The sequence below is a fragment of the Anguilla rostrata genome, chromosome 8 (genome assembly GCF_018555375.3).
Source record: "Anguilla rostrata isolate EN2019 chromosome 8, ASM1855537v3, whole genome shotgun sequence".
NCBI lineage: Eukaryota > Metazoa > Chordata > Actinopteri > Anguilliformes > Anguillidae > Anguilla > Anguilla rostrata.
This window is the reverse complement of record NC_057940.1, coordinates 40,595,868-40,718,483: the sequence shown is the minus strand read 5'-3', so window position 1 is coordinate 40,718,483 and position 122,616 is coordinate 40,595,868. Positions and strand designations below refer to the sequence as shown.

At 42.4% G+C, this 122,616-nt stretch overlaps 4 protein-coding genes across 18 annotated transcripts; 2 read left to right on the top strand and 2 right to left on the bottom strand.

Moving 5' to 3' along the window:
• Window positions 1-2,903: 2,903 nt before the first annotated feature.
• On the bottom strand, window positions 2,904-20,317 carry sgce (sarcoglycan, epsilon). 6 transcript variants are annotated; one of them, XM_064348263.1, is made up of 13 exons: window positions 20,102-20,299; window positions 19,382-19,486; window positions 13,627-13,749; window positions 12,626-12,783; window positions 11,730-11,802; window positions 10,892-11,090; window positions 7,981-8,143; window positions 6,758-6,972; window positions 5,676-5,702; window positions 4,949-5,137; window positions 3,995-4,038; window positions 3,627-3,664; window positions 2,904-3,230 (listed from the first exon to the last, which is right to left on the bottom strand). In XM_064348263.1, exons 1-13 carry the CDS (start codon window positions 20,136-20,138, stop codon window positions 3,180-3,182), a joined length of 1,422 nt encoding a protein of 473 aa, XP_064204333.1. In that variant the 5' UTR covers window positions 20,139-20,299; the 3' UTR covers window positions 2,904-3,179. The 6 variants fall into 6 exon arrangements, with proteins under 6 accessions (XP_064204333.1, XP_064204334.1, XP_064204336.1 ...); XM_064348264.1 differs by lacking the exon at window positions 5,676-5,702 and having other exon boundaries at window positions 20,102-20,306; XM_064348266.1 differs by lacking the exon at window positions 19,382-19,486.
• A 3,522-nt stretch (window positions 20,318-23,839) lies between these two features.
• Window positions 23,840-77,804, top strand: ppp1r9a (protein phosphatase 1, regulatory subunit 9A). 9 transcript variants are annotated; one of them, XM_064348252.1, is made up of 23 exons: window positions 23,840-24,076; window positions 25,069-25,231; window positions 25,487-26,928; window positions 39,920-40,052; window positions 40,499-40,619; window positions 42,753-42,857; window positions 49,734-49,869; window positions 52,407-52,505; window positions 55,041-55,196; window positions 56,506-56,559; window positions 60,518-60,747; window positions 61,781-61,877; window positions 62,991-63,147; window positions 65,162-65,319; window positions 67,027-67,204; window positions 67,559-67,622; window positions 68,061-68,114; window positions 68,627-68,656; window positions 70,355-70,403; window positions 72,409-72,528; window positions 73,011-73,034; window positions 73,539-73,721; window positions 74,208-77,804. In XM_064348252.1, exons 3-23 carry the CDS (start codon window positions 25,588-25,590, stop codon window positions 74,415-74,417), a joined length of 3,699 nt encoding a protein of 1,232 aa, XP_064204322.1. In that variant the 5' UTR covers window positions 23,840-24,076; window positions 25,069-25,231; window positions 25,487-25,587; the 3' UTR covers window positions 74,418-77,804. The 9 variants fall into 9 exon arrangements, with proteins under 9 accessions (XP_064204322.1, XP_064204323.1, XP_064204321.1 ...); XM_064348253.1 differs by lacking the exon at window positions 25,069-25,231 and having other exon boundaries at window positions 68,633-68,656; XM_064348251.1 differs by lacking the exon at window positions 25,069-25,231.
• Window positions 77,805-82,904: 5,100 nt separating this feature from the next.
• Window positions 82,905-88,072, top strand: asb4 (ankyrin repeat and SOCS box containing 4). 2 transcript variants are annotated; one of them, XM_064348250.1, is made up of 6 exons: window positions 82,905-83,331; window positions 83,741-84,040; window positions 84,292-84,782; window positions 85,848-85,961; window positions 86,272-86,461; window positions 86,701-88,072. In XM_064348250.1, the coding sequence occupies exons 1-5, from the start codon at window positions 83,151-83,153 to the stop codon at window positions 86,458-86,460; spliced, it is 1,275 nt and encodes a 424-aa protein (XP_064204320.1). In that variant the 5' UTR covers window positions 82,905-83,150; the 3' UTR covers window position 86,461; window positions 86,701-88,072. The 2 variants fall into 2 exon arrangements, 1 of the variants encoding a protein (XP_064204320.1); XR_010332012.1 differs by having other exon boundaries at window positions 82,906-83,331; window positions 86,272-86,819; window positions 87,679-88,072.
• Window positions 88,073-90,117: 2,045 nt separating this feature from the next.
• Window positions 90,118-108,047, bottom strand: pdk4 (pyruvate dehydrogenase kinase, isozyme 4). The gene is made up of 11 exons (XM_064348249.1): window positions 107,635-108,047; window positions 106,610-106,751; window positions 101,414-101,485; window positions 99,053-99,237; window positions 98,606-98,695; window positions 96,830-96,907; window positions 95,607-95,683; window positions 95,145-95,243; window positions 94,539-94,649; window positions 94,083-94,196; window positions 90,118-93,208 (listed from the first exon to the last, which is right to left on the bottom strand). Exons 1-11 carry the CDS (start codon window positions 107,750-107,752, stop codon window positions 93,065-93,067), a joined length of 1,230 nt encoding a protein of 409 aa, XP_064204319.1. The 5' UTR covers window positions 107,753-108,047; the 3' UTR covers window positions 90,118-93,064.
• Between the last annotated feature and the right edge of the window lie 14,569 nt (window positions 108,048-122,616).

The following is a 122,616-nucleotide window of genomic DNA, read 5'->3' as shown; positions in this document are numbered from 1 at the left end:
GACCTGCTGGCCTCTCTAGCCTCAGCTAAGGTCAGTGCGTATGACTCCACCGTAAGGTACTGGCCACACAAGTCCCATTATGTGTGGCATAAAGCAAATACAGCATTTCACAGTAAGAATATACTCACAGTCAAACATAGCAGTGTGATGGTGTGGGGATGCTTTGCTGCCTTGGGACTTGGGCGACTTGCCATTATTGAAGGAACCAAGAATTCTCTGTACAAGAAAATTCTTGAGTAGAAATATCCGGTCATCTGTTCCTGGGCTGAAGCTGATGAATAATTGGGTGATGCAGCAAGACAATGATCCATATCACAAAAAACAAGTCCACATCTGAATGGCTGGAAGGAAATAAAATTTTGGAGTGGCCTAGCCAAAGTCCTGACAAATAGGCTGTTGCAGGAACTGAAACTAGCAGTTCATGCTGAAAAACCTACCAATTTTCTGAATTGAAGTGGTTCTGCAAAAAAGAGTCGGCCAAAGTTCGTGCACATCGATGTGAAATACTGATATCAAACTGTAGGAAGTATTTGGTTGCAGTTATTGCTGCTAGAAGTGCAAGCAGTTATTAAGTTTAAGGGCGCAATTACTTTTTCACATTAGTGAAATGGGTGTTTGGAAACATTTTTCATTAAAGAAATGAAATAATTTAAAAACATGTTTTGTGTTTACTCAGGTTCCCTATGTCTAATATATTTTTTCTAACGATCTGAAACCATTCAGTGTGACAAATAAGCAATAATGGAAATAGAGAAAATCAGGAAGGGGTTAAATACTTTGTCATGATGCTGTATTTGTTCCTGTATTTGTTTCCTTTGTGGTCAGAGGATATATATTTATACTGATGAAGATCCTGTTAGGGAAATCACAAAGTATGGAAGCTAGCCAAACCCTTTACTGCAGCAAGCAAATAGACGTCTTCATTATGTGTGAATTTCATTATTTATTTCTTCTTTCTAACTATATCAGTTATATCACGGCCTCCAGCTAGAGGTAGTCTTTATATAAGGGAGGTGCAAAGCCTGTTATAGGGTGGAGGGTTGGAGACACCCCAATAGGATGCTTTCACATAATAGTATGAAGGCATTGTTTTGTATTGAAATGATCTCCACATACACTGTAAAGAACTTCCCTCAAGACTCCACAGCTGTACGCTCCTTTCTTCAGTCACTCAAATAGCCTGAGCCCACCCACCACTTAGACCTCCATGTACATGACATGTGCCAAATGCCATTGCGCCTAGGGCCGCTTTCTTCATGAAATGGGACCCAAACTCCACATCATATCTAAAGCAAAGCAATGAAGATCTACCTCAGCCATGCCTACTGGTATAATTAACTATTATGGCTGTGAGGAAGTGCTTTCATATTCATGGGAGTAAATGGTGGCCATGAACTAGAACTACATTTCCAAAAGTATATGGACACCTGAACATCACACTCGTGCATATGTACTTGTTGATCATCTCATTCCAAAGCCATGGTCATTAATATGGAGTTGGACCCCCCTCTGCTGCTGTAACAACCTTCAATCTTCTGAGAATGGTTTCTAGTAGATCTTGGATCATGGCTGTGGGGATTTGCTTCCATTCAGCAACAAGAGCATTAGTGAGGTTGGGCACTGATGTTAGGCGTAAGACCTGGCTCACAGTCGGCATTCCAATTCATCCCAAAGGTGTTTGATGGGGTTGAGGTCAGGGCTCTGTGCAGGCCAGTCTGTTTCTTCCCCACCAAATTCCGCAAACCATTTCTTTATGGACCTTGCTTTGTGCAGGAGCATTGTCATGCTGAAACAGAAAAGAGCCTCCCCAAAACTGTTGCCTCAAAGTTGGAAGTGCACAGTTCTCTAGAATGTCATTGTATGCTGTAACATTAAGATTTCCCTTGACTGGGACTAAGGGGCCTTACCCAAACCCAAACTGCCCCAGGCCATTATTCCTCCTCCACCAAATCTTAGTTGCCACTATTCAGCCAACTGTATACTATGCATTCTGCCAAACCCAGATTCGTCTGTCAGACTGCCTGATAGTGAATCGTGATTCATCACTCCGGAGAACGTGTTTCCACTGCCCTGGAGTCCAATGGTCGTGTGCTTTACACCACTCCAGCCGATGCTTGGCACTGCACATGGCGATCTAAGGATTCTGTGTATGGCTGCTCGGCTATGGAGTTTAATGAAGCTCTTGATGAACAGGTCTTTTGCTGACGTTGTTTCCAGAGGTAGTTTGTAACAGTAGTGAGTGTTGCAACTGAGGAAATGATGTTTACACGCTATATGATTCAACGTATTTTACGCACTACACACTTCCCACTTGTGTGGCCTACCACTTTGCGGCTGAGCTGTTGTTGCTCCAATGCATTTCCACTTCACAATGACAGCATTTACAGGGGGCAGCTCTAGCAAGGCAGAGATTTAACAGACTGATGTGAGACGTGGCATCCTACGACAGTGCCACGTTGAAAGTCACTGAGCTCTTCAGTACGGCCCATCCTATGCCAAAGTTTGTCAATGGAGATTGCATAACTGTATGCTTGATTTTATGCACCTGTTAGCAATGGGTGTGGCTGAAATAGCTGAAACCACTATGTAAATAAATGGGAAGTGTACTTCCCTTTGACAAAAATAACCTTGTATTCACAGATCCACTGATAGTTTATGGTTAGGCAAAACAGAATTTCTGGACAATGGACATTTAGGTGATATGAAATAACAATCAATGAACTTAGGTGACAGTTACCAAATGCGTTTCTACATGAGAGACTGACTACCAAGATGGCTGTTCTAAGGACAGAAGCAGCATGACAGGTTTGTGAAAATGCAGCCCAGTAGTAAAAATATTGTTTATTTAGTTGAGATTTCCATGGTCAAAGTGTTAGAAGTTCAAGGAAATGCACTAAAAGACATTTAATAATAAACAGCAATTTTATTCATCCACATCGTATTCCGTTAACAAATATGGTTTATGTTTTACACAAAATATTAAAAATATCAGTCCATGTGTCAATACTTTGTTGATGCAAACTGTAGTGTTGATGGATCTCTCCGCATTTCCACAGCAATGCAGCACCATAGGCAAGCTGCACAAGGACATTACAGCATTTTATGCATTTACTGTCGAAGCATGCACCTTCGCACAGACACAACGTTTATACAAAAAGGTTAAACTGTGTGGTTTTCTATTACAAATCCAGTGCTTCAGCCACCTTCCGCTCTTCAGGAATACCATTTACCTAAAATGGACAGAAGAGGAGAAACGGACACACAGCTGACATGTGGCATGAGCAGTTCCAACTGTGGAATTTCACAGTGTTGCGCTGGAAAAACGGCTTTCTTTTAATAAAGTAAAAATGTTCTTAACACTTATAGGAGGTATATGTTCAGTACATATATTAAATTCCAAATGCACCTTTTTTATTTAGTAAGACATTTGAGGTAGAGAAACTTTTCCATTTTATTTCATAAATTTTGATGAGTGGATGTTTTACATGGGCTATTGAACGAAATTATCAATCATGATAATCACAAATACGCATAAAATATTTACTACAAAATTCAGTTGCCCAATGTCAACCAGAGTGGAATGAACAGCTGACAAACATGAATTGTAAAAAGCATGTTATACTTGCCTCCAGCCTTCGAAATGTTGACATACAATAATTATCTCCTTTGTTAGCAGTAAACAAATGAACAAGGTGGTGAGTTAGGAAATGCTCACAGGGACTGACTGAATATATTTCAGTTCATGGACACATACACTAGGGGGCGCCTTACTTCAGGAAGACCATTGAACCTGACCAGAATATGAGGGTGAGTTTCAGTATGAGTAATGCAAATAAATCACAAAGCTAAACATACACTCATTGGTGTTATAGGCTGCAGAAAATATGTGAGGTTCAGGACAATCTGTGACATCAATGGCACTTCGTCTTAAGTGAGAAAATTCCTTTGTGTTAAAATATTTCAAAATATGTGTGAAATAAATGATTGTACTGACCAGGAGGCTGCTGCTGTGGAATCTGCATCTGGTTTTGCAAATTTCTGTGGAAAAAAATTCAGTATTGCATCTTATTTTTCAAGAGAGGACTGCCAAGTCATTCAAAATTCCCTGACACCATAAGGGAGACAAGTCCTGAGAGTTTCCAGGAAAAAAACCCTACATTTTCATTCACACATCTCCCGATTTTCAGAATGTTCCCATTTTTAGTTACACCTCTTTCCCTACTCTGAAAGTTTCCCCTTTTTTCATAGTTACCCCCGGTCACCATTCTGCTACAGACAGTTTTTGGTCACCAGAACATAAAATGGGGCGTGAACTCCAAATTTGCCTTCCGCACACAGAACTTTCATTTTCCGGAACTGGAGTGTTTTGCACGTGAGCTTTTCCAGGCACATCACAATACGCAACCAGACAGCACTGTGAAATGATGAACATTTACTTCACACCTGTCATCCCTTTCAAAAACGCTTTACAATGAAAATGGTGAACGGGGTACCCACCAATGTGTAGCACCCTCCTAGATGAAGCACGGCAGCCATTTTGAGCCAGAACATTACATCACATTACATTAAAGGTATTTAGCAGACACTCTTATCCAGAGCGATTTAGCATTTACACTGCATCCATTTATAGAGCTGGAAAAACGCTGAAGCACTGCAGGTTAAGTACCTTGCTCAAGGTAGTGTCCTAGCTGCGACGAACCTGTGAGCTTTAGGTTACATGACCAGCTCCTTACCCATTATACTACACTGCCGCCCCAGAACTTTCAGCACACATTACACATAAGCTGGAGGTGGATGGGGAAAAGGTTCTTTCATTGGTTTATTTTATCCAGTGTAACTGGGGGATGATCAGACGGACAGGCGGAGAGGCAGATTGGGAATGAGGTCGGGGGGGTGGGGGATGGCGTACGACTCAGCGCTCCGACCGCCACGGGATGGCACGACTCACGTTTGCGTCTGCATCAGGGGCATGCTGGTGGTCTCGTAGCTGTCCGGGTGAATGGGGGGCACCACCTCCCCGCTCACGGGGTGGAAGACGGGCAGCGTGGACAGAGGCCAGGAGATCTCCCGGTTCTTGGACATGCTCCTGAGCTCCTTGGTGGACTTCTGAATGGAACTGTGGTGGACGAGCTGGATGCTGGAGGAAGAGAAGACCACACCAACCCAATTCTGAGCGCCCTCTCAAAAACCTCTCTTCTGTTTACTAATTCCTTTTTTTTGTTTACACAGTTCCAGCCTTTTACCAAACAGATGAACACACTAAAGAGCTTGTTTTTCTTTTTTTTTTTTCCCTCTCCTTTATATAAGACCAACAACGACCTGGTCCACTGTGGTGTTCAGACCCGTCCCCTCTCTCCTTCGCGGCTAACGCACCTGGCCCGGTTTTGCCCTCGCTGGCTACTCTCGACGCACAGACACTGGGCTACCTTTCAACTCCCTATTCTGAGCAGCCTCTCACACAATGGAGTGAAAAACAACAGAAATGAGTGGATGTATGGCCCGGACGTATGGAGAGATGACACCATGAGGGAGAATCGGAGACTTAAAACAGGGAAAAGCAAAATGAAAAACAAAAGGATAAACTGGGAGAGAAAGTTAACCTATCGAAAGGAAAAATAAAAAAAACAAACCAATAAACCAAAAACAAAAAAGGGCACAGGAAAGAAGACACTTACTCTGGTGTTTGCATGTTTCTTTTTTCCCTAGAAACAAAACAAAATTAATGAATTAAATACTAATATTAATAGTTAAGACAACCACACACAAGCTAATGGAGAGCATGTCAGGCTGATGGTCGATGGGGGGCGGGGCTGACAGGACATAGGGCCTTTTCCCAGTCTCAGTCGGTCAGACGGAGGAGGGGCCAACAACCGCTCACAAACGAGGAAGACCATGATGACGGTGACCATGGTGATGAAGATGGTGACGGTGACTGGAACATTGGAGAAGCTGAGAAAATTAGAAATAAAAATCTTGCGCGAAACTAATTCATGTGTGAAAAAATGGAAAACAGAGAACAAAAATGTGTGGTGATGAGACGCTGCTTTTCTTTCTTTTTCTTTTTTGAAAGTTATTTTTCTACTTTCATCCAAGCTAAAGGCTAGACTTATTCAGCAGTTTGTACTATGAGGCCACTTGTGTAAAACTGCAAGGGGACTGGGGATTCCAAATCCCAAATGTTTTAAACTCCCAGATGCCTATCTTCATAATACATTGGTAAATCTCACGCTTCGTAATCCTGTTAATTGATCAAGGTCATTCTGCACAGACATATTCAGCCCAAGCTTGTTTTCTCTGTATGGCCATAATGATGGGATGTTTGTGTATTGTAATGCATTGTGCGCGCTCATTTGTGGGTGAGTTCACGTCCTATTGTGATATCTGCGAGTGTGTGTATGTGTGTGTGTGAGAGCACGTGTGGTGAGTCAGCATCTGTGTGTACATGTGCACGTGTGTTGTCAGTTTCAACTTTTGAGTGTGTAGTGCGTGCGTGTGTGCGCATGTGTATGCACGTGTCTGTGTGTGTGTGTGCAGTAGTATGTGTATGTGTAAGTGTGCTTGTGTGTGTGTAGTTGTGTGTGTGTGTGTGTGTTGTGCATGCGTGTGTGTGTGTGTGTGTGTGTGTAGTAGTATGTGTATGTGTGAGAGTGCTTGTGTGTGTGTAATGTGTGTGTGTGTGTGTAGTGCATGTGTGTGTGTGTGTGTGTGTAGTGCATGCGTGTGTTCTGTGCCTTTAGGACGGTAGCTGCACACTTACACCCCTTCACGCCGACAGCACATGGAATAACCAAGGATGATGAAAAGGACCAGGGCTACGGCGGAGGGCACAGCCAGCGTGATCAGGAAGTCAGCAAAATAGTCCCTACTTTTCAGCGACTCCGAGGGGGGGTTGTACTCGCCAATGTCCGGCAGCACCCCCGGGCCCATTGGACTCCTCTCTGGGACCACAGGGGCCACTCGCTTTATGTCCACCTGAGCACAGCGAGGGAGAGGCACACTGCTAGTGCATCACACACTTCATATCCACCAGCATCCATATTTGCTGTAACAGCCTGTTATTACAGCATATATTATTTTTAATGACCTTAATGATGACGTTTACAATATTCTGTTAAACATATTACTGAGTTAAAAAACATATTTTAAGAATAATTACATTATACTGAAGGTATATCTTTTGAAACGTTGTACTGCATTTCGGTGTAAACTGTCACAGATACTTTTCCATTTAAATGTGAATTAAATGCTTTTATGCGTTCCCTTCCCTACTCCATAATCAGTTTACTCTCCCCTCATTCTGGCCTCAGCAGCCATTTTGAATGAAAGTTGGCCACTGATCCAAGACTAGTGCACAAAGGGAATATCTACACCCTCCATCCATGAGTATCTACACCCTCTGTCCATGAGTATCTACACCCTCTGTCCATGAGTATCTGCACCCTCCCTCCTTGAGTATCTATACCTTCTCTCACTGAGTATCTACACCCTCCCTCACTGAGCATCTATACCCTCCCTCCCTGAGTATCTACACCCTCCATCCATGAGTATCTACACCCTCCCTCCTTGAGTACCTACACCTTCTCTCACTGAGTATCTACACCCTCCCTCACTGAGCATCTATACCCTCCCTCCCTGAGTATCTACACCTTCTCTCTTTCAGAGCATCTACACGCTCCCTCCCTCAGCATCTACACCCTCCCTCCCTGAGTATCTACACCCTCCCCTCATTGAGTACCTACACCCTCCCTCACTGAGCATCTACACCCTCTCTCACTGAGTATCTTCACCCTCCCTCCCTGAGTATCTATGCCCTCCCTCCCTGAGTATCTATACCCTCACTCCCTGAGTATCTATACCCTCACTCCCTGAGTATCTACACCCTCACTCCCTGAGTATCTATACCCTCCCTCCCTGAGTATCTACACCCTGAGGTATGAAATTCTGAAGAAAAAGCATTTTAGTCACAGAGAAAAGCCTCACCAGGGAGATCTTGCACCAGTCGATGTGGAACTGTGCCCGGAACTTCTTGTCGCAGGTGATGACTGGCTCCATCTCCTGACTGCAACGCAGCTGATTTTGAGGCGACTCCACCTCCCGGAGGCAGGAGGAGAAAGGCACATCTGCGCCCACCATCACATACACCCTGCAGAGACAGAGTATATCACTTTATTCCTCTATTAAAACACCCTGCAGAGACAGAGAATATCACTTTATTCCTCTATTCCAAACACCCTGCAGAAGGAAAATATCACTTTATTCCTCTATTAAAACACCCTGCAGAGACAGAGAATATCACTTTATTCCTCTATTAAAACACCCTATAGAGAGAGAATATCACTTTATTCCTCTATTAAAACACCCTATAGAGAGAGAATATCACTTTATTCCTCTATTAAAACACCCTGAAGAGACAGAATATCACTGTATTCCTCTATTAAAACACCCTGCAGAGAGAGAATATCACTTTATTCTGTTATACAATTCACATCATGAAGCAGACTGAAAGCAACCCACTGGTCATACCAATATTCATGATATAACATAGGTTCGAGTTCCATGCTGCGTCATTGAAAACACTCCGCAGGAACAGTGAATATAAGTCTATTCTATTCCACTATTCTAAATGCCCTGCAGGCTGGAGACTATTTTTAAAAATTCTATTGTACTATTCTGAATGCCCTGCAAGGACAACGAGTAACATTCTATCCCGTTGCACTGTTCTGAGAACTCATGCCAGGAGAGAGAACGCCATTCTGTTCTATTGCAATATTACAAACTTACTGCTGGGGTCAGGGAAGCTGTGAAGAACACAATAGACAGCTTGTATGCACTATTCCACCAGATCGGGACTGGTATACAACACTTTTCCAAGATGGGTACAACAGCACAAGTGATCTATGCCCATGCCTTCACTTGTACAATGTGCAATTGTGCCACGATGGCCATAAATGTTGCTCTAGATAAGACCAGCCACCAAATGAAAACATATTTCTACGTACATGCATTCAGCTACATTAGTCCAGGGCAGGGGCAAGACGAAAGGGGCTGCTGGGTAGCTCACTCGGTAAAAGCGCTACTTGCAGCGCATAACTGAACACCGCGGTAGGGCTGTGGCCAGCTGCCTGGCAGGGGCGGTGCACAATTGGCTTTTTGTCGCCCAAAGGATATGGGAGGGCTTCAGGCAGCGGGGATAGCAGTGTTCATTGCTTGAGCGACCCCTGCTGGCCGGGCACCAGTGGTTTGCTCTTTGCTCATACGTATGATTGGGTCTCCTTCGCCCCTGCACTGCACATGCACGGCTTGTGGTGCGGTGTGATAAGAAGCAGCCGGCTGGCATGTCACGTTTCCTAGGAGAACCACCAAGTTTTCACTCTCCCGAGCCGGCAGCAGGAGGCGTATTTGAGCATGTTTGTAAAACTTGGACCTTCCAAATTAGGATTGGAGATCCCAAATGTTTTGTTAAAAAGGAAAGGAAAAAAACACATCTGGCAACCAAACAAACACCACCGCAGGAACATTTGTGCCCAACCCTACACTTTAGAAACACTTGCACAATTTCAGTGGCCTATGGCTGCCCAAGTCACGCCAGGCTGCAAAATCATCCTAAAGCTGCTTATCTCAGTGATGGCGAGGGATTTGGAAACTCTGCAACAGCTGGGGGCAAACAATACGACCGTGGCGATGTCAGTGGGGGGCCGGCCGCCCGACGAGCGAGCCGCACGAACCAGTGGCAGAGAGAGCCGACTGGGGCGGGAATGAGCGCGCCGCTCCGAAAAGACCCGCCTTCGCGTCGCGCCGCGCCTGTCAGCGATAAAAAAAACCACGGGAGTCAATATTTCATGAAGTGTTTACTTAGCGCACAATGGGACGTCCCCGCAGTGATAGCGCTCGTTCTCCCTGGCTCGCCGCTGCCGTACGCCGTCGTTTTACAAGGTTGCGTCGGGCTGGTTCTGAGAGGAAATAACACGCACGAGAGGTCCGGCCGGCCGAACGCGGCGTTCGTTTAAACCGCTCTGCAGGGGCCGCCGGCCTGGCGCGGACTTTACGCTTCACTTAAGACTGCCTTCAGTTTAATCCCAGGCTACACACTGGGCACGCTGATGTGCAGTGTCTGGGAACACTCCGAGTTCATGTTTAGGTGAAGTGAAGATGCCGGGGTAATTCACTTTAGTACTGTCTCGGCTTACTGCAATGCAGCTGTGCACTACAGTACAGCAGCAGAATGCTGCACAGGCACAAGAGCAGAGCAGTTAGTCTACAGTCTTAGTCTTAAGCGCAGTACTGCACACTCCGTGTTCTGCTGTAATCTGTCTCTATTAAATAGGGGAAAAAAACATTATTTGGTGCCCCGTGGGGCAGGTGGATGGCTGACCCTGTTCAGCCCCTGTGTGTTCGAGCGTGTGAATGGGCTCCACGCTGGACCATGCCAGCGCCTAACGCCGCTGACAGTCCGCAGCGCAGAGGCGCATAATTGGCTGTGGCGTCCCCGAGGGAAGGAGGGATTACCGTCGGCGGAAAGCCCGGGTCTCACACACCTGCGACCCCCCCATACCCCCCTCGCCTCGGCTAATCGGACACCCAGGGTCTGCCCGCACAAGCTATAAACAAACTGTCCTCCTCTGATTCAATGTGTGTTTGAGCTATACGGGTGGGCTGTGGAGTGAACAGAAGCAGCGGAAAGTATTACTGAGTATTACTTGTGTCTGTTTCTCCTGAACTGACAGAGATATACCATATATGTGGTTAAGCGATAATAAGCTATGGCTGGTGGCCTCAGGGAGCTGGACTACCAGGTCTGCTCTGATTTGAGTAATACAGTACCCATTCTCCAGTGGGCCCTTGGGTCTCACTAACCAGCCGTCATGTCTGAGGGCAGCACAGTGTCACTCACCCCTCTTTCAGGTCATTGATTGGCAGGGGGACGCGACCACCCCGGTCCAGCGCCGACGTGATGTTGATGGCGTTGAGCCGCTCCGGCTGCCACACGTTCTTCACCGCGCCCAGGAAGTCACCCAACACCTCGCTGGCCAGCATCTCCTCCACGTTCATGTTTTTAATGAAGAACTCCGCCTGGTACTGCAAGGGGAAGTCTGCAACGGGGGGAGGGGTGGGAGTTACAGTCCAGCAGTTTGTAATGACGAGCCCTGGGAATGCCTAGCCGTCGGCTAGAAGCGTGCACAGACTTCCTAAAACTGATCTGGAATCAGTGACAGCACCCAAGCTCCTCAACTGCCAAAGCTGCCTTAGTTCTGATGTGCGACATCAGAAGTGACCTCACTGTGACACCAGGGGGCGCTTTGGCAGTTTGGAGAGATTCCCGCCCCCCCCAAACTGAACAGCTACTCAAGCCAGAAATTCAGGTACTGCTCAGAAATTCAAGGTGTGATACTGAGGGAGGGTCATAGGGCTAGATCTTTTCTCTTTAACGTTACCTACCCAGGCACTGACCCTTCATTCAATTATTTTTTATGCTTCACATTATATGCAGGCAGAAGAGCAGTCTTATTCTGGTTAGCAAAAAAGCAATTCAGCCTGTATCACGCAACATAAAAAATAATTGATCGTGTTTCCGCCAAATATTAAGCAGCAAAACACTTCAAATTGTTCTATATCCAGTGCATGCTCGTTACTTCTAAGCTCCTGTGAGTAACATGCAGCTCACAGCATGAGGAATTCAGAAGGTTGTTTTTTTTAAAGCTTTCTCACAGCGGGCTTTCCTGGCACCGTACCTTCAGTAGACATGATGTTAATGATCAAGTTGTGCCGGGCCGTTTCGAACGTACGTCTGTTATAGGCGGTAATCTGCAACACACAAGGGTGAAAGTTTAAGCCCCGATCAGCACAGCTTATACGGGAGGCTCGTCTGTAACTGGGGCAAGTCTAGCATGTCCCTCGTGTGAGCTGAGCACCAGCAGCGAGAGACAGCTGGACACAGAGCAAGGCACAGGAATCTATGGTGTTTAGTGTTACCAAAACTCACAGATTACATCATCAGGGGAACATTAATGCTCAATGGCTGTGCGACCATTCCAAATTCCAAATGTGCCAAATTCCAAGACAGATATTTCCTTTTAACTACTTAAAAAAAGAAACACAATCTTTTACAAAAATTCAAATATTTTTGATTAATTAAAAAAAATTAATTAGAAAATCTACTGAAGCAGGCAAAGCTTTTAAAGACCTGAAATGATACATCATAAAACATAAGCACTATGATCAAAAAGGTTGTAAGGAGGAATGAGCTCATTTTCACTTCTAATTATTTATCGCTGAAGCACAAAGAACTATCAGTGATACAAGGAAATTTTCAAGCTTTTCAAATGCCTCATTAAAAATCTTGTAGCACAGTTTAACCGTCAGACATTTCTGAAGAAAAATCCCACCTGAGCACTCTAACCAGTGAACAGCGCTAAAATGTGACTAAATTCAGTCTGAATTTTCACAGTACACAGGACATAAACAGCTCCAGTATAATGAATTATGTAAAAAGCATAAACCAACAGAAAATAGAACTCCTGCAAGCGCCTTGAGCAAAAGCACTTTGAAGGTCTTTCGGGACCTGTAGTAATTAATGGCTGCGATGTGAACACAGTTTGGGGTGGGGTCAGGGGGCGCTGTCCCCTACCTCGACGACCGTCGGCCTGCCTACGTGTTCCCAGGGCGGGGACCCGTAAAGCACGCCGTCGCTGTGCGGAGTCCTCTGGATGTAGCGGAGCCACCCAGGCCGGTCCGGGTAGCCCATCAAATTGGTGTTGAACGTGATGGGATCGTTGCTGGCGTCACCTGCATTGGCCATTACGGCGACATGAAGAAATATCAGAGCGCTCCGTTTATCTAATCTTTAAATCATAAAATAGGTCACTGCCCGAGCCTCTACAAGCGCTGCATTTCACAGCAGGTAGCATGAATCATTTCGCGAATTATCTCCCCGTCTCAGTAAAATGTCCACCTGACAACACAGTGAGATTTATACAAGTTGTAACTTGTGTGCAGGGGACTGTCATTGACCTCACAATTTATTTGCTTAGCAGACATCTTCATCCAGGCTGAATTACACAGCTTGCATTTTAAAAGTTAGCAATTTAAAAAGATAGAGACGCTTACTGGAGTAATCTAAGTTAGGCACCTTGTAACCACAAGTGTCACAACCCAGAATTTAAACCTGCAATCTTCTGGTGACAATGGTCTACTGCCCCAAACCACAACTTCACACTGCCACAAGGCTCAACACATCTCAAGTCAATGAGCAGTTGTGCAGAGTCAATTATTCTTGAATTATACACTGGAGATTCAGCAAATCTAGGTGCATTTAACTTTGCCACTGGCCAACACCTTCTGTTTCAGTAAGTGTTGGTCTGGAAAAATCTCACCTGAGCTGGCTGGCAAAATTTATACTGAGTTTGTCAGGGATCACACACGTTAAAACTGCCGATTGTCAAAATGGCTGAGCTGAATAGAGCTGAGTTGAGCCTGGAGTCTTCTTCACTTGGACTATGTGCAGAGGCACATGGCAAATGACTGTAAATCTGGCCATTATTAAGCTGACTTTACACTTTAAGAGTTCCCCACAGTGCTTAGTAAAAATAGTAAAAGCACCTTGAAAGAATCTAGATTTACAACACATACCTGGCTTTGGGTAGGGAGGAAACTCTCCTTTGAAATACTCCCTTTCAAGCACGTGGACGAAAAGTACTCCCGCAGATGGGTAGACGTTGCGGTCCGCGTGGGATCTGGACAGGATAGTGACCACTGTGGTAGTGAAACGAACAGAGAGAGAATCAAAACCTGCTTGGTGAACACATCCTAACTGTGAGCATACAGTACACACAGTTGCTTCAAGCAGATTTTGGGGCCCCCTAGTGTTTGATTATTTTCTGTTTTTTTTATTAATTTGGTACCCAATATGGAGCCCAATGTGGAATAGCCAACTGTCTGCAACCACAGAGCGGTTCTACTCTGAAACGCATGGTATCGCCAGTCTGCAGCTGAGCTCTCATAGAGTGGAGTCAGAGGAAGACCTTTCATATGCGGCTTTAACATGCAGTCCACAGGCGATGAAATGTAAACCCCTACCCGAATGAACCCTCCTATACCCTGGGCAACGCAATCTTGTGCGTCTGGCACGGTCCAGATTTGATCCGAGACCGCGGAGCTCATCCTCGCACCACAGCGTGGTGCTTTAGCAGAACGAGCCACCCAGCAGCCCTGTGCTTGATTTTCACAATGTATGGGAGCGTACAAAAAAAAACATTGTCTTACCAACAAATCTGCTTTAGCCCAGTGTGTGGGTTTGCTCACAGAGGGGTCATTATGTCAGAAATACGCGGCATTCCGCGTCGCGCGGATGACAGCCGCGAAACGCCACAGGACTGGGAGCCCCGGCCCAGCGGCCGCATTCCAGAGGCTGAAGTTCCTCCCCTGCTCACGTGCTAGCCCCATTATGACTGCGCTCTCTGTTTTTACTCCGCTTGCACCGCGCTTACAGAACCTTTATTCGGGAAAGCTTTCCATTGTCAACGCTAGCACTTAGATGGATGACATGACACAGGGCAAGGACCGCTACATGCCATTAGTCTCTCTGAAAGAGAACTGAAACTCATAATTGAAACTCACTTGACTCCATTAAGTTTTCTGTTTCCCCAAGTCGTTCAGATTTTAATTGATGTAAGCCTGAGTAATAAGCCATCGCCGCGGCTCCAGCGCTGATGCCTCGAGACCTTTTCAAAATGCATCACATTTAGCCGAGCCCTACAAAGCTTCACAAACTGTTACTTGTTACTGCCTTCTTAAGGTTACATCAGAAGCAATACCAAATGATACACACAAATGCACAGCATTCAACATTTCTGAGAGGTTAGTGCACAGATGCATTAAAACAAGGGCACACACAATGCTTCCTACAAAGAGGCAGTTTCAAATACTCATTTGAAGAGTAGGTCTCTCCGGGATTGTAAACAGCGTAATGAAGGCTCAAAGGCACGCAGGGTCGAGTTCCTGCCCGAGTCCTGGGCCAGATGGGCCTGTTTTCTTCTTTAATGAAATCATTTCGGTTAGGATCAGTGAGCTGCAGCTAATCCAGGGAGCACGACTACTGTACAGCGTGGGACCTGCACTCAAAGCTTACCTAAAATGGCCAAGAACAGGCATCTTCTGGCATGCATCTATGGGAAACGTAGTTTTGGACTTTGTTACCAGGGGAATACCGTATTTTGTCCTTAGGTTATGATCAAAACAGATGTAAATTTAAGCTACATTAAACGGCTTTTCACATTCTGGCCTGGAGTCTTGCCGGTAACGTTAAACACGCTGACGTAAGCACACTGCGTTTATAAGCCTTGTTTGTGAGGACAAAATTACATTTTCACACGAGAGTTATCTAAGCTGAATAAGTCCTCTTTTATCCTTGTCTATCAGATGTTTGATTCATTGTGAACGGTGCACTATGAAATCATTGTAAATGCAAACAATAACTCCTTTCTGTAGCAAACCTGATACATCTGATGATACTCAGAGCTTGGTAATGGTACCTCTGTGTAGGATTTCTTTGTTCTCAATTCACTTCACCCAATTTAGAATCAGCAGTTGTGCTTCTTAAAATGCCACAGCGCCACCCACACAAACACAATAAGCGCCACGGCTATGTGCGTGAGCACTTCTCTGATGCTCTAGCCTAGGACCCAGTGGCAAGTTACAGGCCACGCTATACTACAGGAGAGCTAGCGTCGAACGGACTGTTGAGAAGTAGCCTATGAGTATCTAATGTATCATTGGGTGGAGCTAATGCAGCTACAACACAAGGAATCCTGACTGACATATACCCACCGTAGTCCTGGGTGGAGAAAAAAAATCTCACATAATAGCGGGACATCTAATAACAGTCCAGGCTGGAGCTAGTGATGTTTAGGCTACTGTACCCGGCCCTATAGTGACGAATACAGTTGGGAACCATTTAACCACTTACTGCAAAGGGCAACAAAAATTGTTTTCTAAACATCATTGTGCAACACAAACTGAAATGTTTACTTCTCAGTGGGAAAAAAATCTATTAAAATCTCATATCAAAACCAAGCATAGCCTGGGTTTCCTATAGAACTAGAACTACTACATGAATATGTGCCATATCCTAAGCTCATTTTCTTAAATCTCAAAAACAATTTACTAACCCCCACCCTTTTTCTAGCCCCATTTGGAATACCTAATCATAACTGTGGGCCTATCCCATCTCTGCAAAGTCCTCCGTCCTCGGCTAATTTGAAAGTACACGCACAGCTGTGTGCATCCTCTAAAATGAGTGCAGCCAGCCGCCACATCCCTCATTCACATAATGAAACTGAGGTGCGCAGCTAACGCGCAGGACATCTGTGCTACTGATGCTGCTGGCAGAGGAGGACTGAAGGCACTCCACCGTAAGCTAGACCACTGATCTTGAGCTGATCGTGAACTGATCTTGAGCTGATCTTGAGCAATGAGGTAGGGAACCCTGAGAGCTTGAATGCTTCCACCACGGGCGCTTCACTGCCCCAGGAAAAACCACCTCAGCTGGGTACATCAATCAGGAGCCCTTCTGTATCTGCAGAGCAGAGCAGGTGGTGCCAGTCATTTCTTGGAGGGCTGTGTACATGCTGAAATTTAGTCCAGCATATTTCCCAAGCTGAAATAGTCCTATCAATTAGGCAGCCCATATGTCTACACCATAAAATAAATATCATCAAATATTTCCAAAGCAGAAGGTACAAGTACCCTATAACCTTAGACTGCGATGTAGCATTCACATTTCAGGAGAGACTGATTAAACCACACGGTATTTCATTAAAAATTTAAACTGGGGAAAGACTGTAGTGCAGTCTGTACTCAGCCAACTCTAAAACGCAATGTCTGGCCAGGGTTCAATACTAGAGCCGCAGGACCAGTAGATGTGTAACAATCTGATAACATAAAAAATCCAACGCCATATTTCACCAAAGGTAAGACATCCCTTTCGACATACGCTGCTTTCTTCCCAAGTGCAGCACTGAAAATTCTACTGAAACAGGCGTTGTTATGGTAACACACACCTGCAGTGGTTTTGACATTGGAAGAAGGGTGCTTATGTTGAAAAGAACATCATACCTACAGTGAAACAGGGTGGTGGACCTTTAATAATATCAGGTTGCATCATATCATCTAGTCATGTGGCTCTCATGAAGGTCAATGGAATTGTGAACTCAGGGACAAGTGCACAAGACATTCTGGCCAAATATCTGGCACCCCCCTGCTCAAACAGATCTTTTAGCAAGACAATGATCCAAAGTGAAACTGAAAATCAAACAAGAAATGGTTAACTGACCACAAAACGACAGTTTTGCAATGGCCATCTCACTCTCCAGACTTGAGAATTTGTTATTTGAAATGCAGTCAACAGTCTAGAAGTGCAGATTAAATGATCTGACGGATCTAGAAAGATTCTGCATGCAGAAATGGTTCCCTATATATATTTGCCAGTATCATAAACCACTACTGAAGACAGCTGAGTGATGTTATCCTGAAAGTTCTGAAAACAGGGGTGTGAATAAATGCAACATATCTTTTTGAAAGAAAAAAAAATGTCTTTGAACAACGATATTAGTATAAACAAATATTATTTAAAATTTTATGAGCATACAATACAGCTCATTAGCTATGTAGCCTAGTTTATTTTACTCATATTACACACATTTGTTTTTTTATATTTATGAAGGATGTGAATCATTTTTAAGGGCATTAGATCAAAAGTGAGCAAAGTGCTGGGATAACCAAGTATCCCTGACAAAACTCACCACACACTGCATGATCTTTGCTCTGCTTGTAGTCACAGGCAAAGTTTTTGAATATCAGAGAGAAATCATTCATTTTTGCTTTATCAGTGATTTTAGAATCCTGTTGCTAAATTTGAGAGGGTATCTGACTTTAGTTTTCTGAAACTTGTGTAATGTAAGGGAGGTATCACACACCAGTTCAATAGCTAAGCAGGAAAATACCTTCTCAGAACTGCTTGTGCCTAGCTGTCAGCACACAAAGATGTCTCCAAGTGATTAAAAACTTTTAATATATTATCCATTAAAGGTTAATGCTAAACTCCACAAGGGGCTAATCAAGTAGACTGGTCACATGTCTTCCTCTGCCATGTTTACTGCACCTAACAGCAGTCAAGCAGTACAAATGGATAGGAGGTATTGTACTCATTTACAGATTGTGGTTACAAATACGATATTTTTGCTAATACGATAACGCTATGAATCTTGTTGTTTAAAGGAAGTCGTCAAATGGCCGCAGGCCCGTTTAAGTCAGCTTGTGTGCTCTCCGACAGAACACTCGTGAATTGCAGTCAGTGGCCTTTGGCCTCACTGTTAAAAAATGCTCTCTCCTTGAAGTGAACTTTCCAGTCAGTGCACAGGCAGTAGTGACCATGGCAGGGCAACAGGCAGCTCAGACCAGGTGGCTCAAGAAACACCTCCTGGTCTCCATCTACAACACCACACCAGACTGCGGTAAATAACTCTGATAAACTCTTAACTCATTCATGGCATGGAATGGCAGGTAAAATGTCAGCCTTTCTTAAGGTCTTTGGGATCAGTGATCACGACATTGTGTTGCTTGGTTTAACATAGGTTATATAACCAGCATTAAAGAGAGGACATTTTCAATTCCGTGTCAGCTACGTCTGATCTGCACTTCAAATGCCATGAATGAGTCATATCTTGATGAGTCAATGGTGTTTTTAGCTGAAAAACAATCAAGCTAAATTACATAAATCAAATCTGATGATATTTGAAACTGTGTCTGGTGCAGACAAACAACTTAAAGGGTGGAAATTTAAGGCATCACTTTTCACATTTCAAAATTACATAGTATAAAGTAAATTATGCAGGACACCCCTCTCTGTCCTATATGAAGAGTAAACACACACACACACACATATAGCTATATATATATATATATATATATATATATATATATATATATATAGTTAAGAAGGATGTCTTTTGAGGTCAGCCATTTGAAGAGTTGTGTATGTTTTATAAATTCAGGCCAAACACACCTAAAACACACCAGGACACCACACAGGCCACACAGGCTATATATCATTGCAATTCCAGCTGAGTTGCAATTACCCGTGTGTGTATGTGCGCGCTTATGTGTGTGTGAGAGAGAAAGAGAGAGAGAGGGAACTTGAATTCCCTGGTTCTAAAACACAAAACGTAGCTTCATTATTCTGGAAGCAAATCAGTAAATCAAGGGACAAGGATTAATTGGGTGCGACAGTGCGTTTTGCTTGCAGCTTGAGTTACATACAAGAAGGAGCTGGGCACTGGCGGCTTCACTTTGTTAAAGACGGGTTAGGTGGCCACCAGTGAACACTCACCATTCCTCACAGCAGATGATCTCTGATTATGGTCGAAATAACGCTGGATTTGGCCTCTCCAAAACATATCGTCATGTTTAGCAACACCAGAACGCAGTAAATAAGCTTTCGTTTCAACATGAAAACAAAAAATTATTCAAGTGTTAGCTACTGCATTCCACCACTGTGATCTGCATTATTATTCCCAGCGTAATATTACCACCGGTACTGAATTGTGCCTCTATAACCAGCAAAGGAACCTTCCATTTTAAGAAACATCAGCATCTTTTGTCATGCAGCATTGACTAATCTTACTGTTTCTGTCATAAAATGTTACTCCAAAATATCAAAACTGTAGGCCGTGATTCTAATGACTGTTATCAGGGCGCGGTGATTACCGTTACCAGAATGTAGCTAATTACAGGAGACAAAATGTTTATGACAAGGAGACTAACGTTAGCTAAAATAAACATTCCAAGAGCTGTAGCTAGCTACAGCTAACGATAGAGGTGTAATCTAAATCTAAATGTTCACGAGTACATTTAACAGTGCACGTTAACGGGATACGCGTATTTTTTCTGCAATGTGATTTAGCTAGCTACCATTACTGTCTCGTAATAACGAGCGTTCTGGCAGCGACCAACCTAGAGAGCTGAAAGCTAGCATTTAATAGCTAGCTGCCAGCTAATAGAAGCAAAACATCACAGATCGTGTGAATTTCCGTTCGAAATCAATACATACCAGCCGTAAGCCATACAAGAAGGCCTAAAGAGTCCATGGCGCATTTATGTAATCAGGTGAATTTTTACATTTAAGGCAATATCTAATTAATCGCAGGCGATCACTGCAGTTTGACAGCTTCATGCATCCCCTTGTTAAATTCCTCCCACCCTCTTTCCCAGCGCATTGTGGGAGCTGAATGCGCTCTGGTTGGTTGGAACATCTGGCACAGATGTTGGAAAATAAGATGCCATCATTGCCATGCTATGGGAACTGAAGATGTCTAGTCCAGTGCATGGTGCGCGCACATGGGACACCTCCTATATATCGGCTTAATTCGTAATCTAAAATCATTTAGTTCCACCTATTAATTAAACCGAATGCTTCGACCACACAGACAAACATTGCAAAGACTTTTCCTATTTAGTCAAATATAGGCTATTTTTGTCTTAGATCTGTCATTTGTCCGAACAGTTTTGCGTCATAAGTGAAAAAAATGTTTAACATACCACCTACAATAGGACTTTTTTCTCTGAGTTACAGAATTAGCTTTATAGCCATTCAGCCCTGCCAACACACTAATTGAACAATCATCATAATCACCCTTTCAAAACCCCATGAATCAGCGCATTATTTTATTAATAGGACTCAAGCTGAATGTTCTTTCTAAAGCTATCGTCAAATCAGTCTATTTTTATGGAAATATCCCGTGACTGTCCTGGGATTCTCTTGGAGTGTGCGGAACTCTTGCTTTTAATAGTGTCGTTTTTCTGTTTCCAGATCTCCAGGTTTGCCGCAGTCCGTTTTAAACGTTTTTTATTTTTATTTTTATCTCCTGCAAGCAGGCATGGTAGCCTACAAACAGAAACATTTTGCTTAGATCTCCTGTCAATAGTGTGAATAGTCCCCCTGAGATGGTAAATATTTGAAGGACAATATCTGTGTTAAAGCAGCCTGAATCTTTCCTTATGATGAATAGAATACAATATATAATTGAATCAACCACAGAGTTATAGAAGAGCAATGCATTTGGAATTACACATTTTTTAGCTCTGAGACTGGCTACATCAGCGATTATGTTTCAATTTTATAAACACATTTGTGTAAGTTTACCTATCCAGTGGGCGTCAACTGGCTGTACTAAAGTGTCTAAGATATGCTGAATAAATATTTGACATTAGTTTCTTATTAAATTTTGGTCTCATACAATAATATACATAAAATATAAATAAAACCACAATGATTGCTAAAGCAAAAACAACAAAAACAAGAGGCAAACAAAATAAACTTATTTAAGTCTGCATTTTTAATCCAGTGTACACAGGAAAAAATGAAGGACTAATTGCCACAAGCTGTGAAGAATTAAAAGTATGAGACAGCACTGCAACACTGGTATAGGTTCATTCTTGATACAATATGAAGAAATTCATATTCGCTGTTCAGCTCAGCTGAACAGTTATTATTAATTAATCTTTGTTTTGATCCAAAATGTGTATTTATTTTATTTTATTTTATTTTATTTTATTTTTTATTTATTTATTTATTTATTTATTTATTTATTTATTTATTTATTTATTTTATTTTTGCTGCTTCTAGTGATTGTATGCAGTGAAATCTGAGTGTTTTCAAAGATCCCTTCCCCCAGCTCATATACCACAGGACCATAAAGAGGTCAGTGTGATAAAGACCATTAAAATCCTTTTAACCTCCTATGGTGCAGTGGAATGGACAGATGGCTAGGTCCACTTTGCTCATTGACAATGCAGCCCAACTAGATGACCATGACTCAAAAATCTGCGTAGTGTTTCCCTTTGTCAGTGAAAGTTCATTTTCTGATGGAAGGAAAGTCGTATTCTAGCACTGTGAAGTTCATCTTGTTCCTTGATGTCACAAGCATTTGACTATACAGGTATCCTGAATTCACGAGATTGCATGTCTTGGTGTGTTGCAAAGTGAACAGCTACACCGCTAAAAGTCCAGTGTTATTTAAACTTTAACAGTGTTAATTCATCTCAAACAGTTTGGCCCCAAATGTTATCTGCTGAAGTTGAATAAGCACTGTTACAGTTGAATTATCACTAGACATTTTACTGTGTGCCTACTCTTTATTTATTATTTTTTATTCTTGTTCTTGTCGAATTTAGATGAAATATTCCTGTAGGAGTAAATTTGCCACACTGTCTTCATTTTCTGCTCTGGAGAGAAGCAGGTCTTTTTTGTAAGATTATTTTTAGGTTGCTTAGCAACATCATCAGACTGTAGGTTGTAGTGAAGTGGGGAAGCAGTCACATATCATACAATATATGGGGATTCCGCATTCACAGAATCTTTGCAGAAAAAAAAAAACAATGCAAATATTCTGTGCGGATGTCATACTCATTGTGAAATATGCACAAGATGGAATGTTCCCATTTTAGTCACTGTATGGGAAGTGAAATGTAAACAGAATTTTTAACCTCTCAATCTGCTTGAGTTATACGCTAGCCGCATATTATCTCAATAGCCTACATTATTCTAACTACTTCACCAGCTCCTACCCCAAAGCTGAACTAATTTTGGGTCTCACAAATGTGCCCCCAGTATAATCCTTCTCCAGTGTAATCCTATATGTTTTAATCTTTTTAGCAGTGTATTTTTTTAACAATATTTTTTCAATGCTGCTGCCATTGTAGAAGCTTACCCCACTGGCTGAGAAGGAGCAAACCCATTACACTTGTTTGACAAAGCTTTCTTTCAGACCCGACTATGTCACATGCCTCCTTCAGCGTTCCATGTTTTAACTAAGGTTTCCAACATTCCACTTTTTTTATGGAGCATTTTCATAGAACAGTCCCATTTTATTGGTCTCACATTATCTTCAAAGAGATCCACATGGAACACATTTAGCTATGTATTTAATTATGTTACATGGTGTATACCAGACCCATATTAGCCTTGATCTAGGATTGAACTTCACGTTGGTTAAGTATCTTGTTGTAATGTATAATTTTTATTTTCAGCCCAGGTCGAAGCACAGTGTTTGAGTAAATAACCATTATCTGATGAAAACGAATACTTTCAGCTAACCGTTAAATGCATTTTAAACTGTTCTAAACATTTTACATCATACTGGAAACGTAGCCTATTTTATGTAAAAGCAAACTATTTGTCCTGTGTCCTGGATTAGAGCACATGAGTAGGCAACAACACAACCTTGAAGTCCCTGCATTTCTAGTCATGGTGTAGCCTAATACTGTAACTATTTTTTAAAGCATACACTGTAGATGCAGGTATAGCATGTTATTAAATTAAATTCTAAATCGCAGACGTAGGTTATTTGCAAGATGTGCTCTGCCACTACGCTGCATTGAAAAAATTAAAACAGCGTTGGTTAATTTTACATTGGTAAACAGTGAAATTAATATAGAATATTTGCAAACAGCTCACGTTATGCTCAGTACATATATATTTTAATTTTGCAACATATTTAGTCCAGATAAATTATTGTGCTGTTATTATTCTAGACTGCAGTTCGTTAGAACATCTCCGTGCAGATTTATGGAACAAACCATTGGTAAGCAGAAGGTATAACACCTGTCACGCGTCTGTAAATATTTGGGGCGATGATTATTTTTAAAAGCAAACAATATGAATTTTTCAAACTAAATAATAGTCGTAGATAATATTTACCGGAATCTATTACCATGTTTATTCCACTGAAAAATACAGAATGTTACATTTTACTGACACCCCTATTGTGCGGGTGGCCGTGTCAACAATTGCCTGCAATGGCGTTGTCTAGCGGTGCTCAGACTAGGGCTTGTATGTCAAATTGTTTCAATTGGAGGGATAGTAGACTATGACTTGTAGAGGAAATGGACGCGGCTAAATGAAAGTGTGTACTAGGAGTGTATTTACTATGTACACATTATTCTACATTTGAACTCTACCACAAAATATGCCCTTTTGGGATATTAAACATTTATCATAGCATCTCCTTTGAACGAGGCAAAGCACGTAAGTGACGCTTTTGTTTTGATCATTGTAGCAACAGCTATAGACAGTAGGCTATAGTTAACTTCTTCTTTTTTGAATACTTACTTAATAGGTTGGCAGTTGCATGTACACGGCTAAATATATGATCTGAATTAATAGGAAATGCAGAGTGTCTGTTTTACAGCATACGTAACTACAATTTGTTTGAAATGTCGCTGGCTGTCATTTAATATGCTCTACGAGTCGATTTGCGTCTATTCGCTGTTTGTTCACTGTACCATACTCTGACTCATTGCATGTTATGCGTCGCTATTTTTACTGTCTGCAATTTTAAAGTTGACCCTGTATTGAATGCAACGATCAGAGTTAGATTTGATGTTTTATAAAACTTGATTGTTACCACTGTGGCAATTCGTAAACATATTATTTATAATCCTTATTTTTCCATTTCAACGTTGAAAACAGAGGGCAGCCTACGCTTGCAGAATGTTGCAATTTGACGTTTCTGTGACTTGCATCTGGTGAACGATGCTACGCAACAACAGCTGGGGACATGCATCTCCGACCTTTTTAATTTTGCTGATGATATGCAGACCGTATCTGCAAATACTTAAAACATCCCCGAGATAAATTCGGAGGCTGAGATGTAAACGTTTCGCCGGCGTCCGTTATAGTGCATTTTCAGTATAGCCAATGGTTCAGAACCTATGTTTGCAGCATATCGGAAACGCTGTTCAGTGCTTGTTTTTGGCATCACATACTGTACAGGTATTTAACCACGATCTTTTAAAATCTCGAAGGTCTGACAATGGTCACAAAGGTCCATATGTTCGCCTTGTTATAACCGAAGTAACGCAGCATGTTATAAAAATTCCCAGTAAAATCTTTGTGCGCTATGAGAATTTATGGTTGTCTGTTTAAAGTATATCGTGTTTGTTGATCTTGTCGTCCGTCATTATTTAGGAAAGAGGTATATCCCGAAATACGTGTTTGTCATTTGTGCTTATAAGCAGATCGGAGGCTTTGGCTTCATACATAGATGATTATGCAGAATTCAATGGGGAGGCGCAGGAGAATCAGACCAAGCGGTGCCTCAAATGAAATGGGAAAATCAATCAGTGTGGACTCCAGACTGCAGAATGTGGATCAAGTTCATTTTATTTTTTGGAAGACTGAGTATGTCATAATCGGAATGTCTTGACACTTTCACAGTCCAATTTATCCACGAGCTTTGCGTAAAAGATAGTTTTTCGTTAAATTTCAGAGTCTTATTCCTCGTAAATGCATTCAGTGATGATACGGTGTGGTATTTTACATTTAAGTATTAATTTCTGAAATAAGCATGACTTTCTTTTCTTTTCAATGGATGAGGCAAGTGTGATGTAATACATATTGTCGTATTTCTAACATATATTTCTTGAATTATTGTAGATATTATGTTCCCCCTGAGCAAAATGTGAGAGGCTGGATGATGGGAAGATGTGATATGTAAACCCAGCGATGCTGACATCTCCTCCGCCTTTAAAACAAACATGTTGAAGACGGAGGCTTCGGGGGAGCGTTCCAACCTCCGGAGTGCCTCGCCTCATCGGAACGCCTACAGGGCCGAGTTCCAGGCCTTGAAGAAGGCCTTCGACCAGCCCAGGCAGGATGGGGACCCGAAGCAGAAAGACCCGGAGCGCGCCAAGCAGCCACGGGGCAGGCAGTACGGCACCCACGTCAGCCGGATTAAAAACATGTTCATGCAGATGGGGACTGACGGCCCAGTGCCCTCATCGAAAACTAATGTGGGAGAGGAGGCCTCGCCCCAGAAGCTGAGGAAGCCTACCAACTTTGTCAACCGGGCGGACGGCTCGGTCATCAAGCTCCAGCCCACGGTCAGCGAGCGAGCGAGCGGCACCCACTCAAAGTTCTCAGAGACCAGGAAGCTTTTCGAACAGAGGGGGGCCTCGCAGTCCCCGGTCTACGCCTCCAGCCGGGACAAGAGAGGCTCGCACGAGCACCTGGACGAGTGGAGGGGGCCGCGCTCCAACAGGGGCAGCAACGACTCCCTGGACAGCCTGTGCTCCAGGACGGAGGCCGCGTCGCCCACGGTGAGCCAGCTCAGCGCCGTGTTCGAGAACGCCGACCAGCACCAGGCCGGCGCTTTCCGCAGGAGCGCCAGCGGGCGGGCCCTGTGCTCCCCGGACGGGTTCCACCGCCCCGGCGACCTGAGCGAGGACGACGGCAGCTCCCTCCAGTCGCCGTCGCGCGCCGGTCGCAGGCACCGCGGCGGGCGGCCCACGCTCCCCGTGTCCTCGTCCTCGGAGGACCTCCTCAGCCCCAGCCCGCTGTCGGAGGCGGTGGACGCCGGGCCGGGGTTCCCGGAGGCGCCCCCGCAGAAAGGGGAGGAGCCCGGGGACGGGAGGAGCGAGGAAAGGGACGCCGCCGTTTCGGACAAGTACGAGGAAGCCCACCGGCTGAGGCACGCGGGGACGGTCACGTCCACGGAAGCTGTGGGTGTCAGCACGGACTCGCCAGTGCGCACGGCCTCCGTTTGCACCGAGACCACACCTGACGCAGCAGCCGGCGAGACAAACGAAGCCACAGGAGGCCGCCAGGCGGAGAATTCGACTCAGGTCACCGGCGGCGAACCTAAAGAACCCAGTGAGGAATACAGTGGCAACGAGAGGGTCATATTCAACGCCGACGGTGACGCTTGTTACCAAGGCTGGGGCGAAAGTTGCACAGATCTCGAAGACGAAGCGTATGGCGATGACGCCGCTTATTTCGACCCAGGCTCAGACATAAAGGAGATCGCTGGCTTACCTGAGGAGGAGGAAGAAGACGTCCCTAAGGGCAGAAAAATAAGATTTAGTACAGCTCCAATGACAGTAAGTCTTCTTGCTTTTATTATTCTTAAAAATGAAGTTGTTTCCAAAGAGAAACTATCTGAGGATACCTGCACACTATTTCTCCAGTTCAGGTATTATTTCGCCTTCAAAGGATCTATATTTAGTCATTTTCTTGTTACATAAGAAGCATACTATTTAATGCAGACACTTGGAACTAATCAAATTGGTTCTTTAAAATGTGTCTTTAAATGGAACTTAGAAATAGTATGTGCATGGAGCAGTCTTACTGCACATTAACTTACTCTGGTAGAGATAGGTTCTCCTCTACAGCTGATCCAGGGTCAGTTGTGTGGGCCTGAAAATACCCAGAAGCACACCCACTTCAAGAGTTTCCTCTCATTTAACTCACCCCCTGTTATAATGTTGTATTTGTGAAATTATCTGACTTTTAGTGGCATTGTGTCATCTCTTTCCCCTGACATTTGTACATTTCAAGCTACAGTTTTAAGTGTTAATTTGATCCTTGAACAGAACAAGAATCTTTGAATATCCCTATGTCATAAGCTACAGTAAATAACTCAAACGGCTTGCTCATGGCCTTGCATTTTAAGTAGTGAAGCTGGCTGTGCCCTGACTTGCTGTTTGAAGCCAGTTATTGCCTACTGGGGAGAGTGCACAGGAACGGTGACCTGTGAGTGAGTCAGCTGGCAGTGCTCCCAGTTGATTTTCGCACTTCCACAGTCCTGGCACATTGAACGCTTTCCATTTTTAATCCTGCTAACTCCCATTTCACAAGGATCCCATCTCCAGGTGTGAAATAGCGGTGATATGGATGTGGAGATATTCGTTTACTGATTTCTGGCTGTGGAGGAATTGATAATTACCACCTGCCAGGAGATTAGGTTCCTTCTTTCTTCTTTTGAAATTATTTGAATGACCTTGCACTTCGTATCATTTTTTAGGGGCTGTAAAAAATCTCTATCCATCTGAATCCAGAGGGGTCCATAACTAACATATTTGTGTGCTAAGTGCTATTTACTTACGTGTTAAATTAACTGCACATTGCCATCACAAAATTTAATATGTTTTGATAATTAGCTCTTATGCATAAAAATGGAATATTCACCATAATATATAAAATGTTCATCTATCACCAATTGTTCAATCATAAGACATCAGGGGGTATTCCAGTGCTAATGGGGAACCTGTTTCCATTCTGTTAAGCCCCTTACCATGAGGAAGCAGTGTACTGTGTAGACTGAGGCTGTGTAAATTGGCCCATACCACCAGTAATATGCTGCCATTTTCAGCATTGGTTAGTGGTGTGAGGTCAGCAGGTAATGGCAGGATATACAAGTATATGTATATAGATTGTGCAGTGGCACACTGGGACCTTTATTTTTGTGCCATGTCTAAGTAGTATTAACTGTACTGAAACCCCCTGTAAAATATAAGTTGTTTACTACTGCACTATATGTTTTTGGTCGTAGCTAACAGGCTTTTGTTTTGTGGATCAAAAGCAATACAAGCCACAAGTCCGCAGGTTTGAAATTGATCTTATCAACACTGAGCAATGGACTGGAGCCCGTCGCCCTACTTTTTTCACAAAAAGTGGTGTTAAATCGCTAATCCCTGACAAAACTGAAATCGTTTGAAAGTCACCGCATGGTGAGTGTAGCTTGAAGAAAAAGGTCAGCAACTCCCCGTACATTTTTAGCATATTTTATATTCTTAGAATACCTTAATCAGATCATATTCCCATGCTATGCAAAATTAATTTGAGGTTTAGCTCACTAATTATCAACTTATTATACAGGTCTCAGTGATCCAAGGCTGTAATGTAGCTGGTGTGATGTATAGCAATTGAACAATACAAAAATCTCTGGGACCAGCAATGCTTTCCATTTTGCACATGTTTGATGATGCATGAACGTTTTTTGGATCGGTAATACTAGTCAGGATGTATGCCTTCAGGGAAGACCAACATCAATGCTGATTGGGCAATTAGAGAGAAGGTAAATTACCCATTTATTCTGTGTAAATTTCTTATTTTCATCTTATTCTGTGAGCACAATTATAGAATAGCATCAGGTATTTTTCTTCCAGGCAAGGTGTGGTGGAATATATAACTGAGGCAGGAATTTTCCAAATGTGGGATGAACAAAAAGAGCTCTAATCTCTGACTATTCTTAGGAATTCTGAAAGAAACATATTACATATCATTAACGTATTACAGAAGATATCCTTGTACTGGGATAACCCCGAAGAAGACCCTTACGGTTTGACTAGGGAAAAGACAAAGCCAAAGCACTTGAAATGAAATGATCTGGTTAATGTTACTTAATAATTACTTTGGTGATATTTCTTGGTGTCTCTCAAAGCCAATGAATCATTTCAAAATCTAAGCTGTTAAAACTTTAATTAATATAGAAATCTTTTGCAGACTGTCATCCAAGCAGGCTCTCATACAGTACTTGTAGTGATAAAGCACTAAATGTTTTTTTTTTTTCATTTTGAAAAAGTTAGAATTCCTCACAAATGTTAAACTTGCATGTCACTACCGATGGAAATCCTCTCCATCTGAAGGCTTGAGAAACATGCCTTCCTTTTGGTGCTCGCAGCATTCAATAAACTCCAATTCATTAAATAAAGTAAATATAAAACACTAACACAAAATAACATAAAAGATACCAAACATTGTTTTAATAATGTAATTTCCCCACTTGTAATGTAATTTCCATGATAAGGTTCTATTATGCAAAAATGAGACTATTGATTAAAAAAGGAAACGCATGCTCTTACTAATATTGCAGGGATATTTTCAGTCTGTTGGCGTGCTTTAAATGCAGTGTGGTCAAATTATCAGATCGCCTTTTTACTGATTTCACAAGCTTCCAGACCCAAACCCTGTGGGTTGAACTCTGAACTCTGAGGGCGATGTTTGTGACGGACAGCCCGGGATCGAACCTGTGGATCTGATTGTACAGGCCGGCGTGGCATGGTATGGTGCGGTGCGGTGCGGTGTGGGGCTCTGGCTCTGGGTTCTGACTCCCCTCCTGCTGGGGAGGCCGTTCTGTGGCCGAGCGGAGAGACGGAGGGCCGGTCCCTCAGTGCCGAGCTGCGCACGCTCCTTCAGAAGGGCCCTGTCCTGTCACGCTCCCTGTCACATGATAAACACATTGCGCAGAATGGTGTGTCAAACACACTGGTGGATTCTCTTAGCAAGAGTGACTTACAGGGCCAACATGGTAGGATATGTAAAGTCATAATAATAATAATAATAATAATAATAATAATAATAATAATAATAATAATAATAATTCACATCGTGTTTTTCATGCAATGTCCTGAGTTCAAATTTAAAAAAAAAACAGGCATCAGAACAACAGACAATATATACAACACAGTATACAATACGTTGTACAGTGCCTACAAGATAAAGCATAAGCATGCAAAGTTACCATGTTTTTAAAATCGCTTTAAAAAATTGGGAGTAATTTCAAAGAATTCACCACCAGCCTTGCTGAAGGAACAATAAGGAAGCCCTGAACAGATGATCCAAACTGCTTCTCTGGCTTGTGGGGTACTACTGTTAATGTTTGACTGTTGAAGAGCTAAGCTATGTCATGCTTTACCAATCAATACAATCATAAAATCCATTTTACTACTGTAAAGTGCTCGTCATAATTTATGCATTGCAAGGGCAGGGTTACAGAAGAATAAATTATACATTAAGTAGGATCATAAAGCATCATGCTAAACAGTATACAACAGGATGCAAGCATGTAAGTGCCAGGTTTTTGAATAATAAGAATAGTCAGAGCTATAGTTTCAGTTGCATGAACATTCACTGTTCTTAAAGAGCCTAATTACGGAATCTCTATGTCCTACAAATAGTACAACATAGGCCTACATTTTGCCCTTTGATATTTCTGTCCTTTGAGCTAGAAAATGAATCGCAGGCCTTTGCTTTTCTCCCACTTTGATATGCTCAGTCATATAAATCTCATGGCTGCGATGTGCTTTGTCAGTTTGGTGTTCTGCCAGCCACTGGCTTCTTCTTTCCTCTGCTGCCCACCAGTTCTGCCACCCATTGGAGGAGTGTGCTTCATGCACAGCACAGTCTGAGTGGTCAGGTGAGCTGCTCTTGGACAATGATCTAACAACAACCCTGCTAGCCAAAGACGCTCCCTGGGCAACGCTGTGACCAATTAGGCTTGTGGGCCATTGGTCACAGTTGGCGCTGGCACAGTCGGTAACTCAAAACTGAACCCTAGGGTGCATCCACTCTGGAAACTAATTCTTTGGCTGGCCGCTGCATTTGGCACTTTCATGTTGGGAGCAGTTATTAATGTAGTTATTTTCGTATTTTAGAAAGTCTGCATTAAGGCTGTAGAGATTTTCAAATCCCACTCCAACTTTATTCAAAATAAAGTTTATAGGTCATTCTCTTGGCCTTGAGTCGTTGTTGTGTTGTATTCTGCAGTCAAGCATTCATTTCTGTGGCTCCAAGAAGCTTGTACTGAGGTTACCTAATGTGCACCTAATGAAATTTGAGGGTTTTGTGGAGCTCTTATCCTTATGTGTTTAGAACATGTCCTTGGCTCTTTAAAGCTGTCACTAAATGCTTGAGCGAGACATTATTCAAGTCAGTCTTCTGGGATATTATGAAAGATTTGTGTCTATGTATGAACGCACAATGGCTCACTAACTGCTTATGTTGCTGTCAAATTCAAAGTTGTAGAAAACTGTACGAGATCAGATTTCAATGGTGAAGCAGCCTCGATCACGCTGCACAGATGTTCCACCAATCGTGGTGAACGGACACGCTGTCGTGTAACGTCTGTCATGTGAGGTCATTTTCCATCACCGAGAGGGAACTGAAAGCAGGTCCCGAGGGTTTCATTTTAGGCCCAGACCGCAACGCCATTATCAATACCGTTAGCCGCGTCCTTCCCCGTGCATTATTAATAACCGGGGTGGTTTTGTTTTGATCATTTCGCCGACATCTGACCTTCTTGGCTGAATTTTTAACGATTCAGGAAACACAAAACTGCCGTGGCGGTCTGAACCCGGTCGATTCCGACGGTCCGTATCAGGCGTTCCACCCTCCTGATATGATATCAGCCCGCTGAAGCATCCCGCATTGTTCTGAGAGCGTGCCCGGCTGCAGGCGGGAGCATTCAGAAAGTGCCACAGTGGCCTGCATTGTGGCGAAGCGCGTTCCCCTTCCCCAGCTGAGAATTTGGCTCGCCAGTTAGACCAGCCGCACAGTCAGATGTACGGCAGCCTGCGGGGTATTGACTGGAGCGCTGGGTTATGTGCCCAGGTTCGCGGGACATAGCTGGCATATGTACAATACAGATAATCACTCAGATAATCAGCAGGTAGTTCACCTAAATAGCTTCAGTACAAACCCACCTTTATGAATTGGTTATGAAATATACAAGGCTCTGTAGTGAAATGGTAAACATTGAAAGCTGTTGTTGTCCTGGATATGGGCATCTAATAATAATAATAATAATAATAAAAATGTATTTTCTGTTAGTAATGCATGAAAACCAGTGTTATTGTTAGCAATATCATTATTGTATTATGAATAATGTACCATGAAGCTTCATGTTGCTACTGAATAATTTGATTTGGCTTGGGGGATGGAAACTTTACATTGTGCGTAGTTGGAGTCATGTGTGAAAAGACATTGCCCACGTGAGTTCGGTGAAAAGAGTGTGTGGAATGAAAGAATCCGTTGTTGTTTTCGTCCGTTTATTCTTTGCCTCTGCTCTGAAAGAGCTCCCTCTTGCCGCACACGTGGGCCATTTGTTGGCTGGAGTCATGGCACCCAATTATAATCTACCATAACAGGATTTGAAAATGCATTCTTTGGCAGATAAGCCACCTACAGAGTCAGCAATTTGTTGCGTGAAAAAAAAAATCCGAAGCAAATTTCTCAATTCTGTTTTTTTTTTCTGTCCCGGATGTCAAAAGGTCGGCAGACACAGATGGAAAAGCTGGCTTTTTTTGGTGCAGTTGCAAGTTCTACACATTTCACATTCACCAAAATATCCTCTCTCACTAGAGTCTGACTTGTCAAACTAGAATGCTAAAAAATGTATTTCTGTCCTTACTGATGCCTGAAGAATATGAACATCAGATATGCGCTCCGCTCCAATGTGAGAGCCAACACAGAAAAATGACATACTGTAAATTGAAACACAAAACTTTAAGATGCATGTGTCATCATAGTTTGAAGCTAACTCTTTATTTTTAACACATTCAGTCAAAGTCAAAGTGTTTTTATTTGTCAAGTGCACAGTATAACACAGGTCATTCTGAGCAAAGAAATTCTTGTGACATGGCAGGCAGCAACTACGTAGAAGCAGAGCAACAATATAAAATACTAACAATTATGAAAATATCTCACATAATAAAATACACATATATTAAACATAGTGTAAATTTAACAAAATAGTATTTCGTCCTGTCAGATGGGGGATATGGACAATGGGAATAGGAGTATTAAATTATTAAAATAACCATTATAGTAGAGTGCTGATGAATATGTGCATAAGATTGTACATTGAACGTACATAGCATACACAGGAGGACATGTGATCAATGTGATCCCAGGGATTTATGTTGCTGGTTGAGAAGCCTGATGGCCTGAGGGAAAAAACTGTTTGTGAGTCCACACACAGTCAAGAGAATGTAGCTCGGTTGAGGGAAACGTACGCTGCGGTTTTCAACGTGCTGAAAAGATGCACTGGCACACTGCAAAAGCCCCAAACTCTTAAAGGGCCACGCCGCCAGGGCCCGCTTGTCCCTCTGCTCTGAAACAGCGTGGCACCTACTTTCTGGCAGGGCAAGGCACAAAGTGGCGTTTGATACCCACGGAAGAGGTGGCTGGGTGTAATAGCAGATGGCGTGCTGTGGCGTCCTCAGGCAGGGGAGCCCCCTCAGGCCCACCACCCCGCCTTTTTCAAAATCAGTTGAATATGGCATGCTTTAAAAAGCAGGGCTGCAGGGAAATACCACAAATGCTGAAGAAGAGACTTCTCTTTACCGCGGGGGTTACTGAGGAAGAGTTGAAAAAGACCATTTTGTGGAAGTGGGAGTGAGAGTGCGAGCTTGGGCGTGAGCCTGGCAGATGAACTCTCACTCTTCTGCGGTCCTCGAAACTGGGTGGTCCTCTTGAGCCAGTGCACAGCCAGCAGCCCCGGCTCGTGGAGAACATTCTCAAACAGAATCCCCGCAGCGGTGTGAAACTTAAAGAAGCGGCGGCTCTGAGCTTCTCAACAGAATCCCGGGACAAGACAGCCGGGCTTGTGGAGAACATTCTCAAACAGAATCCCGGGACAGGGCTGCCGGGGGAAATGTGCGGCGTGGAGGAGAACCGCGTGCGGTAAAGCGTGTTTGTCGAGCGCGGTGCTCACGAGGCGGCGTTGGCCTGAAGAAACCCCGTCTCCTTCCTCTCATTGTTAATGACTCAGGAATCCTGCGATGCGGCGAGCGGCGAAAGCGTTCAGAGAAAGATTAATGCGTAGATCAATCACCCCCTTTTTTTTTACTCGTCTCTCAATTTGGAACGCCGATATGCCCTCCCGGCTGCTGAGAGCCTCTGCCATAAACTTGGGGAGAGCAGACAAGCATGCATGTCCTCGGAAGCACATTCACCCTCGCTCTGCTTTTTTAAATGTGACAGCAGCCATTATGACAGAGGGCTGCAGTTTCCGCGCGGTTGGCGCGGGCGGACAGCGGGCACCGGATCAACCAGAGGAGGCGCTCTTCCTTCATGAAGTGGGGTTAAACACCTGCAGAGTGACATCCCTTCCTTGCTCTGTGGTGCTGTGCGTCTTCTGACGCAACACCAGTCACAGTCAGTACTGACACACACAAGTTCTGGATCAGAAGGAGGACTAGTGCTTTCCCTTGACAAGAAGCCCTACAGCAGCCCCTTCATGGAGTGAGACTGGCTTAAGTGCACAAATACAGTACATACATTGGCTTCGGAAAATATTCAGACCCCTTCACTTTTTTTCCAAAATTTGTTCTGTTCTGGATTTCATTTTGGCATCAGTTTACACACAGTACCCCATAATGACAAAGTGAAAGCACGTTTTTAGAAATGTTTGCAAATGTATTAAAATTCATATACAGAAATACGTCTGAGGCCGCTGTACTGTATAATATACAGTGCATATCGAATTGAAGGAACGATTTGAAAAGCTGGTTGATGATACATTTACATCACATTTACATTACATGGTTGATGATAGAAAGACGGGCACGTGGCTCTGTGTTTTTTGGATGTCAGCCGTCAGCAGCATCAGTCCCCTGCTTTAGACAGAGAGGGGGATTGCAGCGGCAGAACTGGGCTGATGGGGCAAGATAAGGTAGAAGCGCGGAGCAGTGGGAGCCATCATGCGTCTGTAGTTGTGCTGGCTCAGAATCTTGGGGTTTGGCAAACAGCACGAATGCCTCCCTGATCGGCACTCCCCCGTATCGCAGCGGTGTGTGTTACTGAATCTCCCAGCTGTCTTTCTCCAATCAAAACCTCATCTCCTCGTATAGCGGCGGTGTGTGTTACTAAATTTCCAAGCTGATTTACGACAGTCAAAACCTCATCGCTCACCACCTCATCTCATGAGCTTATAAACATATTTACTGCTGTCAACAAAATGTCTGCCTGGCGGATGGCTATGCCATTCAATACCTTATATACAGTAGTAACCACCCATGTCCATGATATTTTGAAATGGTACACCCTAATGATTAGAATAAGACAGACTCAAAAGACTGATGACTGTAACATTGCCAAAGTACACATGGTCCAGAAACTGGGAACCAGGTTCAAAAAAACAAAACAGAAACTGAACATGGTGTGGTTCTATGACAGATGGCAAATAAGGGTATTGCTGTCATTCTGATAATGAAATCATACCGTTTTTGCAAGGAAATTGCATTAGACTATCATGATACAAAAAAAGATAAATGATATGTTGCTATGTTTCATTTACAGCTTGGTTTGATACATTCCCTTACTTACAGTCCAAACCAGTCACCAGAGCAGGTACCTGTCCACTAGGATTCCTTAATTTCTCTTATCCTCCAGAGCCAGCTTCTGGCCACTGGTCTGTGTCACTGTTTATCCAGTATCTAGAATGACTTCAAAGACCATCAAGACAAGATGCACTAATTGTAACAAGGGAAACACAGAATAGCTTATCATAGAGCAACACAGAATGGCTCAGAGAACATCAGCAACTGACTATTGTGTTGAAAAACAGTGATTAAGTACAGTATGCGACTGTTGTCATGTTCTCAATGCATTTTTATCTCGACAATGATAATAAAGGTAACATTACATAAGCATGTACACATATTGTAGTTCTTAACAAGCATCCATTTAGGGGAATACTTTTGGTACTATAAGAAGGGTGAAATTCTGATGTGATTTTGGGATGTTCAGCTACTGAGAGGGCCTGTTAAGATGAGAAAGGTAACTGAGCGGAGAGATTCTATCAGGTCTACAGATGGATTGCAGGTATAGTTGACTGCCTTTGACAGCCTGGTAGAGGGCTGAATCATCCAGGTCTTAGATGTTGTACAGTCTGGGATCAATAGCCAATAACAAAAGGCTGAGGGGGAGTAGCAAGCCATGGACATGTTTTAACTAAACACCAGTCAGTCACAGAAGATCTGTGGTTATCCAAGTGGAAGTAGCTGGACCAGGGCCTGGACCAGCAGCTGTGTTGAGTAGGTGGTGAGGGCCAGGAGCTTTCTATTTGTGTATCTGAAGACTAGCAACAGAAGCTGGTCACTGACGAGATGCTGAGGGTGAAAAAGAGCTTGCTATCAAAGTGGGTATGAGAGATTCTGCAAACTCACCAGATGGTCAGCTTTGTATTCTTTATATATTTAAAGGTCTGTTTCTGTGCTCTTGGAATGGAAACATTCTAGTTGTAATATAGCACCAGGAACTGTCCAAAACGGTCCCATTCTCTGTGGGAATGAGACGGCTCTTGGCAGACTAGAAGATGCAGGAGATTCTCTGGTCCCTGTGTCTTGGCTGGTGAAGATGTCCATCTGAAGTGTCATCAGTGACTGCACGTGGCAGCCCTTCACATTGGAGTGGACCACATATCTCTGGCTCTGATATGAATTGAAGTGGCTGTTTATATTTGAAGAGATGAATGAAGTCCCACTCATAAATCAAGAGCGCTGATGTTATACTAATTTCTAGCAACCTGTGTGTCTTCGGAAAGATATCACTGTGAGACAGAGATCCTACTTGTGATTCTTGGTCTATAGCAGGCTTCTTCCACAGACTAACCAGATGGGCAGCTTTGTATGATGAACATTGAAAGTAAAGTTGCTTCAAATTTTAATATGGCACCAGAAAGCATAACACATTCTTGAGTAAGGATGAAGGAAGGATGTAGAGCATGCATGGGCTAACCATCTGCTTTCTGTAGAGATTGTGTGGCAATACAAAGCGTCTTGGCAGAGTGGGAGGGGTACAGTGTACAGTAGAACTACTCAGGGTTACAGAAAGATGCAGGTTTTGGCTTGTAGGTAAAATATGGTTGCTTCAGACAGCCTGACATTCAGGTATTGGTTTGTCATCCAGGTATAGATCTCCATTACACTTACGTTAATTGGAGGCATGGCTGAATTTTCATTTACACAAATATTTGACATTTAGATCATTAATTCATTGCTTGGATTCCTTAATATGCTTGCTAAATTAAAAAATCCAGTTTCTTTGTTTATTGCAGGAGAGTTGATGAACTTTACATAAAATTCTAAATAGAATGTTCTTTGGCAGAAATCAAGTCAGTTTCAGTGACATAGGAGTAGAGGGGGAAAAATCCACAAGCAGAAGTCTAAGCGGCATGGCGTGAAAGGAAACCAGCCTGACCATGGTCTCACAGAGCAGTCCAGTTGTGGTACAGATCGGTTAGGAAGACAGCGCAGAAGCAGCACGTTAAGTACACTGACAGAGGACATTGATCCCCCATGTGAAACAGGAGGTCTTCAAGGCCTAGTTTGAGGTGGTGGTGGAGGTGCACTGTGCTGTATGAGCCTGTACATGTGGGTGTGTCAATCGCTTGCAGACGTTTGTCTGGGCTTGAGCGGCAGCCAACAGCAGCAGCATCGGGGAGGCTGCAGTGCCGCGGTGACTAAATCTAAGAGAGGCGGTTGCACTTCCTCCACCGCGAAACTCCTCCGCCCAGAAGGTTTGTCTCTGTCTCTTTCTTGCGGAGGCCCCTCCTGGCGCACAGGAAGTCATGTGACACCCCCCCAAACCCCCCCATCCCCGGACTCTGCAGTGGAGGCCCTTGTGGGGCTGTCAAAACTGAGGTGCAAACAGAGCGCTTTCTCCATTCTTTATAGCGGGGGAAGGCACACCTATTGGCAGAGTTTCAAACCCCACATGACACCAAACACCCTCAAGGTCAAACACTGTCAGGTCTTTTTCCCATGGTGCGCAGGAACGGCCGCCATGGGCTATGCATGGCAAATTGTGGTCACTCACTCACTCACTCACTCATGGACAACCTGAGAGGGACGTTTGCTGGGACGCATGCGCAGGTGCATCTCCCAAAATCATCACTTCGAACGGCACAAGATTTTTAAGCACAGCTTTATTGCCTAACGTTACTTTAGCTAACCCTAACATGTTATTGTTTCGCCTACTTCAGTTAACCTAGTTAGCGCGTACCACCGATACAGATGTATGGACACACGGAGGACAACAAATAACGTTACAGAGATGAGGAAATGCCATAGCTATCTAGCTATATAGTTAGCCAAGTTTTACTCATGACACTTTGTACAGGTGTGCTGTGGGTCTGGACAGTTTTGTGCTTGTTCCTCAGAAAGCCAGAACACAGATTGATTCAAAGCCTGTTTCATACCAGTAGTGCTAATTCACAGCCCAGTGGTGCAATCGTTTGCGTGGTAAATAAGCGCATTGTTTATGACACTAAATGATTGATGATGTGAATTTTACTGAGATAAAGCTTTTGTGGGGAGCTCTCCTACATTGCCATGGTTCAGCAGTAAGGCATGATCTAGCTGCTGACTTCAGTTTCTCTGTGTTTGTGGCCTTGGTTGTATTTTACTGTAAAACTATGCTCATATGAATTCCTTTCCTTTCCATGGATTCAATTGACATTAAATGGTGAGCAATAGGAATACCATATTATAGTGCATAATGCTCTTGTTAGCGAGAAGATGATTACAGTTGCGTGTCTACAGTAACATGGAAGATGGAGGAGATTCTCTGGTCTGGTCATTAGTCATTAGTGACCCAACGGCGCATGGCAGCCCCTACCAGCGGAGAGGACAGAAAATCGGTTCTGCTGATATTAATTTAAGTGGCTGTTTACATTTCAGGAGATGAATGAAGTTGTGGCCTTCCTGCTCACAAATCAAGAGCCACAGCATTAGCCGTTAATCTCATTTCTAATTACCTCTGGGTGTTTGGGGCAAAATTGCTGCAGGACAAAGACACGTACATATGATTCGTGGTGGTCTACGGTGGAGATATTCAGCTCTTTCCTCATGGGGGCTACATCTTTTTAAAAGTAATGCATCCAGGCCTAACATTTTCCACCTGCTGTTTAGACTTAAGGGTGCACACCCTTAAGGAAGGCAAGAGCCGAACGAGGAGTTTAAAAAAATTATTGATCGCTATGCAACCTCTTTGTCTTTACCATCTGATATTAATATGTACTGTACATACATGTCTGTAAATGAAGTAGATGGTTTTTAAATTGTGCTAACTGTTAGTTAATATTCTGTCATTAGTGGGAGGTATGCAGACAGTGTGCAGATGCAGGCAAGATGCTTTTTTTTCTAAAGGGACGAGAGTATGTCTGTCTGTGGCGGGCCAAATGTACCTCTTGTGAGGCCAGTTGAATAGCCCTGGTCTGTAATTGATGGTCTCCCATTAAAAGCACAACTATGTCAAGTAATGATAATGCGGCCTTGTTCATTGGAGCTGTTCATTTTGTGTGTCCAGGTTTTTAACACGTACTCGAATGAGGATTACGATCGGAGAAACGAGGAGGTGGATCCCGTGGCTTCATCCGCAGAGTACGAGCTGGAAAAGAGAGTGGAAAAGCTGGAACTTTTCCCTGTCGAGCTTGAAAAAGGTAAACTCGTCTACTTTCACCTGTTCCACCCACACAGCATCCTAGCGTGACCGAACATGTCTGACATTGCCTGCTTTGCATCAGGTCTCTGCTGAGGGCTCTGCTTGAGTTGTGATTCTGTGCCATGACTCATTTAGCTTGGAGGAAAAACACATATCATTGATGATGTAAATATAACAGTGTCAGAATGCATGCACACATCCACAGTATCTGTGTCTGTTTATTCATCCATTTATCCACTTTCAGAAAGCTGTTTATGACATAAGCGCACACACACACACACGTGTGCCCACATGCGCACACACACACACACACACACACGTAAACTCGAAAACTAACACTCACACAGACTCACACACTTCAGTGCACATACACACGGACACAGATGCACACATACACACACACATACACACACACTGAAGCTGTTGTTTATGGGCTGTGCTCAGACGATGACGGGTTGGGGATCAGCATCATCGGAATGGGCGTGGGTGCCGATGCCGGCCTGGAGAAGCTGGGGATTTTCGTCAAGACCGTCATCGAGGGAGGGGCCGCCGAGAGAGACGGCAGGTAAGGGCGCTCGCTCGCTGTCTGCCAACCCCCCCCCCAGGGAGCCAAGGATTTACAGAGCGCCAGGGGTGGGGATTAGAGCAGGGAGGACAGGAGCAAAGCTTTCAGACGTTTCGGAGGCGACGAACCAGCCAATCACTGACAAGACTAAATAGGGGATTATCACAGCCACAGAAATGTAACAGGAATCAGTCCTGGGGGGTTACACTAAAACTGTAGTATAGCAGTAGTGTAACACAGTGGTGAGAGAAATGGACTTGCAACTTGTAGGCTGTAGGTTTGATTCCCAAGTGGAGCACTGCTGTACCCTTCAGCATGGTATTTAACTGCCATTGCTTCAGTAAAAATATCCAAACGTACAAATGGATTGCATGCAAAGAAAGCAAACTTTGTGAACTGCTCTGGATGACAGTGTCTGCTAAATATCTCAAATGTACAACACAGGAATTTGCAGCACTTTTGCATGACCATATGTTTAATATAGCAGCATTTTATATTGGTATACTTTGCATTTTCATTGTGTTGCAAACAATTTATGCATCTGTACTGATGCTTATCTTGCCGTGCACTGTTCTGTGGAATCAGATGATCTGGATCAGATGAGCTGGCTAAATGAATAAATGTCACTGTAAACAGTGAACGTTCTGTTGAATAATTAAACAGTTGAAGAGCTTGATACAGGAAAATATTGTTTGTTTTTGTGGAGCTCCTGATCATGCAGAACACTTGTGGGCATTGAGCAAGAAGTATTGCAGTGTATTGACAGAAGCACTATTAGCAGGCTGGTTGGTCTGAATGGAAAACATTAGCTGTTCGAACTTTGCCTCCATTATTAAATCTCTGGCTGGCAGGAACCGGGTTGTGCCACAGGAAAGAGCAGTGTGGAGTAATTGTAGTGCTAGCTTAAGCAGGTCAAGTCATGTCAGGTTTCTGGCCTGTAAATGTTTGTAGCCAATTGGAAACATTGAAAGGTTTTTGCGCTAGCTTGCAGTGAATGCAAATTAATAAATGTGGTTCCTGTGGGCTGCTAGATGGCCTCCCATGGTCAGATATTAAAACGGAACTGTGCCATTATTGTGGTCCCAGCCCCACAGAAGGACTTGTGGTGCCAACCTGACAAATAAAATGTTATGTAATAGAGGTTTTCAGCTGGTGGACTGCCCCCGTTTCACTGCGTACAGGAAGTGGACTCTCTGTTTTTTTCTGTTTCTAAGAAGAACTGAAAATGAGCAAGAGCTGGCAGAATGCTCTTCAGAGGAAGTAGTGTGTACTTGCTAGCACTTTCCCAAATCATCTTAAATGTGATTAGGCATTTAAAATTCAAACAAAGAGGAAAAATTGTGGCCAATAATAAATAATATTTAACAAGGAATGAATTTATGTGCTGCAAAAAGTTGGACCCATTTGTCCGTGTTCTAACTCAATAGTAATACTACCAGTAATGATAATACGTTTTTATTTGTGTATGTGAATGTTTTTATATGTGTGTTTATATATGTGTTTTCCTGTTGGTTGCTGTGGGTGCTACTTGATTTAAACACAATGACATATTCAGATTATCTGAGGAGGTACGGAAATTGGTCTCTGAAATGATGGCTTTGTCATTATCAAATCTTCTTCCTCTTAATGAGTGCTTCGATTTCGGAAATGCGATTGTTATTCTTCTCTGCTGTTTGCAATTTTGAATCCCCCAGCTTCCCAGACCCCGGACCAGCACCATCAAATAGCGTTCGTTTCCTTCGATTAGCCGCAGGGCTGTCGCAAGCCTCGGGCACTACATGACTCGTTCCCGCTAGCATACAGGCTTCTGAAGCTAATTTCTTCTGTCTGTTGGGCGTTTCAATTAAAGTTTACCACCACTGGGCATTGTGGTCATTGGACCCCGAGTGTCAGTTATCTTTAACATTCTGTGGAGGTTTGTCATTTATAGCCCACTGTTCAAAATAATGGCCGTGGTGATACCAGAGCCATGTTAAAAAATCAGACTAGATTCATGGTGTGATAACAGCCCTCAAACATAGACAGTTCCTGACTGATCTATGCATGGAACGGAAGCTGGCTAATCAAGCGATGCTTGCTCAGCATTTTGCTGGCCTTGTCATTTCTGACCTGAGACTGATTCCCGTGCCGCAGGATCAAGGTTAATGACCAGATTGTGGAGGTGGACGGGACCAGTCTGGTAGGGGTCACCCAGAGCTTCGCCGCAACCGTCCTGAGGAACACGCAGGGTGTGGTCAGGTGAGAAACGCACGTCGTGGACACAAGCTCATATGCACATGTATGTGGATACGGGAGACAGCTGCTGTTTGTAGACACATATGAATCCATGCAAATCTTCTTTGGGTTATGATGAACATTATTGTCTCCTAAACTGTGCTATGGCTTATTGAGTACTACATAAATTCTGAATTAGCAAGCAAGTACTAAAGTACATACACTTCACATAAACATGTACAATGATATGATTCTGATACCTAATGTAACCATCTTCACACTTGTTAAAGACAATAATACTAGTAAACACATTTGCACATTATATAAACATGTCTAAACAAGTGACAGGATCTCTGGAGTACCCTGTTTTAACTGTAACCTACCCTTTGTCTTTATAGAAAAGCATATGAATTGATATGGTAGAACTGAGACAGAAGTGATAGGGATAAGAATGCATTCTAGCATTGATTATGCTTAGGAGCATGGCCTCCTCAAATTAGGAGATGCACACAAGAGGCTTAAGTCTCTACACTGATCCAGTTAAGTAGTGAATTAGATTTGGATTCAACTACACACCAGCACACTGCAGCACTTAAAGATGCAGTATGTAATTTTGTTTTGGAACGCTTTTGTTAATTTGCTTGAATTTCCTTCACATCCTGACAGATATAAATAAATTAAAAGCTCTAAGAAAAAAAATCTGGTCTCTCTGACTGCCCCGGGCTCTGTAATCAGCCACTGAAAATGTATCAGTGCCTGAATCTTAACAGCCAAACAGGACAACTCTCTGCAAGGAGGCTTTGCAAACTGCCTGTCACAGCGCTGCCAGAGCAGGTAGGGCGGGGCTATACAGTTAAGAGCAGAGAAGAAATACTGCAGAGACAGTGCTATAATCTCGACCTCCAAACAACGCAAAACTCCCGTAGTACCTTGTTAAAGTATATTTTTACTCTGAATTTGACATTAAGACATACAGATAATGAAAGCCAGGGCACAATGCAGTCACTAAGCGTGACTGGTGACAAATGGCTGTAGCTATGGTCTCAGTAGTCAAACGAAACTTCGGTGCTAGCTTGTCATTTTATGTTTAAAACCTTTAAAACTATATTTTACACTGAATTTGACAGGAAGACGTGCAGATCATGAAGGCCAAGACATTTTTTGAGTAAAATCACAGGAAACCCATTGGTCTGTAGCCACAAAAGCAGCTGAGGTTATTGTGTCACGGGTGACAGTTGCTAAGCAGGCTAGCTTCCAAAAGATGCAAAACTCTGGGACTGTAATCTTACATTTCAAAGCTTCAAAACTGTTGAAATTTTTACTCTGAATTTGGCATTAAGACATACAGATTATGAAAGCCAAGAGATTGTTCTTCTAAAATTAGATTAAATCCTAAAACTGCCAAAAATGAACATTTTTTGACATAAACATCGATTTATACTGATTATGATAGAAGGGGTCACATATATCCTCTTTCTCCAGTACCCAGATGCCAGGTAGCGTACGTGCATGTGTTTGGTGGGAGGGGCTTTAGAGGGAGAGCTGAGGAGAAGGGGTGTGAGGTGGTGGTACATATTTTTTCAAAACATACAGCTCTCTCTTGCTTGCTTTTCCGAACTTACACACTGCACCTTTAAAGACAAGGGGGCCTACTCAATATTGTAGGCTTCAGCATATTTCACAGCTAGTATCTATCTGAGAAGAAATAATTTTTCTGCTTCAATAAGAATCTAAGGGATTTGAAGAGGAAAGTCACTTTTTCTAGGCTCTAAATATTTCATAATTAGGAATATAATAAAATATTAAATTAGGTTCTGCTGTGATGCTGCTGCTGTGGGTAATTACGGTATGACACATGTCCATTATTTAATCTCTGCCTTATTGATACATGTGACGGCTGCATTCTGAAGTCAGTATCACACACATTAAAAACAGCACTGTAATTAAGAGTTGTCCCTTGTCCATAACAATCAAAATTTGTCATCATCTCAAGTTCACCTCTAGAATGATTCCCAAGATGACAAGGAAAAATTGCTCAACAATGTTTCCTCTGCTGATCTTGCAAAACCAGCTGCTGGCTGGACTGCATTATCTGGCCTTCATCGGGGAAATGATTAATGCTAACCTTTGACTTGATGCATCTCTTACACCTGTATAATTGACTTCTACATGAACTACTGAATATGGAAGAACATGCAGATCATTTATAAAAAATGACAGGCAATTCAGTCATATTAGCTTTTAGCCATTTCAGTCTGATCTTTAGGTAATTAGATTATCCACCTCCCCAACCCTTTTTATACCTTTAAAACATGTTAGCAACAGAATATCTAAGTGAATCAGTAAAATTCTTTAAAAAATAAAGTTGAATATGAAAAGTTTAAAAAAGCTCAATAACAACAAATTACTAAAGATGCAACTACACTGTAGCTATCACTGCATTGAGTTCAGCCATGAAGTCACTGATTCCCCCATAAATCCCGGCAAAATTCGAAGTTGACTTTTTCACCGTGGTAAAATGCACATGCTGTTTAATTGTAACTGTCTTTATATGGTGTTTGCCCATTAACAGTCAAGATCTGGATCCTATTCATGTCTGGATTATTTTAGAATTGGACTGCAAGGCCCAACACCAGTCCATATGAGACTTCATTTCCCATGACACTTGCTCAGATTTTGTGTTCTACAATAAAGACAATACTGAGTCCAATGGTAGTTCTGACAGATTTATTTATTCAGATACATTTTTGAAGGATCTTTAAAAATCCCAATATATTTGATTATAGACCTGGTCTATAAAGAGTCAGTGTATTGTATATGTGTCAAACAGGAACATTTATGTTCTGATATCCATCCAAAGAAACTGTGTTTGCTATGTGGCTTGTAGCTTCCAAGATCAGTGAATTGCTGCCTTATGTGTTTATGCTATAATGCCAAGTTTCAATCCTTTAATTTTTCGAGCTGCGATAGACTTCCTGAAGGTTCCTGTGAAAGTTGATGGAATATGTTGGAGGATGCTTAGTTGAGATAATATATCAGCTAAACAGATTAGCATATAGTGATTATTTATTTTTGTTAAGTAACTCCTTATGTATCCATTCTGGCATTGTTTACCGTATTTGTTTATAAATTGTTTACTGTATGTTCAATATATTTATTTCCATTGTAAAACAAATCATGTAGGATTCTGGATTTAGAACTAGGATTAGTTTAATTAGATTAGTTTGATTAATCACTGTTGGCATCTTGTGTACTGTAGTTTGCTTCACAGAAAGCCATTAACATTTGATATATATTTATATATTTTAATATATTTAAATATTTGACCATCCTTTTTTAACAACCTTACAGCACGCTTTACAATGGGCTAATTGCTGTTGGAACTGTATGTTTACCTATGTATGTTGGAACCTTGTATGTTTACCTTTATACCTTATCTATGTAACATTTAAAAGCTTATATAGCATATTCCTTTATGCCATGTGTCTGACCTATCTTGGAAAAGGCACTTTCATTTTTAGTTGAATGTGTCTGCTCCACACAAAGCTACAATACACCTCATTTCAAAGCCTAATCCATCTTCCTTTCAGTAGCACCTGCTGTATTGTCAAACTGACAGCATCCCTTTGAAAATGAGTGCTTTATTAACTCTACCAAGCTGTACACAACCACAGTGACAGAACACCACGATCCCACATCATGACAGTGAGTCACTACTGGAGGTGGGCCCAGCTGCTCATAAAAAACTTATTTAACCACTGCAGCTATATTCAGTTTGGGAAGGTGGTTATCCTGCCTGATCTGAATTATTCTTTTGAAACACCACTTCTTATTCACAGCTGTATGAAGGCTGGTCCCAGGCTGCAGTGCTTAAGTCAGTTGTTTTATTCAGATTCTCTTGTGTAAAATTTTGCAAACTCATGTGTTCAGAAGAGATAGCCCCGACGTGTGCAAGTAAAGATGTGAATTTTCCTTAGCAGAGGAGGAAACAGATTGTATGAAGAACCGTTTGTTACTGGTGAATTCTATATCCGGATACATTTTCGCAAGTTTTAGGGCATAATTATGATCACTGATTATTAATGTCTCACCTTTCATATGAGTTTTTATTTTGCCATGCAGAAGGAATCTGCAATACTGGTCCTGGAGAGCTGCAAGCTCTGCTGGGTTTTTCACCTTAAAATTAACCCTCAGTTCAGACCCAAGTAACTGGGTGAACAGAGTTAACTGTGTATTAACTGCTGTAATTGATTAATTAAGTAAGAGTCACAACAAAAACAGAGGGACTATGTATTAAAAAGGGCTGTAATTCCTACACAAATCAATTAATTTGCATATAGATACCCTCAAATTAAAGCTGAAAGTCCGTACTTTAACATATTTAACAAATGTAATGTATTCATTGTTTCCATTCAAATCCAATGTCCTGGAGTAGAGCCAACAAAAACTGTGGCATTGTTTTGATACTTGTGCATTTAACTGTGAGGTGTTAGACAATAATAGAAGTCATTACTTTCTCATTATGTTACACCATTATTCAGCAGCAGCCATTGATCTTAGGCTAATTTTTAATTGTTTTTTTTTTGTAAACAAATGGTTTCAAATTGGGGAGGGGGGATTTGAAGTTTATATTAAACCTCACAAAAAGTTTATTAAGACAACAAAACTCAATAAAACAAATATTACCTGATCATAAAATTGAGCTGTGTTGATGAGCCCGAGGATGAACACCACGTTATTTCTGAGCTAGCATTTTTGCACCGTCTTGTATTGATATCGCAGTGTGATGAAACAGCATGCCCAGGAAAAAAATAGAATTAAAATAATGTTTTAGAAATGCTGTGTGTTGCTCTAATTGTTCCATTAAGATATGTCTGGTCACTTGGGGCCGCCAATTTTCTGTCAGAGTGGTCTTGTGAGCATTAGAGGAATCCCTGTGTCCGATGCTGATGTAGGGGGAGGGGGCACAGATAAGCTGGGGGCTCCCTCTTGCAGTTACACAGTGGAAGGCTTCCAGGTCATTTACTCTGCAGAGCCATAGCACATGAGGACTGGAAGCGTGGTCAGATCGATTAGGTTCAACCAGGGTCCCAAACAGGCCGTGTTGAAAGCACCCTAAAATTCATTTTTTGCTTAAACACACACTAACGTCAACTGAATTGCCTCCTGCACCACCCGATACTTGGTATTGCTTGTGTGCCTTGTTATTTTTAAGTCCTTTCTTCAAACTTTGTTGAGATTAATTGCTAGTAATGACCATAATTGCTTTGTGGCACTTCTGTTTGGCTGTTGCTTCAGATGAAAATGAAATTATAAAGTCAAATTAAGACTGGTGGTAGTTTGGATTCTGCACATTGATTGATTAAGCGCCTCGGCAGAGTTCTTGTCTGCTATGACAGCAGGGTCGATTGAATGAGCACAAAAAGATCTCTTGCTTTCTGACATTCTGGTGTGGATTGTATCCTAAATAGAACAGTGGAGATTTTTCTGGAAACATTAATTTCCTGTCGACAAAAGAATGCTTTGAAAAGGCTAAATACATTAATTATGAGATTTGAAGGGAAAATATCCTTTAAAAATAGCCTCTTTTTTACAGTTCATTTACATTACAATTAGATATATCTGCTGTGGGTCATTGTAAGATGAACTGCACATTAGTGAACAGTCTAGTTTTTCATGCAGAGAAAAGCTTTTTGAAAAAGGAAAATCTCTTTTTACCACACTGTGGTATATAGTATATAGTATATGTAGTGATTTAGTTATCTCAAATCTTTTTTTAAGGAATCTTGAATACTGTAATATCTTCAAGATTCCAAGTCTTCCAGTATTCAAGATCTCTTTTAAATTAACAGACCCCATTGACAGTAAATCAAATGAGGTGTTTCGGTGCAAGGTTAATAGCACAGAAGCAAGTCACTGAGCTAAACGCACATCAAAAGGCCATTTATCACAACGCAGTTTCTAAATGCAGCCGTTTTATTGTTTGTCGTTAAATGCCGATCGCCTATATGACGACTTCAGAGGAGAATCGTCTCAGTTGTGGTCTAGCGAGTAAATTTTTCCCGTTGTCAGTCCGGATTTGCTGTCACGGTATTGCCCTGGCGGTGGGCGGCGCTTGGTTCAGCGCGAGAGGCGCTAGCGGGGGTCTTTCCGTAGTGCGGTCGCTCCGAGCGAGGGCACACGTCGGATTCGATCACGTCTCACGGGGCTGTGGGGACATTCATTGCTTTATTGCGTAAACATCGAAGAGGGCCCACATTTCATCAAGCGCTCAGCCCTAGAGAAGCCCAATCATGTAATTTAGTTTTAAAATACACCCCCCCCAGGTTTGGTGCCATGACGATGACATGCCTCAGAGACGTAGCGCTCACTGCGCTGTAGTTTTAATCTGTTAAAAAAACACACATTGAATGTATTTGTACTGGGAAAAATTCCGGAGTCAGGTATTCAAAGTTACGTTACAGCTGAAAGTATTTGATGAGCATGTAAACTATTGCTTTACATATTCTTGTCAGTTGTGGTTCACTGCCAGTGGCATGATGTAGGACTCATTTCAAATGGAAGGGGGGGGTGGCAGTATTTTTTGGTGCTTAGGGAGGGGCTGGTATCCAATGACTTTACAGATAAGGGGGAAATTATGTTTCATCGCTGTCACCCCCATTAACTATGTCTGTACTGTAGCTATTTACAAGACACCTGCGGGAGAAATAAACATGGGAAGGGTTTGTTATCTGATTAAATCAACTTGTTGATAGCTGTACTGTAAATAACTTGTATCTTTTCTGAAAATAGGCTCGACAGAAGTGGCTAAATTGTAAATTTCACTTTTGCGTTACAATACCTGTTGTAATACTCTGTGTTTGTTCCACACCCACTGATTGGCCGCCTCTCTGCCTTCAGGTTTGTGATTGGACGAGAGCGGCCAGGCCAGGTGAGCGAGGTGGCGCAGCTCATCAGTCAGACCCTGGAACAGGAGCGGCGGCAGAGGGAGATGCTGGAGCAGCATTATGCGCAGTACGACGCCGATGACGACGAGGTGAGGGCCGTGCTCCGAGGCCACATTTTATTGCCTGCCGCTTAAAATGGCGGCCTTGAATATTCTGTGGAAAACTGATACCATCGCCCTCAACCGCATAATGGTGGTGCGTAAAACCAATGATTATAGCAATCCAAAAGAAATGGTTCGCACGCAAACAGTAAGGCTACAAAACTTATACACTTATAGCAGCAGAGGAGCAGAATACATAATCATCAGCCTTATTGTTGTGTGCAAAACATGTCTTTTGGATCACCCTTGAGGATTGACATGAGGGTTGATTGATTTGCTATGGTTACCAATCGTTGAGATCAGTGGATAAGGTGAGGCGGGGCTCGTGTTGTAATGCGGAGTCCCTCTTCCCCACCCTTCCTGTTCACAAACAAGAACTTTTTGCAGTCATGTGGAATCTAACGTTCGAACCCATACAGTGGCATTCACGCTTGTTTCAGTGCAGTGTGCTGTTACAGTAGGTTGCATGTATGCTAATTCCGATGGCACATGCTATTCAATGGCATTGTGTTTAAAAGACAAAAGAGCTGCTATCTTATTCCCAGATTTGTCAGTTGACTGTTTCGGCTAATTGTTGACTTGCATGGGAGATGACCACTTTTCCAGAATAGATTCAGCGTTGCTATGGTGCTGTGGTGCTCAAGCGAAGCTTCAATTGAAGGTCAAATTAATTACGGCCTTCTGCATTAATTGAATCTATAGAAGAAGTTGGCTTTACATCAGCAGTGGTAACACAGGAGCTAAAACTCCATATAGTTCAATCGTTCGTAGATTCAAAGGCCATTCCGTTTTTACTAGTTGTGACATCTGACAAACATTAGTAAAATATGTTGAAAAAATGTGATATGTTGGTTGGATATTGTCCAAGCAGTTATACAAGCTTTTGACCAATGGGTGAAAAACCTCACCCTTCAGTATCATGCATTTATTGCAAGCTTCATCAAATTCACATGCACATTATATGTTCAACAAATAACTATTTAAGTAAGTTATGTAAGGTTACAGTAGCTAGCTGATTAGAGTCAGATAAAAGTCCTGTGACATTAGTTAGCCTCGAGATCTCTTAATAGCAAGCTAGTCTCTACTGCGTCATATATCACTTGAATAGCTATTTATCTATTTATCTAGTTTAGCTAGCTAACTAGAAATGTATTTAGCCAAAAAGTTGGCGCATAAGCTTTGATTCATTCATTTCATCTTTGACAGTACTTTGCCCTGCTGATCAATGTGAATGTTGTTTGTCTCACCTCTTGGCCCCCCTGAATTATTTGGTACTATGCAAATGTTGACTTGCTATTCTTTTTACACTTGCACCTCAGGTAAATAAACAAGAATGTGTTATGAACTCCATTATGCTTGTGCTCATCTCCATTACTAAGGACCTGTATGCTCAGTGACCTTGATGTCCAACCTCTTCCATAGGCACACATCTATAGCCTGAAAGAAATACATATTAACTCAAACCTATCAGGATTAATACTGCATTACCATAAAGTTATACCACACAGTTGAAGAGAGTGTAAAGTGGATATGGTGAAAACACATATTTATATATTTAATACTTTTCAGAAACTTTACTTGGTAACTTATCTCATGTCCCAACTTTCTCTCATCAGCCAATTTTCATATGCCAAAGGCTCTGTAATTTCTCTAGTGTGTCAACCCTTGCGATGAAGCTTCAGTGCTTTATATATAAGCATACTGAATGGTTCAGTAAATTTTTTTTTAAGTACTTGATTCTGAATTTGGGGAATTTTAAACATCTTGGAAGGGCTGCATAACCCAGATTATCAGTAGGCTCTTAATTAAGGTAACAGTGCAGAGAACAGGGCATGGTTCACATCTGTTGCCTGGGGGAACACATTTCAACTAAATGGAAGATGGCATCATGGCCAGTTCACTTATACCCTTCACCAAGAACACTCTGTGTAGCACTGTAGGGTGAAAAACCAGGGAAATGTTCCTTATTCAATTTCCAAAAAATAACTTATCTGAAGAGCTATTGGCAACTCCCAATTCTGCAAGGCATTAAGTGTACTTTGCAGATGAATTTGTCAAACGACAATACACTTTTTTCTTAAACCCGAACAACATACTGAAGTGAGAATTCATTCTTTCCTCTTCCCTTCTAAAGATTAAGACTGGTGGTCCAGACAGTTTTTTTATTTTTATTTGATTGATTACCAAATTAATAACCAAACCATAATGTCTTGTTAGAAATGGAAGAATATATGTCAGTGGTTGCTTAATTTAAAATGTTGGTCTGAGCCAAAGCCAAAATGATCTGTTGTTTCATTGTTGTTAAACTGAGGTTTAAGTCCATGCTGTTCAGTTTAACTGATTAAAAAACACTGGACTATTTTCACTGATACCTTTCTCAAGCCAGCATAATGAAAAGAGAGCCTAACATGATTGGTTGCTGTAAATGCACAGAAGCAGCATTCATGTGGCCCCAGTTATATCTGTAACGGCCGCATTTGAGTGGTTAACAGACGTCTCTCTCTCTCTCGTTGCAAATTTTTTAGAAGCAGGTTCGTGATTTTCAGGGATCCCACAGCATCTTCAATAGAAACAGCAACAATAACAACAGCAACAACAACAGCACCACTTGTTCCTTTGTAAAGGTTTGTCATTTAAGATGCAAATAATGCCTCCCTGTGCATCTTGCTTACTGGCAACCTTTAAACCTGCCGTCAGCATTTAACTCACTTTCGGGATTAAAGCCAGACCTTGCAAGCGGGTCCAAAAACGCCAAGCACTCAGTGGATAGCAATGGACATTAAGCACCATGCCAATTGCTTAAGATAATTGGTAAAGCCATACATTGGCTTTGTGCTCATAAAAGCCTTCTGAAATAAAGCACTTTTCGCGGTGCTCCTAATAGCTGTGCATCATCGCTCGCCAACTTGGTTGGTGTAGTCTTAGAAACCCTAATAACTTCGTAGCTGCCATCTCACACAGATTCGCTGTGACTGTAATCTCAGTTTGTGAAAGGAGGAGACCCAAGGGCTTATTAATTCCACACATTAAATGGCTCTGAAATACTGTATACTCAGCGCCAGGTCCTCCTAATATTCCAACTGTAAACGGAAGGTGTTGAATAGTAGCGGTGTCAGGCTGTTCACAACATTAGGCAATCCCTTAATGATGTCTGCGTAAACTTTGAAGTGCCATTTTGCTTTACGCATAATCCCTTTCTTCTCATTAATGCGTTGTGACTGTGATAAATAGCGGGGATTTGTTTAAGACGGAAAAACCGTCAAATAGGTTATCTTTGATGGGGTGTGCGTTATTCTGGTTTGGGTGGCACGTTAGGAGTATGTCTACTTGGTGCGTACTGGGCTGCATGCCAGGCAGGTTCATTCGATCCAGAGGAGAGGCCTCCCATGGACACGCTTGTGTGGAACTTGATCCGCTCTTCCAGTTGAACAACAAGTCCGGCCAACACTACGGCCTTAAAGGAAGAGAGTACACCTTTGCATCTTTCCACATTCTGCCTATGTTCTCAGCCTCTGCCACTCTGTCACCCCTCACTGTAGAGCCTTTGTGTCACATCCGTATCTTTACAACACATCCTGATTCACCTCTCTGCCCATCACTCCACATCCTTTTCTATACATCAAATTCTCACTCCCACACTCCTCCCTTTACACCACACTCTCACTCCCCTCTATGACATTTACTCTACTCACTTTTAACACACGCTCATCTTTACGCGTCATCCCTCAGATGCTGACTGTGTCAACTTGTATAATCAGTGTGGTATTGTCAGTATGCCAACTTCGCAAATGGCCTATGTGGAATATTTGAAAGTCCATAGTAGTAGTGGATTACCATAGCAACAATCCTGCTGAATTGATGAGCTAAGACACAGAGTTGCTGAAGTGTGACGGTCCATTAATTGATTGGACGACTTAGCTTGGATGTGTGTACACTTGCGGCAGACACAAATAATCCAGAGTTGTTGATTATTTTAGATGGGTCAAATGTTAATTAAGGATTCCCAAGGAATCTGTTACAAAATGGTTGACCTGCTTTCTCATTATTCTTAAGGGCTCCTCTGGGTACTGCAGATATATAGTTTGATTCTCGTGCATTCTGTTTTGAATTCAGTACTGTCTGTCGTCAGAATTGATTTTATTCATTTTTCTTACAGTGATATTTACAATTATATCGGCCTCCCACGAGTCATTGATTTTTAATGTGATAAACCCCTGAAGATTACTGAAACAGTAAAGGCCCTTACAGATCTAATGCATTACAAACGTTGTTTCTACGAAACTGTAACTGCTTCAGTTTTGTTCCAGAAATCCTTCACAATGGTATGCAGGTTTCATATTTCTCATAGTAATGATATTTATTGAAGTACGATCAGTGTTCCCCATGGGTATCAAAGGATATTCTTAGGGCTCAATTCCAAAGTTTATATAATTCCACTTTTCCTTTGCCAGTGTGTGGCCCATACTTTATCAGTATCCTTCTACTATTTATTTCTCCCTAGAAAAAAAAAAAACATTCATATTGGCTTCTGTAGATTTCCATTTTCTTTGAAGACTCCTATTTTCACTGCAGACCACTATGTAAGAGAAATGCACAACAAATCTGTAGTTGTTAGTGCATATAATGTAACGTCTGAAATTTGACATAGTCGAACAGTTCAAAAGTAAATGACGTGCGTTGATCTAAATAACTTCTTGAGAAGTTCTTGAGAACTTGTGCCTCTCCTGGAATGTGAAAGCTTGAAGTGGGGCCAAGTTAACTGGAAAATCAGGGTCGCTTGGTTGATTTACTGCATAACTGAATCATCTGCTTTCATAATCATAAGGTGTCATCAACAGACCAGCATCAGGAGCTTTATAATCTGCACTCTGTCACACCCTGCCCATTTCAGATGTTTGTTCATTATTTATTTTAATATATAAAGCCTCTGCTGTTGTTAAACTGCATTGGCATAAATGGGCTCTTCCAATCAATGAAATTGTAAATCCAACCTGAATCCTGAGTGGACCGTGCAGGGAACACATTTTATTTTATTACCATGGTAACTGCAGCTTCTCTGTTCTGTTTTCCATTAAGTGAGGAGAGGCAAAATTTTCAATTACAAATTAGCTTGATAAAGTATACTGGCTGCTCTTCTGCAGTTGCTGCATTGTTTCCAGACAGGAGAATATGCCACTGATGAGGAAGAGGAGGAGGAAGGCCCTGCTATAACGGGCGGGGAGATGACCATCGAGGTGTTTGACCTACCAGAAACGGAGGACATGTTTTCCCCCTCTGAAATGGACGCTACCAAACTGTCCCAGAAGTTCCGCGAGGTACGTATCACAAGAAAGGCACGCAGACTGAGATGAAGGTGCTCTACATAAAATGATGGGTGCATTTGAATTGATGTGTGAATGCCTTTTGGATTGCATTGGATGAAGGCTGATTTGTGAGTGCATTCAAAAACAAATGAAAACATAGTTATCTACTGTAGGCTACAATACAACAGCTGACTTTGTCCACTAATGATAGTTTTACTGATTACTGACCTGGTTTTATTGTGTACAATGATATTGTTCTGGGCATTTGAATGCTGTACTTTAGTTTAATGTGCATTCAATATTGTATTGTATTTGGGTACCTTTAAAGTAATCTCTCTTTTGCTTTATGCCAAATGTAGAAATTTTGCAAAATTGCTCCTCTCCCTTTTAGTTTGAGGTCTAACAGGATATCATGTGCACTGAATGCACAAAATTATAAACTGAATTTTAAACGGTCGACTAAGGTCTACATTTTCCCATTTTCCACTGAATGAACACCCACATACTGTATTATAATTTATTACTCATTTTTATTATCAATAATAAATGAATGAATAATAATAATAGTGATCAAAGTAGTATTACAGAAGGCATAATGATATGCTGAGCAGACACCATTATGTAGTGTAATTTGAGTAGCTGACATTTGTACTTATTATCCATTTAAACAGATATTTGCTGAAGGTTAAGTACCTTTTCTGAAATGCACAGCTTACTAGCCCTAACCTTCAACCTGCAACCTTCAAATTATGCAGTTCCCTAACAGTCAGACCACACCGTTACCCTGCGAGGGTGCTGCACTTACAGGCTCTACTAATGAATAAAAACAGCTTTGAATGTGTGTCTTTGCCATTGTTTATGTCTATACTGTAAGCCCTAAAGCATGGAGACATTTTGTTTTGAATCGGGTGTCCTTTTGTTCCTTTAATAGCTATCCTCCCTCCCCCCTTGTTATGATCCATGCACATTTTACCTGAGCCACTGTGTATCTGCACATCCTGTGAGAGAGAATTTACTCCCAGCTACAGAAGTCCTGATACTCATCCCATGTGAATCTCCTTCCCGTCCCTCTTTCTCTCTCTCTCTCTTTCTTCCGCTCTCCCTCCCTCCCCCTCACATCATAGCTCATCTCCTAAGACATTGTTTTTTCAGAGTAAATCTTAAGTAGGGAGAAGTATGGGTCTGACTTCCTGCGCATGAGAGGCAGCGTGATTTATCGCTCGCCGCTGTGCAGCGCAGTTCGCTCCTGAGCGCGCTCCGTGTAGGGCAGACCCAATGCCTGGCCGCCCGGCCGACTAACTTCCTTTCAATATTTACACAGCTGCAGATCAAGCACACTGTCACCGAGGCCGAGATACAGAAGCTCAAAAATAAGGTACGTTTCTCTTCTGGGCGTGTGCGGAAAGTTCTAGACAATGCACCCCTGCATGAATCACAATCAAAATATAATGTGTATTTAAGTAAATGTGTGTGCATCTGCATGCCTGGGAAGGTCTTTCATTTAAGCATCATTTAAGCAATGATCATTTAAGCAATGCATAATCTTGAGAAGCAAATATGTATTGCATTTCTATTATTATAGCAAACGTATCATTTTTTTTTCAATATGTGAAAGACATTGCTCTGTTCTGACAAATTGTCACATTGTAACGTATTATTGGCATATACGGCAGTCATGGAGTATTTATGAAGCGTGTAGTACAATATTTAGATGTTTAATTAATTCATATCTAAATTAATGAAACGCATATCTGTATGCATGGTTATAGGGGTTCAAGTTCTCGTTCATAAAGATTATTTATGATTTGTGATTTGTTCCACAACTAAGTACTGGCAGGTGCAAACATAAATCGGCCTCTTGTTAGTGCGACATTTTTGGCCAGCAAAGACAATGTATTTTCTTGGTGCTCATAGCACATACAATATTCTTACATAAATTAATATGACACCCATGCTATTGTTTAGAAAAATAATCCATGGATATATTACTCTCTTGCCGAGCCAAAGCGTTGACAATCTATTGCTGCTGAAATATATTACAAATAAGATGCCTGTGGTAGTTTGATGATTCATTGTAAACTGGATTGATTTTGGTCTTTGGTTCATTTTCTTTTTGAAAATGGGGTCCTCTTTTTGAAAATGGGGTCTTTTTGCGGCAGTGGCTGTAATAAATATGTCTGAGGTATTTGTTTAGAGACAAAGCAAACTGTGCCCGACAGCAATATAGTTCTGAATTCTGAGCCTCACCATGCAAGATTGCCTCTGGATTTGAGTATTTTTTCAGTTCCCTCTGGCAAACTTTGTTCTGTTGGTTTGAGACTATTTAAATGTTAAATGTAGAACATACACACAGCTGACAGCAACTAACACACTTTGGTATTTGAAAATCACATTTATTTTGCATTTATTTATCTTGCAGTCTCTAGACTTGAAATACCATTGTGTGCAGAGGCTATATCCATTAAAAAAGATATTACAGATACATTTAGGTACTTAATTGATTGATGATTAAAGATTGAATTGCTTTGTGAATTAAACAGTTTCCTTTTAGAATATATGAATTCAGGATACCAAAATAACCAGTTTTATTATTAATTATCATATGCCCTTGACCACTGTCCTAGTGTCTGCTTTCTAGCTGTATCTCCCCTCGGAGTTAGAATTTGTGCACAAATCAGGGAGCAGGCATAAGGGAGTGCAGACCTGGCACTGAGTATATATTAGAGCCATTTAATGTGTGAAATTAATAAGGCCACAATTTTACATTTACTCACATGTAATTCCAGGGTGGATCACTTAAATTCAAGGGAGAATTTGCCAAGGCGTCCAGTAGTAGTTTGCTTATCCTTGCTAATAATATTGTGATTTAAAGGTTTATGCTTTTCCTGCCACGCCACCAAATCATCTTTTCATTATTTCTATCTGTAACCCTCTCTGCTTTTCATCTATTTGAATAAAATACAAATACATTCCAGGATATGTGATTTAGGGTGTATTTTATCTGACCCTGAGCAGGATGTGTGATTTAGGGTGTATTTTATCTGGTCCTGCGCATGATATGTGGTTTAGGGTGTATTTTTATCTGGTCCTGTGCAGGATATGTGATTTAGGGGAGTTCTTTGTGTGTCTTTTGGTTGTCAAGGCATTTGTGTGTAGTTTCTCTCACTCGGTGTGTGCATGCATGTAGTTTCTTCTGCTATGTATGTGTTTGTATATATCCTGTCAGACGTTTGTAGTTTTGCACACTTCATTTCTGTAGGTTGGTATTTGAGTGTACTTTCCCCCACTAGGTGTGTGTGTGGCTTCTCATGGCAGGTGTGTGTCTGTGGGTTGTCCCTTTGTACAGGTGGACACTCACATGAGTGCTTAGTTTCTCACGCTGGGCAGGTGAACGCGCTCATCAGTGTGTAGTTTCTCACTCTGGGCAGGTGAACGCTCTCATGGGTGCGTAGTTTCTCACTCTGGGCAGGTGAACGCTCTCATGAGTGCGTAGTTTCTCACTCTGGGCAGGTGAACGCTCTCATGGGTGCGTAGTTTCTCACTCTGGGCAGGTGAACGCTCTCATGGGTGCGTAGTTTCTCACTCTGGGCAGGTGAACGCTCTCATGGGTGCGTAGTTTCTCACTCTGGGCAGGTGAACGCTCTCATGAGTGCGTAGTTTCTCACTCTGGGCAGGTGAACGCTCTCATGGGTGCGTAGTTTCTCACTCTGGGCAGGTGAACGCTCTCATGGGTGCGTAGTTTCTCACTCTGGGCAGGTGAACGCTCTCATGGGTGCGTAGTTTCTCACTCTGGGCAGGTGAACGCTCTCATGAGTGCGTAGTTTCTCACTCTGGGCAGGTGAACGCTCTCATGGGTGCGTAGTTTCTCACTCTGGGCAGGTGAACGCTCTCATGGGTGCGTAGTTTCTCACTCTGGGCAGGTGAACGCTCTCATGGGTGCGTAGTTTCTCACTCTGGGCAGGTGAACGCTCTCATGAGTGCGTAGTTTCTCACTCTGGGCAGGTGAACGCTCTCATGGGTGCGTAGTTTCTCACTCTGGGCAGGTGAACGCTCTCTTGGGTGCGTAGTTTCTCACTCTGGGCAGGTGAACGCACTCATGAGTGCGTAGTTTCTCTCTCTGGGCAGGTGAACGCTCTCATGAGTGTGTAGTTTCTCACGGTGGGAAGCTGATGTGTACGTGTGTGTGTGCGCGTGTAGTTTCTCACTCCAGTGTGTGTGTGTGTGTGTGTGTGTGTGTGCTTGTAGTTTCTCACTCTGGTGTGTGTGTGTGTGTGCGTGTATGGTTCTTCATGCTGGGCAGGTGCGTTTGTGTGTGTCTGTGTAGTTTCTTACTCCAGTGTGTGTGTGTGTGTGTGTGTGTGTGTGTGTGTGTGTGTGTGCGCGTGTGTAGGCTCTCACTCCATTGTGTGTGTGTGTGTGTGTGCGTGTGTAGTTTCTCACTCAGGTGTGTGTGTGTGTGTGTGTGCGCATGTGTAGTCTCTCACACCGTTGTGTGTGTGTGTGCGCATGCGTGTAGTCTCTGACTCCAGTGTGTGTGTGTGTGTGTGTGTGCGTGCGTGTAGTTTCTCACTCAGGTGTGTGTATGTGCGTGTGTGTGTAGTCTCTGACTCCGGTGTGTGTGTGTGTGTGTGTGTGCGCGTGTAGTCTCTGACTCCAGTGTGTGTGTGTGTGTGTGCATGTAGTTTCTCACTCAGGTGTGTGTGTGTGTGTGTGTGTGTGTGTGTGTGTGCGCGTATAGTCTCTGACTCCAGTGTGTGTGTGTGTGTGCGTGCGTGTAGTTTCTCACTCAGGTGTGTGTGTGTGCGTGTGTGTGTAGTCTCTGACTCCAGTGTGTGTGTGTGTGTGTGCGTGTAGTCTCTGACTCCAGTGTGTGTGTGTGTGTGTGTGTGCTTGTGTGTGTAGTCTCTTGACTCCAGTGTGTGTGTGTGTGTGTGTGTGCTTGTGTGTAGTCTCTGACTCAGTTGTGTGTGTGTGTGTGTGTGCGCGTGCGTTTAGTCTCTGACTCCAGTGCGTGTGTGTGTGTGTGTGCGCGTGCGTTTAGTCTCTGACTCCAGTGCGTGTGGTCTCTGACTCCAGTGTGTGTGTGTGTGTGTGTGTGCTTGTGTGTAGTCTCTGACTCAGTTGTGTGTGTGTGTGTGTGTGCGCGTGCGTTTAGTCTCTGACTCCAGTGCGTGTGTGTGTGTGTGTGCGCGTGCGTTTAGTCTCTGACTCCAGTGCGTGTGGTCTCTGACTCCAGTGTGTGTGTGTGTGTGTGCGTGCGCATGTGTTTAGTCTCTGACTCCAGTGTGTGCGTGCGCATGTAGTCTCTGACTCCAGTGTGTGTGCGCTCTCAGCTGCAGGCAGTGGAGAAGGAGAAGCAGCGCTGGGAGAGGGAGAAGTCTCAGCTGCGTCAGAGCATCGAGGACAACAAGGAGAGGATGCTGAAGCTGGAGAGCTACTGGATCGAGGCCCAGACCCTCTGCCACACCGTCAACGAGCACCTGAAGGAGACGCAGAGCCAGTACCAGGCCCTGGAGAAGAAGTACAACAAGGCCAAGAAGCTCATCAAAGACTTCCAGCAGAAGTGAGTGCGTCTGTGTGGACCTTCATGTGTTACCCAAGTTTTAATCACTTCTTATCCAGAAACGCATTCCTTTACATACATTTATATGTTAACATTAAAATTTGATTTGCACTGATGAAAGCCTCTAACATCTGCTATTACTGCACTTGAGCTGCGTCTATAGGGGCTAGATATTTAAACAATACTGCCTTGCCTACATTTTGTAGTCAGTCAGTGTGGCTCGGTCTCACTCTTATATCTATCCATTCCTCTGGCTAAGCACAATCAAGAGATACACTTTCAGTTTTGCTGACTGAGCACAACAGCTATCCTTAACAATGTGGAATTAGCCTGCATTCATTGTTTGCAGTGCAGCATTGACAATGTGACTTATTTATTTTAATCTATGTCTTTGCACTGTATGTCTTATTTAAGTCAAATATGCTGTTTTATATTACTCTGTTATTTGCAGCAGAATTACTTTTTGGTAATTCACAATCTTTGTATTTTTAATTATGCAAAATATTTTTTTAGGAAGTGAAATGTCCTTTTTGTAACAAGAAAAGGTGTGCGATTTGCAGCGAATGCTAATGTTTCTTGATTGGGTTTTTGGAAAGCATTAAGTATTGTATTAGCATTCCGTGCGAGTTTGCCCTGCTAGAGGAAGAACAGAGCATCTCGCTCAGCGTGACCCGACTGCTGAGGTCACCCCCGTCAGAACGGCTCGCCTCCGCGGTCGGCGTGACCGGGCTTAATTGCCGTCGCCCAAGGGCGACCCCGCCGCGGCCGAGCCGGTTTTAATGGTGATGTTAAAACCCCCCGAACGAACGAGACGCTTCGTTTGAGCGGCGCGGCGCGGGCGGGCGAGAGGACGGGGAGGGCCGCGCCCGCGTCCTTGACGAGCCTGACGCTAATTGCGCCTCCGTGCGAGAGCAAGCTCCGCGCCATCGCTCTTCCCGGCCTGTCACGGCGCCTCGCCTCAGCGCCGCGGCGAGGAGAGAGAGCCCCGTCCTAATGACCCCGCCCCGCCCTCGCGGCCTGCTCCTCCTCTCAGGGAACTGGAGTTCATCCAGCGGGAGGAGGCGGAGAGGAAGAAGCTGGAGGAGGCTGAGAAGGCCCATCTGGTGGAGATACAGGCCTTGCAAGCAAGGGTAACTATCCATTTAAATCCATTTACATTTACTGTATGTCCTTAACCACATGAAAATAAGGTTGACTGTGCAAAATACAGCACTGTAATAGAGTGGAGTAATGGAGTACCATACACACACACACACACAGACACACACACACACACACACACACACACACACACACGCAGGCTCGCCCAGACTTTTATTCCAAATTTATTCCAACTGTAATAGGCTGTCATAGCATGTATTGACCCTGTCATCACCCGCCATGCATTATAATACATGCACATAATTGGGTCTAGCATCCGCACTGTAACAGAGTTTCCTTCTCCTTACACAAATGTGACTCATAAGGAATGTGGTTCATAAGGAATATATTTTCAAATAATATATTAGTTATGAAATATATCTGCTATGCAGTATTGTGAAGTATCCTACAGTATAATTTATGAATAAAGTGCAATTCGTATTTTCGATCATGTGTGGGTTTTCCTTTTAGATACTGTATATTAGTACGGTTCCTAATTTTTCACTGTGTTTGAAGAAAAGATATTTTTAGTTAGTGTGGTTTGGTCCAGTCTAGGTTAGTCAGCCGTGCGCGGTGTACCTGCCATTGTAATAAACAGATTGCAGGGGGCAGCGCTGGCGGGGTGTTTGGAGGGCGTAGCCCTGCGTGTGGGTCGGGGCGCGCACACCTCCGCACGCTTGCTGACTGCGGCGCCCAGGGAATCGGCTCACGTCAGGCCGAGCCGCAGCTCGGCTCAGACTCGCACCGCCCCAGAGCCCCGCCCTGTTCTCCAGCACCTGGCGTCCCAGGACCGCTGAGGTTTCAGTGCAGTCAGCTCTACGGGGGAACGGCAGGCAGTGTCCCTCAGAACACGTTCGCAAGCTCCCCAGGGAATTTCGCCCGAAGGGGCGTTTCGGGTCAACATGCGCACACGCTCGCGCGTTTCAGTTACATTATCGGGGCCTCTTCACTGGTCGGGCGGTTCGCCGCGACTTCTGCATTCACTGCGCTGCAAACAGAAACACGCACACAGAGACGCGTCCGCGCTCCCGGCTCTGGCGACGCAGCTGCGGCCGCGTGAGCGCCCGTCCCCTGATCCGCCGTGACTCGGCCTGTGCCTGCAGATCGCAGACCTGGAGGCGGAGCTGCTGCAGCTGATGAAGCGGAACGGCGCCCAGGTGAACAACAACAACAACAGCGCCGAGGCTCGGGCAGAGCCGCGCGGTTCAGCCGGGGCCGCCGCCGCCGCCGCCGCCGCCGCTGCCGCTGCTGATGGAGGAGGTGAGGGTTCGAGGTGCTTTCTGGTTTTCAGGACAATGCCTTCACGCGACCCTTCGCGCGACCCCTCCCCTCCCCCCTCCCCGAATACCGGTTCCCTCCACTGCGACGTGGGCGACGCTGGACTCAGCAGACCGCGCAGCGCGTTCCCTCCCTGGGGATTACGTGACGAGGACGAGCTCCGTCCCTTCGCAGCGCCTCCGCCCCCTTCCCGATCACGTGACCTCCTCCTCTCGTAGACCCTGCAGCTGCGGAGCGGGCGCAGAGGTGTCACATGATCGGGAAGGCGGGAGAGGAGCGCTCGGCTCTCATTTTATCTCCTGCGTGTGCGTGTGCGTGCAAGAGCGCCCATCCCTGCGCATGAATTCCCTCTGGGCATTACACTATCCTGCTGAATAAAATGCCTTTGCTGAGGAACGTCAAGGTGTTGTTTTCCTCTAGTGACAGTGTGCTGCAGCACTGTAGTGTAATGGTAGGTCCCAGGTGCTACTTTAGCCTTTAGTACAGTACACTGAATAACTTTAGCAAATATCCATGTATTAATGGACTAAAATATAAGCCATGTTACACAGCAAGGCTAAGGACATTTCATAAGCATGTGGATCAGGGTGGCCAGATCTGCTGGATCTGCTGGGTTTTTGTTGTTATTCAGCACTTAATATATAAAATAAAGCAGTTGGCTACACAGTTAGCTCACCTCGCATGGCTTCTTGGGTCTAAACCGGTGGCTGATTTTTGATTGAAAACAAACCCAGGTGACCCTGTAACTCTGCAGGCCCAGGGATAGGTTACTGCTGGTGGACATCATTCTAAAGCAGGGGTCCGTAGCTTTGATCCTGGAGGATTGCAGTATTTGCAGCCTTTTTTGGTTTCCTTTCTTCAGCAGGCAATTTAGGCCTTAAAAACAGGGCCACACAATGAATAACACGAAACATTGTGTAGTTTGAGATCCCTGCTGTATATGGGATACATTTTTCTCATTACAGGATCGGGGACAACATTGATGGGCAGTGACACTGTGGATGCTTTTGGTTAAACATGTTACTGCTTTAAAAATGTAATAAGATATTAATATATTACTCACCCACCCAAGTGATATCAACACTGAAGAAATGGATAAACAGTCTTATCCATTTCTCTCTTAAATGGAATGGGCTCTGAATAAATTTTTTACTTTACTTATTTTTATGCTTTTTGGGTAAATATACTCAGTCAACTGCAATATAAAACCATTTTTATACACTAATGTAAGCAGTATCACAAGGCATTTTTCCACCAATGAACTTTTTCTTCGCATTCAGCAGTGAACGCAGCAGTAAAGAGATAAAATTGATTTTCTGTCTGTTGCAGTAAACACGGGAGTGCTCTCTGGTTGCAGTTTTCAGCACAGAGGCATTTTCACCCCATAATTCCGCCCTCTCTCACCAAATAACACGATGAAAGGTGACGGTTTCCGAACGCAGACCCAGAGCCATGCTGATTGAATGAGGCGCAGTTTCAGACGCTATCAGGGAGAGGACAAGGCGAAAACTTCTGCTTTTCTGCGTACCTCCCCACCCCCGTGATAACTGACAGAAACTTTTGGCCCATGCAGATGAAGCACCATAAGTTTTAGCGAGATGTACTTTCATTGGTACGTCTGGGTGCTGCGTAGCGTGAAAGCTGTGAGTTGAGAAAAGTGCTGCGTTGTGTTGTTAAATCGCTGCTCCTGGGGCTATGTTGTGTTGTTAAATCAGTGTTCGCAGCGCTGTGTTGCGTTGTTAAATCGGTGTTCCCGGGGCTGTGTTGTGTTGTTGAATCGGTGTTCCCGGGGTGTGTCGGCTGTTGTGTGTTACGTGTTCGTTGTGTGGAATCGGTGTTCCCGGGGGTTGTCGTGTTCGTTGTGTTGTGTTAATCGGTGTTCCGGGGTGGTTGTGTTGTTAATCGTGTTCCGGGCTGTGTTGTGTTGTTAAATCGGTGTTCCCGGGGCTGTGTTGTGTTGTTAAATCGGTGTTCCCGGGGCGGCCCCGTGTGTCAGATCTCAGCAGGGCGGTGCCGGAGACGGAGCGGCTGGACAGCGAGGCACTGAAGGCTCGGGCTCAGCTCGCCGGAAAGGCCTGCAGGCAGAGACCATCCAGGTCACTGCTCAGAGACAGCATCAGCTCCACTGAGGGAGACGACAGCCTGGAGAGGAAGGTGAGACACACACACAAGCACACACACACACGCTCACACAAGCACACCCACACACATATATACACACACACGCTCACAGGCACACGCACACACACACACAAGCACACACACACACGCTCACAGGCTCACACAAGTACAGAAACACAAACACACACACACACAAGCACACCCACACACATACACACACACACACACATACACACACTCACAGGCTCACACAAGTACACAAACACACACACACACACACACACACTCACAGGTACGTACACACACACACACAAGCACACACACACACACACACACACACACACACACACATACACATACATACAGGTACACGCACACTCACAAACACACACACACACACACACACACACACACACTCACAGGTACGCACACACACACACACAAGCACACACACACACACACAGGCACACACACACACAAACACACACACAAGCATACAAACACACACACACACACACACACACAGGCATGCAAACACACATACAGACACACAGACAAGATTATTAATATAAACTCAAGTCAATTACCCAGCCTGGCAGAGCATCTCCTGGGAAGATACCCAGATTCTGGTGGTGTCTATGGGTTGCAGACTTCAGGTAGTCACCAAATGCAAAGGATTTGCAACCAAGTAATAATATGGCGACTTTATTTAAGGTTATGTTCATTTGTCCAATTATTTTTGGTCCCCTAAAATGGAAGGACTAACTATAAAAAAGGCTGTAATTCTGCAAGGATCAATTATAATGGATGGAAATACCTTTATATAAAATTGATAGTCTGCACCTTAACGTCATATTTATTTTTCCAAATAAATCTTTGTGCTGGAGTACAGAGCCAAAACAGCAAATTGTGTCACTGTCCAAAATTAATGCTTATAGACTACACTGTATCTATGTACAAACATCATGGAGCTGAAGTAATTGTTACTCTTAAAATATAATAGTTGTATTCTTTCATATGGCTTTCCAGCTGTTCAGCTATTTGGGTGAAATTCTGTTTAATTGTGTTTAATTGTATTTTTTGTTCCTGAAAACTACTGCTACTGTATAAAGCTCCAAGGTGCACTTTCGGCCGGTTAATGATGCCTCTTGTCGTTTTGTTTTGTCAGGTTTTATGTAATATAGTTTTAATTTCTGTGCCTGCACCCTGTGGCACAGAGTTAATCTCCTGTGGTGTCGAATCTTATTCTGTCTTCCATATATAATTGCTTGTATTAATGACCCGCTGAGTCTTTAAAAACTGTTACCACATAAGCAATATTTTTCTCCCCTTTGTAGATCACCTCTAGTACTAATACCATAAATGGTAGAGATTCTGTGTAGTGATATTCTTGTATATTTTCCCCCCAAATACTCAGAAACCCAGAATTAAACATTAAATTTGTTGTATCCTTGTACCTATGCCTATGAATTACCTTTGAATAAATTGCTTCTGTGATTTATTGTTTTATTTACATAGTTTTAAATATTGTACAATCACTAATGTTTACTGTAATCGTAGCTCACACCACAGTGACCCAGGTGTTAACACTAGCCAGAGTGTAGTGATGTCCTCTTGGCAAATGGCAGATTTAGAGTGAAAAGGCCCCAGGATGAGATCACAGTTTGGATCTGGGCTGTGATTGGTCTGTATGTAGCATGGCAGGGTGGTAACATGGCGCTGGTCACCTCTCTCCCCCAGGCTGCGGAAGGCTGCGACAGCCCCTCCCACGGGGTCAGGTCCTCCCTCTCCGACTCCGGCGCCTCCTCGCTGTCCGCCGCGGACGCCGCGGAGACCTGCACCGGGAGGGCGGGCAGACCGGGCGCCGGCGGCGACGCGTCCCCCCGGCACCAGCCGCGGAAGGGCGGAGACGAGGGAGGTCAGTTCAGAACACGCGTCCGCAAAGAGGCGTCTGTCACCTTGGCTTTATGACGCAATTACACCGCCTCTTAGTCTCTGCTCATTTTTAATTGCTTTGCCGGAAGATAATTCCTGCAGGCCCTTGAATGTTCAGTATGATTAACACTTGGCTCCGCCAGTTGGTTGGCCGCTGGTCAGCGCTGTGGTGTTTTCGCAGTCCTGCTGTGCTGTTATTGTCCCATGACTGTTCCCGGTGCAGTGAGTTAGCCTGCGGCAGTGTCATGTGACTAAGCTGCCCTGCTGTGCTGTTGCAGTGCTGTGACTGTTCCCAGTACAGTGTTCTATGCTGCAGCATTTATGTGTGTTCGTGCAGGGTCTCAGTCCCCACTTGCGTCCTGTCCTTCCGAGAAGACAAACAGAAAGGTCTTCGATGTCGGGTAAGTTGATGATGATGATGATGGGAGTGGGAGTGGTGATGATGATGATGATGATAGTGAAGATTAGGATAATGAAGAAGGTGGTGAGAGTGATTATGGTGGCTTGATCATGGGTAAGATGATTAAGCAGGTGATGACAAGGACACATAGACCTTGGGTAAAATTACATAATCCAAGAGGCACTGCTTGCGTATGTATGCCTTAAATTCTTATAATCCCAGGCTGCACTCATACATTGGAGTACACTGCAGAAGTGATATAGTTTTAAACATAAAAAAACATACAATGATAATTAAAGTATTATAATCAAAGGTAAAATAACCATGGAAACAAATCAAAGTCATGTGATAGCTGCATTCAATATACATTATCGGGAAGAGAAAGAACTGGAGTGATCATAGACTACCCTAAAAGCCTGGCCACCCTTTGTCTCCACAGGTCTCCACTAAGGCACAGCAAAGGCAGAGAGTCTAGACTGTCTTCTGGAAACAGGTAAGACCACAAAACCAGCACCACTTCATTTAAATCTAAACTGATCAAATGTAACTATATGCAGTTAGCATTTCTTCTCTCAATATAGGCCAGTTCCTTTCTGAAAATGTGTTTTATTTTTTGGTTCATTATTATTACTTCATTAATTCCTAAAAGGCATACTATGCAGGCTTTTTTAGCCTTGCTATCTCCTGTGTTTACAAACGAAGAAGTCTCATCTCTGTCTTCAACCCAGGTCACTCACCCCCGAGTTCCCAAAACGAGTCACAGACACGCAAATTCATTAGAAACTACCGGAAAATTTCTCCCATCAATTACTTCAACCGGATATTACGTTGTCCAGTCGGGACCACAAACCGGGCATGTACAAGTACTTTGAAAACCAGGCATTCTAGTCAACAAAATCATACGTATAGCAATCCTAGTTGGGTAGCTGGAGGTAACGTTACTTACAGGTCTAACAGAAAACAAGCCAACTCCATGTCGGTTTTCATCCCCTTGGCGAACATCAGCTCAAGCCACCAAGGAAAAGCAATTCCAAGGTTAGCTCTAGTTCTACAACGAGCCCTGTCAGCTTGTCTTTTTGCTTTCCTGTATCTGAGCCATTACAGCTGCTAGCTAGCTAGCAACAAACACCCTGCTGCTCTGTAGCCACACCCACCCCTCCCCATACAGAAAATAATGCCATATAAGAAATAATAATATAGAAATAATGAGATTTATTTCAGCATTAAGTATATCACTGAAATTAGGAGAGAGGATATATTTTGGCAATGATATTTTGTGATATAACAGCATACAAATATTCCTCTTTAGTCAGTTCTGTCCTTGTTTATCGGTTTGATTTAATGCTGAGGTTTTTTAGAATTTGTGCAACACAAAGTAAGCAGGATAAAAACAAAAGGAGATGCTGTACAATGGGCTTACATTTTGACAAAAAATGTACGCGGTTGAGCACCCCTTCAGCGTGGGTGGATACATTTACTGGAGTCTCTGCCCTTTATCATCGTGATAGGGTGTGTCATTCTGTCAGCGAGTTGACACAGTATTATGGTGTAACAGGCAAATGGAGAAGGTTTTGATTTATATAGAGAGCAGCGGTTTATATAACGGTGCCCCAGGTCCCCGGGCGATGCGTCGCGGTTGTCTGGCACTGGAAGCAGTCACTGCCACGGCAACCGGAAGGCGTGGCCAGACACCGCACGCAGCAGCAGGCTTACCGCGCTGTGACCGCTACGGAGTTGACCGCATAGAAGCTACCCACGTAGATCTGGTCCTGTGAAGCAGGCCCTTTCTTGCACCGTCTTTTACTTTACAGGACTAGACCAGAGTTTAGTAAAGGCTCGTGAAGGCATTTGCACCCGCAAAGCCGCCAGAGAGCACAAAACCGCACAAGACGATGCAGAGGCCCTAATTTACTGAGACCCTTAGAAAACCTTTTAGCGCACACAAAATCAATAACACAACCAACGATTGGTGCAAAACGAATACCATGACCTGTCATTGGCCATGTTATTGGTTTTGTGTGTGCTAAAACGTTTGACACATACTAAAGGTCTTAGTAAATAAGGGTACCGTACAAGGTTATCTGAAGTTTGTGGTAAGTCCTGCAGTGTGTTCTCAGCACAGGAGCGCAGCTGGAGTTTTAAAATAAATATTGTCTTTAGATCCAGGATCTAACCCGCGTTCTCCGTGTTTGTTATCTGAAAATGGTCATGGAAGCAAGGGGGTACAGTGTGGACATCTATCAAAGCTGAGATGAGTGGGTACTCCAGGCGTCTGAAAATGTGTGACACAAGCTCATCAAAATTCATCTTTATGAACGCCAATAAAGGACAGTATTTATTACCATATAAAATATGAATCACTTATCAAATTTTGTCGAGCCTTGTAGTTATTGGGCCTATAAACATCTGGCTATATTTCCCAGAATCTTTATTTGACAGTTACTACAAGTTACAGTGATATACCCAAATGGCACACAAATGTGTCTTCTTAAAAACAACATAAATCCTCTGTAACTATTGTAAAATGACATGCTACTCCTTGGCACCAGTACAAAGAGTTTTAAAATAACTTCTGTCTTTAGGTTTGTTCTCTGTGTTTTTTATTTGATAATGGTCATGGAAATGAGGGGTGTAAAGTATCCTCCTCCCTCCCTCCCTCCCTCCCCATCTTCCTCTGCTTCCCTGTCTCCTCCACTGCATCAGCAGCCACCAATAACCCTTCCTTCTCTACAGTTCCACAGATCTGTCTGCGGAGAACAGTCCGGAGAAGCTCAAGCCCAAGGTATGCAAACAGAACCCCAGACTAATAACACTGATGTTTTGTGAGCATGTGCAGTCCAGCCGTACAATGCGCAGAGTCACCAGTACATCACATCTCCGTAGAGTGTGGTGCCAGCCCCTGTGTAAAACGGTAAAATTGACTCCACTGTTTGTGACCAACGTACGGTAACATTCCACAGTGCGGATGCTCTGTCTCAGGCGTGACATGCTGTCATGCAGTCTGAATTCATACGCAAACAGCCTTTGGCAGTGGAATGTGTGAAAGTAACAGGACGCACCAAAATGTGAGCGAGCCTAGTATTGTTCATAAAGAATGAATTTCTAAGCCATGAAAATGACAGTCTCTTTTTGCATCTCTGTTGAACAGATATCCCTCTCCTGGCCACATTTCTTTTCCTATTCTTATTATGTGGTATTGTTTTTCATTTTTTTTAATCTTCAATCGCGTTTTATAAAGTTAGAAACAATAGTGCATGTACAGCAGCACGTATGTGAATACTATTAGACAATGTCTAATCTGGTGATTACAAACTAAGTACCAATTATCAGCAGCAAGCTGATCAGTTCAATAACTGACAAACATGATCATGCAATCACTTTCCCAATGGGTAAAATGAATCTGTATTAAATCTTGCTGCATTGTAACAGCTGTGTGACATAAGACCCCTGATTCAATTGCAAATGTTTGACTAAGCACAGGAAGTAGAATTGCCATGTAAGAATCTGCTGTCTGTCTCTACAGCTGTGTATGATTTCCCCATAAATCCAGTACAAATAGTTTGTGTGAGTTCTCTCCAGCAAAATAATCTTGAAAATCACATACAAGTAAATAAGCGAAGTCAGAAATGTGTTGGCACGGAGAAAACATATTATGTTCAGATATGGATGCGTTATTTCAGATTTAGTTGCCCCAGTGGCCTTTGCATGTGGGGAGCAGCCAGTTGCTACTACATAAGCTGCTTTTTGGACTTCTAAATACACAGCTACTGTCCAAGGCCTTGCAGAGCAGCCTAATCCTCACAGGGCACAAGTTTATGCTGGCATCATGGAGTTTTCTGAGCAGCTGCCCGGCCATTTTGTGCCGATATGAGGCAGCCTAAGCAAAAATATACAAAAATTACCCAGCGAGGCACAATCATCATGCAGATGTGATAGAAAGAGACAGCCTGAGGCTGTGTGCCACCGCAGGCCAGAGACGTGATTGGCTCAGACCTGGTCACCTGTCCCTGGCCGACCCCCCGTCTGAGGGGTGACTTCCGCGCATCCACCTATCCTTCCACGGTCCCTGCGTGAAGCTCTACAAACTCTGAAGCGGATCGCGGGCGAGCGGACCAATCAGCTCCTGGCTTTCCGGGAGCTTTGCCTTGATCGCAACGTCACTGGCCGAGACCGAGCACCCGCTGGCACCGCTTGTGTCAGAGCGTGACTCAGCTTTAGCCCACGTCTCCTCAAACTCAGAGCGGCCCGCCCGCGGGACCAGAGCAGAGCAGCGAGAGAGCGAGCAGAGCAGAGGAGAGCGGACTGCTAGGGATGGAAATGTTACATAAAAGCTCAGCCAGTCAAATTCCTCACGCAAAACATGGTGTAAATCCTGGGCTCAGGCAGTCACATTCCTCACGCAAAACACTCTGTAAATCCTGGGTCTTCCACCACGGCCTGGCGTTACTGGCAAATATCTTGCAAGACGTGTGAGAGAATCCTAAACCTTTCACTTTGCTGGACAGAAAGCATTCAAGTATGTTTTGTGATAGGATTCATTACTGGTGTTCATTTCTGAGGTAAATTTACGAAAGTGCAAATAAAATTAACAATCCAATGCACATAATCTTGTGTGATTATGAAATGATAGTTACTTTTTAAATGAAATTCTCATCAATTACCGAATTGAATTGCTTTCTGTAGAATAATTTAAATTCCTGTTAGCGTCCGTCAGTTCTTGTTAGCGTCTTGTTAGCGTCCGTCAGCGTTTGAAATGCGTGAACCTGCCGAATTTGCTTCGCACGCAGAGCCCCGCTCTGAACGACGACTTCAGCGCCAGCAGCGCCAGCTCGGCGGACTTCAGCGGCCTGCTGGCCGACCCCAAGCTTTCGGGCCGCTGCCACACCCCGGCCCTGTCGTCGGACGAGGTGAGAACCCGCACCCGCACGCACGCGCGTGCGGATCCGCTGCCCCGCTGGGTCCGTGTCGGCCTCCCTGCACTCTGCATTCGGCATGTGTGCAACCAGCTTTCAGAGCGTTCGGTAACTACTGTACGAACGCACGCACGAGGGGAGACATTTTAAGCTGCTCCCGTTGCACTGTAAAACAGACCTTTGCCACCACACGGAATGAGTGTCCTGCTTTTGAAAACCTGGAAGTTATCTAGCAAGGCTTTTTTGCAGGATTGTCGCGAGTCGTCTTTTTTGTTTATCAGCAGATGTGGATGGCAAACGAAGAAACGTTTTTTTTAACGTAATGGTCTGTTCGTCTGTCTGTTTGGTTTTTTTTAACTCAGCATGTTTGATCAATTTTCTGTCTTTGGCTACATCTTTATTGCGTCATTATTGTTATTCTCCATTTCCATAAACAACCCCGCCTCTTCCACATGCTCTCGCGCCCCATTGGTCAGAGCTTGGATATGATAGAGGATGAGGTGAGATTCAGCATGTACTGTCAGTGTGTGGTACTGGGGCTGAGGGTTGCATGCGCTCGTTGATCAGTCGCTGGTGTAAAGATGGGAACATCGCTCCCGGTGCATAGCAGTCCGAGCCATTCCAGGTTTTACAGCGAGCACGTAAGTCTTCAGATTGGAAGCCTCCTGCTGGTTGGGAGCTAACCTGCTTCTAGATTGGCTGAACCCGCTATGAATCGGGAGCGCTATTTCAGACCCCATCCTTCAAACTTAAATAGCATCGTTGTGCATTTTCGGCTAGCATTTTGAGTGGCGGGCTGGTGTCATAAACTGAGAAAGCGCAGCCTGCACGTTGCCTGTTCAAGGGCTTTCTGCTACTCTGCTATAAGTGTGGACGCTTCGCAGCAGGGTTGCGGGGTGGTTGTGTGTGTGTGTGACGTCCGTTCCGTCGCTGGCGTGGTGCATGCAGCTGTTCCCCTTGAATGGAAGCGGTTTGTGTAACACGCTAACTGTTCCCGCGAGGAGATCCTGGACGAGGCCCAGGCGCCCAAAGCGCACCAGTGGCAGAACCGCTGCGTGCTGGAGTGGAACTGCCAGCAGGTGTCCCGCTGGCTGATGGGCCTCAACCTGGAGCAGTACGTCCCGGAGTTCGCCGCCAAAAACGTGGACGGAGGGCAGCTCCTGCAGGTGGACGGCACCAGCCTCAAGGTGAAGCTCGTAGACCGAAGCACTGCTCTCACAAGGCTCGAGGGGTTGGAGAGCTGTCTGCTCGATTCCAGGCCTTTAGAGTGTGTCGAAGTGTCCTTGAGCAAGAGGCCTAACCCCAATTGCCTTGCACGGCTGCCTTTGGGCTGCCTTATTGGTGTGCGAGTGGGTGTGTGAATGGGTGAATGAGAGGCATTAATTGTAAAGAGCTTTGTGCAGTAGTTGCAGGAAAATGCGCTATATGCATTCACTATTTACCATTTGAGAAAAACTTGTACCGTCAGATGTACCGTCAGTCGCTTTGGAAGTCCCTCTCTAAGGCAGCTGGAAGATATGCAGCAATAATAATTGTAATGCTACTAATAATGACCGGAACAGAACACCATTTGCAATAGTAGTAGTAACAGCAGAAGTATTGATAAACTAGCATCAGTATGAATGAAGCATAACTGAGGGAAGCTGAGAGTTTTCTCCCCTGTGTGTGTTCAGGCCCTGGGCGTGGCCTCCTCCCAGGACCGCGCCCTGATAAAGAAGAAGGTGAAGGACCTGAAGGCGCTGATGGAGAAGGCCCGGAGGAACCGCGAGAAGCAGGAGAAGCAGCGGGAGAAAGCGCGCCGGAAAGAGCTGGAACAGATGCAGAGGCAGGCCCGCAACGGCAGCAAGTCGTCCGGTGAGCCAGCAGAGGGCGCCACCGAGTGACAAGCCGGGCCGATCCAGCAGCACCTTCTTTTTTTCCCCCTAACCCGGAGGCTGGAAAGCGGAGCGGGGGACTCGCGTGAGAGAGCCGCCACTGCGCCACTTGCTAGAGGGGACCGCCAAGCCGCCGTTCCTACGGGAAACGAGCCGAAAACGCTCGGGCCGGGCTCAGAGGCTTCATCTCACTCGCGTTTTGGGATTTAAAAAAAAAAAAATCAACCGTTTTTTCCTCCCTTTGCTGGTTTTTATGTTTTGGTTTATTGTTTGCAGTGTTCTGTCCCCACACACTGGATCTCATGACACTCACACTCCTCAAGTCAGCTTCAATTGGGTCTGTAGGCATCATCTTACTAGGCTGTATTTCAACCACCTTTAGGTGTAATGTAATTGTAAATATATACATATATATATACATATATATATATATTATAACATAAAAGTCTGATGTGCCATTTTTAATATGAGAAACCTGTGTATATGCTGTGTAGATTTCTTAAATCTTTTTTTTGCTTTGCGGAAGCACACTGGATAGGCCTGGATTGCATAGCCACTCCGAGTAGAATGCCTTGCACATTATTTCGGCACATAGACGGGCTGCTGCTTTTCCCCTGATCTCGCCTGGAGAAACTGGAACCCTCGTGCCGCAGCTGCGGATCGGCCGGAGTGACGGCGAGCCGCCCGACTCGCACTCCGCGGCGACTGAGCGCGGGCGAAGGGCTATCGCTCCGCCTCCGCGTCCTCTCGGCTGCAGGACGTCCCACAGCGCAATGCAAGACGCGCAAAATACAAACGTTCGGGAGTGTGACGGGTAAAGGTCAGATCAGACGTCGGCTGACCACTCGCGTTTTCACGAGGAAAATGCGATTTCCGCTCCAGACGTGGGAGAGCGTTTCTCTGCGTTCGCTCAGAAGCATTTGGCCTTATCGGGTTTTGACAGGTAGCACGGACGCTGGAGGGCAGTATTCTAACTTTTATGGACTTATGACAAAACCAAACAGAACTTCGATAGCAAGAATGCAGCGCTATAAAAATTGCCGCCAGCTCTATTGCTTTAATAGCCTCCATTTTGAGAGCTTTTAGGTTTCCAGAAACTCAAGGTCATTTTGCCTTTAGGATTTTAGATTTCTCTGGAATACATTGCCCTTGTCTGCAGATGTTTTGGTACCTCATTTGTCAGCTGGTATATTTTCCTTTTAAAGTGCTATATAAAGAAAGTGTTGGAAATGTGTTGATACGGAGAAAGACAGAATCGTGTTCAGTGTTTGATTTTGACCTAAGGTTTGCCCTGCGCTGCAAAGATCCCCATTTACACTCCTTTATCTCCGCATGGTCACTCATGCCCTCGGGATAACACAACACCCTCCCTTTTACACCTACTTCGAAATTGCACGGCGATGTGCAAGATATCTGTAGACATCAAGTGTTTCCTTTGACATTTTTACTAGCGCACAGAAAGTGGTCTGTCATTTTGTCACGTGACTTCTGTGAATGTGCGGCCATTTTCCATGTTTTTGTCCTGCACTTCATCTCTATATTTATTTGCATCTTTTTGTTTCAGTTGAGGGCCTAGATGATTTACGGCTGAGAGCTTAGGTAATTTTTTATATTGAGGCTCTGAGCTGTAACGCCGTACCAAAGGCACAAAATGGCTGCTGAAGTTTCTTTCGTATGCTCCCTGCAGCTGGAAGTTTGTGCAGTGTGGGTCGAGTGGGTGAAAAATGCTCATTGCTTATCCTCTGGAGGTATTAATCTATTTAAATATTAATATACATATTAATACATCATTATGTCACTTCACACTGGGACTAAATTATTATTAGTCCTACTAAAAAGTGGAATAGTTACAACTTATCTACAGAATTATCATAATCAAAACTACTGATCATAATTTTACTCCACAAAACCTTTTTTTTTGTTCCTTTTTGCCAAATAAGAAATAATCAGAAGTCTCAGGATGAGAAGTTTGAACATAATTATGATGAAGACATTAAATATTAAAGAAACCTAATGATATTAATTTTAAAGTAGGCTTGCATTCTAACATCTTTTGAGGTCCCTTTTTTGACAATAAATTGAATTCTCCTGTCCTTGTAATTTCTTCCCCTGAATTACCCTGAGTTCCCCTGAGTTCAACAAAAACTATTTTATCAAAAGCTAAAACACTGTTCTCCATTTTATGGTCTGAGAAAGCCAGAAAGACATTATGAACAGAAGAATAGAATAGAAGGTTTCTTCACATAAAAAATACAGAGTTTATGATGCTAGAAAAGAAGATATCTCACATTACAAAAAAAATTCTATAGGAGTTTTATGATGCAAGCTATACAAGAAGGTATCTTCACATTAAAGTAAAAAATTCTGAAAGAGTTTATGATGCGAGTTGACAAGATATATACATAAGGTATATGCGCATAACACTTTCACACATAATGACCTCAAACGCTGGCAACGAACGTTCTTTAGATATCCCAGAATTCCCCGCCTGTTGTTGAACATTACTGTACTTGATGTATTTTTTACATGCTGAAAGCAATATAACTTTGGAAAGTCTCGTTTTATATTGTGTGAGTCCCTCAATGTTGGGACCAATGCGAGGGCTACATTGTCTGTCAACAGAAATACAAGGAAGGGGGGATGTTCAGAGCTGATCGGGTTTTATATCAAAGATGTACATAGCATTGCACTGTCTTGACATTGTGTACGTGCTGAATTTTGATTTGAAGTATTTTGTCACCATTGTAGGCCTCTGTTCAATCCCACCAAGGTGCGACGTGTCCTCAACTTTGTGTAACAAATTTCTTAAGCTATTTTGTTATTATTTAATGTGTTCATTTCTTATGGCACTTTTTTGTTATTTTCATTGAGTGACCTATGAACTCACAATGTTGTTTACGCTAAAGAACTTAACACTTGCCTAGATATCTGATCTACAGGTAAGGATGAAGCTTGCGGTGGTCAGATTGAATAGAGGTCATACTGTACTACTGAAATGTTGAAAGGGCAGCTAACAGTCGCACTGGAAATGGTAAAATCACTGTAAAGTCACTGTTTTGCGATGTAAAAACACGGTTTCTTTATTGGTTCATTATGCAGTATCTTGAGTTATACCGTAGAAATCAAGCCAACGTAGGTACAGCCAGTGCAAATAGCATGCGAAAGGTTATAGCTTTTATTTATTTTATTTTTTTACTTCATACTTGCATGAAGGAGACCCATAGGTGCCATGTCTGTGTTGTCGGCACTCCGTTTAAAGTTTTGAGTTTCAGGTCCCTGTTTAGTTAGCATAAGACCAAGGGACACTGCCTCTGAATGGCCCAAGGTCAGCCTCTGAATCCTGTTTGATTTGTAAATACACCCTGTTCCAGAAATACAGTGAAAGTTCATTCCAGACAGCCTGTGTGACAGTGTTTTTTCTTTCTTTTCCATTTTTCAACATCTAAGTGCAAAGGTACACCTCCTTGTTTTCCCTGCATGCATGCAGCCAGCCATGGCAATAGTTAAATATACAGGGGGGGGGTCTTTCCAAGACCTTTAGCGCCTTAGTATATTATCTTTAAGGCTGTATGGCTAAGTATGCTGTGCTGACAGTGAGAGTGGCTGCATTTAGTGACATCATTCATAAAGTTGTGGGAAACAGAAACACTTTGGTGCTACATCATGAACTAAAGTTTAATTTTAATGTTGACAGGTATTATTCTAAATACTGAAAACGGTAAAAACTATTCAACAATTATAGATAAAATGTACTATTAAATTGGGTAAAATGAATGTGAAAATTGGCTTAGGAATAAGACTAATGGCACAGAAACATTGGCACACTATGGCATGGACATTGTGTTTCTGTAGTTCTAGTGGTGTTTGCTTACCATGTTAAAAGGCACTTTTGTGAGTATCTTCAGCTAAAAGCATCTCCCAATTAAATAGCCTTGGTAGAAGCAGCACGCAGAAGAAGCATGTGTCGGACCCCAGGAAGACTAGCCGATGTCATGGCATTAGCTAACGGGGATCCTAATAAACAATAAACAATAAACAATAAACAATACAGGGAGCCAATACAGATGTGTAAAGCCTGGCATCAGAGGCCAGTCAGGACGCAAAGTAGGCCTTTGTAACCAGGAGGCCCATATTTATTAAGCATCTGACAGCAGGAGTGTTGATCTAGGATCAGTTTGCTTGTTAAGTTCATAGTGGACAAGGTTACAATAAGGACAGGGAGAACCTGATCCTAGATCAGCACGCCTACTCGGCGGCTTAATAAATAGGGTCCCAGGCCACTTACAGGTGTCGAGGCCACCCAGGGGATTTCACTGAAGAGTGAAGAGGCAGCATGCTGTGATGCATGATAGATGCACTGTTAATTCAGTGGGTCTGTAAAGTCAAGGTGAAAAGGGCTGTTGTCACATTTTTTTCTTCCATCACTGCATGCACGATTCTGTCAAAGCAGCGCATGGTTAAGTGGTCCTCAATGTACCGTACATGCAAATTACCAAATAGTTGATCGGACAGCAAAACCAGCCCTTTAAGATTTGATAGAGTGATGGCCACTTGAAATATGCACACCTAAAAGCATTTCTGCTCAAGAACTTGGAAGGGCCATTTGAATGTCATTTGGAAATTCCTATACTGACATTCAAGTTTTTTTCCCCTTCTTTTTTCACTTTTGAGCCCAAAATGAATGCAATTTCATTTCAAATTCTGTTGAATGAATTTTATTTATCATGAGGCTTAATACTGTCATTGAAATGGCAACTTTTGATGCACAATGTTCGACAGGATTCCCACTGCAGAAAAGCTTTTACGGTTAAGTGGTGGTGCTCCACCTCTCAAAATAAATAACTGTCAGCTTTGTTGTTGTGCTTTCCTCCCATGTCATCGCTGGTGGCACTGAAAGGCCTGACTTCCTGTCGGCTGAAGTTGTCCAAGTTGAAGCTTGCTCCACCCTTAAGCCACGCCTGTCTTAGATGCTGCACATATCTTCCCCGGTACATCTTAAGGTGGATCAAAGTGTGATGTTTCAACTTAAGGTGGATCTAACAGATTGCTATCTGAAGCAATTAGCCTGCTGTAGGCATAGTCTATTGCATGTACAATAATTGGGTATTCAATGTGCACTTCATTTTCTTTCAGGTAAGTACTTCCTTTCGGCTGCCAGCAGATCAGTGGTAAAATCCAGACAGTTGTGTTTTTGCTAAAATACTTTCCACTCTGTTGTTAAGAAAGATGGGTGGTGGCCAAGACAGACATGTTCCCTTCATAATTAGTGCATAACCATGATGTAAGATGTAAAATGACACCAGTAAATCTAATAACTCTCAATAACAGAACAATAAAAATGTCAAGTGAACAGAAGAAAGCCATATTCTATAAGCCTTAGTTATAATTTGTTCAACCTTAGTCCCATTGCTAATTGTAACAGCAATATACTTCCATACATGTTTGGGCCTAATATGCAAATTGACTGCAGGCACTAAGCCACTGTACTACTTGCAGTTACATTAAGTGTCCGTCAACAGAATATTTTACCTTATACATAATACTGTACATACAAACTGTTTAATACAGGACTACAAATAACAAGAAAAAAGAAGGCAACATTGGTGAAATGGATACAACATAATATCATATAGTATATATATTCATATGTAAGTGCACTTATTTTGTGCACAAAATTGTTCTTTCACTTTATTTACATAGATTTATGACTGATTCTAGAATTCCGAGGCGTGGCATTGCCTATTGCAGTAGAAAACAGTCAGAAAACTGAAATCATATGGAAGAAGTATGGATAAATAACAATTTCAAATCATCAGACTTAAAATATATATACTGTATATGTTGAAATAGGATGATAGTGTTTCAATGCATTTTTAACTCCCAATGTTCTGCAGTCTTGCGAAACGTAACTCCACAGCATCGGTATGTGCTCAAAAGTTAAATACATAAAACCAAAATACAATACATCATCCCATATATAATAAAATATTTCCCTTTCATCCATTATTAAAGGATTCCATCAGTAATTCCTTGGGGCATTCCATAAATAAAGTGACAGAATCCGTGGTTGCATAGCCTTGTTTAACCACAAGGGGTCACTCAATATGTACAAATGTTGAAATAAGAATACTGTCACTTCACTCCCTGGGGAAATATTCTGGACTGTAGGGTACATACGAACTGCTGAGAAAATAATGGAAAATCACATGTGAGATACTGTACTCCAAACTGTAGGTAAGTGTGGTACTTTATTCTTTCATTTCAGAGTTTAAAGTTTACAAAAACTTGTTTTAACCCCCATAGCACAGAAGTCTCATTGTATTTGGTGTAAAAACTTAAAATTTTAAAAAACTTTCCATAATTTGTTGGCTTACTGACATGAAAAATATAACTTCTCATAATTCTGTGGATCTCTATCAAAGTTGTGGATGAGTAGGTGCTCCAAGAATCTGAAAATGTGTGGCACAGCTTTATGAACGGCAATAAAGGTAAGAATTTATTACCATATAAAATATACATCAGTTATCAAACTTTGTCAAGTCTTGTGGATATTTGGCCTATAAACATCTGGCTATATTTTCCTGAATCTTTATTTGACAGCTACTACAAGTTACAGTGATATAACCAAATGGCTCAAAAAATGTCTTCATAAACACAACATAAATCCTCTACAGTATAATTGTATAATTACACATTTTTTTCCCAGTTATAAGAACTGTTCAAGAAAGTTTATGAATGACTCCATAGTGCTACTTAGTACAGTGCCCTGGAAAAGTATTTGCCCCCTTCCTGATTCCTCTATTATTGCATACTTGTCACACAGAATGGCTTCAGATCTTTAGATAAAATGCTATATTAGACAAAGGGAACCTGAGTAAACACTTTTTTAAAAAAATAATTACTTCATTTATTTAATGAAAAATGTTATCAAGCACTGTTCTCCCTGTGTCTGCGTGGGTTTCCTCCAGGTAATCCGATTTCCTCCCACAGTCCAAAGACATGCAACTTACAGGAGGTTAACTGGAGGTTAACTTGAGTCTAAATTGCCCCTAGGTGTGTGTGAGGGAATGGTGGGCGTGTGCCCTGTGATGGACTGGTGACCTGTCCAGGGTGTGTTCCTGCCTCTCGCCCAGTGCAGGCTGGGATGGGCTCCAGCACCTCCCGTGACCCTGACCAGGAGTAGGCAGTTATAGTTAATGGATAATGTTATCAAACACCCATGTAAACCCGTGTGAACCCATGTGAAAAAGTAATTACCCCCTTGCACTTAATAACTGCTTGCACCACCTTTAGCAGCAATAACTGCAACCAAACACTTCCTATGATTATAATCAGTCTTTCACATCAATGTGGAGGAATTTTAACTGACTCTTCTTTGCAGAACTGATTTAATTCAGACAAATTAATAGGTTTTTGAGCATGAACTGGCCGTTTAGGTTCTGCCACAGCACATGTATTGGGTTCAAGTCAGAAGTTCAAACAGGTCACTCCAAAGCTTTAATTTTGTTCCTATTCAGCCATGCTGATGTGGACATCTTGCTTTTGTGTTTAGGATACTTGTGTTGCTGCATAACCCAATTACGCTACTACTGATGCCTAGGCAGTTATGCCCCGTTTTGTCATCAGTGAATCCTCATGAGGATGGGGAATCTTGGCTTGCAGATTGAAATAAATAACAGCAGTTCCCACAGGGAGGAAGACATCTTGATGGGAGAACAGCTCCCCAACCTCAGGCATCTAGCTGCCTAACATAACTAGCTAGCTAAAAGTAAGCTACAAATCAGTTCAACAGAAAACTCTGAGCCGCTTTTCATCCCCTTGGCGAACCTCAGCTGACACCACCATGGAAAAGTAATTCCAAGGCTGACTCTTGTTATTGAACGAGCCTTGTCAGCTTGTCTTTTTGCTTATCTGTATCTGGCCTACTTAGCATCCATCAGTGCAGCAGCTAATAAGCAACAATCACTTCTGGAAATTCATCCCAGACCACTGACTCTGTAGTCACGCCCAGCCCTCCCAGTAAAAGGCGCAGGAATTTCGTGAAATTAGATTTCCAGTGGAACACGGATATGCCTTAGCATGGTTATTTAATAATAATAAAAATCCTGCATAGTCTTCCTTTAACTTGAGGGTGTTCAGAATCCATATGGGGAAATACGTGTAGGAATTACAGCCCTATTTCTGCACAGTCCCCACATTTTAGGGAAGCAAGAGCGATTGAACAATTAGTTGCTCAACCAAATGTGTTGGAATACAGAGCCAAAACTAGAAAAAATGTGTCACTGTATACTTATAAAATAATACTTACGAGCTGAACTATAGCTCTAATGAAAGCATAAATAGAAGGTCTATACCCCTTTTTTAAAAACTATTTTTGCATCACGATTAGGTAAATGTAGTTCTGTTCGCTTTTAATGGAATCACCAACAGTTCTGCGAGGCCAGAGTTTCAAAATGAAAGAGTCGGCAGGCAGTGGTCTCAGTGGCAGCCTCGTGTATTGCTTTTGTTATATTTATATCCCACAGGCCCTGTAGGTCATCTGCCTGGGTCTGAAGCAGGAATGCCCTTCTGTGCCCTCATTTCTATAAATAGTCTGACAAATTTAACGTCGCAACAGTTGCGTTGCAGGCCGGCAAGACCCGCGCTCTCAGGCTGAGGCGGTTACTGTGCTGTGGCAGTGCGTCTCACACGCTCTCTCAGCTCCAGGGAATTCCTTCCGGCGACCGTGGCGGGGTGAAGGACATGGGCGAGGCGATCGGCCAGAAGTCAGAAGCCGCAAAGAGGCTGAAAGAGCGGTTCCTGCAGGCGCTCCAGCACGACGACGCGGAGGAGGTGCAGAAGATCCTGTACTCCACCAACATAGACATTGACACCGTGTTCGAGGTGGAGGACAGGAGCATGATCCTGGCGTCGTACAAGCAAGGTAAGGGAGAAGCCTCCCTCTAGAGGCTTGTGGCCCAAACGTCAGGAATTTGGTCAAAATCGAGCCTCCTGCAAAACAACATTTACGGTCACACGGCCATGAAAACAGCAAGAACTCGAGGAGCGTGATTCACCACTGTGGGGAGCTAAACTTCTTCCAAAGACACAAGCTACAAGTAGGATTTTTACAATCTTATGAATATATGATCACAGTGGGTATATTTCCACTATGGCTCCATTGTAGCTTGAGAATAATATCCCCCTTGCTGTTCTCTCAAATGCTTTTCAAACAGAAACTTGCTCCTGTCATTTGCCTTCCATTTCAATCTCCCCAGACAGTAGGATCCGGTATACATAGCGTAACCACTGCTTTCATGTTTATTATTTGATGCTTTTTTTTTTGGTTGCAGGTTACTGGTTGCCTGGATACAAGCTGGAGTCCTCTTGGGCTATGGGCCTCCACGTTTGTGTGATGTATAACTCCCTGGCGAGCGCCTTGGTGCTCCTGGAGAGAGGGGCGGCGGTCAACCGGAAGCCCAACGGGAAGACCCCCCTGCACGTGGCGTGTGAGGTGTCTAACGCTGACTTCGTCACCCTCCTGCTGAACCACGGAGCCAGGGTCAACAGCGTGTCTCTGAGCGGGCACGCGCCTCTACACTACTGCACCACCAAGGAGTCTGTGGACTGCGCCAAACAGCTCATTCTTAAAGGTGTGCCGACCTATATATAGGTCTAAGCCTAGTATGTTACATAAATACACTGTTATGTTTATCTACATAGATAATATTTTTTTTTTACTTTGAGTAGTCCTTCTTTCAACCAGTCATATCTGCATATATAGATTTTTATACAGACAGAGATGGACGGAGGGACGGACGAACAGATAGATATTTTTAATAAACAAACTGAAACTATTTTAGTACACGAACAGAAAACTGCTGTGCAATCTTGTGCCATTTAGGAGCGCAGGTGAACAAACGGAGCGACAACAACGACGAGGACACGCCCCTGCACACCGCGGCGCGGTTCGGCCTCCCGGAGCACATCGCCCTGTACGTCCGCCACGGCGCCCACCTGGACGCGCCGAACGCGCGCTCCGAGACGCCGCTGATCGTGACGGCCTTCTGGGCGCTCAGCCTCCGCGAGCAGCTCTACAGCCCCGACCACCACCTGGTCTGCCGCATGCTGCTGGACTTCGGCGCCGTCGTCGACCTGCAGGAGGAGGACTACAAGACCGCCCTGCACAAGGCCGCCTGGAACTGCGACCGCGCGCTCATGCAGATCCTGCTGGAGTCGGGGGCCGACGCCCGCGTCATGGACATCAACGGCTGCGCGCCCATCCAGTACGTCCTCAAGGTGACGCAAGTGAGGCCCATGGGGGAGCCGGAGGTCTGCTACCAGCTGCTGCTCAATCACGGCGCGGCGAGGATATACCCCCCACAGTTCCACAAGGTAACCCCGGAAACCTTCACCTGGTTTTCACCTGCCCCTTAGCCATGGCTAGCGAGCTAGCTAGTTGGACTAAGAGTTGGGAATCCCTCCTTTGAAGAAGCCCCAATGCCTCACAAATGAAGGAGCTGTGCTATACATCAACTGGATTGTCCTCCTTTCGAGCTGAATCTCATTTCACAGTTTTTAAATTAAAGAAACAAGAGCCGTAAGGTTTTGCACATGTGTGTCTGTGGTCTCAGGAATGAGGTACAATGAGGACCAATCTAACAGTTACCCAAACAAGGTAAAAAATCTCATGCATTTCAATGACAGACAGAGCTCGGTTTGCAGTGTCTTAAATGGGGAGCTTAGGAACTACAGGATCATTTTCAAGTGAAAGATGAAATTGTTTTGCTCCTGATTGAACTGTTAGAAAAGGGATACGCCCCGACAGTATATATAGATGTGCAGAAGGTTGTGGCCTGGCTCAAGTGTATGAAAGCAAGTATGCATTGAAATTTTCTCATGTTCTCAGATGCTTCAAAGTTGTAGTGTGAATTGAAGTATACCATATATCTGCTTGCTGTTCCCAGAAACCCTTACTATTTACATAACTAATTCAAAGTCAGATGTAGTAAGCAGTATCGGAGGAATCTGTGTTGAAATATGAATGAGCAAAGAAGTACTTGGTTGATATTACAAGGCCTCTTTTGAGATGCATCCCCAGAAATTTTGATAAATGTAGTCAGTATACAGTACATAGGTCATGGAGCTGTGATCATATGAACTTTCACTGTACACAAGCATACTTGTTATGTATGTATGTATGTATGTATGTATGTATTTATGTATGTATGTAAGTATGTACTGTGTGTATGTATGTATGCATGGCAGCTCATGCTACAAAATGCACAAGACCATTGATCAAGGACAAGTACTCAATTTCCTTGACTTTTTGGGACATGAATAGTGTACAAAATATTCCAGAGACCATGTTACATTAAGAGATATGTATTCAGGTCACCGCGGAACATTGATTGCTTACCAATTTGTGCAATTTAATTAATGCTTTGATCATTTCCACAGGTGTTGTATGCCTGTTATCAGTGTCCTCGGGCTGTGGAAATACTGATAAACTCATACGAACATATCAAAGCCACAAGGAAATGGAGAATGGCTATTCCTGAAAGCACATACCAGGTAATTGTGTTTAAAATATCTTAACTACTTATATATTTTCAGTGTTGTTAAACCGTGGCTGTAAACCGTTAGTGCTGGTTAAGGTGGATAAGATGCAAAGGTTGTAGGCTCTTGAAGTGCTTGAATGTGTGTGTGTGTGCGTACACGCATGTTCGTGTGTGTGTGTGTGTGTGAACCATGTGTGTGCGCGTGTGTGTGCGTGCGCATTATGGAAAGAATGCGGAGTAAATAATTCCGAACTAGCTGATTCAAGTGTTTTGAAAATACACCTGTGTTTATGATGGCTTTTTTTTCCTCCTTGTTTTTGCAGCAACACCGTGATTTCTATGACTCTGTATTTGCTGTGTGCAGCAACACACCACGCACTCTGCTGCATTTGGCCAGATGTGCAATTCGGGCACATATGTCCAACAGATGCCACCGCGGGATCAAAACACTGCCCGTTCCACATTCAATGGAGAGATACTTACTGCTGGAACCAGAAGGAATCATTTATTGAGGTGTCATACCTCTAAAGGTCCATTCGAGAATTGATAGTCCTTCAGGACTGCAGAATACTGAGCGGAAAATTTCAGAAGGCAAATATCTGGTCGGAGAAGTTTTCAAAACTAACCCATGGTCAAACTTCAGACAAGGATTGCATTTTCAAGAAAGGGACCATTTTATAAATAGTTTATAAATAATTTCTGAGAAGTTTTCTTCATTTGTGTCCCCTTCATTTCTTAACCCCTCCTCACAGGTTAAGAAAAACATTGTCAACTCTGAACATTCATAAAAAGCACTTAAAGAACCTTAACTTTCTCACCATGTAATACAAAAAGAACACTCATTTTAAAGATGGGCTTTTATCCATACAAGGTAAGTGTAATTAAACAAAAGACCTGAAATTCAGTAATAACAGTGTAAACCTGGATCCATATCAGAGGTATTGGTCTGGTATAATGTGGCTGAGTAATATTGCAGAATACACTCACAGCACTTAAGGGACACAGCATGAATAGGCAAAGGTGTCTCAGCATTCAATTCTTTGTTAGCATTAGATTAAAAATGGCACCGTTAGCACTTAAATGTCATCTTTTCACTCATAAGAACTCAAATGAGTTCACACTGAGGTGAAGTCCTTTATTTAACATAATAGTAACATTACAAAATGGAAGTCTCGCACTCTAGGTTGAAGGCATACGAAATACAAAATTGAATTGCCTTTTTAAAGTTGTCCAGAAATTTCTTAGGTTAAAACTTTTTATGACATGAAAATAAAAACTAATGAGAGAGATTGCTTTATATTACTGCATTATTGTTGAAGGCTGGTTCACCTTGTCTGAAATATAATTATGGTCCAAGATTAATAGAACCACCTGTAAAGCTAACTCTTTGACTGATCTTTCCTTTCAGGATTTGAAATGTCAGATACTCTTGAACAATTTACTCAATTTCCATTGCCAATGTAATACTTTTCATTAGTAGACTTTTGTTTGCCTTTTTTACAGACAGACAAATGTCTAGTGGTCAGCCTTATTTTTTTTATGCTACAGTTGTAAATATCAACTGGGAAACTAATAAAAAAAAAAAAAGATGCCATCAAAAACTGCACACGATAGATGCAATAACTGTGGTACATATAGCAAATGTGTGGTCAGGAGATCATAAATTTAAATGGCTGTAGAATCGTAGTCTATATAATTCCTTTAGACGATGACTTCACATCTTTTTTCAGTATATTGTCAGAGAAGAGCAGGGACGTTCCTGCGGTCTGGAGCTCCTCGCAGGTTCTTTGGGTTCTGCTCATGTACCATGGTTCCATTGGTTCTCAGCGGGATTTAAGTCAGATGAAGCCAATGGCCGACTCCATCCTACTCAAGCTCCGCCTCCACACTGTCATAGAAACTAGCGCCGTTATCCTGCTGTCTTGCGCTTAAAAGAGGTTGCAAACCAAGGGGTCAGGTGGTGGGGGACGGATTTAAAAAAATAAATCAAAAAGTAAATATTCAAATATAAGCCACTGCTCAGAACTGCTACAGTACGCGTTTCTCTGTAATTATTTTTGGTTCCCAGGATAGGAATTATTTGTAAATGGCAATAAAGTCTGTCAATAAAGACTCTTCTGCTTTCATTACCCAAAATGTACAATATAGTGAATCTGCTGCCTGTCAGCACAAAGTTAGCAGTTCTGTAAACCAAACCAGAGTATTGTTCCAAGTGAATTTATCCATGTGTTCATAATCAACAACTATTTCTGCAGAACAAGTAAGAATTCGTAGACGCAAGGCAAAGTGGGACAGCGTTAATTCAGAGTGCCTGACTTGGCCTTGGGAACCTACAGTGTCTATAGCCAGTACTGTGCAGTGCCCTAGAGCTTTTCTCCAGGAGCCTATCCAGTCAACCTTCCCTTGTACAATACAGAGGCACTGTCACAAAGACACTTAACAGGAAAACTGAGGAAGACTGAGAGATTCCCCCCACCCCCCCCACCCCAAAAAATAAAAACTTGCAAAAACAAAGACAAGAAAAAAGCTCCTATTGGGTAGAAATATATGGAGGAACCCAGCGTAGTGGGAGAGCCCATACTCTGCTGACCAACCTAATATCAGAATGACAGGAGTCAGACGTGATTAGTGACCTATCATACAGGGTGCGGATGTGACGGTTCCTGTGCGCGCTAAGCTGGGCCCGTCGGTTTAGAGGGGACACAGAGATTCGAGCAGTAGGCCTCGCCGTGAAGCCATGAATGTGGACACGTCTCTGCGTGGAAAATCGCTCTCAACAAGGTGAGGAACAGAACAGTCTGTTCATTGAGCGTAGATGCCTTCCAGGAATATGCCCTGTGTGTGAGCCAAAACCAGCCCTGCATTTTAAAAACAAACAGGGAACAGGGAATGGGAGAGGCCAAGAGTCCATAAAAAAGCCCCAGACAACAGCAGAATGGAGTTACTGTACTTTATCAGCACTATAAAATTTTTACTGAGACTAGGAAAACTTTGAACCCTGGTTACATAAATAAGCATATACTGTAAACACATATAACCTACATTTCAGTCACTGACAAGTTGAACAGCTAAATAATAACACTAATTTGCAAAAGAAACTTGCAAGTTGAACAGCTAAATAAAAACTGTCATGGTTCTGTGATTTGTCAGCGTTTCCCTTTTTGGGCCGCCAGATGGCGGCACTTTCAGTTCTGTTCAGTTACCCTGTTTAATTGTATTATTGTTTTCAATTATTCTATTATTGTTTTTGGGTTGTCTCATTACATTACAGGCATTTTTTTCCCTTCCCTCTCTGTGGCCTGATTGTTCATTGTGCCCTTCTCTGTCTCGTCAGTGTCGTGTCTATTTAAGTTCCCTTCCTCCCTGACTCAGGTGCTGGATCCTTTTGTGTGTGTGTTTCGGATTGTGTTTTGGTATGTGTCCCCACGTGTACTTCTGACTCTGTATTTTTGTTCTGGGTGTTTTTCTACCCTGCCCGTGTTCTGGTTTTGCATTGTTTTGGTTTTTCGGGATTTTCTTTGTTTTTGTGTTTTACGAACTATGCTTTGACTTTTTGAAACTTGCCCGGCATGGTCTTGTTTTTATATCTCCTTGGTTTTTGTTCTATTAAAGTAAAGCTCGAGGTTTTGATTTACCCTTTTGGATTTTGAGTTTTTTGACTCTGCATTTGGGTCCATTCCCCCGCCCTACTTGACAAAAACACTCATTTGTATAAGAAACGTACGTTTAAAGCAGGGGTGCACAACTCCGGTCCTGGAGGGCCGATCTGCGTGCTGGTTTTTGTTCCAACCGATTACCATATAGTTTTCCGACAGCTCTATAAACTATGCTGCTCCACTCCTGCACTTGAGCTCAGTAAAATCTCTAGGATACACTTGTAGTCTGCATGTCAGATCAAGATATGATTGGGCTAATTAAATAAATGTTGGCAAATGTTCAGACAAAATCCTGAAATGGACTGGCCCTTGTTGTGCACCCCTGGTCTAAAGTCAATGGCTGGCACACATACATCTCAATGACTAGTGAGTATCAATAAACTGCATAGCTGTTTTTGTCAGTAATGTGGTGTTGACAGTCTGACACAATGTCGCTTGCACGTACGCCATCTCACACGGGCATACACCATTCAGGTCACCACACAGACAAAAAAAACAACATAACCAACTGACTGAGACTGTTTACCCTTTATTGCAGGTTTAATGGGAAAGGACATACAGTAGCTGCCAATACAGCAGCAGGCTTTTAGACCAGCTAGGCGGAAATAGGGAATCCACACGCACACACACAAACACAAAATGAAGCAGGAAGGCTAAGGTGAAAGATAAATACAAACAAAAAAAAAATCCTTCATCTCAGAGTAGCTTCGACAGTCCATGCTCATACACCCAACTCAAGTTTCCATTAAATGTACAGGCAAGGTTGGTGTTGACAGTACGCCACCGTCCACTGCGACATTCTGCACCGTGTTAAGTTTCATAAGGGAACCGTGTAAGCAGCACCGGGGTCCTAGGAATCGTTCGGGAAAGGTGAGGCGTGAGGTACCGTGCGGACGTGGAGGAGCGGATGATGCTTCAGGTTCAAATCCAAGGTAAGCGATTAACCAGCCGCACTTACACGCAAACTTTCCCATGATTCATAGGCCTATATGCCATCACATACGCAAATTAAGCCCAACCTGCTGCCACATTTCTCACATCATTCATTCGCACAACAGGGATGTCTACAGGAACAGCTTAACAGCTTAAATTTACTTACTCAGGGTCACGACGGCAGTGCCCCCCCCGATTCGAACCGTCGACATTCTAGCTACAAGCTCAGCTCCTCAACCTCCTCAAGCGTTGCACTGTTGCCCAAGCAGCAAGAGAGAGAAAGGGTAGTCTGCCGACTCACTGCTACAGACAGCACATGTGAAAATCAGCATCGTTTAGTTAAGGCTTAATGAGGGAATAGCAAGATAAAGGCAAGAAGTTTCTTTTCACATTGCTCAAAAGTGACCCTGGAACTAGCTGAATGCGGTTCACCAGAGACAGCACTATTGCCTGTGTTTACTTGCGTTTACCTCACATGTGCAAGGGATGCATTGATCCGGCACAACTGTAGTCATCCTGGCTTCACATCCGTATATTTGTATCGGTGTTCTTATAAATGGGCAAGGCCTTCTGAGGATGGACGGATCACACACCTTAGTCCTGAGAACACTGGGATTTAAAAAACGAAAAACACTATCCACCACCGACATGCAAAATTAAAAATAAATGTGTTGGCACTTCACAGTGTTAAAGAGGTCATTTTAGTCTCAAACCATTGGTTAAAATGCTCATTAAAAATACTCCTAATTAAAAACATAACTGTGGAATTAAAGGTTGGTTCGTGTACACCTTGTTTTTATACAATTACTATGGCTAACTACAATAAAACAAGTAATACTAAATAACAGTACTTGTATTAGCAGTGTGTGTAATGGCAGGATAGGAGGCATCGCAGCCATGCACTGGTTGATACTGTTCATACTGAACACCATTTCATCGGGTTTCTCTGGTATATCTACTGCTGCCAGCATTGTATGAATCTTCTGGCCACACAGCTGACAGGAAAGACAACATTTTTAAAAAACTAATACAGTACTGTAAGGGGAAATTCTAATACAGGGAAATTCTATCACAGCACAAAGTGGTATTGGGAGCAGTGGCTTCTTGCCACGGTTGAATCCTTTTTCATTTTAGTACTAAAAACTATGTCTACATCCACACTGTATGGGGGGGGGGGGTTACACATCTGCCCACATCTCTAAATTGCAAACAGTTTAGTTTGCCGGTAAGGTCTATGGGTGTTTGCTGGTTTAATAACTGTGGTGGTATTTGCTTTACAAGTGGTGTAAGTTTTGAGCAAAAAATTTAAGCATTTATTGAATTTGGCAGTCTGAATCTCTTGTTTAGACAGACAACAAAACATAACACTTCCTTAAATAATCACTGAGCAGGTTGAGCGTTGGATATTTAACAATACTATGAGGTAGCACGGATGAGTTCTACAGCCTGTACAGCCATACTCTCCGGTTATACTGTGCTGTCCTGCTGCAAAGAAATTTAGTTGGCAAGGTCAAATTAGTGCCTTATCATAAATTATTTCAACAGATGACTGCAACTGTAGTGAATGTATTACATTTGAGGTTGCAGGAAGTTGTAAGTTTGTAAAGACCCAGTTCTCGGTTCAATTTTCAATCCTCAAGGAAACTAAAAACATCACATACCGCTACCAATTTCCTTCCAAATGGTTGAGAAAAAAAAAAGTTTAAAATGGTGTCAAGACACTTCAAGCCACATAGAGGGTAAATATATATATATATTTTTTTTAAGTAAGAATTAAAGGTGGGATGTGGTTTAAAAAAACGTATAACACATTTTGAACAACATTATTGCAATAGCTTATATGTGGTTTAGTTATTCTTTTTGTTGAAAATTAGTAATATAAAATCCTTCAACTAAAATAAAACTTAAGAAAAGGGCACATCCCACTTTTATAACAGCTTATAAGGTTTTATAACCAGAGAAGCCCATCAATGCTAATATGGAGTTCAGAGGATCCAGTATTATTTTCAGTGTCATGTTGTGTCTAATAAAGCCTCTGCCCTAATGGAATACCTTATTATGTATGAAAGGAGTATAAAAAAACTCAACAAAAATAAAACTGAGAAGTTCAGTTAGTAAAACTCAAAAGATACTGTGTCCTAAGAACAAATTCACTTTCTCTTCCTTGTCAGTGCATATGCATGTATACATGCATAAACATGTATATGCACCTAGAATATACTAATTGAAATGTACGTCAGCAGTTCGGTCTAGAATTGCAAATGCCCTCTTACAAACCAACATTCATGAAATCAGTCCTGAGAGATGACTCCTGGGGTTCCTTTGAATACTGCTAGCCAAGCCTGTTGCTACTCTACACGGAAATGGTGTGAAGCTTCCATTGTGAAACCGACTTTTCCTTCATGGGTGCAGAAAACAATGGAGAAATGTTTCGTTTGTTTTACCCCCCCCCCCCCCAGTTAGGAGTTTGATCTGCTGGCCTTGCTACGTAGGAACTCCAGTCCGTCTCTCAGCTTCTCCCTCAGTCTTAAACGCTGTACTCGTACTTCCCCAGTTTCTTGGGATCGCTGCTGGGGATGCACCAGTCGTCAGCCTCGATGCTCGTCTGGTAATGCCTTAAGGCAGACTTGTTGAACACGGGCAGCCGCTCCACGGACTCTGAGGACAAGGCCTTCAAATGGAAAGGAGAAGTTCTGCTGATTAAGTGCTGAGAGCCAAGCTGCTTTTGGGGCATCATACACACTTGTTACCAGGCCTTGAGAGTAGGAATCGTTCTATAAAATATACATTCATGGATTTAAAGCTGCTAATTCAGCTGTGGAACTTACTATACTACAGAACCCACATTCACAAATTTGGATTTCAGGATTTCAAATCATGAAGTCCATCATCAAAAGTATTTAACAATTATTGTTAAGCCCTTTTGTAACAAGGTTACTGGTAGTTTCAAATAGCATTAAAACACATTTAACACATTCAGTAAACGCCAAAACAAATGAGGAGTTCCTGCGTACCAGATTTCTATGAATTAAGAACTATTTCGCTGAATGAGCTGCAGGAGCCCCAATATGCGATTTAAAATCAAAAGATGGTTCCCATATTTACAGACACTCAGGTCAGGCCTTCATAAACTTGCATTGACGTTTGAGTAGGTTTTGTGCCAATGCTGTAAGAACCACCTTTTCTCTTATGAAGCTAATCCACGCACACCGCACACGCATAGTCCATAGATCAGAATGGTAAGAAAAGGGACTATTCCATTTTCTTTAAGGTGTTACGTTAATGAGCTTTGAGAATGCTCCAGCTCTCCTTATTTTGGGTTAATCCCTGTGCTAATCCAGGTGAGCATCCTTCGCTATGTATCTTAGACTGTCTTGAAGAACGTATTTTGTACTCTTTAGTAGCCCGGGCCGCAGTGTACTTGTCAGTATTATTTGACTACCTGCTTTGTGCGTGCTCCAGACACTCTTCACTCACAGCTGAACGCACTCAACTCAAGTGCATCCCGAAGTGCAGGCCCTCAGGCCCACAAGCAGGCCTCTCACCTTCAGGTAAATGACAGCTGCCGTTCCGTAGCCCTCCATGGAATACAGCTGCAGGTCCCCCTGGAAATACTTGGCGTACAGACGTGAAATCGGAAGCCCGTAACCGAAGCCGGCCTGGAGGGACGGACAAGCACCCGCACCAAAGGAATCATTCAGATTCTGAAAAAAACCTTTGTGTGTGTATGTTTATGTGTGTGGTATGCAGGGTAGATGTGGTTTACAATTCTGCCAATGTACATTTCGGTCCAGTTAAACAGAAGGGTTTGTTCCGCAACCAGAGCCAGCCAGAAAAAGTGAGCAGCGCAGGCTTTTGAACTGTATTTACTCAGTATTTAGGCTACGTTTTCTGGGAGCAGTACTGGCGGGGTCCGGCGAAAACGTGTGCTGAGGACTTATCTGGGGATGGAAACCGGAGCGTGGAGCGGGTGCATGCGCAGAAGTTCTCACAGTGCTCACCAGGGGGGCATTGCGAGCGTCGCCAATCACAGGGCTGGGAGCGGTCGAGTACATGTAACTGAAGAGCCGCTCGATTTTCCTCAGAGGCACGCCGCCGCCTCTGTCCGCCATCTGCAATACAGCACGACGTGACAGACTATACCTCCACAACATCCATTATCTACACAACGCATGACGTTCCGAATATCAAATTAAGGACTTAACGAGGTCTTCAAAATGACAAATTTCTTATTTATTTGATTTAAAGTGCTTTTGCTTTGAGATTCTGGCAATGAACTCAAACAGTTTCGCGTCTCTGTTTTATATGAAAGTCCAGGACTCAAAAGTAAAAGAGTCCTGACCTGACCCTGGATCAGAATCCACATACTGATCAAAATGTAGAGGTTTGGATCTGGCGGCAGTATTCCTTTTCAGGGATATTGAGGTCATTTTTATATTACTTTATTGATGGTTGGCAACACTTGAGATTTTTTAAAAATGCAGTAAAGTGCTCGACTTCTGTGGGAATGGGACCTTGACTGGACTTGGAATGCATTTGAATTAGCCGCATAGTTATGTGGGCGATTACTGCCGTTTTTTTTTCTTTCTAGAGGAAAATGCGTTTACCTTTATTGTCAGGTCTTCGCTTCCCAGTGAAACCAGTAGTTTTATTGGGGGAAGAGTCAGACTAGTCTCATGTGCCTCAACTGTCGCCCTCATTGCATTCTGTAAACAGCAAACAACACCATTTACAAAAACTGTGCCATATCTGTAACATGCTGCAAATGACATGATTATAGGCTACTTTTAACATGCAAACTGAAATGCACATACTTCACAGATTTGAAAAAGGATATTTATTTCCCTAGACATGCACAGTTGTATATTTTGTCTTCTACGAAGCAGACATGTAATTACTGTCACCAGAACGTATGAAAAAAATGAATGCATAATTCCAAGATAATTGCTGAAACTTTTCTGAAAAATATTCTCTGAGCCCTTTCAGGAACATGATTTCAAGAGTCAACTTGAAGTGTAGTAACCTCGTGCCTGAGATAACAATAGAATGATAACAGTGTAGTACTGTACCTTAAAGAGTTCGAATAACATATGATACAGGTGTGAAGGAACATAAACAATATGTAGAGGAAGCTCAGGCCCTTTAGCTGAAAAAAAAAACAGCAGAAAAAGGAGCATTAATCACATTGTTATCGTCTCCTTCTGTATCTGACCATTCAAGCCAGATGACAGGCGAGACATTTCCCTTAAGTGTGCAGGCCAAATGTCCGTTGCTCGCCAGCGCAAACTGACATTTCTCAAAGATGATTCATTTGCTCCCGAGAAGCAGTAAAATGGCACACTGATAACAAACGCTGTCTGTTTAAAAAGTGGAGCCCTTTGTGTGGAGCAGGCTGATTGCAGGGCCTGCGACCTCACCATTTACAGTGGGGATACAGTTCATTACTTAACAATGCATTATGTTTCCCTTTGTCCATTTGAATTTATGTTTGCTGACTAAGAAACAATTGAAACAAAACAGTACTTCCTAAAACCTTGCCACCAAGTTCAGCTGGAGTCTTTAAAATCTGTTAGAAAGAAATCTATGTTTTGCTCTTTATCTATGTATGGTAATAAGTCATATAATATGCTAAAAAACAAGCTTTCAAAAGTTTTGAATATGCATTTATCTCATCTGTCGCAAAGAAGAAAAATAATATGCAAACCTTTCAATTTGGGTAAAATCATTCAGTCTTTGTAGGAAACTTTGTGAAAAACACTTTTATGGCAATTGCAGCCTGACTTCAATACATGAGAGACTAAAGCTTCATTTACTGACAGCTTCCGTTGAAATTGAGCAGACATGCTTAAGCTAAACCAACATAATTACGGGGAAGAAAAAAAAAGCTCAGAAGATTTTGACAGGATTTGAGTATGAAGGTGGTACACAGATTGCCTTAAACCAGAGTGACTTGCAAACAGCCATCATGTACAGAATTACAATGAACACAGACAGCGGTGTGGCCGGACTCAAACGCGAAAAAATAAACTTCGACCACACGTGCGGCCCGTTCCGGTAAACTCCGCCCCCGTTTTCTAAGCGAAGGCTCCAGGACCGGTACTGCAGGCCTAATCGTTCCTGACAGCCCAGAAACCAGGCCGGCACAAAACCGGCGGCGACAAAAACACGGCCTCTTAAGTTTCCGCGGTGCCTTTCGCAGACCTTTGGAAATGTGAGACCGCGAACAAATATTTTGCAGGGGTCTGTTCTGTCTCCGCGCGGCCCAGAATAACGTTGCGCGGCTTGCACTCACAGTTGACTTGCTTGATTTCCACTTCGGGGGATGTCAGGTAGTACTGGTCACACAGCATCTTGGCACTCTCGTACGCGTCTGCATGAACAGGAGGGAGGTGTGTTGTGAGATACTGCATGCGGCTAGGCAACATGCTTGCTTTTTATACAGTGCATCTTTGACTGCTATAGCAGTTAAGTCACTTTGCAACTATAATCACAAAAACCCTTTTTTAAAGAATTTGCAGCGTTAATTTAAAACAAATAGTTTCTTTGCATGTAACTGACCAATACGTTTTCAATTTGATTGCAGTCCAGTGTATCAAGCCATTAGACAAGGCACCAAAATCATTTCAGGTACTGACCAAATGAATACCAAATAAACTAAAAGATGGCACTCAGTAGAGCGCATACCTCCGCCAACACTATTCAGTCGTCAAGATATGCCAGCTCCATGTGTCGGATATTCACCAAAAGTCATTTCTTTTATGCAATTCACATTAGGAGATGCACACATTTTCATGACTGTATCTCAAATCAGGCAAGAGATATGCCTGTTTAAATTCTAGCCACTCCTAAGCATTTTTAGTCGGTGATTGCGGTGGCTGGAAATGGGTTCTGCAGCACCTCCCGGCTGACAGGCACACAAAGTTCCATGGTGTAACGTGAATCCGTTCAGAAGTTACATGGCTTTTTGCAAGAAGCCAAGCCCACCGCTATGCCCCCCTTTGGCCAACCAGCATGAAACATTTGTCAGTTCTTTTTTGCCCAATGACCAAGCTTCCCACAAAATTTCATGCAAATCAGTTCATACGTTTTGGAGATATCCTGCTAATATACAGACAGACATATGGACAGACAGGCAGAGAGAATTGGGTAAAAACATAACTCTGTTGACATAGGTAGTAAGTACAACAGTAACAGTACTTATGAGAGATAACCTTTATTTATTTGTTTATTTCAATTAACTAAAAACTACTCTGGGCCTAAAATTACAAAGCAAGGTCTTCATCCCGGCCAAAAGTTTAGATATTTTATAAGTATATACTGTACATCCCAAAGCCTGTTTCAGAAGGATATCAGGGCCAAATCTATGGTCCATTTAAAAACCACAAAAAGAAAAAAGCTACTCATATGGAGCACCACATTTAGGAAGTTGACACAGGCACAGCTGCTGGCACCAAAACTCAGTCACAAGTCTTACCACATGAAGCCATGGGCTGATAAGCACAGGCATAGACCTACATAACCTTTGCACTGTTTTCCATCAAAAAACAAACAGGCTAAAAAGGCCAATTATTTTTTTTTACTATCAAACAGCATGCATGATGTTTGCAATAGATTAAACATATCTCACTTACACAGATGTATTGTACGCATAACTATCATAGATATAGCAGAGCTTGGTTACCCTGCACCGTTACAATATTGGAATTTTCCACATTTTAACAATGCATCGCACTATCTCTGATCACACTCATGATGTCAGCATGACAACTGGTGGCCATTCTGTTTGGTCATTGTATTTGTGGCCTTCAACTACAATCATTCCATCATTTGCATCCTTTTTATTTAACCTAGAAAATTTGGAATTTGTGATTTAATTCACAAGCTTGTCAAATCACTGCAACACGAACTGTCATTTTAAGAAGATGGATCACCTACAGTGCATGCACAGGCTAATTAGAGCCATCCACCAGTCTCCTGGACAGTAAGGATGTAAAAAAGTCCCATGCATCAAATAAATATGTTCAATAAAACAATGTTGATACAGTGCATTTTCCATGAAGACAATTACCTTTTACAACCCCAACCACATCGCAGTTGGGATCAATACTTCCAATGTGTTTAGGATGGGCAGGGTTGGTACTTCCATCAAATATAAGAGCTGTGTAGAAGAACACAGCATATCAATAGAACTTACAACCCAACATATATAAATTACAGAGGTTTTCTTAATGTTTCCCTATTTATTTATATTTTTCTCTAAAAGATGAAGCCACAACATTGCTAATTAGTTTGCTTTTGACATTAAATAAGTAAAGCTGAGGTGCCATTCATTTTAGTCACTATTTTTGACACTTTTGACAAAGCAAGTATATATTCTCTAATATTCTCTAAGATATGATTTGCCTCTTTCGGTGATTACTCAATTCATTGATCTGACAACCCTATTTTGAACCCAAGATGACAATTAGCCATCCTTCAAGCTAAGTGGAAGTGGAAGAGGGACTGGCCCCCTTACTGTGCTGGTTCATGAGCATCCGGGTTGAGATGCGGCTCATGTAGAACCGATCCAGGAAGTACTGGACATTCTGATTGGTCACTGGGTCCACTCCGAATGCCTCCTTGTACTCAACAACCCCCTGGGCCATAGTGGGAACCACATTGTTGTGTCGGTTCCGAACGTTGATGAGCGTTTCTGTAAATCTGAAGGAGGAAAAGGCCAATTCAAATCACATCGCAACAGTTCACACAGGAACCAGACATATTTCCTTGTGTTAATGGTTTACAGTTCCCTTGCCGAAGCTATTTAGAGTACTGTTTCCAGTTCCGAGGAGCACACTATAAATCTCTAGATCTAGATAACCCTGTCAAATAACAAAACAGGCAAACTAACTGTTCTCAGATATCAAATTTAAAAGGTCTGAAGATTTCAGACATCTGGGGAAGATTCAATAAAGGGGTTGCATACTTGGCAGGTACAGCTGGGGTCCAGTGGTACTTGGTACTGGTGTCAAACTTTATATTTTGTTCAGAAAAACAATTAGCTTTACTCTTAACTCAATGAAATGGCTGCACACACTCATAAATGGCCTAAAGATATATAGCCTAAAGATATTAACTATAGTGATTAGATGCAAGCTCACAGAAATCAGTTCTGTTCAAAAGACAATCAGTAAAATCTACCATAATAAAATTTCATTTCAATTACGTCCTTTCATAAACAGCCCATATACCCCAGTCTGAGAACCTCTGGTCTACAGCACAGATAACACAAAGTAATATATGAATACCAAAACAATAAACTATGAAAGAAGCTAACGCAATGTCGAGTTATGGCATTGTCCATCACTACCTGTCAAACTGTCATTACGAGACGTCAACAAATCAGACCACCAAGGTATTAAGAGGCTGTTACAGAAACAGCTGTTTCTGATCAAGATGATTGAAAATCAATTATAAAAGGTTATACAGACTCAGTAGCTTCTACGCCACCTTGCTATCATCACCCACTCTACCTCAAGCAATGGCTGCCCTGACAGTGGCCACTCCCCCAGTGATGGCTGCCCTGACAGAGGCCACTCCCCCAGTGATGGCTGCCCTGACAGAGGCCACTCCTCCAGTGATGGCTGCCCTGACAGAGGCCACTCCCCCAGTGATGGCTGCCCTGACAGAGGCCACTCCCCCAGTGATGGCTGCCCTGACAGTGGCCACTCCCCCAGTGACGGCTGCCCTGAAAGAGGCCACTCCCCCAGTGACGGCTGCCCTGACAGAGGCCACTCCTCCAGTGATGGCTGCCCTGAAAGAGGCCACTCCCCCACTGATGGCTGCCCTGACAGAGGCCACTTCCCCCAGTGATGGCTTTCCTCACCTTTCGCTTGCCTTGTATGCTGATCATTGTTTTGCATCTAAAGTCTTAACTTCACACGTATTCAATAATTCAAAATCTGCCACTTAGAGAATCAACACCTTAATCGCATCAGGTTAAGTAAAAGGAGACCGACTGAATATTTAACTGCTTTCTTTCTCTTTGCATTTCCAAAAGTGATTCATGAAGTGGATTACTGAGACTAAGTCAATTTAGCATGGAGCACACATTTTTCACATAGAGAGCTGTTAATGCATGTGCTTGTCAGGCCATGCAGGAGAATTAGAGACCCTTGGGTTGTTCATAAACAGATCTGACACAGTGGCAGATATTCTCTATATTGTTATAACCTGCAGACAACCCTCCAGGACTGGAGTTTGACACCCCCAGCCATTAGAGAAAAGATCATTGTAACATCACAAATGTAGACTGAGGCTTCTGAAATGCTACTGTTGCTTTTGCTGTGAACATGCTTCACAAATTATTCTCTTACCCCACTGGTTTCCTGGACAACAGTGGGGGATTTTTAAAATTTTGTTCTACAGCATAGTATACAATAAATAACAATACATACATACCCACAGCAACAAATACATATTTTTTAAAATCATATTCATAATCATATTCTTAGGCCTGCTGAATCCTTCTCTAATTCAAAAAGCATAGGCTGTCCTCCCACGTCCTGCCAGCCATTCCCTCCTTTCATTCACTCGCTGTGCAGTGCTTGCATTGGGCTGGTACACTCATGTGTGATTGGTGCAGGCAGACTGCAGGAGCCTAATTCACCAGAGAAGTGGCTCCTGCATTGTGACTGGCAGATAACCCAGCCAGCTGAACCCCTCCCCCCTTCCATGAGCTGACACAGATATGCCAATATTCAATATTCAATACTAATGAGTCTGTCACTACACTGTGCTTTGGTAAGGTTTGCTAAAACAAGCAGCCCCCTTGTTCAGTATTTTCATCAAGACTTCATCACCTGCTAGAGCTCTTCTTAAATTCTGAAAAACTTACCTTGTCAGGACCTTTTTATCTTCTGGATCCTTCTCCAGGAAATCCACTATTTCCATGAGAGACTGTGCATACCTGTTCCAAAAGCAGACCTTGCCGTTCACAAACATACAATGTAAAATTAAAAAAACAGAGATTAATACGAAATTGAATCACTGGTGTAGGACACCATGCCTCTGAAATATGAGTGAAATATAGGCTAATTCACCCACAATGAGCTGACAAAACATGTTTCATTTCAGGTTCAAATAAATTAGAAACCATATATACTTGTCTACAGAGGCCTTTCTGCTGCTGAAACAAAAACAATGGAGGAAAACAATGTGGTTGAGGAATTCTGCCTCTGCTCGCTCTTTCAGTACCTTCTCTGTTATGTGTGGAACTAAAGCCACGCACTTTAATGAAGCTCATGGTGGCTAACAGGAAGTAGGAACCACGAGCAAAGTTGTTACTTCTTAAAAAATTTGGCTTAATGAATACATTCACAAGTGTGAGAAACAGCTATGCCAGAGACTATGGCCAGGAGTCCACAACAACAGGACACAACCGGCTCTTTCTAAACATGGGTGAAGTGCACTTAAATCCATCACAGTTGCCTGGGTTACAGCTGCAATAGCTCCTCCCAATGGAGCACCAGGCACACACAAGCTAGCAGTAATCAACAATGAAACATAGGTTTCTCCTCCAATATATGTTTGTTGGCTGTGTTCTGTAGCACTATGTGCCCTGCAGTGTGTAAAACTGTCCCTAACCTGCAAGTGGGTACAATGGTGGAGTAATAGTTCAGCAGCAGGGTGCAGGTGTCACAATTTAAAATGTGTGAAAAATGGCACCAAAAATGATAAAAAGATGGGAGCCAGATAATTTTTGAAGAACGTTATTTTTCTGTTAAATATCAGGGACGGGAGTATAGCATAATGGCTAGGCTAGCAAAATGGTAAAATGTAGGATTGAGTTCCAGATGGGACACTGCCATTGCACCGCAGAGCAAAGTACTTAACCCGAGTGAACATCCAGCTACACAAACTGACTATATGTAAAGAGTGTGGCTACTCTGGATAAATCATCTACTAAAGGACTAAAATGCACTGTAATGACTTGTCAAATGTATATCCAATTTAAAAGATCTTGTGATGTATCTATGGCCAAAAGTCACCACTGCTTGCAACAGCCACTTACAGTAACTGGTGTTGGGTTTAGCCAGCGTGGAAAAAGTACTGATTTCACAGGTACTGTAAGTCACCAACACACAATAAGCACAGTTCAGATATGGGAAGTGGCGAACTTCTAGCAAGCTACTTTAAGATTCAGGCAAGATACAAGAATGGGTTTTTCAGCCTCTTCTCTGGACAGATCAAGGCTACAGCCTTCTGTTAGCAAAATAAGCTTAGCTCTGATTTTACACATATCCATATAGTTTTCCATTTCATAGTTCTTACTGCAGGCTGACATTACATTACCTTTATTTAACAGATGCTTTTATGCAAAGCAATGAACAAAAGTGCATATCTTATACTTAGACAGCATATTTTATACTTTACATTCCAGATGTGTACATTTAACCTACTGTACTGCAGCATGAAAGTACAAAGGAAAGAAGGAACAGCAGGATCACAGTAACTGATCATCTGGTTTGAACACTAAATCATCTGTGGAGCACATCCCCCTTTTCAGATCCTGATAGTAGAACATGCAGTAATATCAGTCATTACATCAATATTCTCATTAATAAGAGTGTTTTATATGTGCTGTAGTGCAACAGAGTTTCAAAACCAGTCTGGGTTACGTAACTGGATGTAAGCGACTCATAAACTACGGGCTGTCTGGCTTAAACGTGAGTCACAAACATTAAATGAAAGGTTTGAGGATAGCTTCTTAACAAGCACTTCTCCCTAAACTGTTTTCTTAAATTAAAAATGTTCATAATTGAATTAACTGAATTAACTAACTTATCATGTCTTATGTTATACTTGTCCTTTGTACTAGATAGCCAAACAATTGGCAAGCTAATGTGATAATAAATGCTACAAGCACAAGTCATGCTTCACATGTTTGGTCTAACATTCATTAATTACTGCCAGCTAATGATCTAACTAGCCATGAATGTGATCTACATGCATTACTGTAGGTAAGCCAATATTTGACAAGAGTCCCAATGCAAAGGTAAAAAGAGGTCTTAGCGCCAATGTAATATTGACTGACTAGCTAACAAATATTAGCAAGCAAACTTCATTAAGGATGATCGGTTCTATCTGCAGAAGTGTCTTGTCTTAAGTGTATTTTTAAAGACCGGCTAGTTAACATTAGCAAACTGACTGGCTTGCTGTGGTTTTCTGCAAACCTAGCTAGCCACCATGTTGTTTGCTTGAGAGTAACTGAGGTTTGTCCCAAAGCATTCAAAATCAAACTTGAGTTAATGTTGCAAAGCCAGCAAGCTAATGTTATATTACACCAACAATAAATCATATTTCTGACACCTGTGAGACAGAACTGTATGTCTGCTAACCCTCTATGCCTCTCTACCACTGTCAGTAAGATCCATGCACTATATGCCATTGTCAAGCAGTGTAAGTACAGTGAAAGGCCTTAGCCACATGCAAATAAATGTTACGTGTCAACCAATCAGCATGTTCGCTCAAATTCCTGGCACATACTGTACAATAGGGACGAAAAGTCTGAGGACATCACCAAGCTCTAGTTGTTTTCATTGTTTATCAAGCAATAATGCAATTATGATACTTCAATTGCACTTCTTTTTCCAGAGTACATTACTGAGAACAAGGGGAGCTTATCAGGATGGCATTCCCACCACAGTCACCGGGCCTGAACCCAATTTGAAGGAGCAGTTAAAGAGAGAAAAGGCCAAACTTCAAAGCAACATCAACAGATCATCTATGGGAAGAGTTGGAACGTTCTGGAATGAAATGGAAGACGAGGTGTTGCATAAGCTGTTGGAATCAATGCCACGCAGAGTGAAGGTGGTAATCAAGGTGAAAAGCACGCAAAGCAGACAAACAATTCTGACCTTCAACAAATGCTTACACACTTTTTTGACTTTTTACAAATAATGGATTCTTGAAAAAGAAGCATGAATGGAGTATCATAATTGTATTAGACCTTGACAAATAATGAAAACAGTCCGTTCTTGGTGGTGTCCTCAGTCTTTTGGTCCACACTGAATATCCGTTGACAGTCAACCTGAACCTGAAAGTGCAGCTACAGTATTTTTAAAGCCAATGTGAGCGATCCGATAGACTAAAAGTGATGTTGCAAAAAGTGAGAATTGCGATTCTTTATTGAATTACAATTATTTTGATTGGGCCTCAGTTTAATACTTTGAAAGGGCATGACCGCCAGTTAAAATTGGGGCTTGCCGAAACAAGCCGCGCGTGTAAACTACGGCACTCACCGTGGTGCTTGAGGGATTAGGCCTACTTCCTGCTCTGCTGTCTGCAAGGTTATTTTGACCAAATAATCACCAATCATTTAAAATGATCGTAACACACTTGTGTCCTGTTTATGTACACTGTGGTGGGTTGAACTTTCCACAGCAATAGACTGTCATGCTTGTTAGGTCCAAGGTCCGTGTTCACACCTGTTATACAACTCACATCAATCTGCTTCAGGCCAGCTGTCAGGGTCCATATAAAACTCATTTTCCATACAATATGAGCCACAGAAATATAAGCCTGTCTACCATTTACCTCAAACTCATACGAAAGGCTAGAAACACAAAACTTACGCAATTCAAACTGTAGCCATTTTACATCAGACAATTAATTGCCCCACGCCTGTTATAATAAAATCAATATTAACAAATTACAAAACATTAATTATGGCAACGTTTTGGTTGCTATATAGACAAATAATAAAGAAAATTAACCAAAATTTCAGTTAGATTTCAAAGAAATGATAGTCAATGCATAATCCTTCCTGAAACCAATCCTAGTACTAAGTATACATAAGAATTCATTATTCCCTTTTGCATGTGTATGGAAGGTCAAAGGTTAGAGATGTATCCTGGGAAGGAGAGGTGGAAGGTCACAAAGCATTTCTACTTTTAGCTCTTTAGCCTGCACGGACCCTGACCTAAACTAAGGTTAAGAACCAATCATACTACAATTCAAACAAAAAGCTCATACAGTAAACAAACTTTAGAAAGTAACTGCCTCCCATAAATGTAGTTCTAAATGGTCTAGTAACTCCAAATCTACATTCCCAGCCCAACCCATTCATTTCACAAGCACCAATCACAAATGAGACTGAGATGAATGGAATAATTTTACTGTTGGTGACCAATTCCATCAGTGGGCTTGAGGGCGGGGGCTTAGCTTCAAATGATATTACCAAAGCAATATTTTCTGGGAACCACAAAAACAGTAGGTGCTACTAGCAACCAAACTGGCAAAATGGAAAAGTGACCTTTAATTTCAGGGTATAGCCTAGGCCTAACTGTAATCTTCAACGCAGAATAGAATTCAGCACACTGTTTCAATAAGGCAATGAGAGCAGAACAAAATGAGGCTCATAAACATGCATGGTCTCAGTACAGCTAGCCACCAAAATATTTATCTGGAGAATAGTTAAGATAAGGGTTCCTCTCTGTGTGCATCAAAGCAACACAGACGTCAAGCAGATGCTCACCCAAGACCATGCACGCCGCAGGAGTCCTGAAATAGACAAGCCATGCAGAGAGAGGAGCTGGCACAGTCTCTGGGCTGCTGCTGCCCGGTGCCAGTTAGCAGACAACAAATGGTGACTGGGTGACTCACTACTGGATCTGTCAAGGTCAGTCCTGTAAACAACTTTGTCCGGGGATTTCATTTTATTGAAAAATACAAATGCTCGATGCCACTGATCAGAATTACTAATTAGATCTCAGATTGTATTAGAGAATTGGTGAAGGAAAGGCCACAAACAACACAGAAGAAACACATAAAGGAAATTTTTAAAAGCCACAAAAAATACTGATATTCTAAATAACAAAGCACAACAAATTCCCTTTGGAGATTGCATGGCACACAGCAAAGTAACAAAGCACCCCATGTCAAACCATTTAAAAAACAGTAACAGAATTTTGCCTACATTTGAGTATGTACAATATTAACTGTCAGCAATCTGGGAGCCATCCAGTTCAGGCAAATTCCAAACTACCTCTTCTGAACCTAACAGACTCAGAGGTAATAATCTAATATTTACCAGCTTTGCAGGAGCTGAAGAGATGGGGTACCAAGGAGTTTGTCAGGAAGGAAGTCTATCTCTTTCATGATATTTGCCAACCTGACAGGCAGTTCTTGGCGCAAAAAAACGAAGGAAGTCTTCTCACAAGCATTGGCGGACCCTACAAGGAGAAACAAACAGACAACTGTTATAATAAAATTTCAAAAAATGAAGTCTTAAAAGAAGACCTGACTAGAGCTAGCTAGCTACCGTTACCTTGCAAAACATATGTAACTGTTTTCATTGCACGTACTGTGTGGGGAACAATTCTGCGGTATGGATACAATAAGTGCTACTAGATTTAATCTACGTGAAAGCGGATGAACGTATGAAAATGAAATCATTCCAATTCCACCCAAATAAGTTAACGCCAGGTTATATATTAAATCTGTATACAGATTTAATTTAACCTACATATGACGATAACTATATTGGTAAATCTGGGGTATGGTATTCTGGTATTTCTATAGCCTTGTGCACACACGTGCAGGAAAATACTGTTCTGAATTCCAGCAGATTTAATTAGCTATGTAAAAACGTCTTCCCAACAAACCAGAGGAAAACATCCAAAGAAAAAACATGTCAACAGTATGATCAGTAATCTCAGGACAGTTAGATCATGTTTCATTCGCTGTATGACACCCATTAGAACAAAAGATAGCCTACTACAATGTTAAATAATTCCAATATAGCTTAAAAAAATGCAAAGCCAGCAACTTGCATTTTTATCGCTGGTGTGCATATGTAGCATAGCTAGCAAGTGCGTGTGACCACGAACCAGTGCAATGACAGCTGCCAGGGGAAATAAGTTAACAAGTAGCTTGCATATACAGTAGCTTTGGGTATTGCTAGCATAATTACAACCCGATTAGCTACTACGATGAAGCTAACAAGCTGTAAACTAACGTTCACTAATAGCTATTTATGAGTGCATCCATAAACAGATTGGTAGCTACCAACCATCCGGATTTAGGTAACTTTGCTAAAAGAAACTGACATCTTACCAAAATCAATGAACTGTTTCATTGACAGCGGTGAAGGAGAGAACTTCGAAAATCTATCGACTTGTTTTGGTATGTTTGTCTTGGCGCAATTCTTCAACAAAAACTGTGCAAACTTCATGATGACTTCAAATTCAAATCCAAATTCAACAACTGATTGTTCTGATTCGATTACGCCCTTTCTTGAAAATCCACCTCTGACTCCTATCTTCAGCACGAGCGGCTGAAGGGCTACCTCGGTAGCTAGATGATTGCGTTTTGATCGGCGTATTTATAAAACGGACATGATTATTAAATTCATCCAGATAGGCACGTTTGCAGTTAGCTCACAGGCTCCGTGAAATGCCTTAATATTTCATGTAGCTAGGGCTGACAAAAACATTCACGGACGACTTCCTCTGGCCAACCTCCACAGGCATGTTTGCTGTGAGTAAGCAGGACTGGCATTTGAGTTAACCAATCATACTGCAAGCAGCACCAGTATTGGGAGGAGTAATGATTATTGTTCTGCATAACATTGCACGTTGGTATAACACTGAACACAGCCTCTGAACTGGACTCGGGAATGGCCAGAGAGTCACTGCACTTCGCTCGATGCCGAGTGGGGGATGGGGCAGTCAGGTCAATTGTTTTAGCCAGAGACTTTGTATGAAAGGACGAGTCCTACCATCGACTTAATCAGTTTTATTTATGGGGAGCATTTTTCTATTTTTGGATTAACCATATACCACGAAAATGCAAACGTAATCAAGCAAGAGTTCATCGATACAAAACCAGAGCGTGATCTGTCAAATAATTTTTTCTAGGGCTAATGAACTGTTTCTGTCCGAATAGCCGGTCCTAAAACCACACTAAACGCGCAATAGTTTATGAGAGTTTTGAGTAATGCAAGCAGCCATTCCAATAAATTATTCAGATTAATTTATTTAGACCTCACATTCCAAGAAGTTCTGAACATTTCAGAGTTCTGAACAACCCCTATTGCTGGTTTATATTTCTGTGGTTTGACTGTAGTAGGGGCACAAGGGAGACTGCTGCAGACACAGACACACACGTCAGCAAAAGTATTGGGACAAATTATCATCAGCTGTTTAAAATTACACAGGTTTACGTACCATTATCTAATTATTACTCTATTTATAAATTACTCATTGATTTATAAATGGAAAGCTGTAAGTTTCAGGCATGGGTTATATCGTTTGTAAATGTTTGTAGAGTCTACTTTACAAGCTAAAAGATACCAGACAAGATCAGCTATTGTGAGGTAAAAAGGTAAAAAGCTTTTGATGAGGTGAAAGAAGAAATAAATTACAACTATTGCAGAATGTTTGTGTATTCCAAAGTCAACAGTGTAGAATACCCTAAAGAAGAAAATGGGGACTTAGGAATCGCCAGCTGATTTTTCACCCACGAAAGACATTTTTTTATTTTAAAAAATCTCAAATTGTCAGTAATTTGCTGGTGATGTCCATGCATTTGGAGTGAGTATCGCAGGATAGTTTGTGCAGAAGACTGACAGAGGCAAAGTACAGAGGCTACACTTCCAGATGTAAACCACTCATCAGCACTAAGAACAGAAAGGTGAGATTGTAATATGCAATAATTAGTTAATTTATTCATGTATTATTATTATTACTATTATTACTATTATTACTATTATTACTATTATTACTATTATTATTATTATTATTATTATTACAGTATATATATAATATATTATTAATATAATATATGTGTATGTGTGCCTGTGTGTGTGTGTGTGTGTGTTCTGTGTGATATTTTATTTGAAAATATTTGAACTATTGTATACTTGAAATTAATTTGGTGACATTTGTAGTACCTTTGACACAAGATGTATTGAAAGTAACAGAGAAATAATAACACAAAAAGTGTGTTGGATATTAACACATCCTTTTTGAGTGTACAAATGCATAAATTAGGCAAGGATTACAACATAATATACACGTTTTTGGATATCCCAATGAGCACTGTAAAATCAATAGTCAGAAAGTGGAAGCTGCATCACACAACTCAGGCTAGAAAAAGCCTTCACTCAAAATGCATCGTACAACTTGTGAGGGAAGTCACAGAGAGGCGAACAATCACTTAGTTCTGTGGCTGAAAGTGGAATAAAGGTGCCTCAAGCAACAATATCAGGTGCTCGGCATAAAACTGGTCTGTATGGAGGGTAGAAAGAAAGAAGCCTTTACTCAAAAAGAGCCATCCCAAAGCACTTCTGAAGTTTGTCAGAAAGCATGAGAATGCCCCAGCTTAGTTGTGGGCAAAGTTATTGTGGCCAGATGAGACAAAAATAGTTTTTTTGGCCAGATTTATACATGCTATGTGTGGCACAAACCTAATACTACCCATGTATTACAGTAAGAAGCGCCATCCCTGCTGTGAAGTTTGGTGGTGGCAGCAATATGCTGTGGAGATGCTTGTCATTAGCAAGTCACTGGCCATCTTGTTCCATCTGATGGAAGAATGGATGGAGCGAAACACAGAAACGTACTGCCAGTGAACTGAAGAAACTGAAGCATGGGAGCAAGTTTTCCCTTCAGCAAGACAATGACCCAAACACCAGGCCAAATCCACAGTCAAATGGCTCAAAAAAAATAAAAAAATAGATTACAGTTCTACAGTGGCCCAGTCAAAGTCCTTATCATTTTGGAATATCTCACATTATTTGAAACTTGTCGCCCGCAAGCTGTGCAAGATCACTCCCAAATAGTGTGCAATGCTGGTAAAGACATACTCCAAAAGACTAAAGCAGTTATAGCAGAAAAAGTGGCCCTACCAAATATTAATATATGGGATTTGATTACATGGGCAAGCAAAATATTTCACATTTTTACATTTCCTTTAAAATAATCTGCTGAAAAATAACTAATTTGGGCTTTGAAAATTTATTGTCAGAGCATACAGGTTTACCAGAATAATATTGATTGGAAAATTATGTGTAAGTATCTATTTGTAATGCAGAAAAAAATTGACAACTTTCAAGGGGTGTGAATATCTTTGAAAGACACTGTATACAGTACTGCCTCTTAGCAATGGATGCAATATAAGGCGAAATAGTTGAGGTTGGTAGAGACACAGGTGTCTGCTCCCACAGTATCTGCAGAGTCTAGTGTTGCTAGAGCTACACTAGATCCCACTTTCCTGTCCTAATACAGATAGAGATCAGTTTATTGGTTGAACAGATACAATCACAGCAAGTGTCACTCAGTAATGATGCTTGCTAAATTAATTGCCTCCATGATCTATAATTGTTATTGTCTTGTGCATATGTTTTTTGAAAGCCATCCAAAACACAGCTCATACTCAATATGGTGTTGTACACAGATTCAACAATAACCTTACCAGTTGAAGTCTGTTTCATTTCACTTTGCTGCTGATTCTCCAAATTTTCATGTTTCTCATTAATATGGCAGAACATTAAGCTTAGAAGGGATGAACTTAAAGAGACCTCAGTTTTGAACAGATTAAATGTGAAAAATTAGGAAGTAACTAAAAGCCAAAAATCAGTGTCTTGGTTTTTTGGAAAAATCTATTAATTGTGCTGTTACATGTAACAAATGCTGTGTGTAAATTTCACTGATCTAAATGTCAATGCCTCAACCCATTCTGTGATTCCCCCCTTTATAGAACCCCTTGATTATAGTAATGGGCAATCTCATTCCGCTTGTTTACAATACATCAGCCAATCAACCAACATGTTTTTTTTATAACCTAGTTATTTTTTTAAGGGTTCAGTTTAATTATCTGCTGTATTCTCTTTTCTTGTTCCAAAAATTTGCTCATTTTACTCATATGCACCCTAAAATGGCAGGAAAGGTGCATTTTTAAATGTTGAATGAAGCCGGACAATAGAGGCTGTCAAATGAGTGATTTGGCACAGAGCTGTTTAAATTTGCATATTGGCCATGTAGGTGTTCACAGACCAGTCCATAAACAACCACATAATGAATAGTAATTAGTTAGACCTCCCCCTCAAAAAAACTAGATCACTGGACATACCTACTCTCAACTATTCAATTTAAACAGCCTTCTACTAATCTACTAAAAAAAAAAAACTTTCTCTGTAGTGACCTCTGTTGGAGAAATAGTTTGCTACATGGCTGAAATAAAATATCTCATTAATTTGGTCGGGGTGAAAAAAATTGGTCTTTACAGGTTATAGTATATGCCATTTAATGATTTGAAGAAAACACAAGAAGTGTTTGCAATAATGCATTCCCAAATCATATGTAAATGTCAAAATTTTCCTTTCCTGGATAAGGATATTTTGACATGATAATGTTCTCCTGATAGAACTCAACCTGGGGGAAAAAACAAAACAAATGTAGGTTAATCAAATCCCACCATGGTCCAAATCTTTTGCTGAGTAGATGAAAAAACCAAATGTTCTGTTAACTCTGGAAATTGAAGGTGTCCATTTTGCTTCTTTTACCTTTGTTGTTGTTGCTGCTGCTTGCAAAATGAACCATTTAAAGCCTTGTGTAATCATTCATTTATATTTATAGTGCTCATTAAGCCATATTATATAAATGTATATCATCTTTTCAAAACCCTCACGCTATCTATGTTAGCAAACCAAAATCTCAATTTTCATAAATCTTTGTAAAGTTTAGATAAAAGGTCGGTCTTAACAGCTTTCCAGAACATTCTATGAATCTGTGCATATCAATGCATGCATAGTATGCTATTTTAAGCACAGTGAAATGGAAGCCTCGGTGTATGGAAAGATTTATGCAAAGATATGCAGATTGGTTGATCTGGTTAGCTGCGTTCACCAGGCAAAAACCTGTAATTAACACTCTTATGTGAGAACCTGGAAAAGCCATGAACGAGACAGGAATGATGTGTACCTTGAATATTTCTGATGTGTGCAGGGCACCAAGGCTAGCCTTAATCAATCCAGCAACCAATTAATGATATATTATTCCTTCATCATAATCTGTTTTTTATTGTTTATTGTGGTAAAAATAAAATAAATGATTAAATATCTGCAGTGGACAATTAAGATATTGAAATAATATCTTATTTTTTATTTTATTATTTTGATTCAGTCAACGCATAGTTATGTTTTAAATTTTGTCATTTAAAATAGGAAAGTTATCATTCTTGGAAAGTTACCTTGAGGATTATAGTGGTCTTAGTGAACGTGCAATATTTATCAGTAACGGGAAACTCTCTCTGCATAATGTTCAGTTCACAAAGGTTTCCTTCAAGACTGTTTTTCATATCTTTATGCAATGCTATACATTTAATTATGAGGAAATTGTATTTCAGAAATAATTTTTATGAAGCTTTTTCCTCTACACCATTCTGATAAATGCAGTTACACGCTCTGTGCTGGTATTACTTGTGTGGCTCGTGTCACTGTAGCGGCAAACCTTCCAGCATACTTTGCACAGCGCCACCTGCTGTTATCCATAGGATCTTAAAGTTATAATGAGATTCACCATCTGTTGACTGCTGCTTTCACTACTACTCACCAAAAGAGTTTTTAATTAATTAATGTTCATGAAACCATACACTGGAGCAGTGAATTTGGATGAAATCAGGAACAGTAGGATTTACAAAATTTTATGCAATACATAATAACACCCATTAGTTTATATAATAATAATAATAATAATAATAATAATAATAATAATAATAACTCTTGCATGCGTTTAGCTCTCTTTCAACTAAAACTAAAATGAAAAAATCAAATATATAATAGTAATAATAACAACAACAACAACAATAATTATTATTATTATCATTGTGGTTGTTGTTGTTGTTGTTATTAATATTATTATTATTATAGATTGGATTTTGTCATTTTAGTTTTATTTGAAAGAGAGCTAAACACATGCAAGAGTTAGCTATGTTTGCCAAGGAAGGCATTGCAAGGAAGACCCCTTTTTCACAAAAGAACACAGTTTTACTGTCACAGTCATTTAATTTTTTTTTATTTTTTATCATCTGACACTGTGAGTTTGATCTAAAATATTCAAATCAAAGTCGATTCAAATCCATTTGACCAGCACAGCCCTCTATTTCCTCTAAGAATTGCCTCAGAATGACTTTATGAGAATTGATGCCTGCTTGTCAGTGTGTCTGATTAGAATCAGGCAACAGTGCGCTTGCTTCCTAAAGTGGATACAGACCGGGGTAATTCAAGATGGCTCCCATCAAAGAGAGTCACCTGGAATTGCGTTTACCCTTGTGGTTCCCAGGGGAGCCAAATTCACATTCGTTTCAGAATTCCACAGATCCAGGAACTCTGATGAATCCTGCACTGTACAATTTATAATATAACTAATTGGATGTCATCGAGTAGTCTAGAGCTTGAATGAGTTTAGAAATGTTTTCTAATACAGCCCAGTTTCCTTTGTAAAGACTCATTTAAACATTTTGGTCACACAAACAGACAGCAGACATGCTGGCGGCCTTTCCCTCACCATTGAGCAGTGCCACAGAAAGATGTTGTTCCACACGGTAAACCCATCAAAAGGGAAATTACCACATTTAATGACTGCTCTTGGATATTGTAATCCTGCAAAAACTGTTACTACCAGTTGAAATGTGAAATATAAAATATGGCTGAACAAAACCCACCCACTGTAGTTTACAAAAAACTACGCTGTGACACTCAGTCATTAGTTAACTAACCCAGTACACGTCCAGCACTTTACATTCTTAACAAATACCACAAATATTGTTTAACAATTGGCTTCCCTACTATTTTATAAAGGCGTATTCATTATTATAATGTGTACATGAATAATAATCTTAGATCTGATTGTATTTAAAGTAGTTTGGTTAGATGATTTATTTGTTTAAAGAAAAGCGCAGATAAATTTGCTTGAATAATTTGAATGTGTCCTCCAGACTTGCACGGCCAAGTCTGGCATATAATACAGATGGCTAGAAAGAGCTAAATACCTCCATATGGGACCAACAAGGAGGGCTGCTTAACATTAGCATAACATAGTAGGTAGTCTTGGATACATCTATTGTCTTGTAGTTTCCAGAAAATGTTTTTTATCTGAAATAAAATTATAGATGCCACAAGTGCTACAGTGTCTTGTAAAGTGTGCTGAATATCATCCTTTATGACCGCTTTTTTTTCCTGACTTTTGCTTCCCTTCTCGTTGCTCAGGCAATCCCTCCGCTGGCAACAGCTGGTTGCCATGTGATTTGAGACTTCCTGTCATTATAATTGATGTGTTTTTATTCTTTCCACTTCCTGAAGCCTGATCAGAATTAAAATTGCGGGCGGAATTTCCTGTCAAAGCAGGTCATTTATTCAGCGAGTGTGCCACCGACGGCCCTTTGATTGGCCGGCGCTCGTTTGCCCTCAGCGATGTTCCGATTTTCATGCTTTCCGCCTCATCCGTGCGGAGGCTAGCATCTGCAGGCGTGCACAGGTTCTTTATCAGGAGGTAACCTTGGCCTCGCGACACCCCTCTCGCGGAAGAAGAGACGCCATTTGAATACTTAATGGCGCCACCTGCTGAGAGCCGGGGTGGCGTGTTTATTCAGCCGCCGCTGCGGGTCCTTCGCTCGTATCGTCGTGCCGAAGCGGAGGGCGAACGCGGACCCCTCTTTACCGCGCGGCTCCAGGAATGTCCAGATGCTCCTTTCATGTGAAAAAAATCCGTTTTTTCACCGGCTCTAGCCAAGCAGTAACTGATGCGACCTCAGTGTTAAACGCGAGCGGTTTGCGCCGCGATTCAAACGGACCAGGTGGTCTCTGTATCCTCTTACAGTCCCAGAGGTGCTGCGGCATTTTCGTATGTTCGAATGCCTCCCGCAGATTTAAAGTTGCTGTTACGTGACCTTGTTTGTGTCATAAAACCCGGTGGTGCTCTGTCAGTCAAGTGTCTGGTGAGTAATTCCTGTGTTTTGTGTGAGAATTTTCATGGTGAATTGATACGAAGAGAGAGTGCTGCGGCCTGGCTTTAGAAGGCTTTTTCTTCGCCCTGCGGCGAATTGGCCCGGCTTCACAGTTGTGCAGACAACACTGGACGCTTCTCTGACTGCGGCTGGCTGACCTTTGACCCCGCCAGGCCTTACGGAAGGGGCATTTGTTCTTGTAGGCAAGCAGCCAGCCCCCCACGCCCAACCCTTCCTCTCCTCCCCATCGCCTCTGAGGGACCCTGTAATCTCCACCGGCAGTTTGAACAACTCTGCTTAAATGGGCTGTGGATGGCTTTTTTCTGTGTTGTGTTAATGGGCTGTCTTGGAGAGAGAGAGAGAGAGAAAAAAGGAGCAAAATGCAGCTGCTTGGGCACATTCAGGAATAATTGCTTTAATTAGGGTTTTGTATCTTATTGGCAGAGCTGACCCTTTCTGGTAGTGATCCATGGCTGAGATTAGCTTGCTGTGTTCAAGCTGTGTTGCTTGCCACTGAGTAAATGGCAGGTTCAACACAGTTGTTGTGCATTGTAAGTTTCACCTCTAAGGTTATGGGATATACTTTGTCTCATCAGAACATAATCTCTATTATGTAGCTGAGAGTATCTTTTGTGGTAGGATATAGATAACATGGTCATTCAATAATATCAAATAATATTGGCTTATGAGATATTACGATACCTTTGAATATCAAATATAGAAAGTAAACATGTCTACACATGTCAACACAAGTCCAAACGTTTGTCAATATGTTGACCATAAATCAGTTTGATTGCTCATGTTTATGGTCACGGCATCAATGTCGGTCAAAAATACAGAATATGATATTAAAAGAAGCTATAACATGAAACTGAACAGGTTTTCGCAAGTCGTTGTCTACGGAATCTGGTTTCATGAGCAGATTACCGGCACTCCTGGTGATCCTGGTAGTAAAGTTTAACTCTCGACCTGTCTGCACAAACTCTGCAAGGAACAATTCACCCGTCGCTGGCCTCCACAAGCTTTGGCTCCTGGTCATTACTGATTGTATAATTGTATGACAGAAAAGGCTTGCCCTTCACAAGGACTTTTTGAAATTGAAGACAGCTCAACTCCTCAACAGGATATAAAGTTTCTTCATGCACGCTCTTTCCCAGCATCCTTTGTGGATTCCAGTGTACTTTTTCAGCAGTGCAGAAATGGTAGCATCGGTGGGACCTTATATCAGTAATTCAGTCTATTCTGGAGCTACTCTTAGAAGCAAGTGTGTGTTCGGTATCTTTTCCAGCAGGAAAGCAAAGAGGGCATAAATACATACGACTAATCTGATGGATCTGCTCAAAATGGCATAACGACTTTTTATAAAAGGGCCACGGAAGAAGTGATTTCCCTGCCTCGTATAGCAGAAAAAACAAAACAGGAGAGGATGGCCAATGGCAGCGCTTGGAAAGCAGAAGTTTGCATAATTCTCGACATAGTTGCAGTCCGGCCTCGTCTACTCTGAGGTAAATGCCCTCCGAGGAGGCGAGCCAGACCGATGGAGCGTTGGGCTGTGGGAAAGACATAAGCGCTGACAGGACGCTAGCAGACTTTTCCTACTGATTTCCATCAGAAGATAAATATCGGCTTTCAGCCGTAAAGCCCCCGCGCCCGAATGAGGCCCCTGCGTGCCCAGTCGGGTTGGACCCGGTTCAGACCCAGGGAGCGCCGCTGGCGAGCTCCGGGGCCCGGGATCGGTCCTGCTCGGCGGAGCCTGCAGAGTCATTAGCGGGCCGCAGCCGAGAGGACAGAATGCCCCGTCTGTTTAGTCTGCGACGCCGCGGGACCTGTTTGCTGCAGTTATGATATTACAGCCGTAATCGCAGCCAGTGAACCGCGTGTGTACCGCCGTCTCGCAGTTTGTGTTGGGCGCTATTGCTTTGTAAACCACCTCCGTGAGGTTGTTAGTTCAGGGGGTCGTGGAAGCGTTTTTTAAGAGGCTCTTTTAATTTTTTTTCTGGACCATTACTGCTGGAGGGTCTTTTGGGAGGGTGTAGTTTGCATTTCCCTGACGCAGGCCTTAAGAGTTATTTTTTCTTCTTTTCGGTGGCGGACGCGTAATAGCTCTTAATTGCAAGAAAAGAGAGTGCAGACTGTTAATCTCTGAGGCATTATTGGACATTTGTATTAAAATCACTCATCCCATCATAATGAAGTCACTGACATCAAAGTAGCATATTGTGCAATGTGATTGACCTCCGGCAAACACACTGATATGATGAACTAAGGTTCATCATTTGGCCAGATGGCACAGCCAGATATTATGTATCAAGAATCTGCTTATTCGTGCAAAGAGTTCTACCATGTTTCTGAATGATGGGAAACCTAGAAGGCCGTTGGAGATCGTTGAGTTCCTCAGAATCCAGAAGACGTTCATAATTTGCCTGTTCATTTACTTTGTGGTCAAAAGAATAAATGCATTAACCCTTCAAGATCAGGGATCAAGATTTTTTCTTTAGATATCGAGCTTTTTAAAAAACCTTTTTTTACATCACTCAGAATATATTTTAAGGAATTAACCTTTTGCCACCTAAAAACCTTTGCAACTTCATATATGTATATATAATGATATATGTACAAAATAAGGATTTTATTGTGATTTTTCACTAACCAATGCTACGCTATTTGCTTTTCATCTAATATTTTCACTAGACCAGACATTAGCAGCTCTCAACTCATCTTTTGTTATATTTTCCAGTCTACCTTCTATTGTACATATCCAGAATCCAAAATGAATGCAAGCAAAAAATATAAATAAATAAAATAATAATAATAATAATAATAATTTTAAAAATAATTATTAATATTGTCATTTCTGAGCAGAATGTTAAAAAATAATAAATATTTAATTGAAAATGGAGGGTGTGTAAATATTACCTTTAAACTGATAATTACATGCAGCCTGGAAAAATTAGCCATAAGTTCCGAAGAGCTGCCAATGTCAGGTAAAATGGAAACAAAGGTGTGAAGAGGAATTTGAATTTGATTGAACATATTGCTATGAAATCCTTATTTTGACAAAAAATAACTTCTTTTGCAATTCCTTTGTCTCAATCCTTTTTAGACCAAGACTCGATTGGGCCAGACAAAGGTGGCCCGGGACTGGCTGCAGCACAGAATTGGTAACATTAGTACCACAAAATTTCAGAAAATTATTGCCTCTTAAGTTAAAAGGAGTGCTGGTAATCTTCGGAGCCTCTTTTCATTAATTCTTTGTCTTGCCGTATGGGCTCATAAATTTGGGCTCTTATGCTCATGCGGAGTCACTGTGCTCAGCCAGAGAGGGCTGTTAGCGCTATGAATCAGGCCGCGAAGTTCATCTGTAACCCCGGGGTGATCTGATGACGGGGTCGCGCATTTAATGAGCGCTGTATCTCCCCCACACATCTCAGGAGCAGGCCTCCGCCCGCACAAGCTCCCCCCACCCCCCCATCCCCCCCCCACCCCCCCCCCCCAAGAACCAACCGCCGGCTTGCTAGTCCGTTCTCGCCGGAGCGGGTCACATATGGAAACGTTTGGGGACCCGGTGTTGTTTCAGCCCTCTCATGCGAGGAAAAAGCTGTAGGTGTCAGTGTTCTCACAGCAGAAGGTTAGCAACCGAATCTCTGCGCGAACAGTCAGATTTTTTTTGTTTTTTTTTTCAGGGATGGAAGGAGCATTGTGTGTCACCTTTTTAGGTCACGTTGCTGTTTCTCTTTTTTTGATCCCGCGGTCGGAATTAATCGCCGGCGCGGAGCGAGCGCCTCGTCTCGGGAGCGTTTTCGGTTTGCGTTTCCATTGCTTTCTTAACGAGTGAGTCAACTTCGGTTTCGGGGGAACGCCGAAGTCCCCAATGGCTTTCATCGAAAGGGAATGCCAGTCACAATGAAAGAAGTGTGATATCAGAAGAAGACTGTCTTTCACAGTATAGGACGCACGCCAAGCAGAGGCCAGATGATTGCAATTTTCCCCCATTTTACCACCGTATAATAAGATACATGAGACTTTTATTGGCGAAATGTATGCTCCGCATAGCGCTGTAATAACATTTGCCATCTGATGTGTGTTGAGAATCAAACGGAATTTTGTTTCACTGCTGAGAATTGTTATTTTTTTTCTGTTCTACGGTGAACTCAAGAGTTCAGATGTCCCCCCTTGACATTTTCCAATGTGAAGCTTGGGCAATTCAGAGGGTTAACTGGGTGGTCTGCATTCACTCTGTACTCTGGATTTTTCTTTCTGTCTCCTTTGAAAAATTCAGTGTTTTAGACTTCAGACAATAATACAGCACATCTCTTGTTTCAAAGCTGAACACAGCATAAAGTCAAACTGATAGCATTGACAATTGCTTCTTTTTCATATATTCCAAATATCTGTGAAAGGTAGGCTCAATTGTCACAGTTTTTATGATGATGACAATAACATCCGGTGTCTGTCTTGTGGTAAGTGTACACCAAAACATGCAATGCAGCTGATATCATTATCAAAAACAACTTTCATTTCTAGGATTTCAAATCTGTCCAGAATAAAAGAGGAATAGGCTATTGTCATAAAATCATATTTTTCATTCTTTCATGCAGTACTGCGTTTGACCAGCAGGGAGCACTCAAACCATGCAGACCCCAGAACGACATGGCAGAACATGAAACAGTGTAGGCAGTGTACCCTAGACTGTGTTGCCTATGGTGCATGTATTGACTTAACACATACATGTATATATGCATGTATGTGTGTATATTATATTATATTATGATAAATTATATTATATTATATCACCACCTTCATAAATACTTTTTTTTTTCATTTAATTATTTTCAAGACGTAGCATTTAACAAGCATGAAATGGCTTCCATGGTGTGATTGCAAATATTGTTTTCCATTCTTCTCTTTTTAAATGTCAGTACAATTTGCCTAATTTCATCCATACAAATTTTTTTTTTTCATGTGACAATAAGACTGAAAATACCTAGTACACAGACAATTATGAAGGGGTAATAAAAATCTAAGCATAGGCACCCAGAATTACACTTTTTACTTTGGCCTTTTTCTGGTTGAACAGCGAGTGCGGAACGTTGCTCATTCTGACGAGCATGCATTTGGAAAGTTTGAAGTCATGAGGTTTAATCACACGCTGTGGCATTCTCTCCATGGCCCATGGCATGATCGGACTGGTAAAGATGTGGTTCTGGGAGCTCGCCAAATCCACTGGCACCAGACACGAGAGCTCAAACCCGGTTGCATAATTTTGGTTTATTACTGTTTCTTCTCTGAGCCTTGTGGCTTTTGCTGGAGGGTTAGTGCAGGAGGTTTTCTTTTGACACAGCCTACTGACTCTTTGCTACTATTCTCAGCAAATAAACTCAACCGTTTGCCATCTGATATATGCACAGTAGAAAGTAAAAAAATGTGTTCCTTTTTGTATTTGTACGTATTAAACAAACATCTACATTTCATATAATTTACATAGTTATATGCTGTGTATTTGATGTTTTGGTATATCTGTCTTGTTAAATCAAGTAAACGCATGTAGTTGTTTTGCATTATCATGTTATGTTAGCTGTAGTGTCAGCTTTGTTCTTGTATGTATAGCCACTGTTTTACATAGTTAAATAGTATCTGTGTCAAATATATAAAATATATAAACATTATGAACATTCAAAAGAAAGATGACGGCACTCACAGGCTCTCATACACTCATTTCTTCTAAATATTGACAAATGACAATAATATAACATGGTTGAAGCACATAGTGGCAAAATATTAGTGTGGTTTTGTTAAATCAATTAAGGGTGCGCAATATTTTTTTATGAATTTTTTCTGTAATTACCACATTTTTCTGATACTATGTTGTACATTTGACATTGTTTGATGTTTGGTACAGCATTACCGCAAAAGGACACAAGATTTTATAGTGCTGTATAATTAGCTAGAGATATATTTTTCAGCAACCGTCATGTTGAATTTAATCTGGTCACTCCCGATTTAAAGAAGAGGGCCAATCAGACAAAAAAAAGTTTCACAATGTGAAGAATTTCCTGCAACATTACCAGCGCGGCAGAGAATTTATCTGCGCTCAAAGCGCAGCGCTTTATCTCCGTTCTCTGAATATTTCCAGACGCTGAGCCTTCCCTCGCCGTCTCCCGGGAGAGAGTAGGTCCAAACTGCGGCCATCGAGAAAGAGATAACGCCCGTTTGCAGATTGTTTTAAAGGATAGCGTGATCGATCCTTCCATTCATCATAATGATGACAAATGAGTGCGAGGGAAGTCAGCTCTTTGAAGGGCATACCCCACAGAGACATATTTTTCCATTACTCAGCTTGATCTGTGTACATTAAATGAGTAATGTTACTTTCTTATTGAAGACTGGGGATTTTTGGATAAGAACTGCTTGTTCGAATGAAGCCAAAACCGCTTTTATTTTTCTTAAATTCCCAAAGTCAGACAGAAACGAATACAAACAGTATGCGAAGGACATAATGGAGAACATATTTACAGTATGCATTTGTTTGACATTTTTTCTTTTAATGAGCATTTTGTCTCATCCGAACTAACGTGTTGAGTACAAAATCCCTTCAGCCGTGCTTTAAATGGAAATTGGTAGTATCCTCGCACTAGAAACGCAAACCGAGTTATTTTGTGGCACATTTCATTGAGCCATGTCTTTTTATAAAGCCAGCCAGTCTGCCACAAAGCATGCTGGGTAAAAACAGTGCTCTCAGCACTTTTGTTTTCAGGCCGAAGTGAGAACTGTCCACGCTAAAGCGTCTGCATCTTTGGCCCAGCATGCCGAAACCCTGAGGAAGTGGCTGGGAGCGCTGGCTCTCAATTAAAACTGGGCTGCCGCTCAACTCAAAGATTACTCTTGGCTCTTCTCACTGAAAAACGCATTTCATGGGCGCGTGCGCGAAAAAGGAAATGCATCACATTCCACGGCGTGTTTTTATTTTTCACGAAACCTTGAAATCCACAAAGACCGTCCGTGAGAGATAAAGCTTTGTTCATGACTGTCAGTGTCACAGCATCCTCTTTGATGAAGGCCCCAGTTTCATAGCTCCCAGGTGAAAGTCTACCT

What these genes read in the sequence shown, in the direction of transcription:
- sgce (XM_064348263.1), bottom strand. Translation starts at nt 20,138, where the DNA reads ATGGACTCTTTAGGCCTTCTTGTATGGCTTACGGCTG. An exon ending in TCCTCCCTACCCAAAGCCAG is followed by an intron (nt 12,784 to 13,626) that starts GTATGTGTTGTA and finishes TGGCCAATGCAG; the next exon opens with GTGACGCCAGCAACGATCCC. An exon ending in TCCACAGCAGCAGCCTCCTG is followed by an intron (nt 3,665 to 3,994) that starts GTCAGTACAATC and finishes CTGCTAACAAAG; the next exon opens with GAGATAATTATTGTATGTCA.
- ppp1r9a (XM_064348251.1), top strand. Translation starts at nt 25,588, where the DNA reads ATGTTGAAGACGGAGGCTTCGGGGGAGCGTTCCAACCTCCGGAGTGCC. An exon ending in CGGAGAAGCTCAAGCCCAAG is followed by an intron (nt 70,404 to 72,408) that starts GTATGCAAACAG and finishes CTTCGCACGCAG; the next exon opens with AGCCCCGCTCTGAACGACGA. An exon ending in TGGATATGATAGAGGATGAG is followed by an intron (nt 73,035 to 73,538) that starts GTGAGATTCAGC and finishes TCCCGCGAGGAG; the next exon opens with ATCCTGGACGAGGCCCAGGC.
- asb4 (XM_064348250.1), top strand. Translation starts at nt 83,151, where the DNA reads ATGGGCGAGGCGATCGGCCAGAAGTCAGAAGCCGCAAAGAGGCTGAAA. An exon ending in CCTGGCGTCGTACAAGCAAG is followed by an intron (nt 83,332 to 83,740) that starts GTAAGGGAGAAG and finishes TTTTGGTTGCAG; the next exon opens with GTTACTGGTTGCCTGGATAC. An exon ending in ACCCCCCACAGTTCCACAAG is followed by an intron (nt 84,783 to 85,847) that starts GTAACCCCGGAA and finishes TCATTTCCACAG; the next exon opens with GTGTTGTATGCCTGTTATCA.
- pdk4 (XM_064348249.1), bottom strand. Translation starts at nt 107,752, where the DNA reads ATGAAGTTTGCACAGTTTTTGTTGAAGAATTGCGCCAAGACAAACATA. An exon ending in GATGCTCATGAACCAGCACA is followed by an intron (nt 98,696 to 99,052) that starts GTAAGGGGGCCA and finishes TCTTCTACACAG; the next exon opens with CTCTTATATTTGATGGAAGT. An exon ending in ACGCTCGCAATGCCCCCCTG is followed by an intron (nt 94,197 to 94,538) that starts GTGAGCACTGTG and finishes CCGTCCCTCCAG; the next exon opens with GCCGGCTTCGGTTACGGGCT.